The sequence below is a fragment of the Marmota monax genome, unplaced genomic scaffold, assembly GCF_021218885.2.
Source record: "Marmota monax isolate L192 unplaced genomic scaffold, Marmota_monax_Labrador192_F-V1.1 WCK01_AAM20220418_F8-fsc00039, whole genome shotgun sequence".
Lineage (NCBI taxonomy): Eukaryota > Metazoa > Chordata > Mammalia > Rodentia > Sciuridae > Marmota > Marmota monax.
The window spans coordinates 954,596-1,098,774 of record NW_026693602.1 but is presented as its reverse complement, the minus strand read 5'-3'; the positions used below and the strand labels follow the sequence as shown (position 1 = coordinate 1,098,774).

Sequence of the window (144,179 nt, the reverse complement as noted above, 5' to 3'; positions counted from 1 at the left end):
CTTTGTTCATATCACATCTCTCTAAGCTTGTATTATTATTCTCCACTTTTAACAAAGTCCTGTGATTAGATGGGACCCAGCTGGCTAATCCAACATCACTTCTCCATCTCTAGGTCCTTAACATCTACAATATCCCTCTTCCCACATAAAGCACTATATTCATAGGCCCTAGGAATTAGAATGTCAACCTCTCTGAGGTCCATTATTCTGCAAATAATTGGTTCTCATGAGTCAGGAAGCACTAATTCCAGCACACCACCAAATTCCTCTCCGTGTCCCTATATTTTCAAGATATACTGCAAAATTTTTTCTCTTTCTTTTCCCAACTATGATATACATAGTCATTGAGATTTCAACATTTGCACAAAGCCAGATTAGAAGTCAAGCCAATTAAATATACAGCATAAAATTTAAAACACGGTATAAGCAATCTGATTTGTCTTACATGTCAATTCTCACGCTGGTGCTAAAAATCATAGGGGTGCTACTTGAGCTACCACTAGCACATATTAATGCGAATACATCACAGAATGGTAATGACAAAAATTGTAAACATAGGGACAGAATTCGAAAGTTTACCTATCATTACTTTCATATAGTTAAATGGATTTTCTAGAATGAAAAGTTTTTGATTATTCTTCCATTATGATCACCATATACACTATCATATAGTAATACAATTACATAGATCATATTATACCATATTACTATTACTACTACTACTACTACTACTACTACTAATAATAATAATAATATAATAATAATAAAATGATTATCTTAGGAAAGAGGAGCTAGTGATATTTTTCTTAAGCTTCAACATTCCAAATCCACAGTCCTTTGACTTAATTGGACAAACACATCATCAGAAATTAGAAATTATGGTTGCTCATCCCCTGCCTTTCTCTGACTTGCTGTGTGGTCTTTTCAGAGGTCACTAAATTATTTGTAACTCAGATAACTTATCCATAAAATAAAATAGGCATAGTGATATTTATCTGTTAGATAACTAGACCCTAGACTTAGGAGGCTGTTATATAACTAGACTTTGAGAGGAAAAAATAAAAGTTTTTGCATAGTAAATTACTATATTAATGCTATGTGTTATAAATCTCAGATGATTTGCAATTGCTAGTACATAGAGTGATTAGGTTGCACATAGACATTTCCAGGCAGAGAACAATTGTCTCTAATTCATAGTGACACTATTGTAGTGGGCATAAGCTGTTTATGTTTGCTCAGCACCTCCTTGTGGCCCTCAGCTCCTGCATTTCACTTATTCCTAATGACCTGCCCTGGCCACAAGAATGCTCATTATTACCTATCTAGAGATCAGTAAGAGCAAACAAATTCTGTTTTTTTCTCAGACTGCTAATTTAAGGCTGCCACTGAAAATGTTCCTCGTGTCACAGAGAAGGAAGAGCACATTGTACCAACAGAAAGAACCAGAGTCAAGCACACGAGAGACACACAAAACTTTGGCATGCTGAACATGCATTTCTACTGCTTCAACCCCTGGTTCTCACAGGAGCTCTCTGGATGCCCTTCCTAGACACTAGATATTCGTATAAATTTTTTTTTCTTTAATTAAGGTAGTTTCTCCACTTACAACCAAGAATAGCAATTATTACATCTGGTATGAAAGAGAACTCAGCCTAAAAAACTGTCTGCCCTAATTGATAGCAATTTCTACCTTCTTTTAAAAATACAATAAACAAAGCACTTGTGAGATACTTTTGAGATAAAATGAGATTATGTTGTTGATGTTGTTGTTGTTTTCATGGAAAAATAAACGTCAAGAAGTATGAAGGGTCTGAGATTTTACTCCACTCGCCAGCTAACTAGGTAGCCTGCTAGAGTTGCAGGCAGAGGCAAGACATTCTTAGATCAGAGACAAAGGATAGTTTGTTACTCACACCAATAGCAATGATTGGAATGTCAGCATTTTTTATGGTTCCCCAGACCCAGACCCCAGCTCCTACAGAGTAAATTGACACTGCCACATGGAGAAGGTGGTGTTATATAAAAGCAGGGAGTCTAACTCTTTTATAATGGGCAAGTAAGCCTGCCTGACTTTTGCCCCAGAAGGATTTATTCACTTTACTAGACAGTGCTGCAAAGGAAGACACTATATCTTCCAATACTATTCACTCTACAAACATCCTTAACAAGATACTTTGAAATCAAGGTAATCAGTGCCTTTGCTCACAAGAACCTGCAGAAATAAATGAGATCTGAGGAGAAATTATGATCCAATTATCTCTAGAGAAAGAAGTATTCAAATTTACATAGTCAATTTCAAGAACTAGCTCTTAAGCAGCTACCTTTCATCTGCTACAAAGCATCTTATATCACCGTTTTAAACTTATTATAACCTCAATATTTAGAGCAATTGTAAAACAGAATTGCTTATGTACATTTTTAAGGTTGATTATTGAGCAATGGATTATTTAGGAATATTCAGTGTTCATATGATCATACATACTCTCATTTCCAAAAAACTAGCAGAATACTGTCCTTCAGAGATGATAACCTGCAATTTGACCCTTAAAACAGTCATTGTCAATGAAGAATGAGAGTAAAACAAACAAACAAAAAGTATGTCTCAACTAGTTGTTGAAGTGTTGGAAAGAAACTAATCTTATTAGATAGATAAGTGAAATGATTCTCAAACACATGCACAAAAAAAGGATAGTCCTGAGGCATTACTTGTAGATCAAGAGTATTTTTTAAACCCAAATGAGCTTCTAATTATTGAAATTGTGGGAGAACAATATTTCTAAAGCAGAAGCACCCACTGAAGGGCTGGGTAAAGATGGGAGGGAGGATTTTCACTGTTCTAGGTCATGGTTCTCCTTCCAAGCCAGTTCTCTCCCTCTGTTTATATCACCAGAATAGATAAAATGAGGGTTGAGGCAGAAAAGCATATCTTCAGGTTCTGAGGTGACCTCTCCATTTCACTCAAAGAATAAATACCTGAAAAAGTCTTGCAATGGACTTTAGCAAGCTCATGATTTGCCCTCCTCTGCCCCCAGCTCTGACTTCATTCCAGCCCAGCCCACTAACATTTTTGTTTTTCCTTGGACACACCAGCGTGTTCTTGCCTGAGAGCCTTGGCATTGTCGTTACTTACCTCTGCACTACTGTCCCCCACGGATATCTACCGGAAAACCCTCACTTCTTCAGATCTTTGCTCTGGTGTAACTTTCTTATTGAGACCTACTCCGACCATCCTATCTAAGAATCATCATTCACATTCTCTGCTCCTTTTCATTTCTCTATACTTGTTATGTTTGGGGTCTTTCCACAGTACATATCCTTTTCCAATATGCCACATAATTTAGTAACTTTAACATATCCATTATTGTTTTACTTATTCTTTTATAAAAATGTAACATGGGCTGGGGTTGTGCCTCAGTGGTAGATGGAGCACTTGCCTTGCACATGTGAGGCACTGGGTTTGATCTCAGTACCACAAATAAATAAAATAAAGGTGTTGTGTCCACCTATAATTAATATATATATATATTTTTTTTTATTTTTTTTTTAATGTGAGTAATATAAGGACAGGGACACTCTTCATTTTGTTCATTGATGTATGCCAAGTATCTAGACTATGTCTACTAGAAGATGGGCATTTGAATTTGCTGAATGATTAATGTAGTTCTATTCACTTGGCTTTTTGTGTCCTCTGACATACAAAGCCTGTGGGAACTGAAATGAGTTTATTAACCTTTCTGAATGAAATGTAGGGACAGTGGTACCTGATTCACTGATTCGTTTTGTGAATTAAATGGAATTATTTTTCTAAGACACTCAGCACACTGCCCAGCAAAGAGAAAGCACCATTAGCCACTAACATTAAAAAATAAATAAATAAATAGCATATTTAAAAGCCCCCTTCAGAAAAGTGCCAATTTCCACTCAGGACAAAACATTTCTAGGTATCTCTCCTGAGCTGTAACTGAGAGCTTAAAATCTTAGAATCAAGAAAGATAGTTTTTCCCAAATGTACTACCACATTAAAACTCATAGGCCTAAAATTTACTATGTTCCAGTTTGGCACTTTTTGTATAAAGAATTTTGTGTTTTCTGCAAACCTAGAGATCTCATCAGTCACTTCATTTTTATTCCACACAAGAGGAAAAAATAAATAAATAAAAAACTTAAACCAGGGCTGAGGTTGTGGCTCAGTAGCAGAGCGCTTGCTTCCCACATGTGAGGCATTGGGTTCAATCCTCAGCACCACATAAAAATAAATAAACAAAATAAAGATATTTTGTCCATATATAACTAAAAAAACTTTTAAAAAATTTTTAAACTGTCTCAATGCTAATTCCAAAGAGCTAATTATTTGTACTATTCTTAGTAAAAAAAAAAAAAAAGTAACCATTTGTTATTTACTCTTATTCAATGAACAAACTTGGGATTCAGTCCTGCCAAGGACTGTCCATGACTTCTGGCCTTTCTGAGGAAAAGGACATATTTGGGACAAGATTCCAAACACATGTCTATTTCACCATTCGCAGGAGCCGGCCCCAATTACTGCAAGGTCTTCATCATGCCCCAAGTCACTTGCCTGCATTTCAACACTGAAGAAAGGTGGCATCACCCCCACCCCACCCCCCCGCCCTTCCCTCTAGCTTGCAAAGGCAGCTTCAGGTGAAAAATGGCAGGGACTATTCTAGCCACTGAAAATATGCAACAAGATATGATCATCCTTAGAGGGAAAGGGTACAAAAAGAACAAAACGTTGCACAACAATGTGAAAACCACAGTCATGGAGGAAAAGGTGACTGGCACAAAAGAGCGAATCACAAACTCATGCTAAGACTTTAGCAGAGGAAAACCCACGGTTACCCTTGGAAAGCCCCAAAGGGAAAGCAGAAGTTGTTGGTATTGTATGGATGAAATATAAAAAAGTTCAAGGGAGCAAAATTAAAAGTAATTAAATCAAATGGCCTCTCTAGAATAGGACTTGTGATTGCAAGATTGAATTTCCCCTCTGCATAGTAAAGAACCCTGTGGAAAAGAAAACAATTAAGTCTCTGCCTTGGTAAAGTACACGAGTGTTAGAATTCTTTCCAAGTTTAAATTGATAGATAATTCTTGGTTCATTTAATAAAGAAATTTAATGATGCATCTTTTGAATGAGTTAAGTGTAAATTAACCAGAAATACTCGTGCTTGGCACTAATTTTTTTCATCAAATAACTTGAGTTTTGTCAGGGTGTTGCTAATTTAAACAAGATGAGCTACCCCACACATGACATTCCTGCATTACTAGCAGATTCTTGGCTGATGGCATCAGAATTTCCAAAGGATATTCCAGAAGACAAACACATAGTGGTGACAGTATCGTGACATGCTCCACGACCCTTGCTCACCAAGGCCATTCCAGTGCCTACCTCTACCCTTTCATTCAGAAAATAGCTTCTGGAAGGAATAAAAAATTAGTGACGAGGCTGTTGGGGTAATTCAAATAAACTGTGGAAAACTGCACTTGTGTCTTTCTCAGAAAATGGCGTTTGCTCTGTAGTTTTAACAGAAGTCTTAATTTATTATATTATTTTTACTTTCATGTTGTCTTGGGCGAGACTCACTTCCATCCCTCCCTTTGCGTCACACAGAATGGTCACTTAATGGGGACGATGACAGCATGGGATTGAGTCATACAGTCAAGAGAGAAAGAAAAGCTGCTGCAGTTGATTATCATTTCTGCTGTTGCCACCCGCCACCGTTAAAGACACAGGGGATATAAATCAGAAGAGCAGGGCCTTTCCTAGCAGCCATGGCAGAGCTGAATGGAGGAAACCAACCAACAATGACTTACCAAGCACTTACTGTGTGTGACACAGAGTGACAAACTATCTTTAAGGAATTGGCTAAGCAGTTTAAGGAGAAACTACAGGCATTAAAAAAAAATTAAAGAAATAAAACCTTGGTTTGTTCACCAATGGAAAATAAGGAAAGAATTTATTGTTCAAAGTTGAACAGAGAAAACCAGTAGACAACCATATACCAAGTAAGGGCAGAATTTATTGGAGGGATAAGAGATATTTAGATGAGCGTGCTATGTCACAGTTACAGAATCTCTGCTGGCATAATCTTATTTAGTCCTGACAATAAATCTGTGAGATTGGTGCTGTTACATTTTATGTGTGGAGGCCCAATGTCTCATCAAGTTCAAGTGTGACTTCCTCATAACCACAGTAATGAGGCAGCCTCCCTGACATTTCAGCTCTTACAAGGTCATTGGGTTATTGTGCTATTTAGATAGAGGTATGATATGGGGCACCAGATGAGGCCATGAGTTGGTGTGATTTCCTTTGATGGATATGGGCACTTCCAGGGTCAGGCAACTGTAGAACAAGTGGGTCCCCAGACCCCACTCTGGCTTTAGGTGCACAAGAGAAGGACATTTTATTCCTCTGAACCTCATTGACTTGATCCACTTCTACAGTAAGAATGGGGACTCCTGAGAACTGGTATGGAACATACCCACCACAAAGTAGGGGCTTGTGGCATCACAATTTCCAAAGAATATTCCAGAAGACAAACACATAGGAGTGATGTTATCATAGCATGCTCCATAGGCAAGGCTCACCAAGACAAGATCAGATGGGAGAGGACCAACTGTAACAGTGGTGCTTTCACCTTCTGAATGTAGCCCTCATTGTTCTAAGGTTTATCTTTTTTAAAAAATGTTTTTTCTCTCTTCTGCCTTGTCCCCATCCCTAATAAGATTAGAGAGACAGTGTTATCTTTCTTCCCCTAGTTAATCGCCCCTGAACACACCCACTACAGGAAGGAAATGTCTGCTAAGGATCTAGGAAGTGACTATCTCCCAAATTAACAAGTAAATCCTAACATACCACCAGGGCGCCCTGGAACCCCTTACCAGAGCACACCTGGAATGTAACACTTGAATAATTCTTTTGAACCCCGACTGTCCTTCCTAATCAGGAGGGTCATAGCCTTTGGGACAGGAGTCCCGTGTTTCTCCTTTGCTAGCAAAGCCATAAACCTTTTTTTTTCCTTTTTCTCAAAACCGTGTCCTCATTATTAAATTGGCATTGATTGACATTGGGGACAGGGACTGAGCTTTTGGTTACACAACCAGTCCTAGAGGGCAAACACCATTCTGTAAGCTGCACCATCTCAATTCCTGTTATCCCCGGTGGCTGTTGCTACTGTTTTTGATTCCGCCCCCAACCCCACCCCACCAAAGCTTCACCTCTCACCTCACTGTACTGTGCCTCTCTCAGAGAAGTTACAAAGAATAAAGATATGCGTGTGCATTTCTACCCCTGAAAATTCTGTGGTGGTAAAGGTGATGGTGGCCTTTGGGGTGAGGGCATTAGGCACAGTCACTATTTCTGAAATGGAAATCTCTCTGTGCTCATTAATTGCAGTGTATGAATTAATTTTACTCTAAGGAAAATGGCAGTTTCCTGGCCGTCACATGGGTTAGCAAGTAACAGTGGAAGTCTTTATGGTCAGTCTCTATCCTTTATAATCAGTGCTTTTTCCAAGGCCATACCTATACCCAGCTGAACGCAGAAGAGGGACAATATGTAATTAAATTTTTCCTCAAGACAAAGCTTATTATTAACATTCCTCATGAAAATCAGTGGAAGATTCTTGATATGAAATAAAAGGAACTGCCAGGTGTGGTGATGCTCACCTATAATCTCAGCAGCTCATGGGGCTGAGGCAGGAGGATGGTGAATTAAAAGCCAGCCTCAACAACTTAGGTAGGCCCTGTCTTTAAATAAAATACAAAAAAGAAAAGAAAAGAAAAATCTACTTAAATGTGACCAAAGAAATAAGAAAAGAGCCAGAATGGGTGGCTTTTAGGATAGCAATAGTCAAAGGGTCAAATGCTAGATTTACCCATTTCTTTTTTTTTTTTAAGTGCTTCTTTATTTCAAAGCACTCTTAGTCCCATCTCCCCAATTAATAGGAGACACTGGACACTGGACCTTACAAACCCACACCCCTCTCCCACTACCACATTCATTGATCACTAGTGCTTACTATGCTTATAAAGAGAGACATTCTGCAATTCACCTACACACATGCAGTCTTCCTTAGGTACAGTTACAGTTGTATGGGGTATGAGGATGCACCTCCCAGCTTCCTCAGTCATTATAAAAAGTCTTGTGACTTCCATACTTAAAATAACTAACTGAAGGAGAAAAGGCTGAGGGTCAAGAAAAAGGTTTGTCTCCATCATTAGATCACTGAAAACTAAATTCTACGTTAGTGTCGTAACTGCTGAACTGCTCTTCAGCAGATGTATGGCCCAGTTTGGAGCCAATGGTTAATGTACAATTTTGGAATATTTATACAAGACATCACTTCACATCAGCAGAAATATCTTAAATACTTTTAGAGAAGCCTTAAGAATTTACTCAGAGTCAAATCCCCACAACTGATCAGGTCCCTCTGTTTTGCTTCTCTAGATAAAGATGACCTGAAAAACAAAGCAATCAACACAAGAAAGAAGACAGGATGGAGGTTGGTGTGTGTGTGTGTGGGGGGGGATGTAGAGGAGAGGGGGAGGGGCAGAGGAGGAAGAGGGGGGGGATGAAGAGGAGGAGGTGGGGGAGGTAGGGTAGGACAGGAGGAGAGTTTTAAAGCCATTTAGGCTTTAAAATTACAAGATAATTTTGTCTTTTGGTTCATAAATCAGTTCTGAGAGCAAGTCCAAGAAAGAGTCTAAAATACTATAAGCCAAAGGAGCAGCAATATAGAAGTGTCTAGTTTTTCAAGATTTTCAAAAACACAACACCTACTTCACTTTAAAGATGTTGAGATATGTTTTAAAAAATTGACCCTGCTATTGAAGAGGGTCAATTTTTTAAAATAAAAATAATAATAATAATTCAGATAAAATACAATTTCAATAAAAATAGGCACCCAGTTTATTGACTCCATAGCAATGGGAAAATTTTAAGTACACCAAAATGTTACTGGCCTTCATCTCAGGGTGGAGAGTAGAGAGGGATTATTGAAATTTTTGGTCCCTTTGGGGCTTTTTATGTTTTCTTTCCTTTCTACACCAAGAATGTATTTCTTTTATAATCAGAAAAAATTAAGAGTTGTTAGTAAGTAAGCTTATTCACATTGTGTTCTGGGGGTGTTAAGCGGTATCATTAATCTTTCTGAGAAAAACCAAAATTTCCTTTCAGAAGGAAAAAAAAAATAAGGTTTTTAGAAGGATTATATAACCAAACTCTGGTTGGCACCCTATTGAAAGAATTTTCTTTGAGTGACTTTTATGACCTGAAATATTAATCCAGCACATTTCCATTTTCTCTGCTCTGGGTGGCACATTAATTGTCCCTCATTGATTTCCAGTGAGCTGTGTGTGGACAAGTTTTCCAGGGAGGGAAACTCGGACCCGGCCCAACAGGCCATCTGTATCTTCTTTTCCTGTTCTTTTCATTGTTTGCATAGCACAGAAATTTTTTTTGGCCAAGAAAGCATTTGTTTATTAAGTTTTCCTTAAAATGCCCATGGGTTTCAATTAAGAGGGACCTCATTTAGAGAAAATGCATGCCATGGTTTTTATAACACAAAGGATTTGGGGGGAAAAAATAGCAGAAAAGTTTGACATCTAATGTGTAATGTAAGGACTAAAGTTAATAAAATTGTATTCAGGATTTTTGTTAAACAAGTAGATTTTAGTCACTTTTATCATATGAAAAAGTAACTGTGAGAAGAGAGATATGTTGATCTACTTCCCTATAAGAATCATTTTACTATATGTATCCCTAACATCCTCAACTGTACAAAGCTTAATTTAAAAAAATACTTGTCACATTTATTTCTCACATTCAGTTATGTCATTTGTCTTACTTGACACCTGGGCAAACACACACACCCCCCCAAAAAAAATAGTTATTCATTAAAAATTATTCTAGTGTTTGCATTGTAATGTTTTAAAAATTCCCTAAGGACTTTCCTCTTTATTCCTTTTGACATTGACTCTACTGGCTCACTTAACAATGTGAGACCTGATTTTACCTGCCATACATTAATGAGTGGAAGTTAAACATTAGATTCTTCTGGTTTTCATAATTTTCCCCCAACTCCATAAGGAACATTGGATCATGGATTCTATTTCTCTGAATATGCAAAGTTGTAGTATCAATGTCACACAGGACTAGACATGAAAACCTAATTATGCCTGTGGATATTAAGTAATTAAAAAAATAAATAAATTTCCCATATGGTTCTTGAGTAGACTGGCTGCGGAACTTCACTTCACTGTATGCACTAAGGGCAATTCATCCCCATTTTATTTATTTGTTTTCAATGTACATGGACATTAACATTCACTTAAATAGAAAGTACAAAATAATTATCAGTTAAGAAAGTACTGGCATCCTTCATAATGCACAAATTTCAAGTTTGCCTTACCTCCCTAGATTTTTATTAATAGATATTATTGTTAGAGTCTGTAAACAGTCAGGATGGCGCCTGGCAAATGTTAGAGTCTGTAAACAAGTCTGGATGGCGCCTGGCAAAATGCCAGAGGGAGTGGTTTGTGAAGTAACGCCAGTGAGCCATTAAGTGTGGAGATTTCTTATTGGTTGACTGATGTATCTAGTTTATGCTAATTAAGATAAGCTGTGTGGAATGTATAAATACTGCTCCTGTCCTACAATAAACGGCTCCCGCTCCTGCTGTATCAATGTACACAAGTTGTTCGTCACCCCGGCCCCCGGTTATTTTGCTGCAGCCGGACTGCGGCATATTATTACCTAAATATAAATAAAATATAAAAACAAATAATGAAGAGAACATAAGAGATATATTCTTGGTGGTACCATATCCTTATGAGGGTATTGATCAAAATTAAGGAGACAGAATAGTTGAAATGCCCAAGATTGTAAGGGGGTGATATTTTCAATTTATAGTGTCATTGATTTTAGAAACAATCTCCTAGGTTGCTGAAGAACAATGGAGCAAAGTAGCTACCCAAGTTACCTGTTAGAAGCCTTGTGCTTCTCTGAGCTACTCTCCCACCGATAACAGAAATGCCTTGTAGGATACAGGTACAGACACACAGCACATTTAAAATGGTGCATTTATCCCTGGGCATTTATATTATGTCTTTATCTTGGTTACTGTAAATAATGCTATATGTAATAAATATAGGAATGCACATATCTTTGAGTGTGATTTTGACATCTTTGGGTACATATGTCTAGAAGAGGGATTGCTGGGTCATATGGTTGTTCTATTTTTAATTTCTTCTAGAGCTTCTGTATTGTTTTCCATAACGGCTGCATCAATCAACATTCCCACCAAGAGTGTACCAGGATTCTCGTCTCTCCAGGCTGCCAGCAATGTCTGCTATCACTTGTTTTTCTGTTTTGTTTTGTTTGTTGTTGTTTGATAATAGCTATTGCTATCCTTAGGAGTCTGGGGAGACACAGGATTTTACTTTGCATTTTCCTGAAAATTAGTGATGTTAGGCATCTTTTTATACACCTGTTTGTCAGTGTTATGTTTTCTTTGGAGAAATATCTGTTCAGAGCCTTTGTCCATTTTTAAAATCAGATTATTTGCTCTTCTGCTATTGAGAAGGTAAGAGTACTTTATAAGTATCTCAACGGATATTTTTTTTCCAGTCAATAGATTGTCTTTTCATTTGATCAATTATTTCCCTGTCTTTTTGGAGATTTTTTAGTTTGACATAGTCTCATTTACTCATTTCTGGTTTTGTTGTAACCTGAGCTTTCTGGTGTGACATCCAAAAAAAAAATCATTGCCAAGGTCAGTGCCTTTAGGTTTTTTATCCGTATCAAGTAGATTTTTATATATGTTTAAGATAAGTGTTCAATTTCATTTTTCCGCATGGGGAAATCCAGTTTTCCCAGCACCACTTATTGAAGAAACCTACCATTTTTTATCATGTCCTCTTGGTGCCCTTGTAAAAAATCAGTTGCACATACATGTTCGAATGCATTTCTTGGTTATTCTGTTCCACTGGTCTATGTGTCTGGTTTTGTTTTTGCTGTTGCTTTTGTTTTGTTTTTTGCCTAAGTATCATACTATTTTTATTACTGTAGCTTTGCAATATGTTTTTAAATGGGGAATTTTGAGGCCTCCAATTTTGTTTACTTTCTTAGAATTATTTTGGCTATTCACAATTTGTTGGACATAGGTAAATGTACTCATATGGAATATGTATGTAGTGTTAATATGACCCAGTTGAATATTTGGAGAATGTTTGCCATTAAAACTTTACTTTTTGGCTTGTGATGCCATTCTTTCTATGAAAGAACTAGGTACTGGGACCAGTTAGGCCATCTCTGATTTGGAAAATAAAACATCTCTTGGTAGGAAAAAAAACCTATTTTGGCTATTCAGGATCTAATGGTTCTAGACAAATTTTACAATTGTTTTTCTATTTACATGTAGAAAACTGTTGTGATTTTGTGTTGAATTGGTGCATTGCTTGGGTGTTATGAACATACCCACAATGTCAATCCTGATCCAGAAACATGGGATAATTTTCCATCTATTTGTGTCCTCTTCACTTTCTTTCATCAGTGCTTTATAGTTTTCAGTGTATAGATCTTTTATATCCTTGGTTATTCCTAGAGTTTTTTTAAATTTATGTATAAAAATACCACTGATCTTTACACATTGATTTTATATTCTGCAATTTTACTGAATTGACTTTTTGGTTTAACAGAGTTTATTGTGTGAAATCTTTGGGGGTTTGTACATATAAGATCATGTCATCTGCAACTATAGTTAATTCTACTTTTCTTCTATTTTGGCACCTTCTATTTATTTATTTTATTAATCTAAGTGCTCTTATTACATTGCTTTGTTTACTACATTGAATAGAAATAGTGAGAGTGGGCAATCTTTCTTATACCAAATTTTAATGGAAAAGTTTTGACTGCTCCCCATTAATTATAAACTCAGCTACAGAGTTATTCAAAAAATAAATGGCCTTTATTACATTAAGGAACTTTCCTTTCTGTATCTAAGTGGATTTTTTTTAAGAGAGAGAGAGAGAGAGAATTTTTAATATTTATTTTTCAGTTTTCGGTGGATACACATCTTTATTTTATTTTTATGTGGTGCTGAGGATCAAACCCAGTGCCCCACGCATGCCAGGTGAGTGTGCTACCGCTTAAGCCACATCCCCAGCCCTATCTTTTTTTTTTAATCAAGAAGTAAGTTGAACTATTCTAATGTTTTTTTTTGCATCAATTGAGATGAGCATTTGGTTTTTATCTTTCATTTTATTATTGTGATGTATCACATTGAGTTATTTGCATATTAAATACCAACCTTCCATGCCAGTGATAAATCCCACTTGATCATGATGAATGATCTTTTGTATATGACATTGAATTTAGTTTGCTTTTGCATCAGTTCCTATCAGGAATATTAATATGTGGAAATTAAACATGCTCCAGAATCAGGAGGTTGAAGAAGAAATCAAAAGGGAAATTTAAAAGTATCTTGAGACAAGTGACAATGGAAACACAACATATCAAATCCTACGGAAAGCAGTAAAAAAAAATTCTAAGAGAAAAGTTTATAGCAATAAAGGCCCACATTAAAAAGAAAAAGATTCAGATCAATAGCCTACCATTATACCTCACAGAGTTAGAACAAGAAGAGGAAACTAGACCCAAAATTAGCAGAAGGAAGGAACTAATAAAGATCAGAACAGAAATAAATCAAATAGAGAATGGAGAAAACATAGGAAAAAGAATCAATCAAACCAAAATTGCTTCTTTGAAAAAGTAAACAAAATTAATAAACCCATAGCGAGACTAAGAAAAGAAAGAAGACTCAAATAAATAAAAGTACAGACTTACAACAGATGTCTCGGAAATTAAAAAGATCATAAAAGAGAGTATTATATATAATTATATGCCAATAAACTGGATAATCAGGAGGAAATGGGTACATTTCTAGAGAAACACGACCTATTAAGATTGAATTGGGAAGAAATAGAAAGCTTGAACACACCAATAACAAAGAAATTGAAAATGTAATTTTAAAAACTTCCAACAACAACAACAAAAACGCCCAGGATCACATGGTTTTGTGGCTGAATTTTACCAAACAATCAAAGAATTGTCCCCAGTACTTCTTAAACTCTTCTAAAAACTAGAGCTAGGGAGAATATTTCCAACCACATTTATTTTTTTTTTTAATTTTTTATTGTTGGCTGTTCAAAACATTACATAGTTCTTGATATATCATATTTCACAATTTGATTCAAGTGGGTTATGAGCTCCCATTTTTACCCCATATACAGATTGCAGAATCACATCAGTTACACATCCATTGATTTACATATTGCCATACTAGTGTCTGTCCAACCACATTTAATAGGCCAGCATCACCTTGATACCAGACAAATACAAAGGAAGCAATTATAATTTATGTATTTCTTTAAAAAGCTTCACATTATGATTCTATTTTGTGAGTATCTCAAAAAGGAATAAATGTACATGGATCTATAAGGATTTTGGTTCCTCAAATAAGGGTAAATTTTAAAAATCAGAATACTTCTAAAAGCATTTTAAAATAGTGAAAAATGTTTACCACTGAATGAATGTTACAGTCATTAATTTATTGAGAAGGTCTGAGATATTAATAATTTACTTTTAATTTCACTGGGTAATAAGATCTCTTACGAAATTGTTTCCCAGAGATCTGGGAAGTGGATTATTCTGAATAATTCTGCAATTTAGAGGTTATCTCTATTTCTTATATTCTGATGAAAATTGCTTGATAGTGTTTTTGTTTTGCTTCGTCTGCTAACTATGCTGATGAAACCATTCTATTCAGTCCCATTAAATCACATGTTCAAGAATTGCTTTTAATTACAGTTAATTGGGATGAAGTAGCATTTATTTTAAACAGCTTCTTACTTGCTATTAACCACATCTTTACTTTCAGTTCACATTTTAATGTTATTTTCTTTTAATTTAAAATTCAAGAACTTAATGTAGACAATAAAATTATAAAAGCAACCAGACTTCCTTTACTTGGACCAATATGAAATTGGTTTGTCCCTAGTCACAGTTAGACAACCAACATTCACTAAATGCCTACAGTGTGTATTATAGACAACCAATGTGCACTAATTGCCTATGGTGTACCAGGCCCTATGCTACATCCTGAGAAAATAATGATGTGAATAAGACAAATAATTATGCTTAAACCAATAACAACCAAGAATAATGTGTTCTATGTAAAATGTATACTACGATGAAATCCCACAAGAGAGAATTAATCTGGGGTTTTAGAAAAGAGTCTCTGGAGGAAATTGTCTTTGAATTAAAACCTAATGGCAGTTGTATTCCATTACTGGTTTTCCCTTTATTTCACAGTAGTAGAATTTTTCTGGATACATACGTACTCAGTATAAAGAGTTTCTCTCTCTCTCTCTCTCTCTCTCATCTAAATTAAGTCAACTAATTTTTGGCAGATGAAATGTGCAGAGAAATATATGGAACTTCCAAATTGTACTCAAGAGGGAAAGCGTGAGTTCTTGCCCTTTCTTTTCTCGCCTTCTGCTGCTGGGAATGCATGTGGGGAGAACACAAGCTGAACAATATCAGAGGGATTTTATGTTGATAGGAAAGTTAGGAAAAAATGCAGAGCAGAGCAACCACACCAACCTAGGGAAAGGTAAAACTCAGTCTCATTTAAACCAGTGTCATTTCTGGTCTCTATTTTACACTGGTTGATATATGTATCTTAACACTTCCTTGAGGGACGAAGCAAAAAATAATTCAGAAGAGGAGGAGGACAGAAAATCACACAAATGACACATTACAGATCAATAATTCAAGGAAATAAATCATTTCAGTGACTTGAGTGGGGAATGAAAAGGGAAGATTTGTCAGGATGGTGCTGGAGAGCCACTGGAATAAGGACCCCTGATTTGTTCTTGCCTCTGAGCACTCACTCCAAGCTTGCTCACTCCAATGTGATTTGCATTGACCACTAGGAAAGTACCAGATACAATTTTAGCAAAGTCTTGAAAAGCACTTACACACTGGGATTTCCCTCTCATTTTGCTCTTGTATACACAAGACCATCACTTGTGAATGAAACCCAGGCTAGTCTCCTGGAGGATGAGAGACTATGTGGAGCATAATGGTGCCATCCCGGCTGAAGCCCCCACACACCAACCAGCTGGCATGGCAGACATATTCTAGCTCAGCTCTTCTGAAACTGTCCTTTCCTTCCCCGGAAGGAAGATCCAGTCCTCGTCTTAGCTGACTCTATTTTGTTTTTCAGACCTGTTCTTTGAGTTATTTCTCCTCCCCAGCTTATCTCAAGTTCCAGGAACAGCAAGCCCTGCAGGCAATTACCTCATGATGGGAACAGAGGCTGCCCCCCAAAGGGGGAGCAATCATCTCCTGACAGCAACAGAATCGTCCCCCAAGCAATAATGATTTCTGTGGCGCCAGCAGGACCCCGTAGAACCAGACCTGAGATAATGATCAACCAGACCACAGATTGACCAAGACTGCTTGACTCTGCATACTTCTTGCCCCCTGCCCTAGTTTTCCCCCCTATGAAATCCTACAGCCATTGTTAATACCCTGAAGTTGGGGCTTAGGACACCCCCTCCCCTACTCCTTCATGCTGTGGCCACACTGAAAATAAATTCCTTTCCTGCTTACCACCACTCCTCTCTTTCTGTTGATTGGATTGTCTTGGCTAGTGGCTGGATGTGGTCTGCTGGGACCCCCAGAGCCAGGCTTTTAGCTTAGGACTCCAGTAATAAGATGAGTGAGGTTGCTGTAGAGTACCCAGCCCCAGCATTGCAACTGAACCACCTGAGAGATCCACTGAGGGCCCGGATGAGAAATGTCTGGCTGGCCTACTGAATTATGAGCAAATAAATTGATATCTTAAGCTGCTAAATTTTGAGATGGTTTCTTACATAGCAAAAGTTAACTGATATAGAGAGCAGCATGTATGGAATCTTGTTATAATTATTTCATTCAAAATTTATTAAGCACTAACTCCATACCAGGTACTGTGCTAAGTGGGCATTGATTGGAGAGGCAGCAACATGCAAGACACGAGGTCCCCATACACATGGATCTTCCCTACCATTTGGCCGGGCCAAGGAATGGGATGTGTCATAAGGGCAATGAAAACTATATGAAGTCTTTAAAGCAAGGAAGCAATTGAGCACATCTGCACTTCTAAAACACTGTTCTAGTTGCAATGCAGAGGATGGATTGGAAAGAGGCAAGTGTGTACACTAAACACAAGTTTGGTGGCTGATGCAGGAGTCTAGGTGAGGAAGAAGTGCAAATAAGGTAACTTATACTAAGATGATATCAGTGGACATAAAGAGGAGGAGATTAGTTAAGAGGTGGAATTTGATAACTGGCTAGAAATACAGAAAGAGGAAAAAAGAGGATTGCTTACAGGTTTCTGGTGTAAGCAAGGTACCACATGATAGTGCTATATATTGTGGAAGAGAACATTGAAAGTCTGTAGTAGAAGCCTATGTGATTTAGATTTGAAGAAATTGAATTTGAAATGCTCATAAAATATTGGAGAGATCAAAATGCAACTATGTGATTCTGGAGCTCTGTAAGACATCTGGTCTACCTATATGAAATGGAAGGCACACAGGAGTGAATGATGTTGACTAGAGGGGACACACTGTAAATGAGAATGGAGGGCCCAGGACAGAATTCATATGCACCCCAATACTTACTGGTTTCATAGAGAAGGAGAATCTAGCAAAGAGACTGATAAGAAGTCCCTGGAAGAATGGGAATCTGGAGTGTGTCTTGATACGAAAATAAAAGGGAAAGAATTTTAAGAAGACAGTGGTCAGCTTTATTAAATGTTGCTAAGTGGTTCATTAAGTTAAGGACTGAAAAATATTATGGGGCCGTAGTAACTGGAGACGGTAGCCATTGGTGAGATGAGCAGGATCTGTTCAGTGGAGAATTAGAGTCAGAAGGCAGATAGGAGAAGATTGAGAAGCCAGAGGAAAGAAGGTCAATGCAATGGTCAGTGTACACAGCTCTTTCAAGATGTCAGGATGTGAAAGGGGCAAGAAAGAAGTACCTGAATATTATTCAGAGGGATAAGGAATCCAATCTAAGGAAGAAAACAAGAAGTGTGAAAACAGGAGCCTGATGAACCAGGATAAAGGAGAGGGATCAACAGCCTGGACAGACAAATGAGGCAGAGGAGCAGGAGTGGCAGAAAGAGTTAAGCAGAAGTCTTGAAGTGCAGGAGGATGTGATGGACAGACATTAGGGAGGCCCCTTGATGCCCACCTCCTGACACTCATGTATCTGTGGGATCCGTTTTCCTTGAGCGTGGGAAGGACTTGGGACTTGTCTGTTGGATATAGCGAAGGTGAGGGGTTGTGCATGATTACATTATGCTAGACTGCAAAGGCCATCTTGAGAGAAGACTCTCTCCTTTGTTGGTTTTGAAGAAGCAAGCTGCCATGTCATGAGCTGGGCCAACTAAAGAGCTCTCTGGAAAGCGGCCAACTAGAAACAGAGGCTTCCAGTCCCACAGCCTGCAATAAACCAAACACTGCCAACAACCACATGAGCTCAGAAGGGGCTCCTTTCCCCATCTAGCCTTATAGGAGACTGGCACCCTGGCCAACACCTTTACAGCAGCATTCAGAGACCCTGAAGCCAAGCCTACATTCCAACTAATACAAGCTGGGAGATTATGGAGGTGTTTTGTTTTAAAAGTTCTGCTGCGTTTGTGATGATACTGTTACAAAGCATATATAACTAATGCAGAGAATATCATCAGAAAAAATGTCAGACCAGGGTCATAAGGCATGAGGTTTTATCTCAATAGCAGGTGGATAAAGTGAAGCAAAGGAAAGGGTAGTGGATATGAGGGGAACAGGTTAGAGTATAGTACCATGTGGTCACTTCCACAAAGACCAAGGAGTTTTATATAAAGTGAACTTCAGACTTTGAAGACTTGTGATAAAGACTGATACCGAAAACTATTAGCAGTACATATATATAGAAAGAAGAGATTTTAGATTGGTTATCAGAAAATGCGTATAAAAATAGACATCTCTATTTAGGATAAAAAAATAAATCACAGCCCAGCTCCTTTGGAAGCCCTTCCTGATTGGATTGATCATGGTCTTTGGACATGTCTGTGTTTACACACAGCTCTGTGACTTACCAGCTATGTGACCTTGGCAGGATTTCCTCATCTCGCTGACTTTTTGTTTCTTATACATAAAATGTATCTATCTCATGAAGGGTTGCTACGACAAATGAGATAAATAGATGCAAAACACTCATCACCACACCTGGCATAAGGTAAAGGCTCAACGATGGCTCCTTCTGCTGGGTTTTCATTGGAGAAATTTCTTGAACAAAACAATCATCCAATAGATTCAAAGACTGGAGGGAAAGTCTCACAAGAGGACAAAGAGAGAAAGGTTTCAGAAGAACCTGAAAACAACGAAAAAGAAGCCATCCAACCCTGCAGGCAGAGTAACATAAAAGAAAGTGAGAAATTCACTATGTCCAGGAGGGAGGAGAGGAAACCCCCAATTAAAAAAGAAAAAAGGCAAGGCTGGATCACAAACTTGCAGGAGGGAATACTGAATTTCAGAAACATGACCATCTTTTCCCGCTGATAGTAAATTGACGTCCATCCTTCACAAGATCACCATGTTTCTAAAAGCTTTCCCCCGCCCCATTGTGTGAATGAAGGCTTCATTTCACGAAGATGTCGTACCTCCAGATAGAGCATTGGCTGTTAGGCTGGTCTCACGTGGTCTCTCGTTTTTTCAGAATGAAACTAAGAACTATTCTTCTGTGTTTATCAATCATCTTAAGCTATCTCTTAAAAGCAAAAGCCAGTGTTCCTGTAGTGATGAGGACAGAATGAGTTTTCATGGAAAAATATGCCAGGCTCAACATGTTTTGGATTTATACTCAAAAAGAAAAACCCACATTGAAATTCTTTATCCCTTTAACAAGAAGGAAAAAAAAAAAGTCTGTTTTAAAAGATGCAAAATTCTGGTATTTGGGTTAATCTACACTTACAACTATGCAAAGTATATTTCAAGAACTAGTTGATGTTTGAGAATATATTTTTTAAATATTTTAAATACAAAAATCATACTTTATGTAAGATAAACAAACCCAAACACCAAAAAGTTGAATCTCGTGGAACTTAAGGTCTTATGAAATACAAACAGATTTTAAAGTAAGAAAGCCTTCTCTTATAGCCAACATTTATTCTGAATTTATGCATATAAAAATATCTGTAATGTCTACAAAATTCCCAGGTGTTTGCAACCATTAATAAATTAAAATGTTTGCAGAACTTCATGCCTTTGGGCAAGACATAAAATTTAGACTTATTTCCAACAACAAAAAAAAAACCCTGAAGAATTTCTTCAATTTTCTTTATAAGCAAACCACATATTTTGGAAATAAAAGAATATGTGCAATTCACAAATTTTAGAATAAGGCAGAATGTGTGATCATGAAGACACCATACATATAATTTTTTAGCTATTTAACATTCTATTAAATCAGATATTTTGCTACCTTAAATTTAATGGTTTCTCTGGTCCAAAACTTTCAATGCTAAGTTTTTCTTTTAGTCTGTTAAAACACTCAGAAGCATATCAGTTCCCTACCATACCAAATAGCCAGACCCTACTGCAAACCCACATTTTAAGCTACGCTATAAAGATTTTTTGCAATCTGGAATATTCTCCAGGACAATTACTTCTAAGTGATACTTTAAATGTTTATCTGACAATGTTTAAATGATCATATATTTAGGTTTGATTGTTAAGTTGGATTTGTACTTATCTTTCATATTTTTAAAGAAATGTTTGGTCAGATTGTCAAATTGCCCAAGTTGCATATAGCTTAGTATCTTTGAGGATTCATTCTGTATCTTGATTAAGGTAATCTGTTTTGAATAAACAAGTCTTAATATTTTACTGGTAATCTTAAATTAAAAACATCTAGAAATAAAGCATGTTTTCATTAAACCATAAGTAAATGTTTATTTACATATTTTGTTTTAGTGGGTTAGATACCACACATTTAGCTAAACAGTAGATAGATATTCATTGAGGAATTAAATTTTCCTACAGGGTGGTCTTGATATGAGTCAAAGCCAGGAAATTAATGCTTAGTTTCCCAAACACCTAATGTGCACAAAAGTAATTAATTCTATATCTGTGTGGGCTTCAATTCTGTGAACTTATAAAGTCTTCCATATTTTATTAATTGTTTACATAGTTAAGATATTATACTTTCTCACATCATTTGTGTGAGGTTGAGATACAATGAGTTAATTTAATTGATGTAATCATTAATTACTAAATCCTCTCAGTTCTGATCACTCTGTTTATGAGGTAATTTCATGATGTAGACTGTTTTCCATTATTTCATAATTAAGTACCAATTCTGCACACTCTCTGGTCCCATTAGCTCAGTCTTCCAATTCCATCAAAAGAAAAAGTACTAGCAAATTACAGCACTGCAATTGATTCAGATATTATAGGAAACTGACCTTTAGTAAAGGAAAATTCTAGCATGTACTTAAATTACAATTTAAGTCAGTACCACTAAATAAGTATTTCTTTTCAATGTGTTTGAATTGATAAAACACAATTTCCAAAGACACGCAACCTCCAGTCACCACAAGAAAATCTGCATGAGACTCTCCCTCCTCAACCTCACCCACAGACTCCAGTCAATGTTCAGACAGAAAGTCAGTTCAGTGGGGGCATCAGTAGGGCCTGGGAGACTCAAAAACATATGTCAGATTTGGAGCTGGGCAGACAAGAGGCTACAGTGATAGCGGCATATCACATTGTCCACGTCTATGGCCAGGTCCAGTAGATACTGCTGAGAAAACATTACACCACGATCCAGACACGATTAGGATTGTAGACATTGAGTACTGCCAACCATCTGCTATTTGGTGCTTCTGTTCTAGCAATACATTTTTTTCCCAGCTGAATTAAGTAAGTAAATATCATTTGCATAGTAAAATTATCAAGACAAAATAGGTAGTCTTTAAAAATTGTTCTTATAATGAATTAATTATATAATAATCAAAACAGCTGCAATGGATTATGAATGAATTAAATATAAATGGAAGAGCTAAAATAAATCAATTATATAATTAAGTTTTACATGAATTAAACTGTACATATGTAAATCTACGTAGTAACTTCAAGAGAAAAAAGTCATGGGAATGGAGCTTAAAGACAACATAACCTAAGAAAACAATTACTTCTTTTTGCAAATGTATAATTAATGCATATTGAAATTGGGCTGGGGATGTAGCTCAGTGGTAGAGCACTTGTCTGGCATGCATAAGGTCTCTGGGTTCAATTCCCAGTACCACAAAAATAAGAAATAAATAATTAAGTAAAATATAACTTAGCTTTTCTCCAAAAATCATCATTCCTTATTTTATAACCCTTCTCTGAGTTCCTTTCCCTAGAGTCAATATTCTTGGCCTTGAGCATGCCACATTGCCATTGTTGATGTGGTCAAAGACCTCTCAATATGTTCTGCTTCTTAATGGCTTGGATGCCGCTGCTATGAAAGTAATTCTGCAATCTGCCTGTATTCCAGCTGTCAATCAACTTACCCCTGAATTCCATAAACACTCAACCAACATTTTGTAACTTCTTTACTTCAAGAGGAATTTCCAAAAAATTTCAAGTGCTTATATATGTAAAGCAGAGAATAGATTGTGGGACTAGATGATAAAGATTTTTACATGACTTTGCTATAGAATTTGGACTTTATTCTGAATTGACTAAATAACCATTGAAGAACTTAAAGCAGAGGAGTCACATGAAATGACTTGTGCTGTATAAACATGCATTTAGTGGGAGTGGGCACAATGGACTGGAATTGAAGAAAAAAATTACAGGCAAGGAGACCTTAGGAAGTTTTTGTAATAAACTAGTAAGAAGTGATAATCCCCCAATAAGTGCCTAGATGATGATCAGCAATGGCTACTGAAGCCACCGAACGAAAGGCTATAGAAATTTTTAAACCAAATTAGTAAAATAATATATAAAACTATTAAAATAACTTATCATTACCAAAAGGCATACATTATATGCTTCCCAATATGATGAAACAGAAACCATTCTTTTTTTTTTTTTAAATATTTATTTCTTTTAGTTATTGGCGGACACAACATCTTTGTTTGTATGTGGTGCTGAGGATCGAACCCGGGCCGCACGCATGCCAGGCAAGCGCGCTACCGCTTGAGCCACATCCCCAGCCCAGAAACCATTCTTGAAAAAAGTTAATCGAGCCCCTAGATCTAAATATGAGTTTACCAAAAATATGAATATAGAAAAACATGTTTAAAGACACCAGGAGGATGCAATCAAATTATTCCCAATTGTAAAAAAATTCTACAGGACAAATGACTTGATTACTTCAGGGGGAAAAAAAAAAGGAAAAAAAACTGAAGGAGACTCAGTAATGTCTTAATCAAATACAGTGTGTAGATTTTGCTTAGTTACAGATTTGAACTAAACTACTATAAAAACAAAAACTTGCAAGAAAACCTAGGGAATGTAAACACTTACTGGACATGTGACTATATTATTAAGAAATTACTGAGATGATGATAAAGATTTTATACTTAGGTCTTTAAAAAAAGTTTGTCTTTTAGAAATACGTACTGAGGATTTTACCAATGAAATGATAGGACAACATCTGGAACTTATTTTAGAATAACTCAGTGGAGGTGTGAAGTAAGGGAAGAATATAAATTAGACAAGACTAGCCAAATGTCAGTAATTGGTTAGGGTGAGTAACATGTACATTTTACTATGTATAAAATTTTCTGTAGTAAAAAATTTATTGATAGTTAAATAAAAGAAGCAATAGATGAGATGATGGAAAGAAATGAATAATTCTGAGCCATACTCAAGAGGTATTATAGACAGGACATAACGGCCAATTATATGTGAAATGGGAAGTGAAGATGGCTTCTGAATTTTTGGGTTGATGGTTAGAAACATAGAAGTACTGCTCATCAAGACACAAGGTTCATTTGGGGCAGCAGATTCAGAAGTGAAGATAAGTGCAATTTGGGATATATGAATTTGAAACACTGGCTGGCTATCAAATGGAAATGTCCAAAAGGCATACTAAGAGAAAGAGGAGGCCAAAGATAGAAATCTGGGGAGCGGAAACCTGTAAAGGAATTAGAGCACACACCTACAATCCCAGCTACTTGGGAGGCTGAGGCAGGAGGATTATGGAGTTTGAGGCCAGTCTCAGAAACTTAGCAAGATTATATCTAAAAATAAAAAGCGGGATTTAGCTCCGTGTTAAAGTGCCCCAGGGTTTAATCCTCATTATGAGGGAGAGGGAGGGAGGAAGGAAAGAAGGAAGGAAGGGGGACTGCTCCGCAAAGAGGAAGTGAAGATTGTGATGCTGTATCCAAATAAATAAGCGTAAACCCAACTGAGATTGAAGTTATTGAAAGAAGAGCAAACACAATTTCAAGGAAAGGAATTTGTCAAGCATCAAAGAACAAAATGAAAGTTTCAGAAAAAAATAACCTTTAGCTCTAGCAACGAACAATTGATGCCATTTGGAGATTACGAAAAGAGCACAGTCCTCTTGTTCCTGGGATCCCATTAGAATAAGATATGGCAATTTAAAACAGGGGGGCAAACAGCAGTGAAAAGAACAAAAGATAATTTATTAGTGGATAAACCTCAACACCTTTCTAGAAGGTGGAAAGTGAGTGGGAGAGCGGAGCTCAATGATGCAGAATATGAAGACATAGTCCAGAAAAAATACGGAGGGACTGCAGCCCAGAGGGAGCCATCTGCCTTTCAACAGGCAGTAGAGGCAAGGATGCTGGGTGTGGCGGGTAGCAAATATGGCGGAGGCCTGAAGCCTGTCCGCTGACTTGCCCTTCTCACAGTCTGCATACACAGCAACAAGGTTTACCTTCTAGGAGAACATAATCGGATTTTTGGTATATTTTCTAAATAAATTCAACGTGTTGTCTAGCACAATCAGAAGAAGCTGCTGGTGTTGGAGCACCAGGAAAATCACATCCTGGGCATCATGGGTCCCCAAGGTCATGGTGGAGCAGGGAAGAAGACCTGAGTTTTGACTTTAGAAACAAAAGAGGACAGGCAGAGTTAAAAGATTCTGATAGGAAATGGGGACCTGAAGTCATGATCATTGTTCCTCATGGAGGGCACCAGTGGGAAAAGGCTGAAATAAATCCACACCAACTTTTTGTGAAGCTGTTGAGTATATGAAGGAAGCTATAGGCCCAAGGAAAGACACGAACAAGAACTGACAATTAATAAATGGAAATGAATCACCTACTGGACGGTTACATCCTAGATGTATGAAAGAAATTAAAATGGTTGTCAAAAACGTTCCCACAGACACAAAAGTGATACTGTTTAAGACTTCTGCTTCCAGCCAAGATGGAGTAACAGGAACCGGATCTATCACCCCAGCCCAATCTACTAACCCATTAATATTGTAATACAATGACGGGAACTGAAAAACTGGGCTCAGCTTTTAGGTCCTGCAAATAAGACAGGACACGGATCCCTAAGAGAGGGAAAGCAAAGAGGGTGAGTTGAAGACTGTCCTAGCCCTCGGTACCTATTTTCCTACAGGAAAAACGAATCCAGGGAGGGAAAGCCAAATAGCCCAGCAACGACCTTGAATTTAAGGAGGAAAGCATGGAGTCCAGAGAGGCCAGAGAAACTGGAATTCAAAAGCAGAGTAAGAGCAAGAGCCGAGGAGAGCCACAGAGGAAACCCCTCCAGTCTTCCACTGAATATTTAATAGAAGACACATATGGGGGAATTGCCTGAGAACATGGAAAGAGCCAATTGGAAGGAGTAGGACCTTAGATCTCACATAGGTCTAAGAAAAGTTCCTCGTAATCAAGGAAAATTAGACAGTGTGTCCAGGATGAGGAAATTAGCTTTGGGTTAAAAGTGGTTCTGGTTTTGCAAAATTTAATCACAAAATCGAAAGATCCGACTTTTAGAAAATAATTTAACTGCACTTCAGAATAAAGCTCAAAAATATTTATTGTAGACAGGCATAGTGGCATACACCTAAAATCCCAGCAGCTTGGGAAACTGAGGCAAGAGTACAAAACTAGCTTCAGCAACTTAGCGAGGCCTGAGGGAACTTAACAAAATAGGGGGGGGGGGGAAGGGCTGGGATGTTTCTCAAAGGTTAAGCATCCCTCAGTTCAATCCTTGGTACCAAAATAAAATAAAATATTTATTGGAAACTATGTCAAACATTCTACAAGGGTAATTACAAAGTTTGGAATCTGCCTTAGTTAATTTGGGCTACTATAACAAAATGACTATGGAAATGAATCACCCATGGCATTGTTACATGCTAGATGTATGAAAGAAATTAATTGGTTGTCAAAAACCTTCCTATACACAAAAAAGTGATACTGTTTAAGACGTAAACAATGAACATTTATTTCTCACAGTTCTGGAAGCTAGAGAGTCCCAGGTCAGGGTGCCAGCATGGTCGGGCCCTGATGAGGGTCCTCTTACAGAATGCAGGTAGTCCACCTCTTCCTGGATCCTCACATGGCACAAGAAGCGTGAGAGAGCTCTCTGGGGAATCATTTCATGAAGACTCCAGCTCCATGACCTGATGACCTCCTAAAAGTCCTACCTCGCAACACCCCCATCACATTAGGGGCTAGGGTTTCAATATATGAATTTTGTGGCTTCACATTTAGTCCATAACAGAATCTCAACACAAAAAATAGCAGACATGCAAAGAAGCAGGAAAATATGAACCACAGTTAGGAGGAAAAAAATCAAAAAGAATGAGTTCAAGACAACATTAAAATAGTTATTAAAACCGTGCACTCCATATGTTCAAGAATGTTCAAGAATGTAGAGGAAAGACTAATCTGGTAAAGGACCGACTTCAAGGAGTTAAAGAGACCCAAACTTTTTGAGATAAAAATTCAATACCTGAAAGGGAATAAGGAATAAAAAATAAGAAATAAAGCCTGGATGGGATAAATAGTAGTTAGACATTGCATAATTAACAACTAGTAACCTGGGAATCATTAAAAAAAAAATCTAAAATAGCATACAGAGAGAACCTGAAACCAATTGATAAAGAAAAAAAATATGAAAAGCAACCAGAGTATAAAGGAATTATATACAGAGGAACAAAATAAGAATGAGAATAATTTCTCCCTGGAAAATGTAATTAAGGAGACAGTGGAGCTGTCTCAAAAATATTTAAGGTATAGATGCTCCTCAATTTATATCATAATAAATCCACTATAAGTTAGAAATATCATAAATCAAAAATTCTCTTAATGCATCTAGCCTACTGAGCATCATAGTTCAGCAACACAGTACATATAGAGAGTCAGTTCCTTCCCCTTGTGATCACATGGGTGACTGGGAGCTGTAGGTCACTTCTGCTGCCCAGTATCACAAGAGAGCATTCTTCTGCTTGCTCTAGACATAGAGGAAAGATCAAAATTAAAAATCCAATGTACAGTTGCTACCAAAACACTTTTACACCACTGGAAAGTTGAAGAGTCATCTTTCCAACCATGGTAAGTCAGGAATCATCTATACTGATTAAAAAAAAAACAACAACAACTGTCAACCTAAAGCTCTACACCCAGTAAAAATGTCTCTCGAAAGTAAAGATATTTCTCAGACACACAAAAAAATGAAAATAAGATCATCACCCACAAACCTGTATTATAAGAACTGTCATCACGGCAGGAGGAAAATCACACTAGATAGAAATGAATGGAAAGCACCAAAAATAATGAGCATATTGGTAACAGACTTTTATTCTTGTCTTAAAATCTCTCTAAAAGATAAATATCTATCTAAAAAAGGAAATATCAATTCACATTGAAGTTTGTAACATAGGTAATGCATATGTGCAAAGGGTACGAGAGAGAGGTGAAGACCATTGGCTCTTCAGACCTTTGGCTTCTAAACCTGTGGACGCTGCAGATCAATGGCAGATCAGTAATATTAGAAAAAAAAGACTGCATCTGCTCTAAACATGTACAGACACTTGTCCCTTCTCATTATTCCCTAAACAAAATAACAACTAGTTACATAGCATTTACATCGTTATAGCTATTATAAGTAATCTAGAAGAGAGGGAGAAAAAGTATAACATGGGGGGGGGTAGTAATCTAGAAGTCATTTAAAGTACCGGGGAGGAGGTGCATAGATTACATGCAAATAGTATGCCAATTTCAATAAGCGTTTGGTATGATTGCAGGGGGTCTTGGAATCAAGCTCCCACAGATACCAAAGGACAACTGTACACCGCTTTAAAGTTCTTATAATAAAGTGATATGATATTAACTATAATACAATATAATGTTGACCTCTTGAAATAACCATTAAAAAATTAGAGCTAATAAGCCAATAATATAATGGAATAATAAAAATATTTAATTAATCAAAAAGTAGAGAAAGAGAAGTGAACAAAGAATAGATAAGACAAAACAGAAAACAAATAGTTAGGTGATAGATTTTAAACTATCTCAATCATCACATCAAATGTAAAGGGTATACACATCTCAACTAAAAGTCATAGCATGTTACTTTGGCAAAAACAAGTGAAACCTAACCATATGATGCCCATAATAAATATACTTTAAATATACAGACAGAAACAGGATAAAAGTAAAAGGACGGGAAAAGATACACCATGTTTAGTGCTAATCAAAAGACAGCAGGATTGGTTAAATGAGTAGCAGGCAGAGGAGTTCAGAACAAAACATATTACTAGGGATAGAGAAAGATTTCCTAATGGCAAAAGGGTCGAGTTGTCACAAAGACATAACAACCCTAAACATTCATGCACCTAAAAGCAAAGCTTCAAAATATACTAAGCAAAAGTGGGCAGATCTGCAAGAAACAGAAAATCTGCCATATATTAGTTATCAGTATCCTTTCTGCAATAACTGATAGAATGAACAGATGGAAAGTCAATATAAGGGACAACTTGGACCACATTATCTACCAAAGTGACCTGACCCTTCAGTACCCTCCATTCCATAATAGCAAAACATTCTTTTGTTTATAAAATGCTTGCCAAGACAGACAATTTTCCTGCCCATAAAAAGGTCTCAAAATTTAAAAATTCAATGCATATGGAGTATACTCTCTGACTGCAATGGAACTGAGTTAGAATTAACAACAGAAGATCCCCAAACATCTAAAAGGTCCAGTTCTCAATAACCTCTGGGTCAAAGAACTTGGGGGTGGGGACTGCTAGAAAGTATTTTGAACTGAATGAAAATAAACAAGCAAAACATTTCAAATTGGTGGGAAGTGGCCAAGGCAGAACAAAAGAGAAAATACCTACATTAAAAAATAAATTAATTAATTAATTAAAAGGCTAGCGGGCACTCCTATGATGGACTTCTTTTCACCATCTCAGGGGATCAGCACCAATGGGCAGCAACCACATCTCCAGAGCTGGTGCAAGTTTCTGGGTCCTGTCAACACTAACTCTCCCCCAGCTGCCCCAAGCCTGGGGATGCAGCAGCCTCAGGAATTCCTCTTTAGTGTTCCCTTTTAGCTCTTGTAGTTCTTGGACATCCATTTAACCAATTCCTTACATTTAATTCACTTTGTGAAAATAGTTAAGAGTTTATTTCTGATAAGATCCCTGACTTACTTATTCAATAAGAGTTTCAGTCCATAACTGCTCACAAGATCTGGGCCCTGGTTATTTCTCTTTCCTCCTTCTTGTCACTTTCTCAGTCACCTGTTCCCCTCAGTCACATAGGCCTCTTTGCTAACTCTTGAACACAACAAGAGTGCTGGTGTGTTCATAGCTTTCATTTGCCATTCCCTGTGCATAGATACCTGCATCCTCATGGCTTGCTGCTTCATGTATGACCAATCACTCACTCAGTAGACACCTTTCCTGTGTCTGTGAAATAACTATTTCTCTCAACTGCTGCACCCTTCTTCCTCATGATTCCTTTGGTCTATGCATTGAATGCCACATATGGTCCACAGCTATTTGTTCTCTATTTCCCACATGAGAACAAGCTCCAGGAGAAGTTTGCTCATTGCTGGGTCCCCAGAGCAGTGTCTGGCACACAGAAATGCCAACTTCTGAAAGACATATTAACCAGTAGCTCCACCACTGTGTCAGGGCACTTGAACTATAACCAATCTTCAAATTTTAAAAGATGTGGATTTATTCTTCGCCTCTGTCGGCAGACCTTCCTCTGTGGAATCACACAGTAGTAGCAAGGTCTCCCAAACTTCCTTAGTGGCGATACTGTGAATTTGGTCTCTGGCCTCTTTTCTTAGTTATCTATTTTATTCTGCACTTTTGTTCTCTTAAATGTGCCAAATTCTGTTCTCAATTCAAATGCTTCTCTACTTTAAATGGGAAGGTGAAGTCACTTCATAAACTCTGACGCACCCCTGGGGTTCAGTTGAAATGTCTTTTCCCCAGAGAAGCTCTTTCCAGTCACTTAATCTTGGGATGGATGTGATTTGTTATCCTTCATCTTGGCATTTCTTTCAAAGCACTTATTATAATTTACAGCTATAAATTTATTTGTAACCTTATCATTTGTCTTCCTTACTAGATGATTAACTATCTAGAGGCTGAGTGTTTGTATCATTTTCCAAAACTGTATACATATTGCTTAGCATAGGGGAATGTTGAAATGGAATTAAATAATATATATTTCTGTGAAGGCCAGAAATCCATATTAAACTGATTCCAAAACCCCAAATAGTTTTCTTTTAAACATTTAGCAATTTAAGTTGGCCTAACTTCTTTTTTCAAAGTTGTCCTACCTTCTGATGATAGAAATATATGTCCAAATATATATACATAGACACATATATACAAAATTCACTTGCATATTTTGAGCTTTACTTATGAAACGCATTTTCAATTTAAATCAAATATCTCATCTTTCACAATAAACCTAATTTGTACTTCAGAATTACTAATTCATTCAAAGTAAGGAATATAATCCTGGATAGGACTCAGGTTAGGGGCAGAATAGTCAGAGCTGGCACTAGCCCATATAGATGCCTTGGTGCAAATTAGAAAAAGAGCCACATTGCCTGGGAAGACACAGTAACACCCTAATACACAATGACCTGTGAGTGGGAGGACCACTCTAGGTGGCAGTTCTGGAGGAGGCTGCTCAATGATGGTGCGAGCAGAAGACAGTGACCTGGCCACCCTTCTGCAGCTCCACTCCTTGCTAAAAAGGGTTGACTTGATTCATCTGGATGAGTTTGGTCAGAATGGTGTTCCTTCTATTTCTGGTGGTTTAGCTGAAGAGACAGAACTCCCTGATCGAAGATCATTTTTCATGTCCAAGTGGGTGGATGGTTATCCTTTCTTGCTGCAGTGTCCAAGTGGGCTCTGAAGGTTAACAGTCGGAAATAACCCAATGTTGATTCTTGATTCCTAAGAAATCATACTATTGATCTGGATATGGGTGAGATTTGTAGTGTTCTCTCTGGGGGGGAAAAAATCAGAAGTTAGTCTACTTGTATCACTGCTTAGTGACTATGTGGAAATATTATATCAGTGTGGTAAGAATTAGTTCAGCTACCTCCTAAGTGCCCTGATTATTGACTTTCATAATGAATAGTAGACAGGGTCAATTTTAGATCCATGTGTCAAGAAAGAACAAGCATGTCTTATTTCAGTAATCTTTTAGAAATGCTGTATATCTTGAAACTTAGGGCCATAGGTTATAACAGATAACATCTTTTTTAAAAACCAATATTAATATACTTTAAGTGTCTTTAGTCTTGAAGTATAAACCATAAGGAGGACCTGTTTCCAAAGTACTTAGATGAATTCATCACTTAGATCAGGAGCTGGAACCACTGAAATATGACTTTATAAGAATCTTCATTTTGGAAAAAGAACACAAATCTCATTTTTGGACAAAAAGCCTTAAAGAGTGGAGAGTATCTTAGATCAGGTTCTTGGTTCCTGATTTTTAGATTTCCTAATTAGATGAAATCATGCAAGTGATTTAACTTTGATGGGATTCAGCTCAAGATCTTCTAAATAAAAGAGTTTAAAGTCTTAAAGTCCTTATAGCTGATTTATTTTATATTTAAAGTTCTCCAAGCAAGCAGACAGTCAAATAAAACAGTCTATGGGATCCAAAGTAGCATTTACAGTCACATGTATACAGATATATACAACAGTTCCTGGCAGAAATGTTAAGAATGTCTTAAGGGCCTTACCTTTAGCTGAGGACTGGGCCAAACATCCCAGAAGGTTCTTTTCAGTTATTGTAATCGGTCAGCTCTTTTGGTAAATACTTAGCTCTAATCATAAACCCAGGTCCAGAAAGTAAAAGGGACAGAAGGCTAACCTAGCCACTGCCACCACTTGAGTAATCAGTTTAATCAGCTAACTATGTCAACCATCACCAACTTTTACATGAGCTTGGTGAAATCCGTGTCAGAGAAATGAAGCAAATCCAAATATGGTGAACGTTCCTCCATTGCCAAAATGGGAAATTGTCTTATCTCGTCATCAAAACCCATCCACCAGAAAATCAATTCCCGTTAAACACCTAAACGGGCAAAAAGCACATTCTGTGTGCAACCCGATAGAGACTCGTTCTGATGCCAACTTGGAGGGACCAATGAACATCAAGTCACTGCCCTTGACAACGGAGACTTTTTTTTTTTTAAATAAACACTTCCTTTACACAGACTTTGTCTAGTTGGGGGAAAGGTTAATTTATTTGTATACACAGGGATATGGAGGGCAGCGCTTCTGGACGCCCACACACCTGCAACTAATTCTTCCTCCAGAACTAACACATCTGTATTTACACGCCGGGAGGCAGAGGGGGAGTGGAGTGGAGTGTGTGTGTGTGTGTGTGTGTGTGTGTGTGTGTGTGATATTTAGAATGCACGCTGATTCCACAACCACCTCTTTATGCCCACCTAGAGCAGGGAAACCTGAATTCCGGGTCCTGAGTCTGCGAGGCAAGGAGGTTTGCTTCCTGGACATGTGTGGGGTCCTCCAAAGGGGAGCTGGGGGCCAACCTGCCCAGACCGCAGCAAACCCTGAGGGAGGTAGGCGCTGGCTCAACCTGCTCCCCGAAACCCCACCCCAGCCTAAGCCACGTTCACCCGCCTGTGCCACCTCAATAGATTGAGGGCTTTGGGAGAGGATGAGTGACCCTTTTCCCAAAGTCTCCAAACTAAACTCAACCTGACTCAGAAGTCCGCAGCATTTGGGACCCACACCCCAACACCCCGCGCGCGCTCCTAGGCGCTTCGAAATGAGCCCCCAAGGATCACTGGGGACCTGGGGATGCCGGTGCGGGCTGGGGGAGGGAAAGGAGCCAGAAAGCTCCCCGCCGCCCGCTCCGCAGCCTTAGTTCATCCTCCCCCGGGCTCGGGGGCGGGCAGGGGTCGGGAGCCCTGGAAGGGGCCCCACTCTTACTCACTTTCTCTGGGAGCCTCAGCCCGGGAGGTGCGGAGGGGCTGCGGACCGGAGCGAGGAACCGGCGGGCGGCCGCCGGGTAGCCTCTGGCTTGCGCCCTCGCCCCCGGCCGGTCGGGCTGGGTGCCTCGGCCCGGCCGCCCCCACTCGGGCGCCGCGGAGAGGCGGGCGCGCTAGGTCCCGCGCCCTCGAGGCTGGCTCCGCCGGCTCCGCCGCCCTCCCCCTCCATCCGCCGCGGCCCGCCGCCCCTCCCAGCCGCAGCCAGAGGCCGCCGGGGCCCGGGGACGCGCTCGCCCCGGGGCCGCCCCCTCCCCTCTCCCCCACCCGGGCGGGGGCGCGCGAGAAGTGGTGACGTCAAGGGGCGCGCGGTGGCAGCACCTCCCCGCGCGCTAGTTAAAAAGAAGAAGAAAAGAGGGAGCGAAACATGAGAGGCTGTGTGAGAAGCTGCAGCCGCCGGCAGAGGAGACCTCAGCATCATCTAGAGCCCAGCGCTGGCCCTGCCTCCGCCTGCCCCGCCGCCACCGCCGACGTTTCTGTTCCTGCTACTGTCTCACCTAAACAACTCCCGTTACACGGACAAGTGAACTTCTGTGGCCGTCTCCTCTTCTTCCTCCTCCTTTTCCAACTCCTTCTCCTCCCACGTCCCAGCTGCAGCGGAAAGCCCCTAACCCAACTGACACTGGCACAGCCGCAAACGGTGTCATCTGCACAACTTTATCTCGCTCCTCCGGTTTCCCTGAGGCATTGGACCAGTCGCCTCGACTTTTCTTTTTTGCAAAGTTGCATCGCTCTACGTATTTTCGCCCCGGCCACTTTCCTCAGCCTCTCCAGTGTCCCGCCGCCCGGTAGCCTCCTCCTGGAGCTGCGCCCTAGTGCCTCTGCTGGGCAGTGGCGTTACCCCCCACCCTCGCGCGCCCAGCCCCTGCCGCTCACGGCAGACGATGCTGAAGATGCTCTCCTTTAAGCTGCTACTGCTGGCCGTGGCGCTGGGCTTCTTTGAAGGAGATGCTAAGTTTGGGGAAAGGAGCGACGGGAGCGGAGCCAGGAGGAGAAGGTGCCTGAATGGGAACCCCCCGAAGCGCCTGAAAAGGAGAGACAGGCGGATGATGTCCCAGCTGGAGCTGCTGAATGGGGGAGAGATGCTGTGCGGTGGCTTCTACCCTCGGCTGTCCTGCTGCTTGCGGAGTGACAGCCCGGGGCTGGGGCGCCTGGAGAACAAGGTAGGGACTCGCCCGCCACACGGATGCGAACTTGGCATAAGGCTGGGTGGGGTTCCCTGTGGCTCTGGCGATGCTGGTCGCTGTAAGAAGTGCAAAACTTGTTCGGGGAGTTCTGCTGATAACTTGTTTAAAGCGCTAACGTGATTCCGTTGTGTGATCCTCTGGGGTGCGCAGATAGCTCTCCCGCCCCCAGAGCCAGCGGTCGGGATGCTGTGCAAACTTGTCTGTCTCAGAAAAGAGACGCTTCTGTGGTACCCTCATCCCATGCCGGGTAAATATTTTAAAAGAATCGCGATTAACAGTGTATTTTGGATCAAATCGGGTATTGGCTGCGGTGAAACTGTAAATTAAGGTGGCTGTGGTTTCCGGTTTATTTTTCTAGGGAAAAAGATTTGTGCAGTTTTCTCCACGTGCTCGGTTAGAGGGAGGATTGAATCGTAAAGGATGTTGAAGCATGGGTTGGTTTATGATCCTCAGCCCCGTCAGAGGGGGGGTGTCTTGCATTACAATAGTTAAGCCAGCGGAAAGGAACTCCTAATACCTCCGGTGGAGAACCCGAAAAACTGGCGAGTGATTTTTCTGGGTCGTATCACATAAAACTGAGACGATTCTCTGTCATTTTGTAACCTTATATATTCAGGCTTGCCGTGGTGGTGAGTCGTCTAGGAAGACCTCTAGGAACTTGTTTTAGGGGCGATGGTGTTTATGATTCCCTTATGTTGATAAAAGTAACCAAATAGGAACATAGTGTCGGTCGAGTGCAAAGCCATGCTTATTTTTGAGTTTGCAATCTCTTTCCTGCCTTGGGATGCAGTAATGTGTGCTGTGTACTGTACAGACTGCTGGATCACGTCATTAACAATCACTGCACGTGAAATAAACAATCAGGTGTCTTTGCTCCCCCTCCCGTTCCCCATTTTAGGTTTAATTAAGAATTCCTCTGTTACAACACTGCAGTTGTCAAGGTCTGAGAGACTCTTGGAAAACTTGTGTTCAGTCTTGCTGGCCCAGGCATTAAAAAAAAAAAAAAAATACCCAGGCTGAATCTAATTTTTATGCTCAGTTCACGGTAGATTTCACTCTATTCTCATGTAAACAGCTCCTACGAATCAACATATGTGTCTGGGTGGTATCTCTCACTTTGTTTTGTAACAAAAAGCCATATTGCATCATTTAATTTGCTCAAGTCATGCAAATAGGAAAAAATCAATAGGACAAAAAGGGGTCGACTTATCCTCCTCCCCACTAAACTGCTGCCCACACACAGAGTCCTGTTGCTTATGGCAAAAGAATAACAACAACACCATTGTATTTGTTAGTTGGTTCACTAATGGGTGAAACTAGAGAACATCATTCTCTTTCAGTCCCCGGCTCTGTCCAAATGTTCATGCCTTTTGAGGGAGCATTTGTCCAACTCCTTCTATTCCCAGATGAGTGAGAAGTGTCTTGCTGCAGGTTTTCAGCTGCAACTCACTCTTTATTCTTACCATATGCAGCAGTAGTCTGAGATTCAGGGAACAGATATTCCAGCATTTTATTCAAAACAATGTCATTAAGCTCCAGTGTTATAATTGAATTAAGTTGCAAAACAGCTACATTCAGATTATCTTAAAGGTTTTACCAGAAGCCCCAAGGAACCAGAAACTCAAAGAAAGGTTTAGAAACATTTGCCATTAAGTGTCCCTGTGTGCAATCTGTGCCATGAGTATACAGATGATGTAGAGACCCCTGCAATATTGACTTCTCCCAGGAACACAGTGGAATGAAAACTCTGTTCTAAACTAAATATAGTGGAGTGAAGGGGAGGGGAGGAGGGACTAGGGGAATTACAACCCTTAAGAGAAGCTGTATAAATTTTTTTTTAAAGAAATCGTCCTTTACGAAGCAATCTGCCACGTTAGCTATCCACATTCCTTTCTTCCTCTCATGCTCCCAATCTTCAACAAACCCCTACTCATTTGGAAAATGTGTCTGAATTATTAAATTGGGCACACTGGTCTTTGCTGGTTCCATTACAAGTGGTTTATAAACCAACAGTACTCAAATTGTTCAAACCAGAGATTTGATATAGCTATGCATATGCATTCTTGACCTATGTTAGTTCTCAAATTTTAATAGTTTTCAAAACATGTTATTTTATAATAAACTTCAGTGTTTCCTTTTTCCCCCATAAGCCTTCCTGGATTATAATATATGTTAGGGTCTTATTTCATAATGTGTATACAGGAGAGATGATGGCTATTTGAAAGGGCCCTTTTTTGTTTAGGAAAGAAAAAAAAAATATTTCCCCAGGAAAGATTTCTGCAGCTTTTCAAGAAACTACAGTAGCAGCTTTTTTCCTAAGGGAAAAAATTTCTTTGACAAATAGATAGTAAGAAACTAGATAGGAATATTAAACATGCTTAGCTCTGAAATTAAATCTAGTTTCTACACTAACAGTTTTTCTTTAATGAACTAGCATTGAGTTCATTTCCTTAGCCATGATACTGTTTTTGTATTTTAATTCCTGTACACTATAATAACGTCATGTATTGTAATGAGGTTGTAAACTGCCTTTCAAATAAGTACTGCCAAAATTTAGGAAGTTATATTGTCTCAGGAATATTTTTGCAGTTCCTAAATACAACATGCTAAAAAGATCTAATTTCCATTAGCCAAATTAAACCCGGACCAAATGAGTTGCCCCCATTTCTAAAACTTAACTTGTAGCCACAGAGGCACAGAAGCTCTCTCTACCTTGGGTGGTTTCACAGCCAAAGCTGTCAAGGAATGGGTGAAAAGTAATTGTTTTCAAGTGTGCCCTTTTACAATCATTTGTTTGCTCTGGCTCTTTCAGGGACAAAGGCTATTGTTGAACACATCCAACTAAACAAATAACTCATCCTGGGGTCCCTTTAACAGCTGCCTTAGTACAATGATCTATTTACATATTAGCCTAAAATTGAAACTGAACTCTTTAATGACATAATCCAGCAATATAGTCCAGAGAGGCAAGTGTTCTATGGAACAGCTGAACAACCTTGTAGGCATATGATTTTTAGACATAACTTTTTGTGTACCAAGTGATCTTAAGGAGACATTTTAATATACTGTCATTATTTTCTCCTTTTGTCCTTTTCTGGAACCCACGTGGGTGTCTTTTTTACCCTCTTTGTTTAGTTACTTGATAAATAAGGAGAAATACAGAAGGTCTCTGTCACCGTTTTACTGTTTGTTGATAAGCTATAGTTGTAGGCCACACTCGACCCTGTATTCCAGGAGTTATCTTAACTTTCTTATATGGATTTCACTTTCATGTGGCCCAAGATTAAAAGGATGACCTGCCAGATGTTACAAATTAGTCAGTCACAGCCACACTCATTACTGGGCATGCTGCAATAATGTATCAAAGTTTTAACATGATTTCTTCCAAAGTATATTCAGTTTAAACCACTATAAATTAGATGGTTTTGTATATGGCTTTAAAAAATTGAAACAGGAAATTAGCTTAAATTTCTTCTGAAGATGGATTGTATTGTCAGAAAGTTAAGGACCTGGATGAACATAGATATATAGGCAAAAATAAATAAAAAAGGAAAAGAAAAAAAAAATCACCCTACCATACCCACACCAGTACTCATCTGTCTAAACCAGAGTAGTGGCTTTGGCGGGGAGTCAGTTTAATTGACTTCAGTAAGACTATTGCAATGTTCATTGAAACCCAAGCCAGAATGATGGCTCTATCTATCTTCAAATAGGTATTTACACTGCAGACCTCACACAGAGCAAAATGTTACCATCCTGCTGGGCCGGAACAGCATGAAACTTTAAAAAGAATAATATTATACTCGATTTCAGATAATTTATTGAATCCTATTTCTGCAACTTTTGAAGAGGGATCTTGTGGCCAGGACACATTCCAAAAATTGGAAAGACAAAATTCTTTAGACACTTAAAATCAAGCTCTTCTTGGATAGCCTCTAGGAGAGTATTTGGGGATCATTTTGTTTCAACTATAAAAAAAAGGGAAGCATTCATATTCTTCATAAAACCAAGAGTAATTACAATCCAGTTTTTCATCCAGTAAAAAAGGTGGCTTCAGCATCTTGCAGTTGTTTTGTTCTTAGTGCACTGCTAGATGATAAACAAGCAAAACCAAGCTGAGCACAATTAATATAGAATAGATCTGGTGAGGTCCGCCAGAGTATGGACAATAAAAGACATTTAAAACATTCTTGGAATGCAAATTCTAAGTGTCTGGTGTGTGTTTCCCTTTAGAAAACTTTAACCATTTAAGCAATTGTCATTTAAATAAATTGATAAAATTAAAAATGTAAATATCATTGTGATTAAGAATAACTTTTCTGAATATTGTATATAGTTACAGCATATCATATATTTTTTTTACCTGAAATAGGGTAACTTCTATTGGACTTTTAAATACTGCATGCCTAAATGTCAGCATGCTTGTATTTCTTTTGTTACCTTGTTCCTCTACATCAGGCATTTCATGATCACCTATGATGTCATAATCCTAAAATATAGTGGCCATATGATTTATTCAAATTAGAAGCTCAATTTATGAATGAACTGTTTGCTTTAAACAATGATCTAGAGTTTGAAACATTAATTTGAGTGCATAGTTCTAAAGAAATAATAGAAAGGCAATTGAATGAATTGGGGAAACGTATGAAATTTATTCGCATTTTTTTAATATGGAAAAATGCTTGATTTGGACAGCTTTGCATTTCTTGTCTCAAATGCTGTGCTGATATTGTCTTCAGTGTTTATTAAAGGTGCTCCTGATACCAGCATGAAATACCAAGTCTCTTCTCTCTACAAATTACTAACCTCTATGGATCAATAAGTTTGAAATCAGTTTTATTGAAATAAAAGGTGTATCATCTTAAAAATAATAATAAAAGTTTGCCTTGTTTCATTAAAATTCATGTTATACAAAAGCACTTTCATTAAACTCTTGTGTTTATTCATGCATATAGCATACCTGAGGAGTTAGTTAGAAAGTTTTTCCTGGCTAAGATATAATGAATAATAAAAATTGGTCTTAAACCTGTTTGATTCAGCTTCGGGTATTTTTATAGAACATGAAAGGCAGTTTAGAAAACTTTCCCTAGGTAGTCTTTAGATTGAAAATTAGTAGAAATTTTTAAAGATGTCATCTGAGCACATTTACTATAATATCATATTGGGAATTTCAAGAATGAAATAGATTTTCACCTAAGACACAAATGAGCCATGTTTTTAAAAATTAGGCTTTGTGTGCAGTTGCATTAAGGTATTTGGGACTTTTTAAGGGAAATATCATTCAATGGCAGAACATGAAATATCACTTTGAGGCAGAAAAAGGCGCTAAAGCATTCAACAGTCTAAATGTAATTGTCTTCTAATTCTTCACACCTGAAAGACAGAGTCATAGACTTTGATGATCCCTTTTATGATCCCTGACTTCTGTTTCCCCCAACCCACTCCAGAGACAGCTCATATCCTTATAAAGGCATCCTGGATTATGACCCAGGAACTCTTTTCAGAAAACTTCACTGGCTGAATTAGGCTTATCTGCTTACATAATTGCAAGAAAAACGTGACCAAACCTAACTTCACATCATTTGTTTCTGATTTATGGCTTTCAGATATTTTCTGTGACCAACAACACAGAATGTGGGAAGCTACTGGAGGAAATCAAATGTGCACTTTGCTCTCCACATTCTCAGAGCCTGTTTCACTCACCTGAAAGAGAAGTCTTGGAAAGAGATCTAGTACTTCCCCTGCTCTGCAAAGACTATTGCAAAGAATTCTTTTATACTTGCCGAGGCCATATTCCAGGTAAAAAGACAAGAAAAAGTTAAATGAACCATTGCAAATTTTCCTTGTTAGATGCCTGTTCTAAAAAACCTGTTAACAAGTTGTAAAATGCATCTTGCCTTTCAAAATACCTATTTTATTTTTAAAAGAACCCTTCCAAAGTTCTAAGTTTTATTTCTACAAAAAGAAGTATTATAATTTCTACTGTTGTAATTTCTAAAGTCTACAGATAGTGTACTGGTCTTGCTGAAATGTTTTACATTTCTAATTAAACTCATAATACAGGTGGTAATCTCTATATGTGTTGGATTGGTAGTATAGATTTCTTTTTCTGTCTTATTATTCTTTTGATATTAGGGATGGAACCCAGGACATTGTGCATGCTAAGCACACGTTCTATTGCTAAGCTACACCCCCAGCTTCATACATATTTCTTTACCTTCCATTGTTAATATCAAAGTCAACCTGTTCTACAAAACTAATAGATGATTGGAGAATGCCTACTGACTTTTAAGATATTCCTTTAAATAAAATATGACTGGGAACCCTAACAAGTAACATCTTACAAAGCACTCCATAAAAGGCTAATTTGCTGCCCCAAAACTCCTAAAGTTGGTGGGGACAGTGGAGTCCTCTCTATTAGACAGATGATGGAAACCAAGCCCTCAGGAGAAGTCACATGCCTCATTCAAAGTCATTAGAATGGGAAAGTACATAGTTATCACAAGACTCTAATAAACAGAGATTCCTGGGCATTGAATATGTTAATCATCCAGAGTTTGTCAGCTTGGGTTGTTGTTGCTTTCATTGGAAGGATCAACAAAGAGGAAGAAAAGAATTTAATGAGACAGACTCTGTTTAGTTAGGCCAAATCACACACAAACAAAACTACTGAAGTTAGCTGTTTATAAAACTAAATGGTAGTTAAAGAAAAGATAAGCCTTAAGAACTATAGGATGCACTTGGAGAACTTTTTAAACTGCTATATACATTTTTACATTTTTTTCTGGCCTAAAGAAGTGCAGATTTTTGTATTTTTAATAGATTTCACTTAATAACCTAAAGTATTTTGACTGGTTACTTGTTTTAACTTTAGCATAACATGTACCTAAACCCATTCTATGAGAAAATATTATTGTCTTTATAAACTTAGAGTCATGTTTCTAAGACTTCCCTTAAACCAGCTGTTTCTTCCTCCTTATCATTCTCCGAAGCAAACAGGTCATGGGTGTCTAGATGGCCTGCAGAGAGCTGATAACAGATTAGAAACCATAAAGGTTAGCTGCAAACTGCCAAATCTTAAAGGTTGGCCTTCAACTAAGCTGAAAGTGTTATGAACACTTGGCATCTTTATTTACCTTTATCTATTATAGATAAATACAGCAATGGTGGAGTTGTGGACTTGTCGGTGGGGATCTTTATATATTTAAAGTTATTTTAGCATTTGAGAATTGCAAGCACCTCACTCCCCAGATCAACATATGTGGTGACGAATGACAAATTTATTTTTCTACAAAGTTTGTGTATATGTAAAACTGCTGAAGTGCATCAAGATGTCAAGTGCTTTTGGTGGCCACCCAGGCTGCCTTGAAAGATAACCAGATGAAAGCTCCACTTTCGAGGTGGATGGAGCTGTAAGGGTGCTTTCCAGAGACTCTAGAAGACTTCAGCAGCAAGCAGAGGGGACTTCCCCTTCCCATATCACATGCTGAACATCATTTAAAATATTTGTCCCCAAAGAGAGTTGTAATGACACACCCTTTGGGTTACTTATGCTAATTAATTTGTTAGTCAGACTGACCCTTGACACACAGGTTACCATTTCCTAAAGAGTCATGAATAAGGTAGAAATCCTCCCCTCAGCCCCTGCGGCCAGCACAGAAGTGTCTGTAGACTTCTAGAGCACTCATTTTTCAGAAATGGTTGTGAGAGCAAGTTTGTATTAGTTTCACCTTCTTATGTCTGTTGAATAATATGGGTTTGCATTTCTCTGAAGTCCATAATTGTGGAAAACAGCTACTTTGGGTTTCTTATTTATAAAAGACTAGTCAACATATCTCAGCTGTTCTCACCAGTGACTTCAAGTTTTGATTCTTACAAATCAAAAACTTGAAAAGGAAGGTGGATCTTGCTAAATGAAAGAAAATACTGAAAGGGACCAGGAAAGAGAAAGTAACTTCAGAAGCATCTTCATTTTCCCTGTGTTGCCGAGTATACAAGGAAACCCGTGTCCATGAGCTAACCCTTTGCCTTTCTTCTTCAAGAATGTGTGAGAATACACTCTACTGTTATGAATATCTAGAAAGAATGATTTAAAAAAAAAAAAAAGTATGGTCATCTTAGAGTATTCGTATAACCTGAAAGACAGATCATTTCTAGAAATTTAAATTCAGAAATAGTCATGGTTTTCTTGTTTTCCCCCAAATGGGAAAAGAAATTAAAAAGCAATAGAAATGCTCATACACTAGAGTTATAGTAATCATAATGTTCTCCAGTTGTTAATTTTCTCAGAGAGGTAAATTCTTTAAATTTCTAGAAATTTCAACATTGCATTCAAAAACCACAGGAGCCCTCTGTCCAACCCCTCGGGTCTTTTTACTTGCCTACACAAGCACATGGGATGCTTTGCTGTTCACCAAACGACTGCATCGTGCACTCTGAGAGGCGTACCAAGGAACCAGTGGGCCTTGCTTCTCTGTGCACCTGGTATCACGGTGATTCTTGTCACTCTTGGTCTCCTCAGCAGTAGGGCACTGTGTTGTCAAAGATCTGTACTCAGTCAGTTCAGCTAGTTTAATCCTGTTGCTAATCAGGCCAAGGTCAAGAGTTTGAGTCCATCCCACAGCCACTCCCAACTTTCTCAGCTGTTTTCGCATGGGTCTTATTATCCCAAGCGCAAACTGGAGGAAATGGATGGCTACCTCAAAACCTACGGCTTCTACCAGAAAATGTCCCTAAGTGCAGGCCTTCTGCCAAGGGATCAGGAGCTCTTTTCTCCTTTTTCCTTTTCACAATAAGTATACCTATGACAAGGAATAAGAACTTCTCTGAGAATAGAGATAGAGCCCAGACTGCCCACAGCGAGTATTTGTTACAGATCAGTATTTTCTAGGGTGTTCTGTAGCATAGCAGGACTGGACTCCCAATCCAGGAGAATGGCTACCGGCCCAGGAGACTCAATAAGTAATTAGGATTTCAAAGGTGCAGCTGTTTGATACTCACTATACATCCATCATCAGCAGACCTAACCTTGTCAAGATGACCAGGATGTGCTAAGCATGCACCTTCAGTGAAAGTTCATTAGTGTATTCTTCCAAACCAAAGGGTGGATTAAACCTTCCCTTGCAATAAGTGTTAACCAAAGCCCTGAGACCAAGTCCTTTTGGGCTGTTCACAACAAATGTGTCAATTTCATCATTGCCCACAGCAAAATCAGGTAATTTAAAGGAAAGTATTAATTTAAAAGGATTAGATACTAATATATCATGATTGTAAAAACACTGCCCATTTTTTTATATAAAGTCTTCTGAGCTGTGAACAAATGTGAATAAATTTTGTAAGAATAGATTTTGTAAGAAGCTAGGAAAAATGTGTGGCTATATTCTGTATTTTTTTTTTAATTTGCAAAGATAGCATAGTACTTCTGTGGTAACAGTGTTTATAAACATGCACTTGTTAATCCTAAGATATTCCATTTGAAAATGATTTCTCATTTCCTCCCATTTGTCCCCAGCTAAGAAGTCCTTATAAAATGGAATGAATGGTCCATTAACTTCCCCTTGAAATGATATTGGTTTGCAGCTTGTAATGCTAGAATATACAAATTTCTTTTTTTGAAGCAAACTTAAATTTTCTTCCGAATTGAATTTAAAATTTTTTTCTGTGACCTTACAGGCAAACATCACATTAAAACAAATTTTTTCAAATTCAGTTGTAAACAGATTCATTGCCTGACAGTCTTCCTGTGTGCATATTGGCATGAAGATCTTGCTGCCTGATAGTATATACTTCAAAGGTGTGTGTATGTCTCTCTCTTCAAAGTAAGATTCAGCCCCAAACAGTACAGAGAGTTGAATTTAGCAATTCTGTTTTCCTTCTCATTTTTGCTCAAAGAGACTTGTTTGCCACTATTAGGAAGTTTTCATCTGTGTGCTTAGCCATTAAAGGATGAGATCAGGAAAAATATAAATCTTTGGCAAACAGTGAATTGCTGAAGATGAATTAATGTATGGCTGCCTTCCTTCCTTTCCCAAGTTTTATTGTTGTTTGTTTGTACCAGGGATTGAAGATTGAACCCAGGGGCACTTAACCACTGAGCCACATTCCCAGCCCATTTTTGTTGTTGTTTTTGTTTTTGAGACAAGGTTTCTTAGGTTGAGGCTATCTTTGAACTTGTGATCCTCCTGCCTCAACCTCCCAAGCCTCTGGGATCCCCAGTTTTTAATCCTTGATTTTTTTCAAAGAAAATCTTCCAGGCGCTTGCCCCTCCTAGGGAGCACCCATCTAGCTGCCAGAACTTCAATCTCTGTGTCCTCTGCCATAGGCATACATATTCTCAAGGACATCTGCTCTAGTTGCCTGGTGCCCAAACGCAAGACCCTTCCCCATAGTCTAGGAGGAAATCAATCTGGAAGACTGTCTCTCAGATATTGAAAAGTAACACATTTCATCCAAAAGTTAGGTAAAAATGTGTTTCAGACTTTAAACAACTAGGACCCTGACATTCTAATCAAGCTCATAGGAAATAAACTTGTAGTGTCTTTCCTGCTCCATTGGTGAGCCTTACTTGGTTGACCCCAGAATCTTGTTCTTAGAAACCTTGTAAACCTGAATTTGTTATAAAATTCCTAAATTTCAGCTATGTTACTTGGTGTATTTATCACCAAATAATAGAGAGCACAATAATTTAATTCATTAGATAAAAATTTAAACTTTTAAGATGATAAAGTAGGAGACCAGAAGAAGCAATATAGGACTACTGGTAACTACAGATTCTGGTCTGTGCTGACTCTGGTAACATCATATTTTGAAAGAAGAACTTATCAGAATACAAAAGTGAGTTTTGTTAATATGCACAAAAAGCCAATACCTTATAAACTCAAATTGAAAAAGTAATGTAAAACTCTTGTTGTTTTTTTTCTTCTGATTACAAAGTCTTTTTCTTTCATATTCTAAGATAGCTGTATTTATTTGATAAAATTCTTAATATGTAAGAAAAGAAAAAATATCTTTTACATCCTATTAAATAAGGCTGTTTTGTATTTTTCTTTTGGCTTACTGGTGTCAACTTTTCTGCTTGAGAAGATAGAAGGGATAATTTTTATATTGCAAAACTATCAGTATAATCTGTTAAGTGAAGTGCAAGAAATAGACACCTGCTATTTGAAAAGAGCTTATGATTATGTCATGATCAGTGAGGAAATATGAAAAGAATCAATGCACTAAAAGATTAATACTGGGTTTGTATTACATGTATGTCATGAAATTGATAATTTTAGTTAAAGAAGAAATGTGAATCCCAAACGTCCTCTGATTTTTTCCCTTTTCTGTTATTTTAATCTAGTTTTTTCCCCCCTTAGAATATTGACATAGTGTTGAAAAAGTCTCTTTTCCAGTGTCACCTCTTTCCAATGAGGTGGTTTTACTATGACTCTAAATGTTTCTAATGTGGTTTTTTGCATTGCTTTAAGGTTTTCTTCAAACAACGGCGGATGAGTTTTGCTTTTACTATGCAAGAAAAGATGGTGGGTTGTGCTTTCCAGATTTTCCAAGAAAACAAGTCAGGGGACCAGCATCTAACTACTTGGACCAGATGGAAGAATATGACAAAGTGGAAGAGATAAGCAGGTCCATAGACAAATGTTCTTTATAATCTTAAAAAAAAAAAAAAGTGACAGCCAGGTGTGGTAGCGCACACCTATAATCCCAGTGGCTTGGGAGGCTGAGGCAGGAGGATCTCAAGTTCAAAGCCATCTTCAGCAACTTAGTGAGGCCCTAAGCAACTCAGTGAGACCCTGTCTGTAAATAAAATACAGGGCTGGGGATGTAGCTTAGTGGTTGAGTGCCCCTGAGTTAAATCCCCAGTACTGCCCCCACACAAAAGTGACAAATATTATGAGATTTTTTTCTTTCTTTCTTTTTTTTTTTTTTTTGGTCTTTGAGGTGATAGGTTTGGAGCCCAGGGCCTTGCACACACTCAGCAAGGGCTCTACCACTGAGCTACACCCCAGTCCTAAATCTTATGTCTTTGACAGTAACACAACTGTCTGTGCTTCCTATATTCAGCAGATATGTCCTCCAGATGCTATTTTCCCCCCTTTTGGGTAGTTTACTTCTCTAAAATCATAGCTTAAATACTTAAGATTATTAATCCTGTGTTATGAGCGTGGCTTCTCTATGACTCGTGAATTTTATGGGTATAGTTTTAAACTTGAATTTTATGATTGTTCACTTATAGTCCTGTGTACCTATTCAGCACAATTATGAGCAAATCGGACTTTTACATATAGATCATAGAACTTTCTCTCTGAGTGCCTTCTTATAAGATTCCATCATTCAGAGTAAAGGCTGATTTCAAGTATAGTCACTGACAGATGAGATAATGAGCTTATGAAAATTTAAAATGCATATGTGTTTGGATTCTCACTTTTACTTTCTGACAGAACTCTGTTTGATCATTTTCCATGGAAAAGATCTGAAAGAATCATATTCTGAATCTCGGGTTAGCAGCCCTTCCTGATTCTCCAAAGCACTGATTTTTTAGAGGAAATAAAGTTTGGAAAGGATGCTGAGATTACTCCTTTGGTGCTTCATCTCAAGAGAAGCTCACTGGGTTTCTTTCATTTGTTTAGAAAGCACAAACACAACTGCTTCTGCGTTCAGGAGGTTGTGAGCGGGCTGCGGCAGCCTGTGGGCGCCCTGCACAGTGGGGATGGCTCCCACCGCCTCTTCATTCTGGAAAAAGAAGGTTATGTGAAGATTCTCACCCCCGAAGGAGAAATATTCAAGGAGCCTTATTTGGACATTCACAAACTTGTTCAAAGTGGAATAAAGGTTGGCTTTTTCAATTTATTTATCTTTGCTCTGGCTATGTTGATTTTATTTTAGTGTTATCTTCGTCATTGAAGGTGATTCTTTGTAATAAAAGAAAGAAATTTGAAGGAGAAAACAACTAGGCAACATAAGGGAACAGTAATTATGACAGCTGAAGGGGTAATGGTGTGACATTTTTATGTTACTTGCTGACTGTGAAGAATGCAATCAGATTGGTATTTTGACATTCTTTGTAATTTTCCCTTTTAAAATTATTTTTGGCTTTATAAAGTGTTTGTTTAAATATTGTTTAATGGATATAACAGTATGATTATATATCAGCACTTGCTAGTTAAAACAGAGATCTTTTGGTTATTTTGGCTATTACCAATTATTGTTTTTTATTGTATGTATTTTTGAGTCTGTCATCAAAATGCTTTTTATACTGTCACTTCCTTGGGCAATGGTTTTACAGGTAAGTCAAATATTTTTATCTATAATTAGACACCTATATGATATATCAGTGCGACTACTTCTTTCTCACTTCTGTACTTTGAATTCTCATGTTAAATAATCTGAATATATGAATAAAACTTGGTCAGGTTTGTTTCCCATGAGTAACACAGTACAATATTAGCAGTAGGAAACTATAAAGCAAATTATGGCATTCCAAAATGAAGACACACTAACAGCTCATGATGAGTTTAGAATGAAACATAATAACAGTATGTTTTTAGGAGAACTTATTATCTTTTCCATTTCTTTCATTCTTTTTTTTTTTCTGGTACGGAGATTGAGCTCAGGGACACTCAACCACTGAGCCACATCCCCAGCCCTATTTTGTATATTATTCAGAGACAGGATCTCACTGAGATCCTTAGTGCTTCGCAGTTGCTGAGGCTGGCTTTGAACTCACACAGTCCTCCTGCCTCAGCCTCCTGAGGCGCTGTGATTACAGGTGTGTGCCACCATGCACTTCTTAACTGAAAAAAAAAAAAACAAACAAAAACACCAAAGGAGGATGGCTTTTTTTTTCTATTTATATAAAATAGATTCCTTCTTGCTCTGTTATTCTCTACTCAAATATACCACCATCAAAACCAGAAGAGACAAGTTAGAAAAAAAGTATGATATATCCCTGAAATGTATTCAATACCTACCACATTAAAAAAAAAAGTCAACTAGAATACAGGCAATAATGCCATATAATTGGGACCACCCAATCTCAAGCTCATGGTGTGAGGGTACCACCAAGCATGCTGCATAGAAAATATGCCTTTTATGGAAAAGGACTTGGGTATCAACACACACAGATCATTTGGAAAATCTTTTTAATTCAATGGTTTCAACTTACACCCAATACAATTTTCATTGCAATTCACAGCAGATAATCAAAATGAAGCATTAGTATTTTGCACATTGGGGTTTGTAAAATCCCTTTTGAAATGTGTCTTGATAACTCACTGCCGGTGGTTCTAATGGGTGAAAATTCAGACGCCTCAACATGGGCCTTACTCACTAGCTGTACGTTGTTTCTCCCTATGGAAATGAATGTGCTCTCTGTAAAAGAAAAATGGGGAAAATATTTTTTAAAACATTTTCCATAATCATGTCGATTAAAGAAAACCACTATTAACATTTGATAGACTTTCTTCTGATTTTAAATTAAAGGAATTCTTTTCTTTCTACAAAGATAATTGAGGTCCATGTTAGTAAATGTAAAAACAGACAAGGAATGTGCTTTTAGGGATGTTTTGTTTTATTGGGTTTTTTTATTTGTTTTTGGTTTTGTTTTACCTTTTTTTCCTAGGCAACTTTCAAATAAAATTAAAATGAAATCCCACGTATGAACATATACACCTTTGTGCATATGTGTATATCTTTTTTTATGGAAAGTATTTATTTTTTATTTATATATGATAGCAGAATGCATTATAATTCTTATTACATGTGTAGAGCACAATTTTTCATATCTCTGGTTGTATACATAGTATATTCACACCAATTAGTGTCTTCATACATGAACTTTGGATAATAATGATCACATTCACCATCATTAATTAAGAGCCTATATCTTGGGAGCAAATCTTCACCCCTCACACATCAGATAGAGCACTAATCACTAGAGTACATAAAGAATTCAAAAAGCTAAAAGCCAAAAAAACAAATAACCCAATCAATAAACGGGCCAAGGACCTGGAGAGATACTTCTCAGAAGATGATGTACAATCTGTCAACAAATACATGAAAAAATGTTCATCATCATTAGCAATTAGAGAAATGCTAATCAAAACCGCTCTAAGATTTCATCTCACTCCAGTCAGAATGGCAGCTATTATGCATACAAACAACAAAGTCTTGGCTAGGAAGCAGGAAAAAGGTACACTCATACACTGTATATATCCTTTTAACCACTCTTTTATTTAACAATATGTCTTGAGATCTTTCCCAGGTTGAAAACTTTTCTTAAAAACTTATTTTTTAAAACCTTTTAGAGACATTTAGAATGACTCCAGTATTTTTTTTTACTTTTGTAAATACCATTATCACTCTCATACCTATTATTTAACCTGATTGATGAATGACTCTCTTAATGTGTGTTTATAGAAAGATGATTACTGAGTTGAAAGATACATACCATAATACACCTGCTAATTTGCTTTAAAATATATTTTCCAGTATTTGGGAGACTAATGTATAGTTTTCAAATACTAATTGATTAAAAATATTGGTCTTAGATATCTATGATAAAATGGAGATGTAAAAAGGGCTCAGAATCCTGGAAAATGTTGTTTAAGGAGTAATAAAACTAATATTCTTATTTATACTTCAGTTTAACTACCTGAGCTGCCTTTTATATTAGGGTTACTTTGGAGTCCCTCTATTTCAATTTACACCCATTCATTAGGATACTGAATGAAAGATTCACTGGGATATTCTGTTCTGATGTGGAAACATTTCATCATGCAATAAAACTGTAGAAGCCAGATCGTAACAGTGCCACGGCTCTGCAGTATGTTTGCATTGGGGGCCCCTGGGAATTCTGCAGAACTTGGCCAAACCTTGGAAAGAAATATTATAGACTTTGGCATCCCCTTTGCCAGAAGAGCTCCAGGCTTCTGGGGCTTAACATAAACTTTAAAATCCGTTATTCTATAGAACTGATATGTCATATTTTTAAAGCACAATATTTTAAATTCTCGCTGTTTGGCACAAATGTGATCAGTAAGAATTTGTTGTGCAGACGTTTGAGTGTGTATAGTGAATCACAGGCCACATGCTGATAAAGCAGGTCATGCTGAATGTGTCCTTTATCTTGCTCTTTGAGGAATTCTAGATTGGAAGAGTTAAGTGTGCAGTGTGAAGGGGCAGATGCCAATACACTCATGAGTTGATCAGAGGTTGATGCCACTACTGATTTTGATCTTATACCTTGTGGAGGCTTGTTAGTGAAAACAATTTCTTGACTATTTCACAGTGATATTTCAGGCTTCTTTGATATATGAATAGTTAACATGTTCATGGAAGTATTTTGTGTTTTTTCAACAATTATTTTACATAGATAATGCAAAGAAGTTTCATACTTCTTCTCTAATCTTTTAGTTTTAAAATCCAAAGAGAGTACATTAAGCTATTTCATAAGCCAAATTATTGATTGCAATATTCAGATCACAGAATCAATGATACGTCCTAAGCCTGTTCTGCATATTTTGAAATGAAAATATACAAACCACAGTGAATATCCCCCCAAGAGTGATATTAATTAATGATCAGTAGGAGTAAATTAAATCAGACTTAAAGAGGAATTCTTAATTGTAAGAGTTTCTGAACACTGGTACTGGCTATGATGGAATGCTTTGTCAATTAATTGTTGATTAAGAATGGACAGCACGGAGCTGGGGTTGTGGCTCAGTGGTGGAGCGCTTGCCTGGCATGTGTAAGGCACTGGGTTTGATCCTCAGCACTATATATAAATAAATAAAATAAAGGGATTATGTCCACCTACAACTAAAAATATTTAAAAAAAACAAAGAGGAAGAAGAATGGACAGCGCCAGGTGCAGTGGTACAGGCCTTTATTCCAACACCTTGGGAAGCTGAGGCAGGAGGATTGCAAGTTCGAAGACCAGCCTGGCCAACCTGTCAAGACCCCGTCTTAAAAATTTGTTTAAAATGAGGGTGTGGCTGGGGATGTAACTCAGTGGTAGAGTGCCCCAAGTTGAATCCCCAATACGACAAACACACACACACACACACAACATACATAAAATGCCTCAACAGCAATTTCTGTCATATGGAATAGGTAGATCATTTTTGTAGCAAGGAGCTAAACTTGGTTGATCTTAAACTTCTCCAGCCCCAGTTCTTAAAACTGCTTGAGAGGATTGCCATCTGCAAAGAGCTGATCACTAAAGAGCTTGGACAACTCTTCCTGCATGGGTCCTAACTGAAGTTAAAAATATATAATGCTTTATTCAATAGCAAGACTGTGCCGCCTAAAATAGAGGTGACTGTAGTTTCCTGGGGCCTTACCTGCCTGTAGCTCACATGGCAAAAGTTAGCCGCAAACCTGCAAAGTTCAAACTAAATATCTGACTCCTTTTTTTTTTTTTTGGTTCTTTTTAGTTCAACATGACAGTAGAATTCATTTTGATATAATTATACAAGCATGGAATATATCTTATTCTAATTAGGACCCCATTCTTGTGGATGTTCACGATGGTGGGATTCACTGTGGTGTATTCATATATGTACACACAAAAATTAACTCAGATTCATTTCACTGTGTCTGACTCAAGAGTAAGTCAGAATGTGTTTTAGAAACATGTAGTGATTCGATAGATTTTTGATGGCAGTGCACTGAACAAACTAATTGCTAATACTGACACCTAAGAATGGCCCAAGTATCAGACTAGTAAGTGAACACTATAGTCTTCATTTGTGTGTGTGTGTGTGTGATGCTTTAATCCCAAAGGAGGAAAATTCAAAAGTTGTTCTATTTCTTGGAGAAAAATCTATGATACATGGTCATTTAAAATCTTTCAATTTATTTTGTATCTGAATTTTGAATCTGAGCATCTGCAAGTACTAGAATCAGCTTCCTCTTCCTGAAGTCTTGGTATGATACACCAGTGGTTCTCAAAAATAGCTGCTTATTATAATAAACTGGGAGCTTCCACAAATTCCAGTGCCCAAATTCAATCAGATTATCTGGGGCTGGCACCCAGACATACACCTTTCCCACGTATTCTCATTATGTAGCTAATTTGAAAATCACTGATTTAGACTGAGCCAAGACTTTGGGTCAGCTACACAGCAATGTGACACATTTCCTCTGCCTCATCTATAGTCAGTTCCTATTTCTGACATGACCATTGGGAAAAAATGGCTGGACACCATTTGTTATTTGTCCTATGCCTTTTGTTATTTATTTGGCCTGTACATACTACTTGTCCAGTGTGAGTGAAAAAATGAGTTAATCACAGCAGCATGAAGGTGACTGATAAGAAGTTTTTTAAAAAAGAAATTTACAAATCTCAACAGTTAATTCTAATGGAGAAATTGCTTTATCCGGTAATTTCTTTCTGGTTTTTGCTTTATTTATTTTTTCCATTTTGGAACCTGGTGCTCATCTAGTTTCCAAAATTATTATTGTTCCTGCACCTAAAACACAAAGTTTGCTGTTCTATCTGTAAACCCTCTTAAGAAGCACCAGGACCTGAGGGGTTACTCTAGTGTAATCTTACCCAAGAACCTCTGATCAGCAAGCATCTGAAAGTCAGCCTTAGCTGTGCATGTGTGCAGAAAGGACAAGCCTGCTGCATCTGTCACCTACAGGGTGGCCCCTGAAGGAAACTAGCAAGCGTACCTCTCTGCCACTTAGTTCTGTTGAGTAGTCAGAGGACAGAGAGGGCCACACCCTCAGCAGCCCCCAGCTTACAGCTCAGCAGACAAAACTGAAAGACTTGTCTGTCATTGGAGCAAGTGTCACCGGACCCCTGTCCTTCTCTATCTAGTCGGTCCTTTTACCAGGGGAGGAGAGGACATAAGGCTGAAAGCTGCTGATTGTCCAGGTGACTGAGCCCATTGAGGTGAGGTTCTTGAGAGACAGCAGTCCTGGTGCCCAGCCATTTCAGGGGCACTTGGAGGAGGATGCAGGGTCCGCCAGGGCCAGCCCTGCCTGGGCAGCCTCTGGTTTCACATGCTTGTAAATCGCATGTACAATTATGAGCATTGAAAGTTTAGTGAGATCCAACTGTTCATCAAGCCATTGAGGTGAATATTCTATTTTTTTTTTTAACTTTGTCAGAGACCTAACCTTTCACATTTTTCTGTCTCTGCTTTGCAATCTTATGGCAGCCCATGAAATATTGCTGTATTTTCGCTGGAGTGAAATGAGGCAAAGCAGAAGTGAGAAGCAATTTACTTTTCAAAAGTAGTATTGGAAACATAGCATGCATATATGTATACATATGGCAGTGATTGGACCATGTATGAAATGCTTCCTCTAAAAAATTGTTAGAACTCTGCATTTAAACGTGCTTTAGGTTGAAAGAAAGCATATGTTCAGTTGAAAGAAAGCAGCAAATTATATTTGTAAAACATTACAATGCAAGAATTCTAGAAAGTTTTTGTACGCTGCATGCCATTTAAAACATTTTGCCATATCAAATTACTGCTTAGACGTTATTAAAACTCATTGGAAAGAAAGTGGTGGAAATAAACATTAAATAAAGAGGTAGAAATTATCTTCCCCCAAACAAAAAATTTAAGTACCTTTTCTTTTTATATTTTCTGATTCCAAACCATGCAGTTAAAATGTAAACAAAATGTGGACCTGCAAGTAAAATTTTTGACTGTAATGATTTAATTAGTGCATTTTGATTATATAGAATAATGGGTTTCATGGTGGCATATTTGTACATACAAATAACATACATGGATCTACTCTTCCATTACCCCCCATTGTTCCCTTGGTCCCCCTTCTCCTCTCTAATATTTCCCAGCCACTCTCACATTGTCTCTCCACTCCCATCCCTAGATTCTACATATGCAGGAAAATATACAATACTTGTCTTTCTGAGTCTGGTTTATTTTGCTTAACCTTATGATTGTCAGTTCCATCCATTTTCCTGCAAATGGCATGATTTTGTTCTTCTTTATGGCTGCATAATACTCCCTTGTGTATATATACCCACAACTTATTGATCCATTCATCTGTTGACAGGCATCTAGGCTGATTCTATAACTCAGCTGTTGTCAATTGTACTGGAATCAACATGGGTATGCAGGTGTCTCTATAAGATGGTGACTTTAATTCCCTCAAGGATATACTCAGGAGTGGTATTGCTGGATCATGACAGTTCTATTTTTAGCTTTTTGAGGAACCCCATCCTGATTTCCATAGTGGCTGTACTCATTTGCACCCCCATCGGTAGTGTATAAGGGTTCCTTTTGCCCTGCATCCTCTCCAGCAGGTATTCTTTCTTATATTCTTGATGATGGCCGTTCTGGCTGCAGTGAGATGAAATCTCAATGTGTTTCAATTTGCATTCCTCTGTTGAACACTACTTTTGTGTAATTATTGGCCATTTGTACTTATTTTGTGAAATGTCTGCTCTGTTCATTTGCCATTTGTTGATTGTGCGTTTGGTTTGGTGGTGTTAAGTTTTTTGAGGTTTTTATATTAATTCTCTGGATATTAATTCTCGGTTGGAAGAGTGGCTGACAAAGATTTTTCTTCCATTCTCTAGGTTCTCTCCTCACGCTCTCGTTTCCTTAGCTGTGCAGAAGCTTTCTAATACGATGCAGTCTATTTGTCAGTACTTGCTATGATTTTCTGAACTACTGGAGTCTTAGGATTTTTAATGTACAGGTAGCAATGACATGGCTTTGAGCCCAACTATGTTTTGTTGTGCATTACTGATACTTTCCATTGACATGCTCTGTACTTGGAACAGTGTTTTCAATTTAAAAATAAATTTAATCTAATTTTAAATCTACTATGAATGCCCTCAGGAAAAAAGTCATTGTTTATAAAACGAAATCCATCATCCAAAAATCTGAAATCCAAAATGCTTAAAAAAATCTAAATTCTTTAAACCCCGATATGATGCCACAAGTGGAGAGTTCTCCAGTGAAACTTGGTTTCATGCACAGAATTGTTAAAAACATTGCATAAAATTAGTTTCAAGCCATGTGTATGAGGTGCATATAAACAAATGAATTCTGTGTTTATTCTTGGGTCCCATCCCCAATATATCTAATCATGTATGTGCAAATATTTCAAAATCCAAAAAAGAACGGAACATGCCAAATGCTTCCTGTTGAAGCATTTCAGATAAGGAATTCTCAACCTGTAATGTGTAATAATCTTGGTGTAATTTTGTTTGGTTATGTTTTTACTTGCTATTCTTTCATTATTTGGGTATTTGCTCTTCTATTGATAAAACTTTTTAATAAGTAGAAGATATATACATATATATACACATATATAGATATCATATATATAAATATGGTTTGTTCCAGTTTAAGCCAGTTTCATCTACAAATTATTTTCCACTGTGCATCGTGTTTTAAGCTGGAGTGGTACTGCAGTTTCTGCTGCAGCTGAGCAGAGACAGGCCCGCGTTCTCATGTGTCTTAGATCTCGTAAGTCACAGAGGAGGTGAGGAAAGCTCTTATGTTAATGTCTTTGTATTTACTCAAGAGTTGAAGGGCAAAGGAAACAGAGGCTATCAATCTAAGAAATCTTATGGTAATCATATGAAACAAATGGAAACCCAAGAAATCTGGACCCTAGAGCAAGTCTCTGCTGTCTTTCAAAGGCGTCTCTCCGCCTGCCACGTTGACTGTCTTCTACAGACTTTCCCTGACTAGAAAGAGACCAGAGAAGACCTGTTGGTGGTGTCAGTTGTCCTGGCTTTCCAGTGACCGCATTACCTCATGAAAAGAGAACAGTAACTGTCTCTGAATGGCCCAGGGTATCCCAGAATTTCAGAATTCCCCTTTAAAGACATCCAGGAGCTTTCCTTTCTGCCCAAGAGGAAAGACTGCAGGGCATATTCTAGAAATGGCCTGGTGGACATCTGCTGTGAGCATCTCAAGCTCTTTAGGCTTACTTTCTTCGTCATCTGAGTGCAGATCAGAAAGCGGCACCTAACACTTTGTATGCACAGTGTCCCATAAATGTGAAGTGCTTCGTAAGCCTCAGGTGCTGTCAGCATCTGTCATCCTCATGCATCAAGGAGGGGGAGGAAAGGAAAGACGCCCAGCCCTCCTCCCTAGTATTTAAAGCAGTCCCCTCTTAAGATGGGTTTGAATAATTGCTTATGGAAAATTTCCCACCGTGTTAGTGTTTATGCCAAAATTATATGGCAGTCCCGTGGAAACCAAGTTATATTGATCCACATGGGGGAGTTTTCTTTACCTCCAAAAGATAAAACTAGATGTGTCATTCTTCATTGAAATGTGTCACTAGGGAAAAACAACACCTTCATTTTGAAGTCACCTTTTGACATTAGGTGTGTGGTATCGCTGCCCACCTCATGATGCCAAAGCCCCCCATTCTGGAGTTTCTCGGAGACAGACATGCCTCATGATGATTAAGCACAATGCATCTGACCCATGAGTACCACGGCAATCTTTCATGAGAATTTGCTTGCTTTCATAGTAGTTCTTCTCAACCTGGATATTATAGTAATGTAGGTCTTTTTTGTGTTTATTTTGGAACATGGTTTATGTCAATCTGCCATAGAGTTAATAAATTGTAGGATTTGCAAAGGAAATATACTGCGACTGGAAACTAAGAAGGCACATATTTTTTGCCCACGAGCAACTATTGCTCAAAGCACAGATTTAGAATGTCAGAAGTTGGAAGGGGGAGCAGCTGGGTCGAGTTATTATAAAATTAATATGTAATGTCATGTTACAGAGAACACAGTACTTAAATTAATTTTTTAAAGCAGATCAGTAAAACATACCATGAAGTCAGGAAAGAAAGAACTTTAAAAGTTCCAAAGTTAAGCTGCCAGAGCAAATGTCAATAAACTTATCAGTGAAATGGGCTGAAGATCAGGTGTGAGAATGTATAAATGGAATACTTCAGTTTTTTTTTTCAGTTTTCAGGCTGCAAAAAACCCTCTTTCTATCACCCTGACTCAGTATTTCATGGAAGCCTCCCAAATCTCTAAGCATATTTGGTCTTTGGTTTGTGTCTACCTTTCTAGGATCAACTCTGGGGGTTTGCATTTGTAGCCTGTGGCTTTTAATGTTCCTTCATCCTTTTATTTACATAACAAATATATAGATGTATTCATAGAGGTTGAGGACATGGCTCAGTTGTAAAGCACTGACTTAGCCTATGTGAGGCCCTGACTCAATCCCCAGCACCACAAAGAAAATGTGTTTATAAGGTATGTAATATTTATATATAATAAATGTGTAAAAACAGGTTATCAATCACTGTAATACATGTTAAGGTAATTATTCATCAATTGACATTTAGTTATTAATTAAGAACACAAAAAGAACAACAATAAATTTGATCTCAATTAATTCCATCATTGCTAGCAGTTAAGGTTATTTAATGTGATCATAGAACTGAATCCAGTTAGCTGAAGCTAACACAAAAATAAAACTTTATGAAAAAGGATCTAAGAGTTTTACATATGGCCACAAAATTCTTGAGAAAAGCACATTTCTTTCAAATATTCAATTATTGAATAATCTGGCTTTAAGAAGAACTAAATTATTCACTTTTTCTTTTTAATTCTAATAAGCTGTTTCTAAACCAGCTTCTTAGCCTAAAGCACCTTTGATCCAAATGGATCACAAACTTAAATAAGATGACATCTGTCCTCAGGCTATTTCTGGATTGGGAAGCACATCTGCTCCAGAGCAGTTTCAAACTGTTCAGAAGAACTTCTTAAGACAAAAAAAAAAAAAAAAAAAAAAGACTGTACACAGTGTGAATGAAAGATGCTTGAGGTTGAGAAACAAAATGGGAAAGTGCTATTCTTAAAACAATGAAAAGATAGCCACATTTACTTCCCATTAAATTCTTAGACTTCCTATGAAAGATTGCGCCATGCCGCTCCCACAGTGCCTACGTCTTAGTGGATGGATGTGAGCACACCTGTTCAGGAAAAGTGAGACAAAACTTGAGCCAGCTTCCCCCCACACACAGGTCACCAAACATCTGTCATAAGTTATCAACGACTACTCTCCACCGGGACTCACGCCCGTGACCCGAGGTTGAAAAAGCCATGTAGCACATTCTCCTCCCGTCTGTGGTTTTTCCCTGTGTCACCATTAAAGCTTCTGTTTACATCTCTAGGGATTTGGAAGATCAGATGACCCCATGACATTAATAGTGTATTTACACCCGAGGCTTCTACGTAGGTCACCCTCGGAGCTGATCTTAGGCTTCAGTGACTTGCTGGGATGTGGCTCCTTCTACCAAAAGGTTTTATTTACCCAGCAGTTGGCCTAATTCCTTCGCTGCAACCTACAGATACTGTCTCTTTGTCCAAGGAGTTTGGTTGGGGGTGTTGTTTTGAGATTTTGGCTTTGAGTAAATGTCAAATAATCCAGATAAATTTTTTGGATTAAAAAAATATCAAAACAAATCTTCTGGACACAGCTGAGGAGCTTCTCCCCTTGGTAAGAATTAATTATTAGTGAGTAGTAGTAATTATTAAGTAAAAATTTCAGGAGCTAGCATTGGTCATCAGTGTCTGAGCCCTAGGGGGCCAAATTCCTGTAATATCCCACCTCTGCTGGGGGTGTGAGAACTCATCAGTGTGTGGTAGACACCCAGTGATGCTGCTCCACCACAAAGCAGTTGTGTGATTTGTAGCAATCTACATAACTGTCTGGCATCTCTGCATCTTTATCTTTGAAGTCAGAGGACTAGGCTCAGTGATAACTTAGAATCTTCCTGGCTTTAAATGTCTGTAAAACAGCAAGTTACACAAGTTTCCATATGTAATGATCTGGAAACCCAGCCAGCATTGCTCAATTCAGAGCCTCCGGGGCACCTTGTGACATTGACACATAAAGGGCACTCACATTTTCTGTGTGGTCATCATTTCTCCAGTTACACTTTTCAAAGCTGCAGTAACTCAGCATGCACTGAGACTTCGGCTTGCAGTTCACGGCACGGTAACATCTTCAATGTGCAGGGATGTCGGTGCCGTGATTTCTGCAACCTGGATCTGCAGGTGAAGATGTACAGTGTGACTCCTGGAGAACAATGCTTGGTGTGCAGGGATGGGGACAGTGCGGAGGAAGAGAAGAGAAGCAGGAGATGAAATTGCAGAGCTGAGCAGCCAAGTGGGGTGGGGAGTCTGTGCACTATACCGTGCAGACCCTTACAGATCCTGCTGGGTCTTTAGCTTTTACTCTGAATGGAATGAGGACTCATTGGAGGCATTTGAACAGAAAAGTGATATGATTGGACTTAAGCTTTTTAAACCAGATCAATAACAGCCATACCAAGAATAGAGTCCCAAGGGCAAGAAGCAAAGCCAGCCTGTGGGGTGGAACACTGACTTACACTTCCTGACCTGCTAGGCAGGTACCCTGTGCTGGTGAACTAGCCGCTTCACCAGCCTCTGTGTTTTCCCGTGAAACAAGGTCAGCGATATCTGAAGTTCTTATTGGTTTCAACTTTTGGTGGATCAATACTTGGAGGACTTTTTTAGAAATTCTCTCTATGAAGCATAAGCATTTTCACACAGGGGGTTTCCTGAATTTGTACCTCCTTTCTCATGTTTTTTAAAAGGCAAATTTTGAAACTTGGTACATTAGCAACATAGGATATTTAATGGGTTCCAGTGAAAGGCTGTAAATTACAGGAAAATATCAATTGTGGTAACAAAGAGGGCTCGCTTCAGCCAGTTGTAAATGCTAATTCATGAAAACGGTAACCGCAACCAAAGAGGACATGAATGATATGCACACATGTGTACTCCCAGGGAAACATACATTAAGAGGGAAAGGGGTCACATGGTTACTTTTTAAAAGGATAATTATACTTAGATTTAACATATAAAAAGGTCAAAATTCAGGCATCCCAAAGTTGGAGAAGATTAAAATGATAATGAAATATAAAAAGATAGACCTCAAATAAGGAGGATATGAAAATGTTATTGTGAAGGATTTCTAACCTTTTTAATGAAAAATAATGATCTAATGAAGTGCTCATAATTCACTCTCAAAAGTAGCATATTCCCAAATATTCTCAGTGGATTTCTTCTCTAATGTCGGTATTTGAGCAAATAACCTCATCTAACAAATCAGCCTTTCAGGCTGTTTGTTATGCTGGTAAAGAGTGCTCCCTTTTTCTACCTGCATCTGAATCTACAGAAGTTAATTTGGTTGTGGAGAGAGTAAATTAGACGTGAAAAATTGAACCGGGAAAAAGGGTAATTCTTGATCATTTTCCTTGCACATGTAAGGATTTCTGTGCTCTGTTTCCTTGAGACAAATCCCATGGTGCCAATTAACCTAACTTATTCCAAAACAATTCTCTGTTTGGAAAGAATAATTTTCATTGTGGGTGTTCCTTGAAATTGTATGCCTCATCCCCTGTTATTACCGAGATGTGGGCTGTGCAATTGAAAGTACCAGCCTTGTTTCCACGCACTGTATAGATTAGGGTTGTATCCCACACACAGTGTCAGATAATCTGTTTTAATTTTATCCAATGCACACATATTTTAACTTTTCACAGTTTTTTTTTAAATGTGTGAAAGCCATCTCTACCTAATTATTAAACCAGATATTTCATGTTAGTATCCCCCGCCCCCCACAAGAAAAAGCCTAAAAGCAGATTTGTTTTAATCAGGAAATAGCTTTTCTTGCAAATTTTTTTTCAAAATGTCAACTTTCTTGGTGTGGTTCAGCCTCTTCATTTTCCTTTGAAACAACGTGAATGCATTTCTCCCTAGTGTGAGAACAAATGGGTACAGAAAAGATGGAAAACGGTATAACTAACTTAGTAAATGTATTCTTTCTCTCCTTTTATTTGTTTATTTTTTTATTAGGCAGTAGTTGTCTTTTGGGGTCTCTGGAGTTGTTTTGTTTTTAACCTAATAAATCAATTAACCAATATTCATTTTAAAAGATTTAATTTGGTGAACAGAATATAAGTGCTTTTCATCAGAGCACACATCTTTTTAAGACTGAAACCACCACACACAAAGAATTTAATTCTGACAGACATTTGTTCTCAGCATAAATACTTTAGGGCCAATAGTTGTTCCCACTTAATCATGCTTCTTAAAAGTGAATTCCAGAAAACTCGAGGCCCCAAATGACCCCTGGTAAGGTGAGTTGTCAGTAAATTACTTTTATGATGTGCCCTAGGGAAGCAGGTCTGCTAGAAGCTTGGTAGGGAGCTGGCCCCTCTTGCCTGAAGGGGATGACCTTTAACTTTGTGTAACCTTTGCATTGCTAATTCTAAATTTCTGGGAGGCAGTTTGTGGCATTTTGGGCTATCATATTAAAAGGGATTTCTGCTCTACCCAGAGGACTGCAATAACCATACATTTGTTGCCTTACTTGCAGTTGAAGCATGCCAATAAGCATTTTATTTCTACAGTTTAATTTTCAATCCCAAACATTTAATGAATTGAAACAGAAATGGGTTCAAAACAGATCACAGTTAAATTATGACTGCCTTGGGTGACATTTGGAAAACACCATAGAAAGTTGTTAATTCTTCTAATTTTGCTAGTTTGAATTTATTGTGGCACTTGAAAAATTATTAAAACCATTAGAGATGAATGAAGATATCGTGTCAGAATTCTTTTTTTCCCCCACAAAATATCTAGTTATTGGAGACAAATTTTGTCAGTTCTTTTGTTGTCCCCATTGTGGGAAAGATTTTATGGTGCTTTGGGGGATAGCAAACATAGGAATTTAGATTCTGTTTTTTGGAACTGGCAAAACAGAAATTTAAATGAAAAATATATTTATTAAGTGAAAATACAGAAATATAATGTTTTGCAGGATATAAAATATAAAGGATCATTAATTTCTCATTAATGGTGAGGGTATAACTTGCATAGATTCAAACGTGTGGGTTCCAGTCCATGAATGTCTAACTTTTCTTCTTTTCCCATTCGTTTTGGCTGACATTGAGCTAGTATTTCAAATTCCTTCATTAAGGAAAGTATTTCACAGCTCAATTTTATTGTCTACAGTATATCACATGATTATAAAATATGTATGTATTAATATAAAATATTGTATTACTAAAGATCGGCTTTCCCCCAAAATTGCACACTTAATTATTTTTGTTGTTGTTGTTTTGGGTTTTTTTGTTGTTGCTGTTGTTTTGGTACTGGGGATTGGTCCCAGTGGCGCTTGACCACTGAGCCATATTCCCAGCCCTTTTTATTTTTTATTTTGAGACAGGGTCTTGATAAGTTGCTTAGGGCTTCGCAAGTTACCTGAAGCTGTTCTCAAACTTGCGGTCCTCCTGCCTTGCACACCTAATTTTTAATCAGATGATGTCTACATATTGGCTACATAGACTAAAAGTAGACTGCTTCTATAATCTTTTTAGTTTATGTTTCAGGTAGTAGCATGAGCAAGGCCAGGCAGTTTAAACTTTGCATTTTATATCAACCTTTTGGAGAAGATAAACAATAAACAGTTACAGAAAAAAGTCAGTGTAACTTCAGTAATTTTTCAATGGAAAATGAAAGAGACCAGCAGATTCTTTCCTGTAAACCAAAGGTTCTGGCTAAGAATATGAACAAGATGGAAGTGTAAATATAATTTAAATGCCACCAGGAGAACCCCAGTGGTGAAAGAGTAGTCTGCAGACTGGGAGCAATCTATAACTAATGGGAAAAAACATTAAATTGGTGATATTAATGTTGTGAGTACACAGTGTACACTGTCATGTGCTTCCAAATTATTAAGCACAACCACCTTACCCAATTCCAAATTATTAAGCACAACCACCTCTCCCAATTTGGGAGAGAGAATAGTAGAGTAGAATGTAGATACAGCATTTCCATACACTGGGAAGATTTTACTTGAGAAAATGTCAACCAAAATCACAATCTTGAAACAAGTTTGGAAACCATGATTAGAATAAGAGAGGTGCTGCATCCAGGCACTAACATTCAGTCTTTCTTAGACTGTTTATTTCAATTCTGCCCAAAGCATTTGTGCATCCACACGTACATTCCTGCTGAGATACAGCTAGGTGTTTGTGTTTTTGTGTTTTGTCAAGTTTCAAATAGAAGGATCTTAATGGTTTTAACCATCATGCCAAGTTCCATGTCTACATTATCATCCCCTGGTAACTCACTATTCAATTACCAGGGCCATGAAACACAGTCCTTACAATTTGGGCTTCTCTGGAACTCAACCACCTCAGGAACTCAACCCAAAACACAGGACCTGGAGTTTAGACAGTAGTTCTCCACAGGAACATCAGAGTGCAATGAGCAGGAAAAGCAACCAGGATACAAGAAACTCAAATCTAAAGAGAGAGAGGAAGTAGAAGAAAAACTATCAACACCTGGTACATGCTCTTATCAGGGTACAATCTGGGAGATGCCAGAGGAAAGAACAGGACACTGTCCACCTGAGGAAGGCTGGACCTGGGAAATGATTCGGAAAGGGTGCAGGCAGAGAAAAGAAGTCTTTGATGCAGGGAACATCGTGAAGGGATCAGGGTCAGGCAGGACATGTCAACTGAAACAGAGAGCATACCTGTAACACCTCTCATACTCCACTAGGGATTCTGAAGTTCTCTCTGTTTAGATAGCGAGGACAGTATGGCCACCCCCCAGCGATGTGTCAGGCCACTGTGTTAAGTTGTTTTCTTAAAGCAAATGTCACCTTAGCTCCTGTGTTGGCCCTGTTGCCTCTTGTATGGCATTTTGAAGCTTCTCCTTGTCTGGGGGGCAAAGTAGCTTACAAATTGGATTGAACATGGTTACACAGGAAGAATATTCTGGGGAAAATAGAAATTCAGTTCAAATGGGATTAATCAGGAAACAAATTTTGCTTTCCCCTATGTTGGCTCCCTTTTTACTCCTTGTCTGTCACAGCTTGGGGCTTGCACCCTACCAGTCACGCTGCTTTTCCCTGAGTGTCCACACAAGCCTCTGACTTGGGCACAGCCACCCTGGGCCATGCAGGGGTCCAGAACATACACAGCCATGATTGGCTGGCCCTGGGTCACATGTCCTTCCATGGAGCCAAGGCCAGAGTCCAAAGCACTGAGCCACAAGTGGGGAAGGGTAACTTCCTATTGTAATCAGGAAGAGGGGGTGGACTCTGGGGCAGTCTAAACAATGGACCCTCACTACTCACTGGGTAGGTGGTTCCACATGGGGTAAGAGTCCAAGGCTCTTCCTAGGCAATCCTGTCGCCCTTTCTCATGCATCTTGTTCCTGAGATTTCCTCTAATACATATCATAGAGACTTTCAAGGGTTGTAACCTAACTAGAGCTTTCAATAGGCACAGCATACCTAATCAGGTGAAGTTTTCTTAATGTTCACACAATATTTGTTTCTTATTATCCACCCTCTTTTTTAAATATTTTATTTTTACTTGTAGTTGGACACAATACCTTTATTTTATTTATTTGTTTTTATATGGTGCTGAGAATCGAACCCAGGGCCCTGCACATACCAGGTGAGCATTTTACCACTGAGCCACAACCCCAGCCCCCATCCTCTTTTTAAAAGACGTCTAGTACTCTCATTTGGTGCACCAGTAAAATACATATCAGAGAGCACTGCAGAATCTTCAGAAACAACGAGATCAAAAAAGACCGACTTAACTTTTTAGTTGCAGAAAATGCTTCATCTCCAAAACAGGGGAGTTGAAACCCTGTACAGAGCACATCTAACAAAAGTCATAGTCTTCTCCTTATTTTGAAAGTCCCTTTGTAAAATTTCTATGTCACTTCCATCCATTAATCAGATTTATTAGTGAGTCGCTGTAGAGTGTGCAGCCAAACCTGCAAGAGAATAACAGAAATATGTAGAGAACTGCCTCCAATATGCCTCAATAGAGAATGTGAAACATCTGATAATAAAGTTTTGTACTATCGTAACATATAATCTTGGACTATTTTGTGCCCTGCAACTTTAAAGCTCACATTTCCTATCTAATGATGTTGAGTTTCATCATGTGCAATTTAGTTAACTTTGGTAAACAACTATGACATGTTTTAATTTGTCTTTAGTGTTAATATTATGATTAATGTGCTGTAGACTACTTAAAGTGAAATATGGTCATTATTTCCTTTCATTTTGAAATTTGTAAGATGTTTCTGAATATTCCCATGAGTCTTGGTGTGCCTTTGGTAGATATTTAATGTGCATGTTACAGTCTGTTGTTCTTTATTCACATAAGCAAAAAAAGGAGAAAGTTGGAAAAGCATGAATCCTGACTCTACCCAAGAATGTGTGTTTTTGTTTTATCTTGAACAATTAGAGAGAGGAAAAAAAAAAACTTTAAGTTTGTTCATGTGTTTTCTCATTGACAGGCTTTGTCATATTTAAACATGTTTTTTAAATTAATGCCAGCTACATAAAGCAAGCATTCAAAAATCAAAAGCTCATTTCTTAATGAAAAATGAAAGTTTATGTCTTATGTGTTTAAAATAAGAGTATTATTATTTATGTAATGGCAGACTTTCCCTCTAGACCTATACCTATGCACTTACAATACCTTACTAAAAAATCTACTCATACATTATACCATTGTCTATCTAATCCATTCCCCTTAAAAGCAAAGTTTAATTTGCTTCTAGAGAAAGTTGTGTTAACTTGACCTTTCTGCTTTACTTCACCACCTCAACCCCTTGCCATACTTTGATTCTGCCCCTTGATCATATCAAACGATGGGAAAATATTTTTCTTTAAAACTAGATTTTCACCTATGGAAGCTCAAGGTGGAACCCAGCCACACGATTGTTACCAGAAGGTGGTTATAAATCTAGTTTCTGTTTGATCAAAAAGTTGATGAAGTTATAAAATTCAGCTCAGAAGAATAATCCATTTTTCATAGTTCTCTGTTGAGGAACTTACTGAACTTTAGTCCTCCTGTGCTTTGTAGATCTGCGAAGATGATACATCTGAGCCCCACGTATTACTACTGTTGAGTTGCCATGAATTGCTCTATTGATGTACTCAAAGATGGATTCATTCATTGAGCTAATTATTCCTGGACATCTCCTCATTGAGCCAGAGGAACTTGGAAAAGTCCAGAAATTCTGTCTTTACATGTTGATGGATTATGATAAAGCAACTGTAGATATTGAGGTAGAGATTTATAGTATTGAAAGAAATGAGGTCTTCTGGACTTGTATTTCAGAATTATTTTCTAAGCATGTTCAAATCTCTCCTCAGCTACTTGTTACTTATAGCGCAGGAGACTCACTGTTTCCAATATTGGCCTACAAAGTACTAATATGCATAAAATTCCCATTTATCTCTAGGAATGAGAACTTTTCATTAGCTAAATATTTTGATTAACTGATAATTGGTTAAAGATTACCAATTTCATGCAGAATCATGAAAATAATAATCACTATTTGTAGATGCAAAATATGCAATATTATAGTTTTCAGGTCATCACTACAATGTGTGTGTGTATATATACACACACACACACACATATATACACACACACATATGCACACTTATATATGCAAACCTGTATTTACACACTTATATATACTTTTATACTTTTGGAAGTAGAAGTGATTTTGGACTCTTTTAACCTAGCTCTTGTATTCTTCAATGAAAGAAACTAGAACCTAGAGAGATGAAATAATTTCTGTGGGGTTGGCTAGCCACATCCCGCCATGGTGACATTGAGTTTTTTTGTGAAGTTAATCTTTGTTATTTAACAAACGTGAGGTTTTGCTGATGGTTTTCCCAGAATGTCCGTGGTTCTTAGGGTGAACAGTGGGTTAGAAGTATGGGGGATATACAGAAGGCACTCAAGAGATATAATTTACTGGTAACTGATAGAAGAGTAGGAAGCCGCAGGATGGAGGGCTTCCTTACCCGTTCTGAGAGCTAGACTGCATGACCAGCAGATTCATTTCAGGGTGGCAATACCTGTTGGTTGTTCAGGTATTCTCAGCCAAAGGAAATGCAACATTTTTCCCTGGGGGGGAAAAAAAGGTGAAGGTCTATGTGCCACCACATTTTGCCAACCCATTCATCCTGAACTAGATCTTTCTTCTAAAATATCCCCAAATATCAAAGTGAAAAAAAAAGAATTTATAGGGGGCCAGAATACACTGGAAATTCTATCTCCCATTCAAGTTTTCAGTGAATCTAAAACTGTTCTAAAAAATAGTCCATTAAAGGCGGGTGGGGCAAAGAGGCAACTGCATTCACTTCTCAATGATATTTTAATTAAGTGGAATTTTCTTAACAGAAAATTTGGGGAAGAGAGGCATGCTATTGATGAGTGGTTATTCTGAAGCAAACAAGATGTCTGTGTGAAACAAAATACAGATGAGATGATGTTTTAAAAGAATCACATTAAGACATTAAGAAAAAGTTAAAATTTCTTTTGCAAAGGGAAGTATGTATTAGCCAAATTTTAACATCATTGGCCAAATTTTTATTAGCTTAATCTTTAAAATGCAGAAGTTTCTCAAAGCTGACTCTTATCCTACGGTGGTTTTTGGTTTAGGGAGAATAAATTTCAATTCTCTTCTCAAATACAGATTTTGATGGGGAGGGAGCTGTGGAATCTTTGAAAAAAAAAAAGGAGAGAGAGAAAGGTAAAACCTGGGAGGCTTTGGGCACTGAGAAGGTTTCTGGTTTTATAATTTGACTCACATTGAAGTGGTAATTTCTAGAATCAAGTTCCATTGTCAGGTCACAGGATTTTATATTCTTGTTCAATAATTTTTAAACTTTATTAAGATGCAGTCTAATATTTCTCTTTTTCTTTTCAAAATAAAGGAACTTGAATCAAATTGAATAGACATAAAAATATTTTCTTAACTTCTGTCCTCACTTAGGATAAATGACCAGAGCTAAGAGATTTATTTCAGTCTTCATTTTTATATAAGAAACAAAGAATAATTTGAGCCCTGGTTTGAAAAATCAGAGCTAAATACAGGCATTTGCCTTTTGTTTTGGAACCATTAATGAATTAACAAAAGATCATTGTGGTTACAATGTAGTATTTTCCTAACTATACCACATTTGATCACTAAAGTACTCCTTGTCATAAGATAGACACTGAAATGACCTTGAAGGTGATAATGAAGTGGCCAAAACCCAAAATGGTTTAAAAATGGAAGAATTTCACATCACTTGGACCGGGCATCTTGTGCCTGGTGGGAACAACACAATGACCAAGCCTTTTCATTCGCTTTCCTACTTCTACAATACCTTCTGCTCCTCTCCATCATCAAGAAAAGCAGGTGGCTGTCACTATAGACAATTGTCAATTTAAAAGGGGTGGGGGCGGAGGTGGCAGAAAGAACTGATTTAGGACTGTGTCAGGATTAGATGGTCTTGCACAGACCATCTTGCTTCATTTTTCTCCCTTTTTAATCACCGTTTTAAAAGCATCATGGGGCATGCATGGATCTTGCAATGAGCTTTACTTATACAGTAAAACTTGAGCACATTTTAAATTATGCAGTTCACTCTATTAAGCCAGGACTTTCCAGTCCACCCAAAGTTTCCAGTAAAGTTCTGTTTGACCTTTGTATAAAGACCACCTTTACTAGGTGACTTATTTTTGCTGCCCTCTTGGGTGGTCAAATGAGGCAGATTTCCCTGTTGAACAACATACAACCTTCTTTTTTGCCAACTGAACATTACACTGGGATGTGGCTTGGAGGAGCAGTTTCTCAATACTATAAACAACTGCTTTCTTGGAACGGCTTGTTGCTGAAGCATAGAGGTTACTCTTGGATTCGCCTTGAGTAGCATATGAATTGGTTAGGAAGTAAGTGTGGCCGATCTACCAAATTACAGCGGCCGTAATATAACTAAGTTCAGTATCCTCCCTGGAGGCTTTAAGAAGTATTATTATGACCCCAAACTTAAAGAAGAAGAATTTTTAAGAGCCAGAAAATTAGTGAGAAGCAGTATTTGAGGAAATATTGCAAAAGTTAAAGAAAAAATCAGCAGAAAGATATAAAGGTTGTTCAAGTATAAAACCTGGTTCAAATTCAGTAGCTTGTTATATGTGATCTTGAGTACTATTGAGTCACTCTCTCTCATAACAGTAGGCGTCCTGGGGTTAAAGATGCTATTGGAAATAAGGTGGGGGAGAAAGGAGGGTTAAAGATACATTGGAAATATTGAAAATAAAGTATAAGTAAAAATTGTCTTTATTAAAAATTATTGGGCAGACATTCATCCTCCACTTATTCAATTAAATTGTACTTTTAAAAAATTTCTGGTAACAACTTAGACTATTAAGTCATAATTCAATAAAGACTATTAAAAATTTACTCAAGGCAAAACCAACTCTGTGTGGAACCAGAGGGAACCCAGCCCAGCGTGAGACCACAGCGTTCTTAGCAGACAGCATGTGCACTTGCCAGAGCTCTCTGATAGGGCCTCAGCCTTGGCTTAACAGGCACAGGAACAAGAACGTCTTGAGAACATACATGAAAGCAAAAGGATCTAAAAGAAAGATATTTAACCCACATTTTGTTCCAATCATTGCCATTCAAGGTATTGTACTTTTTTTTTTTTCAATTAGGTATATATGACAGCAAAAAGCATTTTGATTCATTGACAAGATATTGTACTTTTTATCATGGGCAAAGATAATTTCATGACAGATTGGCCTAAAATAACTTACCAACTCTCCAGTTCAAGGGTGATTTATTTTTTGTTAGTATGCCACAGGTTTGTCACTGTGATTGCTATTGTCAGCCAGTCTGCTGCTCCTTGGTTATAATTTCATAATGTAGCAGGTAATCCTGCTGATATTTATCTGTTAAGCATCAGCCGTTCATGCAGTAACTCCCAGGATATCCTAACAACATTCTCTTTGTGTGCACTGTCCAGAAACTGCATTGCAATAAACACTGCTTTTATATAAAGAAAGTACACTTGGGTAGAGGAGAAGGACATCCATTCGATGTCAAGTAAGAACCCACAGATGGATCTGGCCCAACACATCAAGAGCTGAATGTAGCACTTGGCAAGTTCGTCTTTTATACAACCATTCCTGCACATCCCTTGGGTTTAAAATACACATTAATACATGAAGCTTCGTGCCTCCTTGCTCAAGTTCCAGGACACTCATGGAGGTGACATCAATCTCCTACAAATAGGAAGCAAGAAAGCTTATTAGATATGCTTATAGTTCATTGAGGCTGGTGTGGGAAAGGGAACCCAACAGCTTACAATTCTTTGGTTCTGTAAGGAGCTTCCCTGGATGAAGTGAGGGTTTCTGTGTCTTCACTCCTCATACAATCAGTTGCATCACACACTCCCACGCACTTGCCCCCTTCACCAAAGTTATTTGGTCTAGTGTAGATGTTAAAAGTGTCTAACTTTTTGACAACTTTTGGCTATTGGCTAAATTTGATAGCTTACACTCTTTGACTTGATAGGGATGATGACTCACCTTTGTGAAGCCCCACAACATTTCAGGGTCTTCAGGAGGTTTGCTTCATTTAATCTTTGTAATGATCCTATAATCTAAGTATGATTAGCCCTGTTTTATAAATAAGGAAATTTATGTTTGGTAAAGTTAAGTAATCTTCACAGTGATATATATTAACCAGCAGAACCAGGATTAAAATTGGGCCATGAAGCTCCCCCGGCGCAAGCATCTTGATGGATGGATGTGAGCATTCATTTCTGTCTGACTCCAAAACTCAGGCATGACTTATTCCCAAACTATCCAAAATCCGGTCTATGAACCCATTTGAAGAAATTTTGCTCCAGAATCACCTCTGATGTCCAATTCTTCGGTGAACATTACATAATAAACTAATGCAAAGTTAGACATAGACCATGGTCCTGCTTCGGGCAGCCTCTGTTCCCAAGCGTGGATCAACTTTGGAACAAGCTATTGCTGAAGCCGAAAAAGAAGCTATGCTCCATGTGGCCTTGAACTGCAATGTGAATTGCAAAGGAAGTTAGTATGGCTTGCTAGAAGGGCCCCAGCTTAGTGCTGGTTGACAGGGTGACCTTCTGTAGAATTAATTGGATATTCATTTTTTTTGAAGTTCCAGGCAGCCAACAGGTGAAATGCATAATTGATACAAGTCTTGGGGAAAAGGTTCACCTGTGCTGAGATAAGGTTTTTCCCATCCTGGATTAAAGGGATTTTTTCTGTTTCTGCCAAAGTAAACTAAGGATCTGTGTACGAGAACTTATGCAAAAAGGCTGCGTTTTCTAATGCAAATCTGAAGAAACCTGAAGCTCTTTTCTTCCTTTTTCTTGTTGATTTCATACTCCAAACGACATGTGTCATGAGGAGCTTGTTAAATGTCACAGAAACTATGTAAACTGGTAGACATTAGTGAATTCTACTAGATGAAACAGTCACAGGATAGGGAAAATGAGGAAATGTTTCATCTAAGAGGTAATATGCAAGAATGGGAGGGTCGAGGATTCATTGTCATACATACAAAACTCATCAGTTCTTCTGTGTCTCAGATTCTGCCTAAATTATAATTGCTTGGAAATTGGATCTCCTTGAAGATCATAAGCATTTTATGTGTATCAAGTGAGAATGCCAGCAACCATAACTATAAGTCTCATTGGAATACTCATTTCTTCAACAAATTTGGTGCATTATAAATGTCATCTAGGACCCATAGAATGTCTGTAGGTAGATATCAGTTGGAAGTTGCTTTAGACACTGTACCCATTTCAGTGACAGATAAATACCTTCCCAAGAATGTGGGCTGCAATAAAATTTCTTTTAAAAATCTTTTCATAAATTGCTGGATTAGACTATACAATTGTCTCCATCCATTGGGGATTAAAATACACCTGCACAAAGGTGATTTACAAAGATAATTTGACTTCAGAGAGCTTTTATTAACATATTTTATTTTGCACAGAAGGTGTTCTTTATAACAAATAGGAAACCTCACTAAGATAATCCAAAGTTTGAGCAGTGGAAAGGCACATAGATGATGTCGTACATTATAAATATTTTTTGTACTGGCTAGTTTATTTCTAAGGAAATTATGGGCATGACATCATAATGATGACTGACTTTTATTAGTGTTTTTGCTCTGAAGCTCTAGACAAGTAGTTATAAAGAAAACAAATTGTCTAGTTTATCCCTTAATACTTTACTTGATGTTTTCTAGTGACACTAATCATGGGAAGTAATTCCAGGATTACTATTCTACATTAGGTCTCTTTTACACATTTATTATTATTATTATTATTAATAATAATAATAATGGGTGGCAAGTGCAAATTTTCTTAAAACTCAGAATAGAAATAATTATCTTTAATTTTTGTTCAAATTACTGCTTGGATTCATCTATAACTTGAAAAAAAAATTCTAGACTAATATTTTGTAGATCACTGCTGGATACTAATAGAGCAAAGCATTTCATAACTTGCATATTTTAGCAATGTGCTTGTTCTACTAATACCAAGGGAAAGCCATTAACATTCTATTTTTACTGCAGCCCTCCTCTAATACTTTTTCTAGATAAATGCTTTTAATAATTTATTTGATAAAATGATGCTTTAAAAGAGAAGAGCATAAAGATATACATAATGCATAAAATAGAACTATCAATCTTATAGCCTTTTAATCATACATGCAATTAATATTTGAATGTTGAGAGGTGTAAGTCTGTGTTCAAAGAATAAGACAATTTGGTTTCCACTGGAGATTCCTTCTTTAGACAGGGAAGACTGGCAGGTATAGTCAACTCAAAAAGTATCCCAGTGCTTCATGGAAAGTGCTAGAAGGAAAAGTGAAAGGCATGCTGATCTCCAGAAACAGGGAGGACTTGGAGGACAATTGGAATGGGATCTTTAAAGATCCATAAGTTCTTCCAAAGAAATTGAGGGGGAACAGTCTTCCAAGCAGAGGGGATAACCAAACACAAAGGAGTCCCAGTGTGAAAACTGAGGAGCATCGAAGCTGACTGTAGCTGGAAGGGCAAGGGCTTGAGCCGGAGGGGCAGAAGTCAAGGCTGAAGAGAGACTAATAGCACAAGGTGACGACTTAGGTTTACCGAAAAGTTATTGGGGCTTATTTTATAGGTGATGAGGGTCAAAGTTTTGTTCTTTTTTTTTTTTAAGGAGGTAAATAAAAATGATTGCTTTTCTTTTCTTTTCCTTTTTTTTTTTTTTTTTACAAATCTGTGTAAAGGATGGAATAATGTCTTATTAGGCATGGTTCAATAGAAACAAGAATAAAAGAACAAAGAAGAAAAACCTCTCACCCTTTACCCCATCTGTGATTAAAAAAAAAATCTCCATTCAGATTTATATCAAGAAGTCACTTGATTTAAAGAAAACCCGGCTTTATCTGTGTTTTAACCAGTTCTACAGCAACAGAAGTCAAAGTCGCTCTGGTGTTAATGGGGTAGTTCTCACTCAGGTGACTTTTCTGCTTCTACACTTTTCATCAGTGATGGGGAGTAGTATTCAAAATAATGTTTCCCTGTATATTTGCAGGTCTCCCAGATATTCTTGCAAGTATCTGTAATAGTCTACCTTTTATCAGAACAAAGGAGAGATTGTCAGTTTTCTGATAGAAAAGAATAACTTCCTTTATTATTTTTACCGTGATAAATCATGGGTTTCCAGCTGGCTTTATAACATTCACATCAACATAGTCTTGCAATTTGAAGTGTAAGAAAAATCCTTAAATTGTTTTCTATCAATCATATTAATTTTGATAGGTGATTTCTCATTTCCTGAGTCCCTGATTCTTGCTATCCAGGCTTATGGAAGCAACAGAAAAGTCTCTATACTTTGTATCTGCAAGTATTTAAGAATTATTGGAACAAGGCAGCTTGTTTATATTGTGTCTATAATTAGGCTGATGAACTGTTGCTTTCGGAATTTTGTTTGTTTAACCATTTGATGATTCTTGAACTACATATGTTAAGTTTTTGCTTAATGTATTTGTCTATTTTTTTTACAAAATATATAAATACAGCTATATCTATGTTCACTTATATAATTAAGCAAGTCTATGCAAACTTAGATTTCATATATAAGAAGAGAGATGCCTTTTTAAATTAGTTCAAATAATTCCAGCCATCCAGTAAAATAAGCACTTTACTACAAATGTCACATATGAGAAGACTAAGTGCTCTTAGCAATGTCCCTTCTAACACCCTCATCCTAAAATCACTTGATTATCCAGGTCATCAAATGAGGGAAAATGCATTTTATCCAGTTATAGTTTTCCATTAGAAGCCATCAAAATGGGGCGGGGGATCAGTTTTCCTGAGAGGAATAAAGGAATTATCATTATTGTGATCATTATCCATGAGGAGGAAAAGAGCTGATTGGTGAGCAGTAACTAGGGGGCCAACACAGTACTTGTGACTTTAAATTTTACTTTCTGTATTTCTCACAATTAAAGAGCTCCTTGTGAAGTAGAAGTTACAAGCCTCTACAACAGAAAACAAACAAACAAACAACGCCTGAAGGTCAGGAGTGTTCAATTATTTCCCCAAAGTCAAACAGCCTATAAGTCATAAAGCAAAGATTCAGACCCAATAGTCATGTGATAGAACCCATATTCTCTCCACTATATTTACATGAGTCCTCAGATACCTAAAGTTTTCCACAATCAGAGAGCAAGGTAGGAAAGTGTACACATTTTTGTGTATTCCCTTACATTCCTCTTTTTCCAAAGAATCACACACAGTATTCAGGAAGCGCATCCTTGGGAGACACTGATCTTTCTCTCCCTAAGACTCTGTCTTCCCTTCCTAGCTCCTTCTCATCCTTGAAGTCTCAACTTGAATGTACATCTTCAGGGAGGCCTTCCCTGACCCTCCTGAATTAAATTATGTACCCCCAATTGTCTTTCCAATAACACCTATTCTTTTCTTGTATAGTCCTGTCCAAAGTTAAATTATGCATTTTTTGTAGCTGTACTTCTTTTAAGTTTTTTCCTCAAGTAGGACATATAGCCCAGGCCCTGGCATCTGGTAATGATAGCTGACTCATATTGAGCACCAACAGTGTATCAGGGCCATTCCACTGTCTTCCCATGACCTGCCTCACAACAACTTATGAAGTAGGAAAATGATAAAAATGAGGCACTGAGGCATTAAGCAATGTCCCAAAGTTAGAAGCTAGCAAGTAGGGAAGCCAGGTGGCAAAATTTAGTGGGCTCAACCCCCAGTCCATGCTCTTCAATACTGTGCTATGAACAAGGAGGAATTTGATGCACAACGACACAGAAGCAACTCTATTTGCCCCCCAGGGATTGAGTGAAGGGCTGGGACCTGAGAGCAAGCACTATACCGTGAGCAAGGATGAATGTTAATACCGTCATAGATGTTGAGGAGAGTGGGTGCTGGCAGTTAGGAAGTGGAATGGCTGTAAATACTTCACTTGCCCTGTGATTTCGAATAGGAACTTGTCTCTGCATGGTGACTCTGAGAATGAGAATGGGAAGCATTAATTTTGCCCAAATCACTACAAGTCATTATGAATGCGCTAGAAAACACTGTCCTGTTTTTCACTGTTTGACTCTTACCTCAGCTAACAAAGAACATGGTCTTATGCAAATTGAATATCAGAAGTTCCTCTAAGTTTGTCCTTTTAGGCTAAAATCTTATCGTCTCTAAATAGTTAAAGTAAAATCTCTATCATATCAAGAATTACAGGGAACAGAGCCTCTTTCCATTAAAAACTGTCTGACTGGCAAAATATCTATCCATGGAAAAGGTGAACAGCTGAACGCTGTCCTTAAAATACAACCTTGTGTGCCTAGGGAAGGTAATGTGTATTCCTCAAAGGTTTTCTTTTTGAAACGTAAAAAATACAAGTTCTCCTTTTAGTCCTCTGTGAGTCCTGATCTGATTTTATAATCATTTTACTCTCTGTAACCTGGACTTTATCCAGATCTTTCTGCTACCTGTAATATGTTGTTCCCACACTTATTCCATTTTAATGGAACAGCATCGTACTTTCCTTGATGATAGAAAACAGGAAAGTGCAAAACTGTGTATTTTAAATCATTATATAATGTATTATGAAAGATACATTTATTCGAAAATATATAATCTCTTTTATTCAGAATTAGTCTAAATATATAAACTATCAAAAATCAACCAGAGTTGCTTAATTTATATAACTGAGGTATATGAATGTGAGTTTTCTAAATATTGATTTGTAATTAATGATGTTTTGGAATAAGAATGATTTCTTAATGTAAAAATGAATGATGATATCTTAGTCTTTTAGTATTGCTGTGTTGCTAGAATTCTGTGTTTGATCATTTTGTAAAATATTGCTTAACGAAAATATCAAAGATTTGAAGAATTTGATTTTGCTACTTTGGTAAATTGCAAGTTTAATTGACATATAAATCATGTTAATACAAACTCGACTCAGAAATAATTTTAAAAGTACCATAATTTTTAAGTGACCTTGAAGTTCCAGCAATCTATTGCATAACTTTTCAAAAGAAGTCACATGAAGGAAACCTCATATTTCCTTAAATTTATTAGTGCTCCTTGGTGGTCTAAACTGCTGCTTTTTTTTTCAAGGTTCCTTTTCAAAGCAATAATCTTACTTAATTGCTTAATGTTTGCTCTCATATAAGTCAATTTGAGTTCTTATTTAGAGTAACAATAGGAAATATATAATAGCCAAGAGTAGTGAAGCATGACTAGGAAACTCAAGTATACAGTGTTATATTTCTGTATAATGATGTGAAGATAATGCTTTTAGCTGCATGACCACCATATTAGCCACACATCATAAAAAAAAAAAGTTTACAAAAGCACGAGGTCAAATTCATTAAAAACAATTTTGTACCCTTTGCTATATTTAAGTATTCATCATTAATATTGCAATTTTTTCTTTTATTGAAAGGGCCCTGAATCGCCCATTTTCAAATCACCCCATTTCAAAAGTGATTTTCCAAACTACAAAGATGCAAATCACACACACACAAAAAAAAAAAATTACAAAGGAAGCATACTTTATATTCCCGAGTTTAATGTTTAAAACAAAATAGTCAGATCTTAGGCTTCAGAAATTTTAATTTCAGGGTGGTTAATGAGCTGGAGTGTGGTTCAGTGGTAGAGCTCTTGTCTAGCATGTGCAAAGTTCTGGGTTCAATCCCCAACACACACACACACCCCACACACACAAATTAAAAAGTTAAGATGGTAAATAAAATCAGTAAAGCCCATTCTATTTCATTAGTTTTCAATAGGAAAATCTAATATTCCAAATAATGCCATAAAATTAACTGTGTAGTCTTTGTATATAAAAGCATTATTAATAAGGTATGAACAATTCTTTTTGTCTTTATTATAAACCAAGTCGTTCTAAGAAAGACATTTCCAAGTTGCAAGATAATAGAAAGACATGTAGTTCTTACCCATGAAATAAAATAAATCATAATGGGGTCTGAAGAAATGAATGTATTTTCTAAATTGCATTTCTTGTCTCAAAGTAATTATTCACTTTCCTAAAATGATTTACCCCCCATATTTTTCAAATAAATATTTTTTAACTACTTATACGTGATGAATTGTCCTAAGAAGAATCCTTAAGAGACAGAAGAAAAATTGAATTGCTCTCATCACATCAAATAATGCTTCCTTTATTCTCTAACATCATCTAATCTTTGGGGATATGTACTATTTTTAATAGATGTGCATACTTTCCTAGACTCCATGAAAAGTCTTTTACTCATCTTTGGTGTATAATTGAATATCTGAATTTGAATCTAAATTCAGTATCATCTTTTATTTTCATAAATGCATTAAATTAGTTAAGATTACTTTAAAGTGAGTTTATTTTCCATTATCAAAAATGCATTGTTTTCTAGCATAAATCTTGGAAGAGCATTTTATGTAGAATTTGGTTGAGGGAAATAATATGATTTACATAAGTATTATTAATATGGAGTGAATTTATTTCTCCCACCCTTTGTTTACTAAATAAATTGCTTTATGCTTAACTTTAGAGTATATTAACAGTGTTTGTTTTTTAACTGATGCTCTAAAAAAAAAAAGCTACATTGCTACAATGATCAAGTATGTGTGTTTCAACATTAGAATAAGTTAGGTTACTTTAAGCCTTGCAAATCATTAATAAACTACTGGTAATACACACCACCTAAATCTGCTGAGAGGACACACACAGATCTTTATCAAAAGTATGTGGTGAGTGTCCTGCTAAATATAAGTAGAAATATGCCTTTCCATGCCTGCAATTTTCTGAAGTCCAAAAGTTCTTTGAATGGCAGGGAGCAAAAAAATACTTCCTCTACATAGTGTGAAAGCATTTCTTGTCAGATTTAAATGCAGAGCTTCACATTCTTTACTTCCAAACCACATTCCCTTCTCAGCATCTTACTATTTTATGAGACAGTTGAGTGTGAAGATGGTCCTTTCCTCTCTGAGCACCACTGTAGCTCAATCTTCAATTGAAATAGCACTTTAGAGCTCATAAAGTGATTTTAGGTTCATTATCTTCCTTGACTATTTGAGCAATGCTGGGGAATGGAGCCAAGATACTTCCCAAAGAGTTTTCCTTTGCATCTGCCCCCTGTTAAATAACCAAGCACCTTCCATGAAAGGATCTTTGCGTGTTTGGCCTGATTTGGCCTGAGTTAGTGGGGTGAAGGTGAAAAGAGCGTGCACTATTTATCTGCATATTATATCTAAAAATCCAATAAGAAATACCTTTTCTTTTATGTTTGGAATGACTTGTTTAATGATTTTAAACCCTTGCAAAAAAAAAAATTTGTGAAACCTGGGAAGAATTAAGTTTTGATACAGGAGCATCAAGGATACAGCACAGTGATAAGAGAGAGAGAGATGAGGTCTGAAAGAGTCGCAGTCTTCTACCAGGGGTTCATGGGCTTGGAGACCCCACTGTGCACGGCTCTCTAGAACTCTGCCATCAATGCCATCGACTTGCCAGATTCAGATGGGCATTTGAGAGTACTTACACAAATCAGGACTTATTTTTCTCTCAGTCCATTGACCAGCGCAACATTTCCTGAAAACATAAACCAACCTTTGTCTTAAAATAACTGATACATATGCTTCATTAGATCCCACGTAAGTTAAAATAACTGAGTCATTTTAGTTGCAATAACATAACAACTATCAGTTAAAGTGTTAAGATAAAAGCTTCACTTTTTTTTTTCCCTGTAGAACTTCAGAAACTTGAGACTGTTTGAAAATTTCCTCAGTTCATTACCATGAGTGTTGGCCAGGGAATACTGCCCATTCTTCATGTGTTTATTTCTTCACTTAGGAAATATATCAGGGAGCGGTGTAACATAATGGTTTAGGGTGTTCGTCCTCCAATCACAGACAGTCCCCTTCTTATGCATTTTGTAAAGTTCCTTAGTCCCTTTGTGCCTCCATTCCCTTATACAGAAAATAAGGATAATAATAAAATAGTATTCAACTCTAGAGTTGTTATAAAGTTTAAACTAACATTTGCAAAATTCTTAGTATAGTCTCTGACACATAGTGAGGGCTCAGTGCATGCCACTATTTTGACAAGTCTCCCACAGTAAGTAAGGTACTATATTTAGACAGTTTTTAGAACTTTACTATCTAGTAGAGAATTGCTCTAATTCCTAATTAACGTATCTGACATTTTGTTGTGTCAACTGTTAACAATATAATTACCCAATATTTCACTCTTTTACAGTTTAGCTTAGAAATGAATAATAAGAAAAATAATAATTATTATAATAAATATAATTATAAGTAATGTAATTTATAATTATAACAACATAATTATAAATAGTAAATTATATTATAAATATAATAATTATTATTTTTCTTATTCATTTCTAAGCTAAACTGTAAAAGAGTGGAATATTGGGTAACTACATTGTTAATATTATTGTTATTAGCAGTACTAGTATTTTGGTGCTGGCATTGGAAACCAGGGCCTTGTACATGCCAAGCACAAGTTCATCCACTGAGCTACATACCCAGGCCAGAAATGCATGCCTTTTAAAACTTAAGGTGGACCAAGTATTAAATCTGTAGGTTGTGTGAGAAGAGTTTGGGGAAGTTACAGAACTTTAAAATTATCATTTTTGTTGATTTTCTATTCTCATGCATATTCTTATAGTTTTTGATTAATTTATTTTAATTTAGCTTAAAGGTCACAAAATAAAAATTTTTGCTTTCCCTAAACATCACCAACATTCTGCAAATTTTTCTTCTTCAAAAAAATGCTTAATGCCAAGACTTTGTTTTTAAGAAGAGTTTATGCTTTTTGTAGGCTTATAATTTTATTATTCTATTATTTCAAACAGATATTTCACACAGTTTGATTTTACTGAAGCATTTCATCCTTTAGAGAAGATGTTTTGGTAAACTGGACTTCAGAATACCACATAATACCACAGATATTATTAACATATGACATGGTTGAACTAAATCGTCACTGGTGTTCAAAACATCCCTCTGACATTGTGTTGGATTCTTGGGCACAAGTATTAAAGGTTCTACAGCAGCTGTTACCTGGGCAAGTAAAAAGTACAAAATCTAACACACCATAATGTATTAAATGTCCTAATAGGTGAAAGGCTTAGGGGGTAATGTAAACATAATAACTTTAATTTTGTTTGACAAGTACAAATTTTGTATGACATAAATCATATGTATAAGTACAGATGATACTGTGTCAATAATCATTTTAAGTATATAAATGGTTATTTTATATATTTTTTATTATATATATATATATATATATATATATATATATATATATATATATATTCTCCCATAGGCTAGAGATTTGAAAAGAACTTTAGTATATGGAATAAGAAAGAGCTGAGAAGCTGGAATTTTCTCTTTTTCTTATTTATATATAACAGTAGAATGCATTACAACTCTTATTACATATATAGAGCTCAATTTTTCATATCTCTGGTTGTATATATAGTATACTCACACCAATTCGTGTCTTCATACCTGTACTTTGGATAATAATGATTATCACATTCAACCATCATTAATTACCCCATGTCTACTCCCTTCCCCTCCTACCCCTCTGCCCTATCTAGAATTCATCTATTCCTCCCATCCTCCCCCTCCCTATCCCACTATGAATCAGCTTCCTTATATCAAAGAAAACATTTGGCGTTTGATTTTTTGGGATTGGCTAACTTCACTTAGCATTATCTTCTCTAACTCCATCCATATACCTACAAATGCCATGATTTTATTCTCTTTTATTGCTGAGTAATATTCCATTGTGTATATATGCCACAGTTTTTTTTATCCATTCTTCTATTGAAAGGCATCTAGGTTGCTTCCACAGTTATCTATTGTGAATTGTGCTGCTATAAACATTGATGTGGCTGTGTCCCTGTAGTATGTTGTTTTTAAGTCCTTTGGATATAGACCGAGGAGAGGGATTGCTGGGTCAAATGGTGGTTTCATTCTCAATTTTCTAAGAAATCTCCATACTGCTTTCCATATTGGCTGCACCAATTTGCAGTCCCATCGAAGCTGGAATTTTCTAGAAAATAATCCCTTCTAATATGTTCACTCTGAATAGGCCATAACTTAAGGGTCATGTGACTGATTATTTTCTATGTCTGTAAAGAGCCATGAAGAGAATTGTTGAGGAAAGGATCGCCACTTTCAGTAGGTGGTCTCCATGTGGAATAGCATTTAGTCTCCATTTGTACTTTCTTGTCTATCTTTGTGTTTGGTACCTCCAGAAGATATGATATATACAATCCTGGACACAGAGGTGACATGGACCATTGCTATTTTATACTAGAAATTATATACCCCATGTGACACTTGTGAAAGTTCAGAATCACTGGTGTCTTCTAGCAGCTCTATGACTTCATTTGAAGCAAGACACATTATCTTTGTCAGGCAAGTGGGTTGGGGTGATCTTGTGTCCCACTAGCATTTGATAACTCTACACACTTTCTTGGAGACCTGGAAGAATGGATAAATATGATTAAGCGGAAGAGGCGAGTGGAGTCTCTCCAGTGGTTCAGTTGCGGTAAGTTAAAGACTTGCCCAAAAGAAAAAGTAAATTTGGAAAAGTGGATGGAGTTTTAAAGGAAAAATAGCTAGAAGTGATAGGTCTCCAATATGTTGTGACTGGTTTCATCCTCAGAGAACAGTGAAGGTAATAAGAGAAGCCAAGAAAGTAAATAACAAAAATGACACAAGATATGTAGTGTTTCCCAAAATTAAATTTAGAAAAGTAATCCATTGCTAGAGTATGATTTGTATGAGTGGAAGACGACTTAACAAGTTATTCCAAGTATCCTTTGACTTTATCTTCTTTGGTGCCAGTAGACTTCATTGTGTTCTTCTCCCTGGAAAGGAGGATGGGTCAAGAAACCTTTCAGGTTCTTTCTGGGGTGTTTTCTAACAGCAAATGAAAATTGGCTTTTTGTTTGCTTCCTTGTTTTGTTTTGTTTTCTGCCACACCACTGGGTGTTCAGCAGTCCAGTTCCCGTCTCACACTGTCTGGACCTAGCCCAGACCACCCAGATTAAGGGTTCAGTCCCTCAAGACGATCCCTATTTTGAAGGCCAGCCACAAATGGCATGCTCAGGTTACCCATAACCCTGCCCAAATGACTATAAATTTGGTGTTCCTTGACCCCCACTTGGGGTTCCATAATGCACTAGAATGAATCATGGAGAACAGGAGAGCACTTTATTTACCCTCATTGGTTTATTACAGCTCAGAACAGCCAAATGGAAGAAATGCATAGAGCAGGACGCCGGAGTGAGGGGAGGTTGCATGGATTTCCCGTGCCTTCTCTGGGTCCACCAATTTCTCTCAACCCCTTTGTTTGGGGGTGTTTTGGAGGGCTCATTAGGTAGATGTGATTGATTAGATCACTGGCCACTGGTGTTAGAACCCAACCTCCATCTCCTCCTCCAGGGTGAGAGAGTTTCAATTTTCCAATCGCATGGAGCATTCCTCTGGCTACCGGCCCCCACCATGAATCTGTCTAGAAGCCCACCCAATAGTTACCTCATTAGCATAAATTCAGGTGTCTTAAAAGGGGCTCCTTAAGAATAAAAGAAGATACTCCTATCACTCAGTATTCCTGTCTAGGGGTGCTAGGTTTGTTGCCTCTATTCAGCAAAGAATTGAAGACCAGGACACAGAGAGCGAGCAAGACGCAGGAAAGGGCCCCAGAGCTGAGAAGCTGGTGGGAGAGTTTTGGCTTGTTCTTTTTACCATCTCTGGAAGTTCTTTCTATCTCCTCCACTGTCCACGTGATCCTCACTATTATGGGCTGGTACCCCCTCTCTGTCCATGCATCTGTTTTAGTTTTTCTATTGGATCCGCACTTAGGAGCACTAGTATAGACGTGTCTCTCTGGTTGGGTCTTGTGTCCCCGAGCAGGAAGTTGACCTCATCAGAAGACCCTCTCTGTGCTCCTTTGTTCTGGCCCTGCCCCTGAGCTCCTCACTCACCATCTTGCCTCTGCTGCCTAGGCCCTTCTGTATCTCCCTCATCAGGAAATCCTAAGAGTTTGAGGGACTTTGTGCCAGGGCTGAGATCGAATATATTTTATATCATTCTGTAGAACCAAATTATGTATTCTTTCCCATACGGTAAAGCGGGCCCTTGAGAGACTGACTCTTTGAAGGTCAAGTTTGGCTTTTTGAACTATAGAAAATCAATCCTTTGCAACCTTTTCCAGGAATTAGAAGAAATCAGTACCCTAAAGTATGTTCAGAAAATGAACAAAAGCGAAGAATGCAGTAGTATGAGCTCAGAATGGAGAGATTGTTGATCACTAGGTACAAGTGGTTTTCTCACATTTGATTACCTTCCCTGTGTCTTGCATGCTATTGCAATGAACATGTGAGTTTGCCCTTGAGTATAAGTGTCACTTGCCCACTTCTTATCAAGTGACCTCTTCCTCCTCCTGAATTCTAGAGGGTGCTTTTAGTGCATTCTGAAGAGGAATGGATATTGTTTCCATCCTGACAAGATAAAGAGCCTGTGGTGTCAGAGCTCTTAGGTTTCTCTAGCTCCTGATAGACTTGCAGATGATGTTCATCAGGTAAAAGAACAAGCCAAAACTCTCCCACCAGGTGCTTACAGGCAGCCATGGCCCAAAAGACTTCGGTTATAAATGCTTAGGGTCATTTATCAACAACAGATTAAAATCTCCATGTGGTATGCAGAATAATGTCCCTCCCGAAAGATGTCCTTGTTCTAATCCCTAAAACCAGCAAGTATATTACCTTAGATGGCAAAGGGGAATTAAGTTTGCAGTGGAATTAAGAATGGTAAACAGCACATAGGAAAATTATCTGGGTGGGCTCAATGTAGTCATATTTCTAAAATTTTTTAATCAATTTTTTTAGTTATACATGACAGTAGAATATATTCTGACATATCATACACACACGGAGTATAACTTCCCATTCCTGTGGTTGTCCATGATGGGGAGTTTCATTGCTCATGTATTCATTTATGAACAAAGTCCCATTTATCCTACCATCTTTCACATTCCCATTTCCCATTCCGATTTCCCATTTCTTCTTCTGTGAAGTGTCTGTTCAGTTCTTTTGCCCATTTATCAATTGGGTTGTTTGTTTTCTTGGTGTGAAGTTTTTTGAGTTCTTCATATATCCTGGAGATTAATGCTGTATCTGAGGTGCAGGTGGCAAAGATTTTCTCCCATTTTGTAGGCTCTCTCTTCCTGTTCTCAGTTGTCTCCTTTGCTGTCAGTGTAATCACAATTCTTGAAAGAGAGGCAGAGCAGGTCAGGGTGATCTGATATGAGAAAGACTTAAGGTACCATTGCTGGCTTTGAAGATGGAGGGAAGACACTGACCAAGGAAAGAGGTAGCTTCTGTAAACTGGAAACAGAAAGAAAGTGGGTCATCCCCTGAATCCTCTAGAAAGGAACTCAGCTTCCACTAGCATTTATTTTAGCCTGTTAGACCCATTGTGAACTCATCTGACCTATGGACCAACATAACTGTGTTGTTTCAAGCCACAAAGTTTGTGGTAGTCTTTTGCAACCAGAGAAATGAAAAGTTGTGCTGCAGTCATGTATGATGAATCAAAATGCATTGTGCTGCTATATATACCTAATTAAAATAAATTAATACTTAATAAAAAAGAAAAAGAAAAAAAGTTCCAAGTTCAGAGAAAGCAAAAGGCTTGCACCAGGAGGCACCCATGTTGGTGTCCAAGTTGGCTTTTCCCTTTCTGATGTGTACCAGTGAAACCTAGGCAAGTGAATGACATGACAGTTAAGAATGTCAAGATCATTGTATTGTCATGAAAAACTTAAAAAAAAAAAAAGAATGTTAAACCTGCCTCACGGAAAAGGTTTATACTTTAGAGACACTTTGTTCTTATGCTAATTCCTAGAAATTTCTTCAATATTAAGGGAACAACAGTTTTACTAAAGATCACTATGCCTATGCATGTGCTTAGTCCCTGCATAGAAAGTAAATGAGAAGATGCTCTTACTATTTGTAGAAACCCTGCAGAATCTTCACATAATTTAACTTCCATGTAACCAACCATTTCTTTTTTCTTTTTTTACTAAATTTTAGGGTAGAGAAAATGAAGTAATAATACACAAATTAATTTTTGGTTAAAAACTCCCCAGAGTATCTATTTTCTTTAATATTTGTTTTTTGTCCAAGCACATTGTTAATAGTATAGCATAGTTTAATCTCTGAAAAAAAAATCAGCATCATACAGCATCATAAAGATTTATGGTGGAAACAAAACACCTGAACACTATGTTTTGTTATCTACTTCCATGTATAAGCAGAGATTTATTCTAATTGGTTGTCGTATCCCTAGTGCCACGCAAGCCTGACCCTTAGTAGGTGTTCAATTAAATATATGTTGAATAAATGTTAAATAACAAAAGTTTTGACAAGGTGGTAATGAGTAACTTTTTGATCACAGCATGCATTATTTCCTTTTTATTGCTTTCTCAATACTGTTGGGCCATTTAGCAGACTATGAGGCCTTGGCCAAGGAGGCTTAAGTTATACATGCTTAGGATCCTCTTTTAAAGACAGGTTGAAATAACCACATGGTAGGCAGAGTCATGTCCCTACCCAGATGAGATTCTTGTCCTAACTCCTAGAACCTGCAAATATCTTACCCTAGATGGCAAAGGGAATGAAGGCTGCAGTGAAATTAAGGCAGAACTTGAAACCAGTCGGTCATTTGCCAAGGTCACTAAGGGAAACTGTGAAAACGAGTAAGGGTGCTTGCAGCTTCAGTGAGGTGCCACCTAGTCCTGAATACACAAGTCAGCTTTCCCTGAAAAAGAATAAGGCATCTGTAAGAAAAACCAGAAATCAGAAGGAATGAACTTTAACTGTGTTGAAAGTATGAAGGGAATGTTTTATTTAAAAAAAAAAATAATAATATCATTAATGCAAGACTAATGCCCCACAGTTTTTCTCAAAAAAAAAAGAATAAAAATAATGTTCTCTGTTATAATCCTTTTGTGATTGCCTCTCTTTTTCAAATAGATATTTCATATTATTCAAAGAGAAGTAACCTTCTTAGTTGATTGGTTAGAACTTTGATCTGCTCACCAGATCCAAACTGCAGGCACCGATCTGGTGTATTTATACTGAAGTCATCAGTGATCAGACCTCAAACACTCTTTGTTTTGGGTAGTTATCTCTTTGCTGTGGACCCCATAAAGTTGCTCCTAGGAGTCAGCTGTCAACTAGAACAATAGACTGTGAGCGACTTACTAAAAGTGCCTCAGAAGGGTTTATGATTTACTCTGAAACATGCGTCAATCTCAAGGTTCCAAAGTGCATCAGGACAGGATTTCCAAATCATTTCACAATCCAATTTTGAGCAGTTATTTGGGTTTGGTGTGAGCTGTCCAGAGTTGATGGAGTATTTGGAGAACTGAGCAACGGGGAGGGTCACAGTGCTGTGTGATACTTGGGTCAGGCTCCAGTCCTGAGTTTAAAGTACCATTTACAAATTATTTGTTGTCTGATTGACTTCCAGTGAAGTTCTAGCAGTGTTGTCTTTACATTCCTCTAAATAAAACATGCTCTCAAAATGTTCCTGTGTTAAGAAGGAAGTCCAATGTACAATGTGAATTTTTGGAAAAATCACTACTTTTCACATGGATAAAGACCACCATTTTGGACATTCGTTAACAGTACTTAGAAATATAATTAGAAATCAATGGTTGTTTTTGTTTGTTTGTTTTGAAAGGCCTGGCTCCCAGACCCCAAATCTTCCATTTACCATTCTTTTAATAATGTGTTTTTCTCCCTTTTTAGCCAGATTGACTCAAATAATCATTAGAGGCTCACTGTCCCCAGTTGCTCCCCAAAATCTATTCATTAATTTGACACTTCTGGATGGAATGCATGATTTTGATTGCATAAATTCTGAGCCCTAAAGCCACCCATTGTGAGGGGAAAGGATGGGAAGGAGTCAGAGGAGTCCGTGACATTGGCGCACGGGTTTGAATCATTCTTACTGCTTAGCCTCTAAAGCTGTTTTTAGATTTTGAAACAGCAAAGAGAAGGGAGCCTTTGCGCTTGGAGCTCAGACCAACGAAACAAAGCAGTGAACACAATTAGCTGTGAGAGAGGGAACTAAGGTAATAGGAAGGAGGAACAGGAGCCCAGAGATCCTGTCTACTGGCCAGTCCTGGCTCTAGGGGCCAGGGTTCAGGCTCTCAGGCTGGGACGATGTCCTGTTAGATACTTGAGTTGGAGTAACCTTGGAGCGCCTGGGGGCCTGAAATGTCTGGGGTGTCACTAATGATATGGGCTCTAATTGACCTTGGTCAAAAGTAACCCTCATTGTCTAATCAACATATTTCTCCATATAGACCTTGAAAAATGATCCAGAACGCAAAGATAGGTTTGCAATTTAAGAGTTAAGTCATGATTTGTTAATAACACATTTTTTTTTCTTTTTTAAAAAATTTATTTATTAATTCTAATTTGTTATATATGACGGCAGGATGCATTTCAATTCATAGTACACATATAGAGCACAATTTTTCATGTCTCTGGTGGTACACAATAGAGTCACACCATTTGTGTTTTCATACATGGACTTAGGGTAATGTATCCATCTCACTCCACCATCTTTCCTACCCCCACGCCCCCTCCCTTTTCCTCCCTTCCCTTTGCCCTATCTAAACATCCTCTATTGTTTCCATGCTCCCCCTGCATCCTCATGATGGATCAGCATACTCATATCAGAGAAAACATTTGACATTTGGTTTTTTGGGATTGACTGACTTCACTTAGCATAATATTTTCCAACTCCATCCATTTACCTGCAAATGCCATGATTTTTATGTTCATTTTTTAATGCTGAGTAATATTCCATTGTGTATATATACTACATTTTCTTTATCTGTTCATCTGTTGAAGGGCACCTAGGTTGATTCCATAGTTTAGCTATTGTGAATTGTGCTGCTATAAACATTGATGTGGCTGTGTCACTATAGTATGCTGTTTTTAAGAAATAGACAACTCAACTCTGAAGGCTAATTCAAGTGAAAGGTGAGCCTATCAATACTTTAATCTCCTGGCACAGCAGAAAAATACCCAACTTTCCTAATCTCTAAACTTTTTGGAGCCCTGTTATACAATTTTAAAAGGTGGTTTTTGAGATACTTTCTGGGATATTTGCATAATATGTTAATTTTTCATTCATATGATCATGAAAGTGAGTTTTTCTTTGAAATGACTTAAGTGTAGTCAAGTTTCTGAACCAATCAGATTACTCATTTACACTTGGAAGGAGACTAAAACTATGAGATCATATATGATAATCAATCCAATATTAATCTTATCAGCTGAAAAATTCAGAATTATTGATAGTTTTCAATTTGTGTCTTTGATTTATTTTCCTGGCATTCACTTGTCTCGTTCTGTTTCCCTGCTTGACACTTTTATAATGTCAGTGGTGGCCCCAAATTCATTCAAGTGATCGGCATCTTTCTAAAGTGAACAATTGTCTACCTTCCCTTGTAGGTGCGTTTAAAATCTCATTTCTGTCTCTTCTCCTTCAGTGCGTTGGTTATACATTCCTAATTCCTGAAAAGCAACAAGCACCATTTTAAACCATGTCACTATCCAGTTTAAATTGTCTGTCTGATGATTTGATTAAAGCTACAAAGAACTCCTTGAAACTAAAGCTTCTTAGAATGAACACAAATGCTACTGAGGCAAGCTTGCCGCACTTAACCTGCACTCAGGGGTTTCAAGAGAAATACATTCAGGAGAGGAATCAATCACAAACTAAATCCCACCCCTGGGCCTCCTTATACAATCCGTCAAGAAGCTTTAAGTATGGATGGGCTTCTGTATGATTGAATCATAGCTATCCATCCCAGCTTCCAAAGTCTCTTAAGAAAGTCAGGAGATATGTATTAACAAAGATATAAAAAGAAAAACCAGCCACATCAACATTAAAACCACCATCACAAGATAATCCAGAACCCAGGGGCTCATTCATAAATCATCAGTGCCGTCCTAGAAACTAAAATTACACATGATACTGAGATGTCAAAACATTTAACTTTGATGACCCTTGAATAATAATTTGGTAGTTCTTGGATATTTCCAACCACTTTACTATTTATACCCTCTCAAAGTCTGGATGCTCAGCCTGAGGTGGTACATCAGTTTTCTGCCGTAGGGAAGGTTGTAATGTTTAATGGAATAATTAAGGTGATGTGTTATGGGCATTGGAGCGTTCAGTTTCTGTGATGTGTTTTTCACCATTGTGGGTAACTCATCAGACTGCAGAGAAAAACGTTCACCGGTTTACCAGAAAACAACAGTTAAGTCTCTGATCTAGATAATTTTAGATGCTTTGATTTCACTGTAGAAATTCCTAGACTACTTGTGGGATAAAGCAAATGCTTTTGACCATATTGAATTTCATCAAGCTAAATTAGCAGAAAATAAAGATAAAATGCCTTTCTATTTAAGAACATGATAATGTTTTAATTGTCATAGCATTTGGCCTGCCTAATGTATACAATCCTTGACATTCATATAATAACGAAAGAAAGTTGTTTGGAATTTTTCTTTTATTTCCTAGTGTCCGCTTTCCTTTCTACTATTTCTCCCATGCCTACCCCAGCCCTGGCCTTTAGCTCTCCTCCCACTTCCTCATCCTTCTTTAAAGAAAGCCTTGTGTGAGAAGAGACGCATGTAAAAATACCTCATTTCTATATAGATAGGCCAAGGCTGCGGCTGCCTGTTACCTAGCTATGATGAATAGACCACCATCGTTGTGACAACTGATATAGATGCCTCGGGGTGAAACAGGGGTTTACATATTACACAAGCAATTTAACTGTTTTCTAAACATATTGCCAAGACAGTGGGAGTTGGCAGCCCACACTGTGTTTTAGGTTTGGGAGACTTGGATTAGAAGTGACTGTTGATTAGGAACCTTTTATTTGTCTTCTACGAATGAACAAGCAACCTAGTAACCCAGGAAAGAATTCTTCACAGCGCTTAAACTTGTCGTCCTAGCTCCCTGAGATTACATACACAAATCATGGGACAAAAGTGGTATAAGACTCTTGTGCGTAGATAACCACACAAGACAATGGTCTTGTGCTAACCCTTCAAGAGTTCCACGCAGTGAAATGTTTTATAATCCTTTTTTGTGCAGTAAGGCAAGGAAGAAAAGAAAAGAGGTTGGGCAAAGATTATCCAGGAGAAAGAAAGAGACTCTTTTGGGGGTTCCAGTTGAAACACTATAAAGGACATAATTAACTTCACAATTCTTTGTGTTTTTCATTTGACTGCAGGGAGGAGATGAAAGAGGACTGCTAAGCCTTGCATTCCATCCCAATTACAAGAAAAATGGAAAGCTGTATGTGTCTTATACCACCAACCAAGAACGGTGGGCTATCGGGCCTCATGACCACATTCTTAGAGTTGTGGAATACACAGTGTCCAGGTATGGCTGAAATCCATCGGAGCATACTGATTCTGTAATCTTGTTTTCTCTTCATCCTTTCATAAGCTTTTTGTTTAGAAATTGCCAATAATTAGCCAAAAGGTGGCAGTAATTAAAGCGAAAATCTCCATCTTGCTTAAAATCCCATGTGTGTATGTATTTAAGAGAAATTGAGAAAAATGATAGCTCTGTCATTTTTCTTGGTTATCTTTCAGCTTCAGCACAGCTTCTAAAACTTAGAAATCAATGACATTCTCAGTGATTTTTTTTATTAGCTCCATTCAAGCGTATGTTTCCTTATTTATGTGTGAGATGTTTGTATTTCTGTTTGTGTACTCTTAACATTTTAGTAGAAGATTCACCTTTCATCTTTAACAATCTCCGTATTTCCTCTCCTCACAATGTAGGAAAAATCCCCATCAAGTTGATTTGAGAACAGCCAGAGTGTTTCTGGAAGTCGCAGAGCTGCACCGAAAGCATCTGGGAGGACAACTGCTCTTTGGTCCTGACGGCTTTCTGTATATCATCCTCGGAGACGGGATGATCACGCTGGACGACATGGAAGAAATGGATGGGTTGAGGTAAAAGTCAAAGTGAACAGGTGCTCATTGGTGTTAAGATGTTCGCCCTGGCCGCAGGAAGGGTCTGAGCTAGTGAGTTAGGAATCCTTAAATAAAATATAAAAAAGGGCTGGAGGGGCTGGGGTGGTGGCTCAGCAGTAGAGTGCTCACCTAGCATGTGCTAGGCCCTGGGTTCCATCCTCAGCACCACATATAAATAAATAAATAAATAAAGGTATTGTGTCCAACTACAACTGAAAATTAAAAAATTAAATAAAAATTTTTTAAAAAAGGGCTGGAGATGTAGCTCAGTGGTTAAGCACCTCTGGGTTCAATTCCCAGTACCATTAAAAAAAGAAAGAAAGAACCATCTTTGAATCACATCACTTGCCTAGGTAAATGACTTTAGTTGTCAGTGTCAGCATTCGTAAACTGAAGAGGAATTCAATATCATGCTGATATAATATTGATATAATGTTGCATACTTCTGAGCTGTGGGGACTGCTCCTATAATACCCAGCACTGAGAAGTGAGCGGTACCCCTCTCTGGTGTCAGCAGCCCTGCATGCCCACATAGTCCTTGGTCACCTTCTAGCTATGTCTTAGAGTGGTGCCTTATCTGAACCCATTTAGCAGTGCCTTCTCTGCCCCTCCTTTCATTTTCCACCATATGGAACTTGGAACCTTAATAATGTTGTCTTGAATAAGCAGATGGTTCTTTTATTCATAGAGCAATGTCACCACGTTTAGTTTAGGCAAAAGGAAAGCACTTATGCCCTCCTCCAATTTCTCAGTGATTTCACAGGCTCGGTACTACGGCTGGACGTGGACACAGATGTGTGCAGCGTGCCTTATTCCATACCAAGGAGCAACCCGCACTTCAACAGCACCAACCAGCCCCCAGAAGTGTTTGCCCACGGACTCCACGATCCAGGCAGGTGAGAATGCAAACCTGTCTTCGCTGCTGCTTTAAAGCAGGGCTGGAATTTGGCAACTGGGAAAAGGCAGAGGGTGTCAGATCACAGACTGCTGAGGGTGGTGCCCCATGTTGTGATGGAAATCTTACCAGGTCATTATCCGAGCAAGTCTTCAGCCCTCTTTGTTCTATTAATGTGTGAAGCAGATTGAGATAGCAGATTAGACAAGGGAAAGGGCAAATTCATAGAGAAAATCTGTCTCATATTTGGGGGGGGCGATTTTTATTTGCTAAACATTATTGAACTAGTAGATTTCAATCTGAATAATTTTAAGCGATCATTAACCTTTGGATTTGTTTTCTTAAACCCGCCTAAATTTTATTTTCTTTATTGTCTTTGTCTGTTTGGTGCTGCTATAACAGAATACCACCGATTGGGTGATTTATAAAGAATACAGGTTATTTTGATCATTATTCTGGAAGCTGGAAAGTCCAAGGGCATGGTACTGGCATTTGCTCAGCATCTGCTGTGTCATCACATGGTGGAGAAGAGAGGGCCATAGAGGGAGGAGGAAGGGAGGTAGGGGACAGAGACAGAGGTGGCCAACTCATCCTTTTATCAGAGCTCACTCCTGGTGTAACTAACTCACTCCCACAATAACATCATTCACCCACTCACCTCGTACAGACCTCACTGGGAGAGGTGGTGCATGCCAGTAATACCAGCAGCTCGGGAAGCTGAGACAGGAGGATCACGAGTTCAAAGCCAGCCTCAGCAAAATCAAGGTGCTAAGCAACTCAGCGAGACCCTGTCTCTAAATAAAATACAAAATAGGGCTGGGGATGTGGCTCAGTGGTTGAGTGCCCCTGAGTTCAATCCCCGGTATGCCCACCTCCAAAAAAGACCTCACCACTCAACACTGTTGGTTGCACTGAGGATTAAGAGTCCAGCACATGAACATGGTAGGACACAGTCAAACCACAGCTCTAACCTATTAAACGGGGGTGATAACAACTACGTTGTAAGGATGCTGTTGTCATTCAATAAAAATCTATAGGTAAAGCACAAAGTACCACTCTTGATAGTTCTTACCATAACTTCCCTTAACATAGGATGAGCAGAGTTAATTTGCAAGGAGTTGAACTAAATGTTAACTTTTTTTTTAATGTGGAAAAAAAATACAAATACTAAAGGAACTCATTGGCTGCTTGCTGTACTAACAAACCAAAAAGAAACAAAAACTAAGAAGTGCATAGAATGAGAAATTTTAGGTACCCTGAAAAATACTCCTCAGTATAACACAGAATTCCATGACGAAAGCCCCACCCGGTCTGCAGTCTATTATTCTTACTAAGGGGTATCTGGCCACATTCGTTCATTTATTAGCTGAGTTATTATTTCTGTTTAATGTTTATTGAGTGTTCACTATGTGCAAGGTGAATATTTCTCAAAATTTTTTATTTTCATAATCCCTCATGCCCTTCATCTCCCCTCCATCAAAGCCCAGGCCCACAGTTCATTTCCTTTTTGGCATCTCAGCAGATCTTAAAATCTGTTCGACAGGGAATACTTAAGGTGGGTTCAGGATGTGGGGGAAACTGTCACATTCCATTCCGATGGCTCAGAACTCACAGATACCACCACCAAGCAGCACTTTGAAGTCCAGCAGCCTGAGTCACCACAAGCCCACTGGAGCCTTCTTACAATCTTCCTGGGGGTCCTGAATCTCGGTGTGAAAACACGGATGAAGTGCCTCCCAGAACATAAGTGTGGCAAGATGCCTGCGCAGTGGAGTCCCACCTCCTCTGGCGGCAGAGGGCCGCAGAAGGAAATGTCAGTGTTTATATTCCACCTCCCTCCAAGAGAATTTTAAGCTGAAAAAGGTTTCATAAAGCTGAAAAGAAACTAAATTATGGGCTAAAAGCAAACCTCGCTGTTATTAAGCAGCTGACTGCAGGGTGCTAACCTAGGTATCCCATAGACAGTATCTCCTTTATGTCTCTCAGCAGTGACCAGAGGCAGCCAGCATCTGCACCCCCAAAACCCTCTTTTTTAATAGACTTATCCTTCAGAGCACTTGTGAGTTCACAGCAAAATTGAGCAAACGGTAGTGACATTTCCTGTGCACCCCATCTCCTCTTAAATATAGCCTCTGCCATTATCATACCCCACTGGAGTGGGACATGGGTTCCAGTGATGGTCTGATATTGGTACAACAAAATCACCCAGCACCCATGGAGTGCATTAAGGAGCACTGTTGATGGTGTACTATTTGGGTTTGGACAAATGGATAATGACATGTAGCCGCCGTAGTAGCATCCTATTGAGCAGTTGCACTGTCTGGCCCCTTTTATGTAAGAAACTGAATGTAAAGGGTACCCACAGTTCTCAGTGGACCTGGTGGCAGCCGGAGCCAGAGCTCACAGCCCCTAGCCATTCCACCTCTGAGAGAACTGGCCTTCTCTTCCAGATTTGCTGTTTCTTGTTGGAAACAAGTCAGACCTCTTTTTGCATAGCTTCTCCATCTTCAAAAGAACCGTAATACAGGAAAATTTTCTCATGCCATGTGGGTTTAGTTCCACCTTAAGTCACAGCATGTCTGTGCGATGATCCCTGCCAGGCATTGTCTTCGGTGAATCACTGAATTAAAAGGGGACAATAAAAGGACTGTTGCCTCAGAATAACCAGCCCATCTTTGGCAGGTCAGGCGAACAGTTTCCTTATCATGAATGGGATCATTTGGAGCCAAAAAAGTTGTTGTTTTATTTTGTTTAAAAATAATTGCTACATAACTCTCATGTCTTTAAGGCCCAGACTCTACGCTCATTTTTTTTTAATTCTTAAAATTCATTTAATAGCCCCAGTGGTTTGGTTTTGTCTGTAAGTAATTAATGTATTTTGTTGGCCCAACACAGTGATTCTCAATGGAATGATTTTGCCTCCAGGGGACCTTGGCAATGCCTGGAAACATTTTTTTTTTTTTTTTGGTTTTAACAACTGGGTAGGATAGGGATGGGGGTAAACTGACATTACTGGCATTTAGTGGGTCGAGGCCAGGGATCCTGCCAAACAATTTCTGACTGGCAGGACAGCCCGCCCCCTCCAAAATAAAGATTACCTGGCCCAAATTTTTGAGCAACCTAAATAGCAATACAAGCCTGTTTTTCACATTTTGGAGAACTGATTATTTAAACTTCATTCTTCCTCCAGACTCTTTATGCTTACTCCTTCACTGACTTAAACATTCAACAAATACTGAGCCCCTCTTCCATCCTCAGCTTTGAACTAGGTCACAGGAATCTAGTGATAAGGAAGCTGCAAGTGATGTCTGCCCCTCCTAGAGCTGAAGTCCGTGGCTGGAGTCTCAGAGGTTTCTGGACCCCGGATGAGGTGCCGAGACCATGAAGACAGGGCAGACATAAAAGTCCTTTGTGCTTGTGGGGACCAACTTTATTTCACTCTGGCATTGGAATCCATGTTTTCCTCTGTTGGAGCAGAGCCATGCTGAGCTTTAGAATGTAGCATCAGAACTAATACTACCCAAAACTAACCCTCTAATGAAGATGATATCGCGTGGTGCAGATGTGGTTGATAGCACTGACTTTTATTCATAGTTCTTTGCCAATGTATTGTACATAAGATGGCCCGTAAGAACAGACCAACAAGTGTTTGAAGACAGGGGACACAATCCTAAAGAAGGGAGATACCGAGAGAAATTAAGAAATAGACTCCAGAGGTAATTAAGCTTCAGCAGAGTAAACAAAACACACCAGGATGTTTCCGTTTTGGTTTCTAGAAAATCCAAACTAAATTGCTCATAGGATCCTGTCCAGCCCACAAAGGGTTCCTTCCTAGGTCGGGAGTCTCCAGTCTGAGCTTGGAAGATGCCTTGGTAGGAATTAATGGGTATCCACCTCTTCCGTTATGCAGATGCGCTGTGGATCGACATCCCATGGATATAAACATCAATTTAACAATACTTTGTTCAGACTCCAATGGAAAAAACAGATCGTCAGCCAGAATCCTACAGATAATAAAGGGGAAAGATTATGGTAAGTTGAACATAATATTTGTTGATTTTTGTCTTCCTTCCAGTTTGGTTTTAGTATATTAATTGAAGAGAAAAGGATTTCTGCAAAATGAGATTTTGAGCAGGCCTGAAAACACTGATCTAAACAGTGGTGAGGAGGTCAATCACTCATGTTTTAAAGATCTGGGGACTCTCACAAGTCCTAAGGGTTCTATTTAGCTGATTGCCATTCCATTCCCATAGATTGAATAGTTCCCCTGTAGGTCCAAATAATGTAATGGTTTCAAAACTTAGTGGCTTCTACTTTGCTCATCTGCAAATCAACATGAATAACTTCAACTTATTTAATATAATAAGGGAGAACTTGTCCTAACATCTTATACACAAGGGAAAAAAAGTCTTAAAGGTAAGAAATTTCTCAATACTCAACGTGCTAGTTTCAGCAATTAGGAAAATTATAAGTGCTTCAAATAAGAATGTAATTTTTTAAAAGGTGTTTATTTTAGAGAAAACAAAGTAATCAACTTGTAAAAACAAGTCATGGGAATGGGGTGTTTAAACATTATTTTTAATAACATGATTACTGGGATATTTAGAGAGAACATATAAAAATAAAAAATTGGGTAATTGTGAAGTCCAAAATACTTAGTATTTTTCAATATTTTAGTATAGATTCCTTTTGAAGGTGGCTGTATATTAGATATCAGTATGGTTCAGAAAACATAGTAGATTAAGATTATTAAAATGATTTCTTCTTCTATTTACTCATTCAATACTGATATTTATTTAGCACCTGGAATGAAACACCTGTGTTAGTCCATATGGTACTCAGTTCTTGTACTTTATTTTTTTTTTTTTGGGGGGGTCGGGGCGTTTGTGTATATGTGAGCATCTTATAAAAGCCAAACCAAAGAATAATGTGGCTTAGGGGAAAAAAATCTAGTGAGCACTTGCTCAGTGGAATTTGGCCTATATCATAGATTAAATTCTACAATTACATTAATTGAGGTTGAGCTAAAACTAATTACAGTATCAACAGCTCTACATTTTTGTATTTTAAAACATGTCCACAGGGCTGACTGCATGCCAGATCTGTAGTCAGCACTTTATAAACCTTATTCATCTTATCGGTAGAACAATTCTGTGTGACCCGCACGGTCATTGGCCACATCTCTCTTGGATGAGTAAACTGAGGCACAGGTTAATTATCCTGCCACCCAGAATGGGAAAGGGTGGGTTTGAACCCAAGCAATCTGACTGTAGAATTCACAGTCAATTACACTGCATCTCAGGATGCTAAGTATATAAAACTAGCCTTTTCTAATTGTCATAACATCATATTCATTATAATGGTATGAGTCAAGCAGAGGGCTTTGAAATTACATTCCACAAAAGCTTTGGCATAACAGACTGCCTGTTCATGGTGACTTATTTGATATTAAAGACGTAAAAAGCAATTTTCAGGTTAATTTGCAACTGGCTTTGGAACTTTTCTATTGCAATTACCAGACATATATTTTAAGTAAGTAATAGCAAGCACGGCAAAACTGAGATGCATGACTATACACACGTAATTCCAAAGAAATTATTGGAGTGAATTTTGTTAACCACACGACTCTATAAACGAAATTCTTAAAATATTTTAAGTGAAGATGTTGACTAAGTGACAGTGCTTTTAAATATACAATAAATGTGGTTTTAAATATCTTTTATGTACTATGCTTTTATTTTCAGTTAAGTGTGAACTTTTAAAGATTTTATATAATTTGACAGAGGTCTGGTTTGATTTATTAAATATAAGTGGAAGTATTCTTCCAAAACATTGACTATCTTAAAAATTAAGTTGTTTTTTTTTTAAAGTACGTTGATTTTAAAGTAATAACCACAATTTCCAAAATACCCAAATTCTAATTGTATTGAAAACTTGATATATCCTGGTGTTCATGACAATAACCAGAATCTGTATTCTTATTTCATTAAAATTTACAGAGATCTTTTAAATCTTGATGTTATTTAAAATAAGACTAATTATTTTCACTAAATATCTAAAGCAAGGATTCATCTCTTGCAGCATGTAACCTATTTCAGTCAATTTCCTGAAATAATTATTGCTTGGCCTGCATATTTCCTTTTTCTTGATGGAAATATGTTTCTTTTGATCTAATGCTGTATTTCTTTCCAGAAAGTGAACCATCGCTTTTAGAATTCAAGCCGTTCAGTAATGGTCCTTTGGTTGGTGGATTCGTTTACCGAGGCTGCCAGTCTGAAAGACTGTATGGAAGCTATGTTTTTGGAGATCGTAATGGGTATGTTTCCTGGTACCACAATTTGATATACCAAATGACATATTCATCTTTCAGTCAATTGGTCAAACCACCACAAAGTATTCAAATGATTGTCTGCCTTAGGGAGTCAGACCTGGGACACACATGAATATTACAGAGATGCTTTTCAACAGCCTTGATTAAGTTCATAAAATGTTGAAGGGCCCGTGAAGTCTTCAGATGGACTTTTCATATTATTTAGGCTTTTCCCTTCATCCTCAACATAAATTTACCAAGTATATAATTTGAAAACTGTTGTTTTGCATGAGTTGTGAAATTTGTGTGTGTGTGTGTGTGTGTGATGCTGGGAATTAGAACCCAGGGCCTTGTGCATGCAAGGCAAGCACTCTACCAACTGAGCTATATCCCCAGCCTGAAAATACTTTTTAAACTATCTTAAAAGGCTAAATTTTTCTTTCTAAATTTTTAAGACTTTGAGCAATAGAACATGATTCGTCTCTGTGGGTAGGAATATTATAAAATCAGATTTTAGCATGAATTTTTTGAAGTCATATTGTGGATAATTCTAAGAAACTGATGAAATCCACCTGAAGAATCTTGTTCCCCAAGTCTCTAACATGCCGGCACATGGCAGAGCTGAAATGCTTGGGTGCTTTAAGGAACCCGAAAAGTACACTGACCCCGCACTCTTCCTCCTGTCCCTCTCTCTGATCAATAGCACAACATGGAGTCTAGTCCTGGAGAGGAAGCATCATTCTCTGGATGAAGGGGAGGGCTTTTTCTCATACTTAGGTACTTTTAGTGTCCCCTCCAAAGTATCATCTTTAAGCACTGTCTCAGAGGATGGGAATTTCACAGTACTCACACAGATAAGGGGCTATATATTCTTCCCTTGAGAAGCCAGGTCCATGACACAACAATCACTTCACTGCAAATTTTAATTGAAACATTTTATTGTCATCTTTAATCAAAAGCATGTTTTCATGGTAGGTTTCTGGTATGTTTTTGCTTTAGAAATTTCTTAACTCTCCAGCAAAGTCCAGTGACCAAGCAATGGCAAGAGAAACCACTCTGTCTTGGCACCAGTGGCTCCTGTCGAGGCTACTTTTCCGGTCACATCTTGGGATTTGGAGAAGATGAATTAGGTACTGTATGAATTACTTCAAATAAGTTCCATTCTCGCTTCCTTGCTCAAGATACTTTGTTCTGTCCTAAAGAATAACAGACTTGTCCTGCAGTGCTGGACATGTCATCCACAGCAGAGGATGAAATCCACTGGGGAGATGAAAGATGGGCCCACTATGTCTTCTTTTCTAGTAACTTTTCCCTGAGGAAAAATACCTTATCTTCATTCTCAAAATATAAAACTAATAAAACAGGAAAAGAGGAGGCATGACAAGAAAGGCTTTTGAGGTCCAAAGCAAGAATTTTTAAATGTCTTCTGATATTTTCTCTGTTTATATTCTCTATCTGAAAACCTTCCATCTACTTGTGTGACTTGGAATAAATAAATATATAAATAAATACTTGTTGGAATCTGAAATTCCCTACACCCTTTATTTTTTAATTTTAACTTAAAAAAATTTTTTCCCCACTTGGGCATGGTATTTGATTTGTACATTTTCTTTCCAACAGAATAGAAACTACCTATTGATGATCCATAGAATGACTTTTTTTTTTTTTTGGCAAGCTTAGCAGACTGTACCCAGGAAGCAAAAAGAAGTTGAAATTGGAATGTGATCAAACAGACAGTGAAAATTTTACTCTCTTTCTATTTTAAATTACAGGGATAAAGGTAGCTTTTATTATTTCCTTTAAAGAACAATATCCAAATAAACCATGGCTCTTATGTTTCATCAGCCTCAGAAATGAATTTCTAGTCACTGAAAGAGTACCTGTTTCCTATTTCAATCAGAACACTTTCTCTAAAAGTCCAGATTGATTTTCTTTTTACATTAGGTGAAAAGATTCATCAGAAATAGTTCCATGCCACTCACTTAGATTAATAAGGAACTCAGACAAGACTCCTGCAACACATAAAGTATTTCAGAGTCATGGGAACCTAATGATTCAAAGGGAAGAAGTCCATCTGTTCTTGTCCCAGAAGTGAAAGCATTTTACAACCAATTTTTCCCTGACATCTTCCTACCCCACTCAAAGAAACCCCACAGATACTTTTTCTTGCTTACATCTTCTGTAATGTAATTTAAATTTTATGGGCAAACTTTGATTTTAAGAATAATTAAATTGTGGCCGAGTTAGAAATTAATGTGTAGATGTTGTGATTGAGTCATTTTGATTTTCATGGACAAGTACTCAACATCAGTCACGTTAGCATCATTGCTATTGGCTCAGATATCCCAAATATCTGTGAACACTTAAGAGTATGTTGCATTGGAAGCAAAACTAAAAAAATAAAGCGAATGCACTCCTAACTCTACTACCCTGTATATACTTCATAATTAAGATAAATAAGCCAAGTGTGGTGCACACCTGAAATCCCAATGACTCTGGAGGCTGAGGCAGGAGGATTGCAAGTCCAAGGATAGCCTCAGCAGTTTAGTGAGACCCTGTCCCAAAAATAAAAAGGACTGGCTCAGTGGTAAAGAGTTCTTGGGTACAATCCGCAATAAATAAACAAATATACTTTTGATGAAATACATCTTAGCTGGAACTCTCTAGCTTTAATTCAAGATCCATGCAAGAAAATGAGCAAGGTTTTGCACCTTTTGAAGCAAAAAGTTTTGAGAGTCTGGTGTTTGGGGTGTGTTACTTTCTTCAACTATAAAGTCAGGATGGCTTTGTTGTAAGGATTAAATGAGGTAAACTTATAAAGTATTTGACTTTTGCTTATGTCCTTTTTCCATTTCATGTTTATTTTCTCTGAAGAGTCTATATTTTTATCGTAAACCTTGTGACATCTTTTCAGAAACAGAAAAGTAGTTATATGCCCAGTAAAAACATGGAATCTTCTTCCAGAATACATCAAACACTATTTCATAGTGTGGACAGAATGAAAATTTTAAAACCTGATAGACATATAATCACAAATACAGTTTCTAATTTCTATTCATGTGACTCATTCTATACATTGACATATGATATCAATATCCCCCTCACTCCTTCTCCCTTCCTCTCCCTCTCTCTCCTCAATGTTTAATATCTTTTTAAAAGCTAAAGATTAAAAATGAGCACCTCCATTGCATCTGGCTCAAATTAACAGTAACAACCTGGTAATCAAAACCTTTCAATCTTGGGCAAAAGATAAGTTTAAGTAAAACGTATCCATTCGACACTCATTCCATAAATATTTATTGAGCACCTACTCTGTTCTAAAGGGATACAGTAATAAATAAAAGACAAAAAAATTCTGCTAACATAAAACTTGTAAATGAGGAGGACAATTACAATCTTTTAAAATATACTGTAGGTCTAGGCGCAAAGAGGGGTACTTGGGAGTTGAAGAAGTACAGTTTTCAGTACCGCAGTCAGAAATGGTGATACTTAAGCACGAATCAAAGGAAGGGAGATGGTGACCCTAGTGGAGGCTTGGGACAAACCTGCCTCACATGTTCAAAGCCAAGAGGCCAGAGAGGCTAGAGAAGGATGGGCCAGGGGCAGCAACGGGGGGCTCTAAACAGGCCACTGTCAGGACTCACTTTTGCTCTGAGAGGGATGAGCAAGGGCTTGCCCTGGAGCCTTAATGGGATATGGAAAGAGGTGACCGGAGTCCAGAGTGCTCTGCACGCGCGCTGAAGTTAGACTGATGGCGCACGGTCGTCAACTTTAGGCCAAGGAGCTTCCTGAAGAGGAATGCAGATAGAGACAGAGACAAATGCATGCAGTGCTATGAATTAACTTCCTGTTATTTCTTTCCTCAACAGGTGAAGTTTACATTTTATCAAGCAGTAAAAGTATGACCCAGACTCACAACGGGAAACTCTACAAGATTGTAGATCCAAAAAGGTGAGGTTTCTTTTTATTCTTTGCAATCAATCAGGTAAGAGTCTTCCTCCAGTTATTTGACTTCATTCAAATGAGGCGCGGAAGAGTCGTATTTAAGCAGTCAGCTGGGATGAACACTTCACCCATTCCATGTGCTGAGGGCATCCTGAGAGGACCCTCTACCCCATCTTCCAGGGCAGCACTTAACCTCTCGGAACTCTAAGGGCTCATTCATGCTCCTGTCACTCCAGCATTGTATTTGTGAAATCTGAGTTCTCGGTTAAAAGCCAGGGGAGGAACTCGACGTGTGAGGCAGTGGCTTCGGCTCTGGTGTTGGAAGGAATAAACCCCTTATTTTTGAGAAAACGAGAAACATGCTGGCAGACGTTGCAGCTGCTAGTATGATTTTTCTTAGGTCATCAGGATGAGTTGTTTTGGCAGTTCCACATCTGAGCCTCATTTCGAAACTATCTGAGAGCTCAAGGCTCTCATGAAGACGACTGTGACCAAACAAATGAAAACCAAAGAAGCACTTTGTTATTGGCCTCAGCCAAGGGTAGAGTTGACTGTTTTAAGCCTTTAAAGAATATGTTCACCCTGCTCCTGCTCCTTCCCATTCTCCCATCTCAACATACAACTTGCCCATCAGCTTAAATTATCATTAATCAGTTGTTAATTTCATGCATGAGACCCAAAGTACCAGAAGTTGCTAAAATTATGTTAAATAGACATTAGTTAGAAGTTTAGAAAAAACTCACTATATTGCAAGACCTAAGAGTTCTTACTCTTTAACAAAATGATGCTGCAAATACCAGATTGCTCCTGCATGAATTTTGTAGAATTTTAAGTCTCTTTCAAGAGAATAAATTCTAATAATCTGAAAAGTTTGTGAACAGGATTTAAGTATGTGAACAGGATTATTTTGGAAATATGAGCTAATTACTAGCATAGTAGTGTTCAGGATGTCAGCATCACAGCAAAAATGTTTTTTCAAAACCTTTGAGGCAGAATTTAGAGAACATCAACTTTAAAAAGAGAACAATATAAAGGCATTCCTTGAAAAGTTGACCAAAGGCATTGACGTAGTTCCGTTTTTAAATTACTATCTGTAAATTGTCAGTTGTGTGTGTTTTCCTGAAAGAGCCACTGACTAACAAAACGCATGTCCTCTTCTCCTTTTTATACAATAAAGCCCTTTCTTTCCCGGGGGGGAAATATAGGTTGACATTGTCTACTGCAGAACAAAAAGAAGAATAACCCATTTTAGCTAGGTACAGTGGTGCATGCCTGTAATCCCAGCAGTTCTAGAGGCTGAGACAGGAGGATCACAAGTTCAAGGACAGCTTCAGGAACCTAGTAAGACCCTAACTCAAAATAAAAAAAAAAAAAAAAAAAAGGGCTGAGGGTATAGTGCCCCTGGGTTAAATCTCCAGTACCAAAAAAAGAAGAAGAAAATGAAAAAAAAGAAAGAAAAAGAATAAGCCCCGTTTTGAATGGTCTCTGGCCAGTATCACATGTCACATGCTGATAGCATTGCTTTCCCTATTTGAAAGTACACGTTATCTTTCACAATGGGAAAATTATCCATCCATACATGGTAGGGATTTTATTTTTTTTCTTTTTGAGTGTGAAACCAGTGTCCTCTTTAAGAAAAGCAAATAAATGAATGAAAAAACTATCAGACCAGGTACTTGTTGAAATTGGCAACATTAAGAATAAAATTTAAACTAATGTTAATTCATGAAATAGCAGCTTTCTAATGATTTTTAATGAGGTGTAGGGATTTCACTCAGATCTAATGCAGTTAGTTCCAAAATACTCATTGTTGCTCCATTATGTTGTCAAAGTCGATGTGCTTTTTGCAAGCTTCCTGGTCGTATTGTAATGAAGTCTCCCTTCTCACAGAAAAAAAAAAAAAAATCTGTCTTCATCTGGTTTGTTTAGTCTGTTGGTGAGTGGAGGTGGATTTTACACCTTCAGTCTATTATTAGTGTCTAATTACCAGGGTTGCCATAAGGGACCTTGGCTTGTGATCTTAGGGCCCCCTCTAGTAGGGTGGTCTCAGAGTGACATCCTGAAAGCCTGACTTCTCATTATGGTGCCTGTTTCTGGTGAGTCATGTCATGTGTGGGGCCAGGGTTAGGATCTGTGTTTGCTTTTCAGGAGGTGGGGGAAGTGACAGAGTCCCTAAGACACCGTCCTTGGACACAGGCATAGGCAAACACTTTAAAATCCAACCGACTATAAGAAAACTAATGTTTTCATAAACATTTGTTGGGAGCCTCATGCTGTTTCGATTTGGACGCCAACGTTTATTATTATAGTATTTCTCCCTAGATGAGTTGAAGTTCTTTATAAGCAGACACTTAAGTATGTGAACAGGATTATTTTGGAAATATGAGCTAATTACTAGCATAGTAGTGTTCAGGATGTCGGCATCACAGCAAAATTGTTTTTTCAAAACCTTTGAGGCAGAATTTAGAGAACATCAACTTTAAAAAGAGAACAATATAAAGGCATTCCTTGTTATGTAAAAATCTAACTCAAATTAAGCTCTTAATTGTATTCTTGTGGAGAAGCCCCCAAACTTGTAAGAATAATGTTTTCACAATAACTTTCAAACATCAATAGCTTTTGTGGCCCTGGAAAAGAAAAATACCAAATTATATTTTTTTTTATTTCAAGAAGTTACATTTTTACTGTAGGATTTATGCTTTTTTAATGGTTTTTTCTAGACACACACAATGAGATAAAGTCATACATAATCATATGCAATATCTCTTGAGTCATTGAGGCAAAAGCAGAGGAGATTCCAAAATTACCACTTCAACCAGTTAAGGACAATTTGGTCCAAGGCTGTGAATTACCTAACCATTTACATAAGCTTCAGGTCATTTACAGTAGGTCCGCCTTCCCAGAAAAGGAAGGTGAGATAACCTGCAGTGAACATCAAATGTCATTACTTACTATGAAACAAAAAAGAAAATTCAAAAATAAAAGAATACAACCATATTTCCCTCAGGCTTACCTAGCCTTCAGAAAGAACGTAAGGAAAAAAAAAATATCTGTAAGAAAACAGCACAGGAATGAATTTGCCTTCATGTCAGAACTTTGAACACACTTATGAGATATCCTTGGGGATGGAGCAGTCACATCTCATGACAGAATGGAGGTAGGATCATCAAGTCAATTCCAGTCACCTGGCTGGCTCACCCAGCTCCCAGGGTTCCAAAATGTCTGTAGTACTGAGTTCAGCATGCCCTGACCTGATAGACAAATAGGTTTCCATATACCGAGCACAGAATCTGGGCACTACTTCCAGTTCCACTTAGTAGTGCCCTGCTGGACTGGTCAGGAGCAAGGCTGTCCTAGTAGGACAGAGTCAATTGTCTACTCTCTGAATCTTCCTCAGATGGGATCTGCCCATGTCATTTCACTTACTGTGCCCTGTTGACATCAAAAAAGTACAGATGATCATTCTTTCCCTGCCACATTTCCACAGAAGGCCCCAAAGAGATGAATAATGTATTTAAAGCCTATTAAATAAATCTTTAGTATTAATGGTGCTTTTTCCATTCATTTTTATAATTATTTTCAGGTAATTTCTCAACATTTGAGGTTCTCTTAGTTCCAAAATTGGGATCCAGAGGTCCATGGAGGTTTAATGAGGATTTAATATCTAATTTTCAAATGTCCAAGTCTCATCATTGATTCTTGGTCTTTACTAAATCTTTTCAGAATTAATCAAATGGTCCTGGAGGATGGAATTAAAGAACTCTGACAGAGTTATGTAACTTCCAAGCTTTATTTCTACTGAACACATTTTTTTTTCTGTCAATTATGAACAGATGGTCCTTCAACATTTTTTTTCAGATGAACCTAAACCAAATGACGTTTGCTTGCTTTCTCTCTCTTTCTTTCTTTCTCTTTCTTTCTTTCTTCCTTCCTTCCTTTCTTTCTTTCTTTCTTTTACTTTTGAAATGTTTCTAGGGTTTATTTCTCCAGGAATCTGTAAGGCAAAGTGATTCTGAACCATGCTGATTCACTTACTTTGTACCCACTGTTATTATATTTCAGCATGTTGCTTATCTGTTGCCCAATCACGTCCCGCAGACCATTTCCTTAAGAGTCAATAAACTAACAATGCAAATTCCAGGCTTGAGAGGTCATTTTATAGAAATGTGGTATTTCCAAACTCCTCCATGACTAATATCAAAACTGCCCCTCACGTCTCCTTCCCCACGCCTGCCCTCCCCCTCCGAGGTGCCACTTACACCCTTTATTTATTCTTTCTTAATATCGTCATCCTATTCCTTCTGACGTTGGATGCTGCAGGACTGATTTTTTTTTCCTCCAAAACAATCACTTCATAAGGGGAAATGGGTTCTGTTTATCCTTTGCATGTGTCTCAGGGAGCTGGCAGGCAGCTCTCTCATCGTAAAGAAAGTCATACATAATAGAGCAGCTTTAGCCCAATAAGCCAGTCTAGTCCCAATTCATCAGCCCAAGTTTTATGCAAGTGGCCCCCTAAGTTGATAAATTCCCACAGTGCCTGTTGACCCAGCTGCCAAGTCCTCTTGCAGCAGGTGGTGTTTTCATGGCCACCCTGGCAGTAATACAAACTGTTTAGCAGCTCCATTGACCTTTCAGCTATTAACAGGGATACAGGCTCCACCAGGGACCAGTTTTCAAACATGACCGAATTTCTTAACACTAGAGGTCATGAACAAGTACATGCCCTATAAAAATCCATTCAGCATGGTGGATTTGGAGTCTGAAAGACAAGGAAGCATTTTCCACATTTTTTGCTATTATTGTTAATTCTGCATCTCCAGTAACCAAAAATGGATGCACAGTTATCTGCCTGCTTGTATTTCATTCCTTATATACTATATTTCATGTGTGGTAAAATACCTTTCTGACAAATCTTTCCTAAGCTGCCACATAGCATCTGAAATTTCAAAGATATTTTATCAAAGAATTGGGAAAGATCAAAGTCAGAACTTCCAATGAATGGATAACGTACATATATAATATATGGTAATGGACTTAGTGTAACTAAAATTTTATTCATACTGTAGCAAGATTTGCATATGTATGTTTATGTATGTGTCTATCTGTGTGTGTGTGTGTGTGTGTGTACTTACAGGGATCACTTAAATATACTCAGGCAATACCTGCAATGTTACATAGGGACATTTCCTATTTTAAAATGAATAGAAAAATATTTTTATTCTTGTTATTTATTAGCATATTATAGTTATACTTAATAGTGGGATTCATTTTAACATACTCATAAGTGCATAGAATATAATTTTCTTCATTTCAATCCCCAGAACTTTCTTTTTCCCTCCCCTTCTGTCTTCCACTGAACCACCTTCTGTATTGTTTTAGTCTTCTTTAATAAATAGAAGATATTATAAAATAACTTGTGAAAAAAAACCATAACCATCCTGCTTTGCTGGGGATTGAACCCAGGGGCTCTCTACCCCCGCCCTCGGCCTTTTTAATTTTAATTTTGCGACAGTGTCTTGCTAAGTTGCCGAGGGTCTCACTAAGTTACCAAGGCTGGCCTGGAACTTGTGATCTCTCTGCCTTAGCCTCCCAAGTAGCTGGGATTACAGGTTTGTGCCACTGTACCTGGCTACCATCCATGTTACTTTTTTTTTTTTTGTAGTTGTAGACGGACAGGATGCCTTTATTTTATTTATTTTTATGTGGTGCTGAAGATCGAACCCAGTGCCTCACGCAAGCTAGGCAAGTGCTCTGCCACTGACCTACAGCCCCAGCCCCCATGTTACTTTTAAACACTTCATATGTCTTTTTTTAAAAAATAGTCATATGCCTATTCTCAAAATGCTAATAGATTTATATTTATAAATTGCACAACTAATTCTGTTTCTTCCCTGTTGATTTCCCACAGCCATTAAGATGAATCTAAACTTTATTTTTCCCCAGATTTGTTGCAGTATAATGACTTATAAAAACAGTATATGATCTAGTGTACAGTGTCTCCTCTTATTCTTGGAGAATATGTTCTAAGACCTCTAGTGGATGTCTTAAACTATAGATAGTACCAAACTCTATATGTATGCTTTCTTTTTCCCCAATACATACATACCTATGATAGCCTATTTTATAAATCAGGTACAGTGACAGATTAACAGCAACAATAACAAAGTGAAACAATTATAACAATATGCTGTAATAAAAATCTATTTAAAATGTATTAATTGTCTATTTCTGCAATTTTCCAGTTAATATTTTGGATCATGATTGATCGCAAGTAACTGAAACCTCAAAAAGCTAGAGGGGTAAACAACTATACTGCACAATGTTTTGATAAATGTGAAATGATTACATGATTACATGAAGCTAATTAACATATCTACATCTCACATACTTATCGCTTTTTTAATGGTGAGACTATATATGTCTTCTGATACATATTTCCCTGTTTCTTGGAGATGTGACATGATCCCAGCATTCAAAGGAATTTTGCTTTATACTAATTATATTCTTTCTTATCAGTTCTGAAATATTGGGATATTAGCACTTTTAGTAACTAAAAATTGCTATGAAAACAATTGATAGGTACTTAGAAATCGAATTTTTTGAAATGTGTATAAAGCAGAGAATGTGAATAAGGAAGAATACCTTCTTTAAAATGAGACTCATTTATTGTCAAATGCCCACAAGCATTTGTTTTAATTCCCATTCCCTCCCCCACCATTCTTCCTTTGGGGACAATGCTGCAAGTCTGATGTCATTAGTCCTTCTGAAAGACCTGTACTGAAAGGCCTTGACACATCATATTGCAGTACCTGAGGGAAAGGCAGGCAGATTTTGTAAAAAGACATTTTCTATAGGAAGGCATAACGTACAAAGAAAATACCTGCATCTTAGCGTCATTTTGTTACTAATTCATTTGGGTTGAGTTAAAACATTTCTTGCTTAAATTACTTCTTTTTCTAAACATTGGTAAATGAATCAATAAGTATAACATCAAAATTTTGGAATTTGCTGGGCTTGGTGGCACACACCGTAAGCGCAGCTGCTCAGGAGGCTGAGAACAGGAGGATCCGCAAGTTCAAAGCCAGCCTCAGCAATGGTGAGGCACTAAGCAACTCAGTGAGACCTGTCTCTAAATAAAACACAAAATAGGGCTGGGGTTGTGGCTCAGTGGTCAAGTGCCCCTGAGTTCAATCCTTGGTACCAAAAAAAAAATATATATATATATATATTTTTTTAATTTGCCACTGAAATTGTCTTGAGAGAAAATGTAAACTGACATTTGGGGGCTCTTTTGTAGGACAAAATCTTGTTTCAAATTTTAATTTTCCTTTAAAGCATTTAATGATATTTTAAATTTGTACCTTCATATAATAAATAAATAAACACTGGTAGATCTGTTGCTCTTGGGTGGAGGAAAAGACATAAGACTTTATTTTTCAGGGGATTTCTAAAAGAAAAATACGGCATTCTTTAAGTTTTTTAATTACGTTGTAATCAAAGTGCTATTTATTCTACTTACTAATATTAGTGTCACTATCCTGAATTAATTTTGTCTCAAAAAAATGGATAAATTTAGAACAAAACCCACTGGTATTATGTTTCATGCACATTAAAAATGCCTATTTTTCCAATTACAGATGTTTTTTTTTTAATTTAGAACTATAACATTTTTATAAATCATGTTTTATGAATTAAACATTTAAGTTAAAAGGATAATTAGGAAGCGATGGCATTGACTTTTTGATTATACCCTAATTTTTCAGGTTTTTTTCCTCATATAAAAGCAAATACAAATATAATGCAAGGTTTCTGATTTAATGAGTCCGCATTTATTTTTTTATGTACTTCCTGTGTTCAAGATAGTGTTATGTGCTATGGAGGGAGAACATAAATGAGAACGTGGTCCATCCCCCCAGGAGCTCATTTTACTGCTGGGAGATTGCACTTATTATCAAAAACATAAAAAATATTTTTTGAGATAATAACACTTTAGAACAAAAAACAAAAATCCACGCCAGAACTTTACACATTATATATTGCCGAATGAATGGCCTGAGGTAGAAGGTACTGAGGTAGGTGAAACTCACTATGATTTGGCCTCTAAGCCCCACGCTGTTCTACTACAGTGATATTTTCTTTAACACTGTTAATCTCATATATGAAAGAAAGTGATGTCTGTCCGGTATGAAAATAAATATATATATATATGAATCACATGTAGCTTTTCATGTCTCTGCACAACATGAAAACTCTGTAACTTACAGGGAAGTGTAGCCAGAATGTTAAGGAAAAGAGAACATCCTGAGCCCAGCTGTTGCCCAGGCATAACCTTCATAGCCGGTGTTCATATAAAAAGTGCTATATATTGGGCTGAGGTGGTGGCTCAGTGGTAGAGCGCTCATGTAGCATGGGCGAGGCCCTGGGTTCGATCCTCAGCACCAAATAAAAATAAATAAATAAAATAAAGATATTGTGTCCAACTATAACTAAAAATAATCTTTTTTAAAAAAGTGGTCTATTGGTCTTTGCACCCCAAAGAGGCATCCCCAGCCCGACATGGCTCTCTGTGGGTTGTACTTCTTGCTGAGTTCGAAGCTCCTCTTCCATCGCCATCTTGGTTTTGCCTAATTTTTTTTCTTCTTTCTTCCTTCCTTTCTTTTTCCCTCCCCCTCCCTTCCTCCTTCCTCCCTCCCTCCCTTCCTTCCTTCCTTCCTTCCTTCCTTCCTTCCGTGAGTACTGGACCCAGGGCCTCAGGTATGCTAAGTAAGCACTCTACTCCTGAGCTATATCCCCAGCCTCTTTATAAAATTTTTTAAATTCTGAGGCAGGATCTTACCAAGTTGTTGAGGCTGGCCTCAAATTTGTGATCCTCCTGCCTTAGCCTGCTGAGTGGCTGAGACTGCAGGCTTGTGCCACCATGCTGGGCTTTGTTTTCAATCTCCCCAGGCAGCCTCCACCTACTGCTGAGCTGCTGAGTTGCCCAAATTATCTCCCAAGGTAGTAACTTTTGTTTTTGTTAATGCTTTACTTACAGCATCGCACAGATCTGGATTTTCCCATAAACCCTTGTCTTACAGCCAGCTTAGGCTGCTATAACTAAATACCTGTCTGGCTTGAATGACAGACATTGATTTCTCATCAGGTGCCAGCTTGGTCAGATTTCTGGGAAGGTTCTCGTCCTGGCTTGTAGGCAGCAGCCTTCTCACTGAATCACACCATGGAGAGTGAGTGGGAAGTTCTCTTTTTTAGACAGAGACACTAATCCCATTTGGGAGACTCCAACCTCAGGAAGTCACCTAAACCTCATTACCTCCCAAAGGCCCACCTGCTACCACATTGGGAATTAAGTCCTTGACATGAATTTAGGAAGACACAAATCCTATCCAGAACAGGAAATATATCAGGAAATCTATGAGACCTTATTATGTGAAAGATTTTTCAGGAACATGTGCTTTGAATTAAAGTAGAAGCATCTATTATTTTACATTTACCACTAATAATTGTAGTCGACCAATCTCGGAAGTTCGGATATCATTATGCAAACATAATGTAACAAATAGCTAAGGAAAGTTGAAAAACTAGACCTTGTCTTTTTATCTAGCAGTAGATAATATTATTTTGTTTATCATTTCTCCCAGGTTTTTCCTTTAAGAAATCTTATTAACATTTCATATCCTTATTTTCCATGGAACTATAGACAATGAGTTAAGCTAATAAATTTAGTGTTGGATATATTCCTTTTCAGATATGTGCGTATTGAGGTGATGATGATTGCATAGTGAGATTAATAGGGCCTGAAATGTGGGTTCCTTGTTATCTTTTCCTGAAGTAAGAAGGCCAGGTGAGTGTTCCCATATTAGGGCAGGAAAGAGTTCCAGTACTGTCTGTGACTAGTTGCAGTGTGAAAGCTGTTTGATCCCTCATATATTTCCTGATCTTTTAAATTTGGGAAGGGCAAAGCCAGACCTCTGTCATGGAGATAGAATTAACATGGAAGTTATTTAAAAAATCTAAGTGGTTTCAGCAGTTGCTTTTCGTATGGTTGCATCTTTAACCATAGAACAAAATTAAAGAGGTATTTGTGAAATTTCTGGTCATTTTTTTAGCACTATGCAGCCATACCTGTGTGGACTTCTGTCTCCTTTGAACTTAGCAACAACTCAGTCCGAGGTGTCCGGGTGTTACAGCCAGACAGCAGGCTTAGTGATCAGATGAAGTGAGTGAGTCTGACATGTGAGGGAAGAGACCTAAACCTCAGAAAACCACAAAATGAAGATAGAGTTGATCAGCTGAAGAAAGCTGAGGCCCAGCCCCTGTTTTTTTTTCAGCATGTTTCAAAACAAAGAAATTTTTAGACCTATCCAGAAGTAAGATAGAACATTGACTTTCTCCATCTTAACTTAGAATTTCAGAAATATATAGTACAAGTGAAAAAAAAAATTCAATATGATATGTACTGTACATTCAGAGCTATTCTCGAATTTAAGTATTCTTTGCCTTTATTCTAATGTCAGGCTTACTTGGAAATATATAGAACAGTATTTCTGCAACGAACATATGATATAATGTCAAAGAAATGGCATTTGATTTCTTGGTATGTTTCAAAGAGAAAAATACTGTTAGGAAAATTGTATTGCCATCTATCCACACATGACATCCCAGCGGGATCAAAATTGCATGATTATAATAAATAGATTCCCTTTCCTCTCCTCTTCTACCTATAATATGGTTGTTTTATAAGTGCATGAGATTCCTAACACCCCAAATGAATTTGAATGTCAAATTCCGTTCAAAATCTATGACCAAATGACCAAATATAGTCACAAAATATATTGTTAATCCATCCAAATCCTGAATTCTCTTCCTCGTGAGTAAACTGACACAGAAAAGAAAAATGTTGATGTGTCCAGGAAAAAGATTTCAGTGAGCAAACTAAAGACAGTTATGAGGGGAGACAATCACTCTGTGTATTGACCTTGGAGAAAGCCACTAAGATGAGCATTTAAAAGATGACCCAGCAGTTATCATCCAGTGCTTGTGGCACTGCCTCAAGGAACAGGAACAGGAAAATGTCCCATCACAAGGCATTTTCCACTTTATTCTTTTTGAGGTAAAAGTGCTGAGTCTTAGCTTTTAAAATAATGGGTTGTTCAGATGATCATTGTGTACCAAACTGCTTACAGTGGGGAAATTCATTACACAGAGAATCTGCTGGGACAGAGAAAGACTGCCTCCCTGTCCAGAGGAGAGACTCCACCCAACTATAAGTTCTCAGAGCATTCTGTTCTTGGAAGCTCCTGAACATGCTAATTAATAGCCACATTCGTTGCTCCTGGCTGAAAATGATCTTGATTTAGAATAGTGCCTCTCAAACTTGAACATGCATATGAATCACCTGACAGACTTGAACTCTGTCTGGTCTGAACTGAACTCAGTAGCGCTGGAGTAGGGTCTGAGATCCTGCATTTCTAAGAAACTCCCTGGTCACGTTCATGCTGCTGAACAGGGACTCTAGTAGACTTACAGATTTTTCCTAACTCATGAGAAAGGGAAAAAGCATGGAAGGAAAATCATTTTAAATATGTTACAGGTGTAGGAAACACTTTTCCATGTGTCCCAGTGTGACTATGGATAAAGAATAAAATGAGTGCAGTGGTGCATGCTTGTCCACAGTGACTCAGGAGGCTGAGGCAGGAGGACTACAGGTTCAAAGCCAGCCTCAGCAACTTACAGAGGCCCTAAGCAGCTTAATGAGACTCTGCCTCAAAATCTTTTTAAAGGGTGGGGGGTGCTGGGGATATAGCAGTACCCCAGTACCAAAAAAAAAGAAGTCAGTTCTTACATCAAGTTTCCCCCCAACTCCCACCTCTAGAGATTGCTGAGAGGCTGTAGAATTATTACATCTCCTAAAACCTCCAACGAATCAGAATTTATGAAAGCATATTATGCATAATCTATAGATCTTGTTTTACAACAAAATGAATTTAAAATCTGGACACCTAACAAAAATCTTAGAATGAACCCCTTTTCCTTTTTGTGAAAGACAAAATAGATTTTTGCATGCTCACTCTGAGGGGCCAGCCTACTCAGATGGGATGAATCCCAGCTCTTCCACACACATTCACAAAGGACTTTGCATCCCTTGATTTACTTGTCCATTGATTAAATGTCATTCAATGAAAACCACCCATAATCCCACGACCCAGGGACATTCACCGTTGGCCTTTCCTGTTCACAAAAGTCATCACATACCATGTGTGTTTTAAATTACTCAAGCATCCCAACTTCTCTGCTTCAAGAAAGTATCCAAACCTTTGCACCACTGCACAGAGCCAGCCAAAGTAGGTTTCTAAAAAACTGTCTTCAATTTCTGAAAACAATGCTTTATATATTAAGGAATGTTGGGCTGTTTTCTGCACCAGGCCCTCAGTGTTTCATTATTCGTCATGTGAGATTAGGAAATATGTTTTTCTGATTTAAATTAAGTTCCAGGGCTGTGGAGATAGCTGTCAACAAATGGGCTCAATATTTTCTTTACTGCAAACCTAAACATCCTCTTGGCTAAGTTTCTATTTCGAAACCTATTTCTGATTCTATTCAGGAGAGCTAAGAGTCCAAAGGCTTAGAAAGTAATTGCTTAAAAGAACAACTATTTAAATGATTCTTATTAAATATAAACTAAACATCCAATTTTCCAATCTAATAAAAATAAGTATGAAAATGAGTTAATCTGTCACAGATTCATACTGGAGATTTTTGATTCGATCCCATTAGGTCTGAACATGTAGTATCTATGTATATTTAAGATGGTCTGATTCTAGGAACAAAATCTCCCTGAACTGCTGCATTCTCTTACCTCCTCATTTTACATAAAGGGGGCATGTTCTTAGTGGAAGAGAGACTGTCACCATAACAAACATTGTGTAGAGAGAAGTGGTGGGGGTCACCAGTCTTTGTCAGACTTTGCCAAATATGAAAAATGAATGTAAATGCATTGACTTTAATTCTCGTCTAGAAAACAATCCTATCTCTTAAGTCCAAGCATACCCTGATTTTTTTGACCTTTTGTTTACTAACTAGGATAAAAATGCATTGTTTAAAATTTAGCTATGTCTTAGAAGAATTTTATAAGAATTGAGTTAATTTAGGCACTAGAAAGACAGCAAATGTTTTTAGTATTAGGTCTGTGATACAAAAGTCTAGCGATTAGATTTTAATGATATCTTTCTAAATTGTATTAATCTAATAGCATAAAAAAGAAACAAATACCCTTTTAAAATTTCATATTCTTATTAATTTTATTCATTCCTTCAATAGATTTTTATGAAGCATTTTCCATGGGCTACATATTCTTCTTGGTCCTGGGGAAATGAGGAGAAGAAAGGAAATATTTATTCTCACAGAGTTTATTTGAGAAAATTACTACTATAAATATTCAATTTAATAAATATTTATTGACCGTCTATACAGTATTTTCCTAACTCTAGTGTCATCTCTCTATATACAACCACCAAAGTGGTGTGTCTTCTTCCACTACTTACAATTTGAAACTATAGATAGATGGCATTTTCCTCCCTATCCTAAAACAATTCCACCCTCATCTGTATTCCTATGAGACTTTGTGTGCACCTGTTAATAAAACGAAGATCACACTACAGCAAGCTTCTGCGGCTACCCATCCATCTTCCCCTCCATGTCTCCATGAGGATACAGGCCCTGTGGTGTCTTATCCCCATGAAGAGCACAGGAGCTGAAGACAATGGAGTATATAACTCCTCCCACAGAAGACTTTCCCTTCAAGGGAGAAGGGGAAAGGGAGATAGAATAATTCATTCCTTATAAGACAAAGAATTCTTTAAGAGATGGGAAATCTGTCATGTAAATTTCATGCTAAGGGAGCCCTAGTATAATAACAGTCTTAAAAAGAGGGAGAAGAGTTATTTAACATGCTAAATGAGGAATGTTAGTTACCAAATTATAAAAGAAAAAGAAGATAACTTTCTCAGGTATTTACATTAAAACTAAGTGAAGTTAGCCAATTCCCCCCCCCACAAAAAAAAACAAATGCGGAATGTCTTCTCTGATATAAGGGGGGGGGACTCAAACTGGGGTAGGGAGGGAGAGCAAGGGAAGAAGATTACCTCTAGATAGGGAAGAGGGGTGGGAGGGAAAGGGAGGGAGAAGGGGAATAGCAAGGATGGTGGAAGGGGAGACCCTCATCATTATACAAAATACATGCATGAAGACGTGAATTTAGTGTCAACATACCTTATATACAATCAGAGATATGATAAATTGAGGTGTAAAGGTATATTAAGAATTGTAATGCAAAAAATAAAATAAATAAAAATAAAAAACCTTGAGGGAATTCAAATGTTTAGACATGACAGCCCTCCAGTCTTACACAACTGGAAATAAAGAAGCCCAAGTATGAAACAGCTGTATGTGCAGATAGGCATTTAATAAATCTTGAGAAAAAAATAATTCAGAATTCCCTCCATAATCTGAGTTTCCACGTAGGTGAATGTTTGGTCAGTAGGCCAATAAGGGTGATATACTCTACCCTCCCCTGCTCTGCCCTAAAGAACTAAAGAACTGCTCTCCCCTAAAGAACTCTCCTATCATGTTCTCATTCATCTCCCCTCTGCACAGTAATCAGTGTCCCCTGGACACTTCACCTCTAGTTACTGCTGTTATACTGAATCTGCCTACATTCCTTATCTAAAGTATGTCTTCTCTTCAGAGTTATCTCCTCAGGTCTAAACTATCTTGTGCACGGTGTGTAAGCTGTGTGCCTGAAAATCTTGCGTCACCCACAACTTGTAATATCTTTGTTAGTAACTCTACTTCCGGCTTATCTTTTCTTAAATGAGTCATAAGTAAAGTGAACAAGTGATAATGAATAGAAATTAGATACACAGAGTTGTATACTATCAGTTACTGGTAAGATTAGAACAGTCCCCATTTACTGAATGCCACGTCATAAATGATCCTAGCCTGGGATTCAAAGATCTGAAAAATTGCCTTTCGGGTGGCCAGAAATGCCACATCATCTCACAAGCGAAATAAGAATTTTATGGGACAGAAATAGAGCCAATATGGGGTCCTTAACAACAACCAGAAGGCAGGGAAGATAATGTCCTTACTTTTCTTGGTATAACTGTTTAACATTTTCTCTTCCCTATCCCAGTCCCTCCTTTCTTCCAAAAAGACTCCTTGGGGAAACAGGAAAACATTGAATGCTTTCTGAATGGAAATATGTTCTGTTTATGGAACTCCTTAAGGTCCTTTCATGTGAATTGACCATTTCCAGATTTAAATAAGAGGCGACTAGATTCATGAGAGTTTTCAGAATTGCTATGTTGGTTGCAAACCCAGGACTTCAACAGAGTAGAACTTTAATGGGAAGAGGAACTAGAGACGTTGCTCTACATGTTTTGTATTTTGGCTTTTAATATATATGGTTTTGAGTCATTGTAGAAAAAGCCTGAGGTCAAGTCCCAAATTATTATCACTGTTTCCATTGCTATAGGGACATAACAAGGTAACCAGTTTCAAGAAAACACTCTCCAGGGCTTAATTATTTGCTTATCTCAAGAAGCTGTGTAATTTACCTCTTGTGGTGATCTGATCTATAATGATCACCTTCTTTGTTTGGTTCTTAAGGACCCCAGCTGGATTGGGGGTATTGCTCAGTTGCAAAACACTTGCCTACTATGCAGGAGGCCTTGGGTTGATCCTTAGCACCACTAAAAGAAAATAAGTCTTTTAAAGGACCTGCTTTGGCCACCCTAATGCAGTGACTTGATGATGATGACATTCCTTTACAGCCTGAACTGAAAGAGCCTGCAGACCACACTCGGGCCTTCAGTACCATTGAAAGTGCCACGTTTTCCACCAAGGTTAGGTAATGAGCAGTTGTGACCCAGAGGCCAGCCTGACTCAGACTGAGTAAGAATGTTACAAAAACAGGGGAACCATGAAAATCTTTTGGAAGCTCTTGGTTTCCTCTATAAATAATGGCAGTTAGTTGTAGAACAATGAAAACAAAAACCATGACTTTTTACATGGCAAATAAGATGTTTCCATTTTCTCCATAACAGGATAAAATCTAATTATTTCACACATATTAAAATAAAATAATTTGATTTCAGTGCATATGTACATAAAAAAAATCTCCATTTTATATGCAGGCCTTTTGCATTGCAGAGTTTGAACTTTGACCCAACAATACAAATACACACATACATAAATATTATGGCAACCTTTCAAAAAAAATAATCTCAGAAGAAATGTAAAGTGAAACCAAATATAGATTCCTAAACTATTTAGGCTGCAAGTGTTCATTTTGATGAATGCCTACAGCCCTGTAATATTGCTGAGCAGACCAAAGCAAGAGAAACTGTACTCTCCCTAAATATAATATCTCAGGTACTATCCTTAAACTTTTTTAGATCTGGGTGGAAAAGTTTAAAAATATAAATACATTTTATTTTTCAAATTGCAATCACTAGAAATTCTAGCTACCAAATATAAAATGCCGTTATAATTAAATTTACATTTTCATCAATGAATTGATTGTGATAAAGTTTCTAGAATGTTCAATATGTTCACTTGGGTTCGGGACTGATTATTTTGTTTCCTCACTGGTATGTATTTTTTCCATTCTTCCAAAGTTGCAGGTTGACTGAGTCACTTAAAAAAGAAAGGTCTTACGTGCTATGTAGACTAAACTACAAAACCATTAGATTTCACTCCAATACTGATTTTCAACCAAAATACAATGTCAACTCTTGTCTTTTGTACAGACCTGTAATGCCCACGGAATGCAGAGCCTCCATACAACCTGCGCAGACCCTGAACTCAGAGTGCTCCCGGCTTTGTCGCAACGGCTACTGCACCCCCACAGGGACCTGCTGCTGCAGTCCAGGCTGGGAGGGGGACTTTTGCAGAATCGGTTAGTATTTTTGTTGTCATAAGAAAGACTGGGGAATGGGATTATTCTTAGGTTCTCAAGAACTCAGCATTAGCTATTCCTTCTAGAACCATCTAGGGTTCAGAATACAATACTGTGAATGTCTACTGGCTTCTGAACTTATACATGAAATCTTTTCCATTTCCGTAATGTAAACCATTCACGTGGGTAAGCTCATTACAACATGAGAAAACTTTAAATGACTGGAGTCCCTTCAAAAACTAAAAAAATGAAAACAGCCCAACCAGGTCATCTCTACTGGTGTTCAGCCCTGGGCCCTGAGCTCCACGCGAACCCTACCCATGTGCTAGCATTTTCCAGACACCCCATAAATGCCCTCCCTGGCTTTACTGCTCACTTTCTTGCCACATCACACTCGAAACAGGGTTTTTCAGTGAGTGTTTCTAAATAAAAAGGGAAAACGCAATTATCTGGGGGCATATTATGAGATTTTTAATTCTGTTTGCCACTCCCTTGGGAACCATTGACTAGGTTTGCAGCTGCTCAGAAAAAGCAAGGGAGATTTATTCAGGGTTATTCTATCCTTTAACATAAGATTTCCTCAATTTTGTGCAAAGTTTAAGTTCTACTTGGCGTGAAGTAGGAAAATTGGATAAATTAAAAAATGTAGAGTTTAAGATATAGATGTTAAAAATGTATATTCGACAACCAGCATATACATATTACTTAGAAAAGATTTTGACCTCTGCTATAAAAGTACGTCTTGCTGATGAGAAGCAAAGCCCCAAAATAATATTTAAGAGTATTCTTATACATATGTGCTCTTTATTGTGCTTTCTAAAGATGTATTTGTTTCAAAAGTATAACCATAACTTGTCTATTATATTGTCTAACAAAAGTAGCCAATATTTAAAGCTACACATACAATATAAATTTTAAGCTTAAATTGCCAAAGTAATTTGCAACATAAATAATATTATGTGATTGATTAGTACTATGATTGCATACCTAGGAAAGAACTCTCCTAATTAAAACTCAATAGAAATTGCATAATTCCATTATCTAAGAAGAGTGCTTTCATTTTATTGACCCACTCTGTCTCCCTTTTTGTAGAATCAGTGTCCAAGTATAATAATATTCATATATCTGATAATCTATCATCCTTCAGCTTCCTTTGATTGACAGTACTGACAGTACTAACTCCATTTCTTTTACATAGAATTCATTGTGTTATAATTTTTACTTTACATTTTGTCTAATTTCTTATGTCACCTCAAGTATTCAGTTAATAGATATTTATTGAGTACCTTCTAGTAACATGTTTTAACTAAGGGTGAACAAATTATTTTGAAATAATATGTGATATAAATGAATATAAGAATTCTTTAAGTCAATATGAAGTTTTATTTCAGTGAAGAATTTTAATCTTGCCACTATTTAGTTTTAAAATGTAAGATAAGTCAAAATTATTTTATAAAAGTAATCATACAGAAAGGAGACAAAGGACTTGGGATATAGCTCAGTTGGTAGTGTGCTTGTCTTGCATGCACAAGGCCCTCGGTTCAATCCCCAGCAACAACAACAAAAAAAAAAGAAAGAAAGAAAAGAAAAGAAAAAAAAAAAGAAGGAAGATAAAAATCCCCAGTCAACCTCTGGCCCCAAGTAGGTACCAAGTGGCCCTGAAGACCCATTTCTGGACATTCACCCCTAAGCAATAGCAGAGAGAAATAACTCAAAGGCTGTGGATACCACACCTTTGAGGGGCTTCAGCATAGATTGCCCCATGTCCTTTTTGGATAAACAGTGTTGAAAAGATCAGAGGAGCAATCACAGAGGGTGTCAACATAACCTCCACTGTCTACAACACAATTGCTTGATCTACAAAAAGATCCCATTCTTGTGAGACTTACAGAGAAAGAAGGATCCTCAGGCTTACACATAGTACATATCGAGTCAAAGTGGACTAGTTGCCACCAAAGTATTATCAAAGAAACTGTACTATGAAACCCATATAGAAATATATCCAACACTTCACAACAATCCGTTATACCAAGACCCATCATCAAGAGAAGACTATGGGGGCTGGGGTTGTGGTTCAGCAGTAGAGCGCTTACCTACCATGTGCAAGGCCCTGAGTTCAATCCTTAACACCACATTAAAATAAAGGTATTTGCTGGCAGCAGGTATTGTGTTCAACTAAGTCAACTAAAAAATATTAAAAAAAAAAGAGAGAGAGAAGACTGTGACCTAAAAAGACTTCACATAAAAGTGGAAGAGAAATCCAACCCAACAGATAAACAAATCTTAACATAGAAATACAAGAAATATGAAAGAACATGGCAACATGACACCTCCTAAAGTTCATAACTCAGTACCAACTGACTCCAAAGATATTGAAGAGGATGAAATGCTAGATAAAAAATAGAAAGAATGGTTTAAAACAAGATCAATGAATTCCAAAATAACACAGAAAATAATTGGTTGAGTTAATGCAGACACTATAAGATACAGTTGAAAAATTCAATGAAGAGATAGAAATTTTGAAAAGAACTAAACATAAATCTTAGAAATGAAATCTTAATAAGCCAAATTAAAAAAAAAATCAGTGGAAAGCCCAACCAATACTCTAGAGCAAGCAGAAAACAGAATTTCAAGGCTTGAAGAAAAGGCGAATGAATTGGAAGATTCAGACAGTTGTAAAGAAAAAAATAAGTAACTATAAACAAAAAATGCAGATCTCTGGGACAACTCACTTAAGACTCTCAGGTCTTCAGAAAAGAATAGAGATACCAGATACCAGCTAATGGCATAGAAAACCTATTCCATGAAATAATAGCAGAAAATTTCCCAAATTCTGAGGATGAGATGGATACTTGAGTATTTAGATGGATACTTGAGTATTGGCAGTACTTAGAACTCTAAATAGATATGATCAAAAAAGAACCTCTCCATAACATATTGCAGTGAAAATGCCAAAAATTCAGAACAAAGAAAGAATATTAAAATGAAATTGTAGGAGAGAAGCAACAAGTCACTTTTAAAACCAAACCCACCAGAATAACAGCAGGTTTCTCAACAGAAACTCTAAAGGCCAGGAGGACATGGAATTTTGTTTTTTTAAGTGAAAGAAAATTATTGCCAGTCCAGGTTACTATATCCAGCAAACCTACCCTTCAGAATGGAGGAAGAAATAAAAAACTTCCAAGATAAGAATAAACTAAAGGCATTTATGATCACTAACCCAGAATTGCAGAGGATATTTAAAGGAATCTCACAAACAGAAGAGGAAGATAAACACAACCACAAGAGCACAGGAAAGAATAAATCTCACTAGAAGAGCAGATAAGCATATGAGATACAGGAAAGATTCAAACATTAGAAAAATAATAAAATGACAAGAATTAATACAAGTTTTAATAATAACTCTGAATGTAAATGGCCTCAATTCTTCTATTAAAAGACAAAGAATGGTGAATACAAGACAACTGTTTTGTTTTGTTCTGCCTGCCAAAAACATACCTTACCATTAACGACATACACAGATGGAAAATGAAAGAATGGGATAAAAATATTCCATGCAAATGGAGTCTGAAAGCAAGCAGGAGTAGCTATGCTCATACCCAGCAAAGCAGACTTCAAACCAGAAGAGACAAAGAAGACCAGTACATTGTGCTGAAGGGAGCAATCCACCAAGAATATGTAATTACTGTATATATAGATGCAGCAAACATCAGTAAACCCTATTTTATAAAATGAACACTACCCAGCATAAAAGGACAGAGAGGACCCAATACAATAATAGTAGGTGACTGCAATATCCCATTTTCATAAATAGGTCATTTAGACAAAAAAAAAAAAACATCAATCAACAGAAGAAGACACATTCTTACATTCTTTTAGCAGCTTATGGAACTTTATTTAGTCATAATGTAATAAAACTAGGAATCAACAGCAAAAGAAACCACAGAAACTATACAAACATATGGAGATTGAACAATACACTTTTTTTATGACCAGTGGGTTATTGAAGATATCAGGGAGGAAATGTAAAAATTCCTAGACTCAAATGGAGATGGAAACACAATATACCCTGAATCTGTGGAATATTGAAAAGGCAGTTCTATGAGAGAAGCTTATAACTATGACTGCCTACATTAAAAAATCAAAACAAGATCTCAAATAACCTAAAGATGTATCTCAAGGTTTTAGAAGATCAAGAACAAACCAAATCCAAAATCAATAGAAGGAAAGTAATAATAAAAATCAGAAGTTATACTCCACATATGTATATTACATCAAAATGCATTCTACTGTCATTTAACTAAAAAGAACTAACAAAATTTTAAAAAAAAATCAGAGCTGAACTAAGTGAAATTAGACCAAAAGAACTATACAAAGGATAAATGAAACAAAGAATTGGTTCTTTGAAAAGATAAATAAGATCAGTAAACCCTTAGCCAAACCAACCAAAAAGAAAGAGAAGATCCTAATTAACAAAATTAAAGATGAAAATGGGGATGTTTACAACAGATATCACTGAAATCCAGAGGATCCTTGAGGACTATTTTGAAAACTTATATTCCAATAAATTAGAAAATCTAGAAGAAATGGATAAATTGCTAGATAGCTATTATCTACCAAAATTGATACCAAGAGGTTATGAAAAACCTAAATAGATCAATAACAAGCAATGAGACTGAAGCAGTAAAAAAAGTCTCCCAACAAAGAGAAGCTAGAACTGTATGAATTCACTGCTTAATTTTACAAGGCCTTTAAAGAAGAACTAACCCCAATGCTCTTCAAACTATTCCATGAAATAGAAAGGAAAAGAATGTTTCCAAATTCCTACTACTAAGGCAGTAGCCTTCTAATACCAAAACAAGATAAGGAAACAACAGAAATAAAAGGAAGGCAGGAAGGAAGGAAGGAGGGAAGGGAGTGAGGGAGGGAGGGAAGAAAATTAGCAACTAATATCCCTGATAAGCATAGATGCAGAAATCCTGAATAAAATACTTTCAAACTGAATTCAGCAGCACATCGAAAAGATCATACACCATGGTTTCATCCCAGAGATGGAAGGATAGTTCAATATAAACAAATCAATAAACATAATAATACCACATAAACAGAATCACAGGTAAGAATCACATGATCATGCCAATAGATGCAGAAAAAGCCTTTTACAAAATTCAACATGGTTTCATGATAAAATCCCTGAAGAAAAAAGATATAGAAGGATCTTACCTCAACACAATAAAGGCTATATATGGCAAACTTAAAGCCAACATTATATTTAATGGGGAAAAACATGAAATCATTTCCTCTAAAGTCATGACTGAGACAAAGAAGTTAACTCACTCAACACCCCTATTCAGTATAGTCCTTGAAAGTTTAGCTGGAGCAATTAGGCAAGAGAAAGCAGTAAAAAGGTATAGAAATAGGAAAAGGAGTCATCAGATTATTCCTATTACAGAAGAGATGATCCTAGGCTTAGAAGACCCTAAGTTTCCACCAGAAGACTCCTAGAGCCCATAAAATTAGCAAATTAGCAGGATACAAAATCAATATAAGGATTAACAACTTTCCTATACACTAATTTATAACAAACCTGCTGAAAAAGAAATCATTCCATTCACCATAGCTTTAAAAATAGTAAGATGCCTATGAATAAATCAAACCAAGGGGTAAAAGACCTATTCAATGAAAATTATGGAACACTGAAGAAAGAAATCAAAGAAGTCACTAGAAAATGGAAACACCTCCCATTTCCATGGATCAGCAGAATTCATATTGTTAAAATGGCAACATTGCTGAAAGCCATGTACACATTCAGTGCAATCTCCATCACAATACCAATGGCAGGATGGTTCACCCCTGTAATCCCAGCAACTCGGAAGGCTGATAAAGAAAACGGGTTTTAGAGGAAATGATTTCATGTTTTTCCCCATTATTCAGCTGTAAGGAAGGATGAAATCATATCACTTATAGGAAAATGGATGAAAATGGAAATCATATGGTTAAGTGAAATCAGACAGACTCTGAAAGACAAATCTTAGATATTTTCCCTCGGATATAGAATCTGACATGAAAGTTGTCACAGGGAGTCTATTAGAGAAAAGCTTGGGGGGGGTTGACGAATATGATCAAAGTATGATATATATATATGTGTGTGTGTGTGTGTGTGTGTATTTATATATATACACTATATATATATTTCATTGTAGTATATATATACTACAATGAAACCCATTATTTTGTATGATCAAATGCACTAATAAAAAAATTTAAGATTAGGCTGGGCACAGTGGCACACACCTATAATCCCAGTGGCTTGGGAAGCTGAGGTAGGAGGATTATGAGTTCAAAGCCAACCTCAGCAAAATTGAGGCACTAAGCAACTCAGTGAGACCCTGTCTCTAAATAAAAAATACAAAAAATAGGGTTGGGGAAGTGGCTGAGTGGTTGAGTTCCCCTCAGTTCAATCCCTGGTACATCTACACACACACACACACACACACAAATTAAGATCTAAAAAGAACATTTTTTTTTAAAAAAAAAAAAAAGAAAAACAAAAAACTTTTTTAAAGTTATCTATTCAGGATATTTTTGTCCCAAGCAGGAATTTGATTTGTATATGCACATGGTTTATTCATCTCTCAAACATTTAAAGAGAAATTGTCTTTATTTTCTTTTCCATGTGTCAACTGCAGACCTCTGGATTTTGAATAATGTGTTCAGAAAGGTGAAAATGACCTGGCCAAAGTATAGAGAAATGTATTCAAGGAATTTGAATCTGTCTGTAATAGCTGCACGACCCAGATTTATCTTATCAGTAAATGACAATATTTATATGCCAAATGTATGTCTGCATCTTATTTTAGGAGTAAGTCACCTATATTGCAGGAGTGACCGTTCTTTAATGAGGAAATGCTGTGCTGTATAGTAACCCTAAAAAGATTGCTTAGCACGTCCTTCCTTGGCCAACTGCTCTTACTCCAGAAGTGGGCTTTAAGGTGTGATCAGGGAGCAAAGCACGTGCCCTAAGCCCTCTGCAAGCAGAGGGAAGGAGTTTGAGGGAGCCAAAATCCAAAACTGACCTCACCTTTGTGTTGCTTTGGAGATGCTCCAGCCAGTGGCCTCCCAGCAGGCCTCTGGGGAGCAGAGATCTGAAAAAGATGAAATCTTTGTGTTAAATGAAGTCAGTTCTGTGGAGGACTGAAATTGTTTCTCAGGATCTCTGCTTCTCTAGAAATGTCTCCCATTGTCTTGAGTTCTAGTCTCCAAATTACCATGGATCTGAGAAACCTTCCTTCTTACTTACACGTCTGTCTTTCAAATCATTCCTTCTTCTTTCCTCGCCTTCCCTTATTCATCAGATATTTATTGGCCTCCTGCTCAGCACTGTTTCTAACTTACAGAATAAGAGCCATGTTATTACTCTTTATTTTTTCCCCTTTCCAGCAAAATGTGAGCCAGCGTGTCGTCATGGAGGTGTCTGTGTTAGACCCAACAAGTGCCTCTGTAAGAAAGGATATCTTGGTCCTCAGTGTGAACAAGTGGACAGAAACATCCGCAGAGTGGCCAGGGCAGGTATTCTTGATCAGATCATTGACATGACATCTTACTTACTGGATCTAACAAGTTACATTGTATAGTTTCTGGGACTGTTTGAATATTCTTTTCCAGTGGGCATTTATTTTTTATCCTGTCATTAAAAAGAAAGACTGTTATCCTGCTACACACTCCTGTGATTTCATTTTCTTTTATTAATTTAAAAATAATTTGCAGAAATGTGCAGATCCTCTGTGTGTATGTTGCACGTTTGTTCACACATGCACGCACACACCCACACTCACAACCCCTGTCCACGTGGTTGCATAACAGATGGGTTTTTAAAATATATACTTCCTTGTGTGGAGTAATTGACACAGAAATTCCATTGTAAATTGATAATGGAATTTTTATGTCACCATAAGAGAGTATTTGACTTCCCAGGAATTTTCTGTCTGTAATTACTGAAGTCAACTTTAATGAGGTTTTGAAACATCACTGTGCAATCTGATGGATCTAATAAAAAATGGCAATATTTTTATATTAAAAGACTATAATATGAGAGAATGTTTCAAAACTCCCTGATGAATTTCTAAATGAACAACTTGATAAAAAATTGTAATCTTCGTTTTTATCAATGTATCCCCTTGCAGAATGATACCTACCCACTTACCTTTTTATTTGGCAAAGCAATCTGGTTACTTTGGCTTAATCTCAAGATTGTTTTCAAATGTTTTATAATGAAATCATAACAGCCTATTTTTAAATCAAAACTTCCTAAAAGGTCTGCTCTTATTGTATATTTTATTTAACAATAGGCACTGGGTTTGTGTTACATATTTATATTTTTTATTTTATTTTTATAATATAGACATCACCTAGATGAAACACCTTTACCCTGTCCTGTAAAATACTAAAGTTACATTTTTCACCAACTTAATTGGAGAGAAGGGGAATGAGAAAGCAGTCTTTAATGTGCTGTGGATCTAATCTAACAATGTATCCTTTGCCAACATGTAATCATTAACGATGGATGAAAAAGCAAGAAAACAGCCAATCCTTATAAAATTGCAGCATTAAACATTTGTAAAGTGCCTCTCACCATAGCAGGACTGTCAGAGTATATGTGATTAGAATGTTACAGATTCCACACTGAATCGAACCTCACTGGAAGAGAGCTCACTCGTTTATATCAAATCTGGGCTGTGTAAGCTGTCACTTGTACAAATTTTTCATATAATAATTCTTGCCAAATATGAATTTTCATGTATATGCTCCTTTAGAACTCAATGAAAGTACTCTCTGGCTAATATATCAATAAATTTTCTGTAAATGTTCTGTTCAGGTTTTTAAAAGAAATGACCTGTTCCAACAAGACTGCAGAAAGCCTGGTACACCGTTTTCTTAATGGCCTTCCAGGCCACCTCTTCCCATTTGGATTCTAAAAAAATTATAAGGCCTCTATGCACTACTGAAAAAACACGTCCACCCGTGATAAGCACATACCCCACTGTAGCTGTCCTACTATAAACATTCACTCCTCTGGAATCTAAATTGTGGAAGTATAGATTATGCAGCTTTGGCTGACTTTCCAAACCTGCTTCTTACCTTTAGGAATATGAGCCTCAATTAAATTTTTTAAAAACATTTCATAGCTAGGACTTCTCTGTTGTTTCTAAGTGAGATGCTTACAATTAAAGCACAGTGAACATTTATATAGAAACCACAATGTAGAAAGATTGGTTAAGTACACTGCTCTTGTCTTCCATATATGATTACTTAAGTTTCAAGTGACCTCATGCCAAATGGAAATGGGTTGAGAAATCTTGGTTCAGTGCTTCGGGAACAATAGCCTGCATTAAAAAGTGCATGCATAATTTTGCACAATTTAGATTCAATTGGCAGTCTATTCAAAGAAGTCTCAGGATTAAATGAGCATGGAGACCAAATTGCCCTCTTACCCCAGAAAAGGGGTGGTCCCTTCTAGTCTCACTAACACTTCATTGGCCCAACAGTGTGACAAATCTTGCAATGAACCATGCAGTAGCCTGCATCTGTAGGTTAATAGCAATCTTTTGTCTCCATTGCTTTCTCTTCATAGCCCTTTTACTGAATTCCATCACAGAAAGTTTTACAATTAAAAAAAAATGTCCTGACAACCATTTTTGTAAATGGACCTTACCATCTAATCATCCCTTATTCAACGTGGGTGACATTAACAAAATGTGAACTTCTTGTGAGGGAGCCAGCTGTCTAAATCTGTCAAATCGTGCAGTTTTATTACACATTCTCCCATTCATAGTTTGAGTGAAAACAATAAGGATACTGCTATATAGTCAGTGAAATCTTAAAAATCAAACGTATCTTCTTACATCATTAATCTCTCCATCTCTTCCCCCAAAGAAAAGGTGTTCTATTGCCATTACTTCTCCTATTTAAAATAATCTATATTAAATTAACCAGACCCAGAGTTTTTTATAGGTCTGTTTCCCAAGTGAAAGAGTTTCAAGTGACTTGGAAAAACATATGTACCCCAGGTGTCACTGCCTTTTCTATTGTGAGAGAATAAAAGACCAAATTCCTCTAAAAAGGAGATAGCAAGATCCATGGGTATTAAACCCAAGCAAAGAAAGTCAAGCCTTTGGAGTCATTTCTTTCTGCTCTTAGGAGAAAAGTAGCAACCAAAGGTAATTGATGGCTACACATTTTAAATTAAGTGGCCAATTCGAGAAACTTTTTTGACCCTCTTTTTGAAGTAGATTTTTTTAAATGCATGACCTCAGTGATTTATGATGAGAGGCAGGTAGGAATTGGTTAAAAAGGATGAGTTAGGGAAAAGTAATTGTTTCATCACACAAAAGGCAAAATCTGCTCAGTTCATAAAGTATACAGTCTAAAATAGAAGAAAAAGCTCCTTGATATGAATCCTAATGTGTAAGGTAAATGTGAAACAATGAAGGGGACGAATGTGTATTAGGACGCCCTGTCCATTTCAGAGCTTAAGCGTCGGGTGTCAGTTGAATGTGGAATGATGCTTATGGTAGTTTCAAATATTTTGAAATAACCTTTCTACCACTGTCTCTGCCAAACTCTTGTCCTCATTCATAGAACCTTCTTTTCTTGACACTTACTTAAGATAATGAGACGAAAACAGAATTGGCAGATCACCAAAGTGAAAAGGAGGAAAAACTTAAGAAACTTAGGTGATGGCAGAAGTCCTTCCATTGATACCTTTTCTTCTTAGAATTTTATTGCAGTAGAGCTATTCTAAAGTATCTTATATTATTACAAAGAATACTCAGAAGTTTTCTCAGATTAGTGGATCTGTCTCATAAAGAGAGCAAAGAAACCCAGACATATAACATACACACACAGTCTGGCTAAAAACTATTCTCTGCATATCATTTATACTATACAGAATAGTCATTTATACAGAATAATCACTTCTGCACTTATGTGAAAATAATTACAGAATAATTTACTAAAATTTTTAAATCCATTTGTTTTCTATATTGTTTTGATCTCTGAATTATAACCCTACAAAAAGTAGACTAGGTGTAAGATTATTGGTCAGATGCTACATTTAGAGTCTTTCAAAGAACACATTAATTTAAACCTTTATTTGACTTAACTTCCTGTTAAGTCTCTTAGCCTTAACACATAAAAGAGGAGCCATGTCTAAATTTTTAAGAGGAAAAATAAAGCATGCCATGGGAAGTTGCAGTGGAGAGATTAACAAATGAGTTTCTGAGCATCTGTCTAGAACGTTACTGAAGATATCAGTCTTCTCCTGCCCTCTCCCCTCCCTCTGCCTCCACCTTTCCTTCTCTCTCTCTCTCTCTCTCTCTCTCTCTCTCTCTCTCTCTCTCTCTCTCTCTCTCTCAATCTCTTCCCTCTTCCCTCTCCTCTATTTTCTTTCAGTTTGGGCTAAATAAACCTGTCCTTACTATATCCATTAATTACATATCCTGGGCCAGTAGCTGTGGATTTGGCTCATTATGATCTTTTCTTTATTTTCCTGAAAAATACCCTCTTCTGGTATCACATTTGTTCAAATTCTGTACCATGAGGAAGAGTAGACAAATAACATACTAGATGGATCCATTACAGTCACTTAGAGAAATCATGATGAGCCACGTGGCTGCTGGTCCAGGAGCTCCCATGCAGCTAGTCTGTCGTAGCCACAGGAAAGACACTGAAACAGCCCCAGTCAATAGCTGAAGCTAACAGTCAGGAATAGGAGTAGCTGTTTCCTATCCAGCAATAGCCATCTCTCAGGAGTCTACTTTAAAGAAGATTATTCCAAATCTGTGGGGAAAAAAATAAGAAGAAGAAATAGTTCCTCTATGCAGGCTTCAGAATCTTCTTTCTCCACCCCTGGAGTTAAATTTGAACTTTGTAGAGAACTCAGATCAAAGTACCACGTCCAGAAAATTGACAGGCCTGTTCCTAGGAACGCAGCTAGAATACCTTCTGTAGAAAGTTCCTCTGAGACTATCAGAAATAAATGTTTGCTATCTTACCCTCTTTCTCTTTATCGCACCTCCAGTAATTAATATGATATCAGGAAGGTGGGAAACCTAGAAAAAGAAACATTTAGATATAAAAAACATGGCCGTGAGATTTGACAAATGCAAATGCCATCCAACTTCAGACCTTCTTCCTCTTGACTATTGCCTTTGAATAGTTTTTGTAAATTGCCTTCAAGGAACTTTTTAGGAAAGTGAGAGGCGTTTGTGGGAGTGTGAGGGAGTGTGTACACTCATGCCCTTCTTAGAACAGCAGTGTCCCTAGCTGCAATGGAGAGATTTGCTCACTTACAATTTTCTTAAATTCTTTATTAAATATGAGCCCAAGACACACCCATCATTTACCTTGCTTTCCCATACCATTTGTATAGGTCAGATACCAGTCAGCTGAAAAAACAAAATGAAAAAATAATGAATCTCTTGCATAAACATAAAACCTTACACCTAAAACCTGTTGTTCTTTTATTTAGCCAGACAACAGTGCATTAAAAATAAAATGCTACCAATTCAACATTAACTCAAAGATTACCTCCCATGTACATCATAAAGTCAAACATTATTTCTCATGTGGGGTTTTCTTTTTTATTTTGGACTATGTAGATTATTTATACTTAATCCAAAAATATATGTGTATGTGTACAGGCAAGTTAACATACATGTATGGTGAGTTATCTCAATTGACTAGAACCTTTTAAGTAAGCACACATATTTTAGCACATAGTACATACAGAATAGGAAAGACTATTCATACTGGCTAAATATAGCAAGCTTTTTTTCACAGTTAGAAACTAATTCTTGCACTAAAAAAGAACAAATCTCGCTGGACTGGGGATGTAGGCTCAGTAGTAGAGCACTTGCCTAGCATGTGCAAAACTCTGGGTTCAATCCCCAACACTGCAAAACCAAAACCAAAAAACTAGTTAGTAGCTTCCATTCAAATGAAGGAGGTATGATCAGGTTTGGAATGGTCTATGCCAAAATGTATGTTACATGCTTCTTCACTTAATACTCTAAATCTGAGACAAGACCTTCCTGGAATAAGTTAAGATTTCATGTGCAATAGGGTTCTTTTCATAATACCATTACCAAGAAGACAAACTGACAAACTTATAAGATACCAGATATTTCCCACATCTCATTAAAGTTATGAGTTGTGTTTGGACATGAGTTTCACCAGGAATCAGAAAGTAATAAGATAAATGATGCTGATGTCCAAGGAATTTATGGAACTTGATTCCCTATGCATGCCACAGTAGACTATTTATTTCAAAGACATCCATCTAGTTAGAATTTTTTAAATTGAATAATTATAATTTAAAAGCCTGAAAGAATATGAAAGGCAAACCCTGTGTCCTCTCTGACTTAATTAATTAATCTGTGATTAGTTTTGTCTGGTTTTAAAGATTGATTATTTGTTTCATTCTTCTAACGTATTTTGGTTTTCCTAGTTGTTCATTTTCTTTTAGACGGTTGAAAATTAGGGCAGTTTGTCCACAGCCTTACTCATGGAAGATTCCAGAACCCATTCATGTTTGGCACAAGACTGTAGGAACAATTAGTAAAATGAGGTCCAGGTTTAAAGGAGCAGAGTTAATACATGACCTAGTTGGGATTTCTACAAATGTTCTTTAGAAAAGTAACATGCAAAGTTATTGGTTCCCATAATCCCTCTGAGTTTGAACTGAGCTGATTTATTTAATCAAGTTACATAATATGCAATTCTCCTTGATTAATCTTCTACTATTCAGCCATTCATACATTTATTAACTCAAAAAAATATTTATTGAAGTGCCTAGCATGATTAAGTGCTATAGAACAGGCAAGGGCGTTTACAAGGATGGGGTTGTGAGCCCAATGGGTATCATGAACGTGTTGGAAGCAAAAGACAATTTCACGTCCAACCAGCTTCAATTCAGCTCAACATTAGAATACAGCATAACAGTACAGATGATCTAAAGAACATCTGTGTGTATCTGTATGTGTGCACACACCCATGTATATATATTTATCTCTGTACAAACACTACATATGTATACACACTATCTATGTAATATATAATATATGTATAATGCATATAAATTCTAACAAGTGTTATTTGTGTTATCTTTAAAAATAGATCAATTGTATCTTGAAGTGGTAAATGCAAAGAATTGGTTTTATTGTTGATCTGTGGATTTAATGATTTTTAGGTGAAAAGGATGTTTAAGTGTATAATTTCCTTTCTTAATTTAATATATTTATGTAAATGCATGCCTGAAATTGGATTAGATTGGCTGTGTTTTGTGTCTTAACGTGATCAAATGTATTAAACTTTATCTTATGACTCAATGTATATGTGCTATTTTAAAATTCTTTTTTACTTAAGAATTTAAAAAATAATCCTGCATATCCAGATTGATTTTTATAAACACCAAATTTTAAAGTGTTTTATGCCCAACCTACTTCCAAATTTTCTGCTTTTGTCAAAACCCCCCTGTCTTCCTGGATAAATGTATCTCATTGATTCATTAAAAGACAAGGCTGTTTCTCTGTAAGAGGTTACTACTCCTGAGAGATTAAAAATGTGTAACAAGGTGCTTTTTTTACAAAGTGTCCCCTAGAAGTTTGAAATTAGGCAAGGTGACACCACGGAAGGCGTCCTTCTGCTGATTCCCACAGAAAGCTCCAGATTTCTCCTTCAGACCCTGCCCTTCTGGCTATTAGAATTTGTCCCCCTGGGGCTAGGGTTGTGGCTCAGTGGTAGAGCGCTCCCCTAGCATGTATGAGGCTCTGGGTTCAAACCTCTGCACCACATAGAAATAAAATAAAGGTATTGTGTCCACTTACAACTAAAAATATATATTAAAAAAAAAAAGAATTTGGCCCCCTAACTTAGCCCAGGAGCACCTCTTTGATTCCTGTGTGTGTCTGTTCCTTTTTTTGAATCCCTGGCAGACTAGAACAGTTCCTGCGCAATAACGCAGGTGCCATCCAGCCATGGAAGTGAGTTCATGCTGTGGCTAATTTCTCTGAGTTCCTTCCCTGACCCATGTTTGGCTTCTTAACTCTGCTATCGACCAGTGTAACCAGTTCCCTGCTTTAAATTCCCTGTGTTATACACATTGCAGTTTTTCCACATCCCTTTTTTATATCCTGATTCATCCAGATTCATACATATATTAATAAGAGTGGCAGACACGGAGGAGAAACGGTGTGGAAGAACTAAAAGGGTACAAGATGGGGCTGGAGTGTGACGCAGGGGTAGACCACTTGCCTAGCATGGGCAAGGCCCTGGGTTCCATTCCCAGCATCACAAGTAAACAGATTAATCAGTCAATTAATCAATTTAAAAGGGGCTCGATGGAGTCTGCTTTAGGAGAGCACATTACTAAGGCCACGGTGATCCCAGTACCCCAATGTGAGCAGTGAAATGAGGCTGGAGGGTTCCGACTTCCAAACCTGATGCAGATCCCTTGGTTTCCAAGGCAGCTACTAGTGGGAAAGGTCATTATTTCCACAGTTGTCACTGAGAATTTTCGTAGCTCACATTTGTACTGTTGCAACAATCAGCTGCCAGTTTCCTCGGGAGTCTGACAGCTAATGGGATAGATATTTTTATGAACAGGCTCCTTTACGCTTACTTGCTTTTTAAAAGAAACTTTGAGGCCAATGTACTATTTCCAATGGAAATATAATTTAAAATACCAACCACAGGTAGTACCTCATCAGAACAACAACAACAACAAAATAGTTTTATTTTGTTTTGTTTTGTTTCTTCTCTTTGGAATTCCAAAGAGGCCTCTCTGGAGACTAAATCCTACCATCCTTCAAAGAACTGAGAGGATAAAAGGAAGGAAAACAATTTGCATGAAATGTTTCTTCTGAGTTTTCACCATTTGATTTATGTTTGATTTCTATGCACTATTTTCTATGATTAATAAAAAGAATTTAAAAGGAGAAAGGAGGGGGTTGGGAGAGGGAGAAGGCTGGGTAGGTCCTGACTATAAAACTCATTCTACTTGGGATTATGCCAGCATCAGAAACTACTTGAGCTCACTCTTGTAATTTAATAAGATGTTGTCAGATCCCTTTGACATATTTATGGCCTTATAATTAAACCTCCTTGATGCAAAATCCATGTGCTTCATGTAAAGCTTATCATAGACACTCTGTCCTATGATCTACAGCTACCAAAGCCACACATGCCAGGTGTATTGGCAGGGTCCCTGGGCCAAAATTGCAAGATGTGGACGCTGGGTCGCCAATTAATTATGCAGTTGGTCTTGGGTATATCTCTCACTGCACTGACAGCTTCCTTATGTAAAATATAAGAGATTCCTTTTAGATCTAACAGGTATCATGAAATATTGCTAATTCCAGTATCCATGTGGATTGCAAATTTGAAATTACCAATTTTACTAGAGATATAAATGAGCCACTTCACTTCATTGATTTTTTGGTGGTTAAATAATTATAAAAGACATTCAGGAGGTTGAGGCAGGAGGATCGAAAATTCGAGGTCAGCTTCAGCAATTTAGCAAAATCCTGTCTCAAAATGAAATAAAGGACTGGGGATGTAGCTCAGAGGCAGAACTACATCTCTAAGTGTGGGAGGGAGAAGGACACTTACTAATTTTCCTCTGGTCTGCTTTCCTCTGATGTATTCTTGAATGTTCATCTTCTGTTCCTTCCATCCTGGCCTGGCTCATTCTTAAGTCCGTTCATGTCATCTAAACCTCTCACTCTGTATTCACTCTAAACACTGTCCCATCTGTACCCATTATTTCCTTCATGCTGAGAAGTGCACAGTTACGGGAAGCTGCCACTCTCTCCAGAGACCTTCATGACTGGTTTTGCAACTGTTGGAAATATCACTGTTTCTTTCATAAGCTATTCCCAGAAGACTGCTGTAGGCACCCACCCAACAGCTAATAGCATATTCTGGGCACATACAAGGGCATAAATGCCTGGTTGATGTCACCTAAAAGGTGTTCAAGATACAGAAGAGTAACTATGAAGACCATTCCGCTCATGCTGCCCTGACAAAGTACCTCTCACTGGGTGGCTTAACCAACAGAAATTTACAGTCTCACTGTTCTAGAAGCTAAATGTCCAACATGGAGGTTTCAACAGGATTGGTTCCTTCTGAGGGAAGTAAGGGAAGATCCATCCCAGGTCATCTTTTCCCTGTTTCCTCTTTGTATCACCTTTTCTTTCTGTTCTTTTGTTTTGTTTGTTTGTTTTTTTAAGTTAATTTTCGTCCTTTGCTAAGGACACAAGTCATACTGGATTAAGGACCAACCTAATGACCTCATTTTAACTTGAGTCCCTCTGTTGAGACCCTATCTCCCAATTAGGTCACATTCTCAGATACTGGGGTTTTGAACTTGAACATATGAATTTGAAGCGTGGGTTGGAAGTCACACAATCCCACTCCTCCATAACACCATGGCTATAGTACAATAATATTCCATTGTACAACAATAGTACAATAATATTCCACTGTCTGAATGTACCTGAATGATTTCATACTTAGGAGAAGTCTCATATTCATTGTCTAAAGCAGTGCTTCTCAAACTCGAATGTGCCTTCATTTACTTGGGGACATTGTTAAAATACAGGTTCTGATTCAATAGGTCTCAGGCAGAACCTCAGAGTCTTTCTAACAAACTCCAAGGTTGTGTTCATGTTGCTGGTATGAGGGCCATGCTTAGAGGAGCAAGGGTGGAATTCTGTTTAACTTCAGAATAGTAATACTAGAAATGACCTAAAGGCAACATGACTTTCTGCCTCCACAAAGGAAACAATGATATGACCTGTGGGTTTGTCATCTTTCTGTTACTGCAACAAAATACCCGAGATAATCAACTTATAAACAGGAAATGTTTCTTTGGGTTTATAATTTCAGAGTTGTCAGTCCGTGATTGTTTGGTCTCATTGCTTTTGGACCTGTGGTGAAACAGCACATCAGGGTAGGAGCTCATGGTGAAAGGAACTGCTGACCTCATGGCTGGAAGCAAAAAAATAGAGTAAGAGAACCTTGTTCCACAATCCCCTTCAAGTGCACTCCCTCAGGGACATAAAACCTCCCACCAGGCCCCACTTTTTAAAGGTTCCATACCTCTCAGTAGTGCCAAGCTGAGGACCAAGCTTTTAACATGGAACTTTGGGAGACATTTCACATAAACACTTAAGTTTTCTCTGTGCCTTTTGTGACTTGAGAATTCATTTCTTTTTAGTGATGAATAATATTCCATTGTCTGAATGTACTGCAGCTTATTTATCCATTCACCTACTGAGGGATATCTCGATTGCTTCCAAGTTTGGGGATTTATGAATAAAGCTACTATGAACACCTGGGAACAGGTTTTTGTGTGGAAATGATTTCAATTCTTCTGAACAAATACCAAGGAGTTCAATTACTGGATCATATGGTAACATTACATGTAGTTTTGTAAAATATTGCCAAACCTTCTTCCCCAGTGGCCATACTACATGGCATGTCCATCAAAAATGAATGACAGTCCCTGTTGCTCCATATCCTCACCAGTATTTGGTTTGGTTTTTTTTTTTTAGTGTGTACTGAATTTTCAGAAATAAAGTTGTATAAATTCATTCCAATACCAAGATATCTGGAACAATGTCAAAAAATGCCATAGAAGCAAATTTGATTCTGTTCACTAAAGAATCATATCAACTATCAAATATTTATGGACTTTTTAAAGCAGGTCTAACTAATAGAATCCTCTGGGATGGTGAGATTTTCTATATCTATACTGTCCAATGGGATAGCCACTAACCACAAGTGGCTGTCTAAAGCTTGAAATGTGGCTGGTGTAAGTAAGGAACTGAATATTAACTCTAATAAAATTCAAATTTGAGTTGTCTTAGTCCATTTCATGTTGCTAAAACAGAATAGCACAGACTGAGTAATTTTTAATGAATAGAAATTTATTTCTCACAGTTCTGGAAGCGAGTGTGTACACATCAGGGTGTTGGCATCTGGTGAGGATGATTTCTTGCTGCCTCATCAAAGCATCACATAGCCAGAAAGCAAATGCATGCAAACTTAGATCTCTCTTTCTCTTCTTGTGAAGCCACTAGTGCCATCATGGGGACCCATCCTTAGGACCTCTAGTGTATTCCTAATTACTTCCTCACCTCCAAATACTATCAACTTGAATTTGGAGACTAAGTGTTCAACAGACGAATTTTTGAGAGACACATTCAAACTGTATCACCCATATTAAAATAGTATGTTATTGTAATAATAGCTAACACTTGTATAGTACTGCATTCCAGGTACCTATGGTAAGAACCATCAAGAATGTGATGACAAGTCCGAGATTTCATTTAGAAACTTACAAGTTTGCACTGCCAAAATTTCATGGATGCTGGTAGAAGACATGAGATTCTGGGTCAAAGTTAAAGAACAGTTTGTTATTACTCATGGCACTAGCCATGACCAATGATTAGATCCCTGAGCTAGTATGTTAAATACAATATTGGCTATTTCAAAAAACAGAGCTAAAAGCAATTCATAAAGTTCAGTTATAACCTTTGGTGATGTGCTTGTTTGATAATCCCTTACTTATATTTTACACATAAATGTTTAATATTCCCTATAACTTTTCTCTACAGTTTAATGCAAATTGTTTAGTGTACAAACTCTTTATTCTAAATTTTTTATATCGAGCTTTGACCAAAACCAGTGAAATTCTTAATTCTATGTACAGTTTTATAGTGTAGTTAAAAATCCATTGTGTACTTGCAGAAAATGCACTATGATCATGTGTATGCACATCTCTGAGTGTATACAATTGAAGAAATAGTACTATACACAGGGAGTTGTTAATGAACAAAAGTAATGGTGACAGATACTTGTCACAAGCCAAACTCTCTTAAACTAAAGAAAATACAGACAGAGGAACCAGGGACATGAGACTACAAAATTTTCTACAAAATTCTTCTGGAAGAGAAAAATTATGAAACAGTAAGGCACTAGTTAGACAAAGAAAATCAAATTCATTACACTGATCAATAAGGTCTGTTCTAACAATTTCTCCAAATGTAATCTGAAATAACCCATAGGAGTTAGGCAATAAAAACAAGGGAAATGTCTGAGGTCCAAAGAAAGATTAAAGGAAATATGTTTCCCTAAATGGGGTCAGACACTATAGACATATGACAGTAAAAAAACTGAACAGAAATAAGTAGGAATAGGAATAGTAGCTAACGCTTGAATGGTACTTGGCCAGGCACCTGTTCTAAGAACTGTCAATAATGTGAAGGTCTGAGATTTCACTCTTCTTAGAATCTAACAAGTTTGAACTGCCACCATTTCATGGATGCTGGTAGAAGACATGAGACTCCTAGGTCAGAGACAAAGAACAGTTTATTACTCATGGAAATAACTATAACCAATAATTAGACATCTGAGCCCCTATGCTCACAGGGTGACACAGAAGGGGCCATATGATATCTACCCAGGCAGTGAGCTGAATTTTAGAAGAGAAACTTTGAATTTAGGGAACTCAGATATTTAATAACGGACAATAGATAAATCTGCCTGGCCTTTGCGGTATAGGAGGAAGTTAGCTCTGTCTTCCAAGTTTATTTGCTAAACAGGCATTCATGAAAACTAGTTCCAAATAAAGGTTTTCAGTGCTTTTGCTTACCAGATAAAAAGAAACACAAAGGCCCACGGAGAATTATTTTTAATGATTAATTTTTGCATATATTAGCTCATTTAACCTTCTCAACACCCATATGAGAGGTAGGTACTCATGCTATTTTACTGATAAGGAAGTGGAGGGACAAAGAGTCCTCATAGCTACTAAATAATAGAGTATGGATTCGAACCCAGGCAATCTGGCTCTGGAGAAGCATGATTCAATAAAAATATTAAGTGAGAAACATATCATTTTAAACCTTCTAGTAATCACATTTAAAAAATAAAAAGAGTAATACTCCATTGTGTATAAATGCCACATTTTTTTATCCATTCGTCTATTGAAGGGCATCTAGGTTGGTTCCACAGTCTTGCTATTGTGAATTGTGCTGCTATGAACATCGATGTAGCAGTGTCCCTGTAGCATGCTCTTTTTAGGTCTTTAGGGAATAGACCGAGAAGGGGAATAGCTGGGTCAAATGGTGGCTCCATTCCCAGCTTTCCAAGAAATCTCCATACTGCTTTCCAAATTGGCTGCACCAATTTGCAGTCCCACCAGCAATGTACAAGTGTACCCTTTTCCCCACATCCTCGCCAGCACTTGTTGTTGTTTGACTTCATAATGGCTGCCAATCTTACTGGAGTGAGATGGCATCTTAGGGTGGTTTTGATTTGCATTTCTCTGACAGCTAGAGATGGTGAGCATTTTTTCATGTACTTGTTGATTGATTGTATGTCCTCCTCTGGGAAGTGTCTGTTCAGGTCCTTGGCCCATTTGTTGATTGGGTTGTTTGTTATTTTATTGTCTAATTTTTTGAGTTCTTTGTATACTCTGGATATTAGGGCTCTATCTGAAGTGTGAGGAGTAAAGATTTGTTCCCAGGATGTAGGCTCCCTATTTACCTCTCTTATTGTTTCTTTTGCTGAGAAAAAACTTTTTAGTTTGAGTAAGTCCCATTTGTTGATTCTAGTTATTAACTTTTGTGCTATGGGTGTCCTATTGAGGAATTTGGAGCCCGACCCCACAGTATGCAGATCGTAGCCAACTTTTTCTTCTATCAGACGGTGTGTCTCTGATTTGATATCAAGCTCCTTGATCCACTTTGAATTCACTTTTGTGCATGGCGAGAGAAAGGGATTCAGTTTCATTTTGTTGCATATGGATTTCCAGTTTTCCCAGCACCATTTGTTGAAGATGCTATCCTTCCTCCATTGCATGCTTTTAGCCCCTTTATCAAATATAAGATAGTTGTAGTTTTGTGGATTGGTTTCTGTGTCCTCTATTCTGTACCATTGGTCCACCCGCCTGTTTTGGTACCAGTACCATGCTGTTTTTGTTACTATTGCTCTGTAGTATAGTTTGAAGTCTGGTATCGCTATACCGCCTGATTCACACTTCCTGCTTAGCATTGTTTTTGCTATTCTGGGTCTTTTATTTTTCCATATGAATTTCATGATTGCTTTCTCTATTTCTACAAGAAATGCCGTTGGGATTTTGATTGGCATTGCATTAAACCTATAGAGAACTTTTGGTAATATCGCCATTTTGATGATGTTAGTTCTGCCTATCCATGAACAGGGTATATTTTTCCATCTTCTAAGATCTTCTTCTATTTCTCTCTTTAGGGTTCTGTAGTTTTCATTGTATAAGTCTTTCACCTCTTTTGTTAGGTTGATTCCCAAGTATTTTATTTTTTTTGAAGATATTGTGAATGGAGTGGTTGTCCTCATTTCCATTTCAGAGGATTTGTCGCTGATATACAGGAATGCCTTTGATTTATGCGTGTTGATTTTATATCCTGCCACTTTGCTGAATTCATTTATTAGCTCTAATAGTTTCTTTGTAGACCCTTTTGGGTCTGCTAGGTATAGAATCATGTCATCAGCAAATAGTGATAATTTAAGTTCTTCTTTTCCTATTTTTATGCCTTTAATTTCTTTTATCTGTCTAATTGCTCTGGCCAGTGTTTCGAGAACTACGTTGAACAGAAGTGGTGAGAGAGGGCATCCCTGTCTTGTTCCAGATTTTAGAGGGAATGCCTTCAATTTTTCTCCATTCAGAATGATGCTAGCCTGAGGCTTAGCATAGATTGCTTTTACAATATTGAGGTATGTTCCTATACACAATGGAGTATTACTCTGCATTAAAAAATGACAAAATCATAGAATTTGCAGGGAAATGGATGGCATTAGAGCAGATTATGCTAAGTGAAGCTAGCCAATCCCTAAAAAACAAATGCCAAATGTCTTCTTTGATATAAGGAGAGTAACTAAGAACAGAGTAGGGTTGAAGAGCATGAGAAGAAGATTAGCATTAAACAGGGATGAGAGGTGGGAGGGAAAGGGAGAGAGAAGGGAAATTGCATGGAAATGGAAGGAGACCCTCAGGGTTATACAAAAGTACATACAAGAGGAAGTGAGGGGAAAGGGAAAAATAATACAAGGGGGACAAATGAATGACAGTAGAGGGGGCAGAGAGAGAAGAGGGGAGGGGAGGGGAGGGGAGGGGGGATAGTAGAGGATAGGAAAGGCAGCAGAACACAACAGACACTAGTATGGCAATATGTAAATCAATGGATGGGTAACTGATGTGATTCTGCAATCTGTATATGGGGTAAAAATGGGAGCTCATAACCCACTTGAATCAAAGGTTGAAATATGATATATCAAGAACTATGTAATGTTTTGAATAACCAACAATAAAAAATTTTTAAAAAAATAAAAAGAAACAGAGAAAATAAGTTTTAACAATGTGTTTTAAATAATTCAATTAATATATATAACTTCAGCATGCAATCAATATAAAAACAATTAATAGAATATTTTACATTTTTAAACTTTCTTTGAAAACCAGTGCATATTCTACATTTATAACACATCTCAATTTAGAGACAAATTTTTCATAAAAATACTTGATCTATATCTAGTTTGCATAAAATTCACAGTTGTAAAAGTAGATCACATACCCAAGCTTTCCAGTGGCTGAATCAATTATCACTTTAAAAAATTAAGTTAATTAAAATGAAACCATTTAAATTATTCTGG

At 37.5% G+C, this 144,179-nt stretch overlaps 1 protein-coding gene and 1 long non-coding RNA gene across 2 annotated transcripts; one reads left to right on the top strand and one right to left on the bottom strand.

Moving 5' to 3' along the window:
* Positions 1-30,954: 30,954 nt before the first annotated feature.
* On the bottom strand, positions 30,955-33,807 carry LOC124103047 (uncharacterized). The gene is made up of 2 exons (XR_006855086.2): positions 33,546-33,807; positions 30,955-31,577 (listed from the first exon to the last, which is right to left on the bottom strand). It is a non-coding gene; the product is annotated as an uncharacterized LOC124103047 (long non-coding RNA).
* A 141-nt stretch (positions 33,808-33,948) lies between these two features.
* Positions 33,949-134,812, top strand: Hhip (hedgehog interacting protein). Its single transcript, XM_046459522.2, has 13 exons — positions 33,949-34,760; positions 40,391-40,583; positions 46,253-46,409; positions 47,414-47,615; positions 91,565-91,716; positions 92,124-92,297; positions 93,071-93,214; positions 97,124-97,245; positions 99,406-99,529; positions 100,523-100,653; positions 103,393-103,474; positions 120,277-120,425; positions 127,866-134,812. Exons 1-13 carry the CDS (start codon positions 34,482-34,484, stop codon positions 128,057-128,059), a joined length of 2,103 nt encoding a protein of 700 aa, XP_046315478.1. The 5' UTR covers positions 33,949-34,481; the 3' UTR covers positions 128,060-134,812.
* The last annotated feature ends 9,367 nt before the right edge of the window (positions 134,813-144,179 follow it).

Excerpts from the sequence above, each read along its gene's own strand:
- Hhip (XM_046459522.2), top strand. The coding sequence starts at position 34,482 with ATGCTGAAGATGCTCTCCTTTAAGCTGCTACTGCTGGCCGTGGCGCTG. Across the intron at positions 34,761-40,390 it reads TGGGGCGCCTGGAGAACAAG|ATATTTTCTGTGACCAACAA; the intron begins GTAGGGACTCGC and ends TATGGCTTTCAG. Across the intron at positions 46,410-47,413 it reads AAAGTGGAAGAGATAAGCAG|AAAGCACAAACACAACTGCT; the intron begins GTCCATAGACAA and ends TCATTTGTTTAG.